Genomic DNA, 144179 nt, shown 5'->3' on the forward strand with positions numbered 1-144179 from the left:
AAAAATATCTCAAGAAAGTGTTGTCTCTCATGTAGATATACAGTGTGGTACTTTTACCTAACGAAAAAATAGGGTAAACTTTTGCAAGAATGAAAAGGAGTACATCATTGAGGCGGCCTTATTAATGTATCTTTCTATTATGAAAATGATTTCATTTGGCTGCTGCTATGGCCTCCAGCCTATGCCTAAGGGCGCCGAAGCTCTTCTTGATACAGGCCTCGGACATGGTTGCACTGAGCTCTCTAAAGCTTAGGGTTTTTCATTTAAATGAAAGGTATTGTGTGTACATTTATAAAATCAAATCCACTGGAAAAAGTAGTTGCTACAACTTTTATTCACTATCTGAGCCCACAGCTCGAAGACTTGCCTCAATAAGTGGCTTAAATCCCTTGCAGACCGTGACTATGTAATCAGACTTGAGTTTCCTCCAATCCTTCTTGATGGACGCATATAGAGACTGGAAATTCCTGTGAGGAGTAGAATACACCATCTCCTCCATACGCGCCTAGATAGAGTAGTCCAAGGGCTTTGTGTCTGGAGAGGAGATCAGCCATATTTTGAGGTCCCAAAAAAAAAAGTGGAAAGTGTTCTGTTAGGAAGGCATGTGTCTTGCCGGTGTAATGACACTGAGCTCTGTCTTGAGTGAAAACAAAGCTGTACCTAAACTTTTTTAGCACTCTCTTATCCAGAAGTTCGATGTAAGTATCTGCATTGAGCCGGTCCTTCCTCTCCGCAAAAATGGGAGGAAGACTCTACAACGCCCATGGTTCCAACTGGATTTTTCTTTTCTGAAGACATGTTCATTTGTGATATAGCGCCATCAATGGTAAAAAAATTTCATCAGACTTTGTCCAAATTTTTGTCGACCTTGAGAAAATTTAAATATTCTTTCCAACCGTCTCAGCTTGTTTTGTTCAGAGATAAGATGTCTTGTCTAAATTATTTATGAAATTACTAATTAGAAAGGGCAATTTATTTAACATTCATGTTAAATTAATACTTCCATTTGTAGTCACAGGTCTGGGACATACAAAAATAAATACATAGAGATGATAGATACCGATTGGACGTTCGAAATAGTAATGTTGTAGTAGATTAAAATCTTCAGCTGACAGCAATGAACATCAGGTATGACAAGGGAACGAAACAAAAATACTTTGAGCTGTGATTGGCAAAAAATATGAAATTTTATTCGATACGATCTGGTCGAGAGTTCGTGGCAGAACGCAAGAGCCACATCAAGCTTATTTTGTTAGTTACTTCATTTGGGATAAACTGTTTCTACTTAAAAGTTTCGTCAAGAACGGATTAAGATCGTATGTCATACTACATAAATGACTTTATCTTTGGATAAAAGGTGTACCATAATTTCAACGCATACTGAAAGAAAGTTGTTGCTGATTCGTTAACTATTATATCATTTAACAGAGTTGAACATCATTTTCCTAGATGGCTTTTCTGATTATTAATGCAAGAAAAACAAACAAAAGTGACGTCATTTTATACCATTTTGTCAGATGATTTTTTTGATCAATCCTTCGTGCATCTTGTTGAATCTATCTATTTATTTCTCCATGGTCTGGGAGCACATTTCAGAATTACCAAATTCTTAAAAACAATCATTTAGGATACGGTCACAATTCTGTAGTTTTAGTAGAAAGCAATTCAAATTACGTTTATATAGATATGCACGGATTTCAGTTGTAGGAGTACAGCTCTGTAATAAACATAATAAATTAGGTATTGAACATGATAGAAAGCAATTTGTATTGTGTCTCTCAAACTCTCCTTCGAAAAGTGAAAAGAAAAAGATTTTTAAATTAACAAGTGGTTTGACAGTTACGTGTCATTCTCCTTCAATATTTAATAGAGGGTTATTTACAGCTTAACAAGAGCTTATTTTAGTTCAGCAAAACAACTTTTATAGCACTACAATATATATATATATGTTGTCACGATACTAATATATAGACTTAGAGGCAGTGATGCTAATCGGTAGTATTTTGGGCGTGTTAAAAAACAAAACTGAGAATCAAAATGGTAATCCTGACAATTTGAAGAATGTTATAGAGGAGATCAAATAAAAGCAGCTGTGACGATAAGGGGGGTAGAAAGAAAATCCACAAGTAAATTGGCAAGAATTACTCTATGTAGATCCACAATTCTACTCTGAGTCCAACAAGGACTAAATTACGAAAGACATGTGATTTTCATGGAATAATCAAAGAACAATTTGTGATTAGTTTAATCCTAAATGTAAGTACTTTTTTTATTCAATATGCCCTCCTTCACAAGCACTAACAGTCTAAACACTCTGGTGAACATATTGTCATCTCTTGACGATGAAGGCCGTGTCACGCTGTGATAATGATGGTAGCTAAAAATGAATACTAAGCTGGATGAGAATTGTGCCATATATTTTTCTCCAAGACGCCCCAAACTGTAAAATTCAGGAGGTTGATATCAGCGCTGGAGGAGGGATATAAGTAAAGCTATATACTTGTTGTGGATCATTTGGCTGTATGAGGCTGTATTGATCTTCTTGGTATTGTAGGCTTTCTGGATGTATACCCAACGGTCTCATCAGCCTTCTCGGCACTAATATCGGGCAGGAGGAGATACCACATGTGATGCCTTTTAGTTGTCTGCTTTTTTAAACTTAGAGAAATGGAATTGAAACAAAGGTTCTGTTCTTTTTCAGGTGTTTTTTGGTTGAATCATGAAAAGTCATAATTAAAAATAAGAGACCAAAATTGTAATTAAATGTTACTGCAGGTTTTGATACCCTACACTGTATACTCTCTCCCTTTTTTTAAAGTTGAGCCAGATTGCATCTGTTGTAGATGAATTGCACTACTCAACAAAGTTTTAAATATTGTTTCCTTTTGATGGAAATGATAATATGTTCTTGATTGCTTTTACATCGAGAAACATGAAACTGACCTTTATAACCTGAAATTTTTGGTTTTGTGGCCTACAGAGGGTTTTCTGAAATAAAATAAAAATTCCAACATCTACTGGGTGATCCATATAAATTTAGGTAATCTTTAAAGGCTTATAACGAACGAACTAGATGGGTTTAACCCATAATTTTTTCATTATTTGAAGGCTACATTTAATCGAATTCAATTATTTATAATAAAATCTGTCTCTCTTTATAACCTCAACCACGCAGGACCAGAAGCTTTGGCAGGCCAGGGAAATATCATGTTGATACAACTTTGCCACTCTACAGGTCATGGACTTCTTCATACCATCCACAGGCGAATTTTACTTGGCCTAGTCATCATGCTCGATCTTCTGCCAGAGATAGAGATTGCATGGGTTCTGTTCCAGGCTTTTGGACATTAAAATGATAATCTGTTAACATTTATTATTTTAATTCTGAGCAGCATTCATGAGTACATTTTTCAAAATCCCAAAAATATTTTAATTACTTCTGTATCTTTTTTTGAATCGTAGAAAATGACTTTTTTGTAAAAAAAAAAAAAAAGAAAGATGTATTCTTTAATTGAAAGTTTAAAAAAATTCCTCATTTTTGATCACAACGACACTAATAATAGTTTTTCGTAGAGTGAAGATTTATAGTAAAAAAATGAGCATCTTAAAAAAAAAGAAATATTTAACAAGTTATTTCTTGCATTAAAGATTTTTTTTTGTATATTTATTAAGCTATCAATACTTATTGATATAATATAAAGAGTTACTCTCTGTAGACCACAAAACATTTTTTGGCTATAAAAGTTATTTTCATGTTTCTTCAGGTAAAATCAATCATAGAATCACCTAATCTCAATACAAGGGAAAAACTTGTTAAGCAGTGTAATCCTCATGCCGAAACATTCGATCCCTGATAATTTTTGTCCCGAGGAAATCAAAAGGCTTCTTACCTGACGAACGTGCTGATTGACAGATGACCTTATAATATAAGTAAGATAAATTGAGTTTAAATTCAGAATATGTGCTTGTAATTATTTCAAAATGGGGAGTATATAAAACGTAGCTCCCTGTAGACCACAAAAACCGACATTTTGGGTCGCAAAGGTTATTTTCATGTATCTTGAGGTAAGAAACAATTATGGGAAGACATCATCTTAATCCGAGGGCTAAACTTTGTTGACAAGTGTTATCCTTGTAACCTCCGCCAACTAAGTTGAACTGAGGCTATGTTTTTACACCTGTTTGTTTGGTAGTTACCATGATTACAACCAACTTGGTACGAGAATTATATATGGTCACAGTAAGAGGTCATTACATTTGGAGAGCTCAAGGACAAAGGTCATGGTTACACAAAACTTAAAAAATGCATAATCGAGCATTATTTCGTAACAAATTAAGATACAATGCTCAATTTTATTTTAGGCGGAGGTTTTGCGGTCTACCGAGTGTACATTCTAGTTAAATATGTTAAGATAATACAATGGTTGGATCACGAATTGAATAAGACTCGTATCTACAGGGGTGTGGAAAAAGTAAGTTTAAATAATAGTAGATTGCATTTTGAGACAAAATTTAAATTGAAGGATTAGTTGATGTACCATTCTGCACCAGCTGTAAACGAGGCATCAATGCAGAGCAGGCCTATACTTCATCTATCTTTTTGAAGCAGGTCATGATCCTCTGCATAGAGAGCTTCAAGGATCTCAAAGATCCCTGGAAATGTTCGTTTTTCTTTCATTCTCACATCTGACCCTAACTAGAAATCACATGGCTTAGGTCAGGCTTTTGGAAGGCCACTCATCAGCTTTGATAACGACGTGGAACTGGCTCGTAATGCATGACAGTTTGAGCAGGGGCTAAGTCCGCTTTTGGCATTGTGGGAACAATATGAGGAATGGGAAAGCCACTTACTTGCCCTCAATAGCTTACAGACTTATTGTCGGTTCTATCGGTATATTTCGAGACTTTTAAGATTGTCTTCGCAGAGGCATATATGTATATATATATATATTTTTTTTTTTTTTTTGGGAGGGGTTTTGCAAAAAAATTGAAAAATTAAATTTCATTAATTAAACTTTTTTGAAAAAATATGTAATATAAAATTATTTGAAAAAAAAAAATTACAGTTAAAATTTTGGAATAAAAAATTTAGATATAAAAAAATTAAAAAAAAAAAAAATTACATATAAACATTTTCGAATAAAAAAAATTAAAAATCCACAGTTTAAGACGTGAAATATTTTTTTCTAAAAAAAAAATTTAAAAATCTACAACTGTTCATATAAAAATAAATTGTTTGGAAAAAATTTCAAAAGATTAAATTTTTTTTCTAAAAAAAAAAATTAGTTTATAATTTTTTGAATAAAAATTAGAAATAAATTTTTTGAATAAAAAAATTATCTGAAAAAAAAAAATTATTATAATTTTTTTTTAAACTTTGAAAAATTTTCAGTTTAAGACATAAAATTCAATTTCTTTTTAAAAAATTTAAAATCTACAGCTGTCATATAAAATTAAATTGTTTGAGAACAATTTCATGAATTTATTTTCAAATATTTAATTTTTCCGTAAAAATGTAAAATACTAAAATTTCTAGTAAAAAGCAAAATATCCTTAATTTGGGGGGGGGGGTAAATACAGATTCTCCAACCTTCCCCCTGAGACACCCCTGCTTAGAATCGTTGCCAGCCTCAAACAATTATGTAATGACTCTACGTTTGTCGTCTTGCTGCTTAATGGAGAAACTGAACAGGTTAAGTATAAAAGCAAAAGTGGTTGTCTATCGACTGTACTTTTATCTGAAGTTAGAGCTTAGCAAGATCAACTGAACACTTCTGCCCACACCTGTATCATTCAAACTATGGCGATCATAAGGAAATCCATATTTTTATTATTAAATAGATTCAATACTTTTGTTTCCTATAATACATAAAAAATATGTACTTCAATTGAAAAACCCTTCAAGGGATATTTTATAGTATATGTATGTATATGTGAGGTAACATATTTATTCATAGATGGATGTAATTTAACGAATTTTATAACGTTTTTAAGTTCTTTTATAATATACGTACATAGTACCCGTGTGTTAGGGTGAGTTTGGTGTCCAACCTTTTTCTTACATTTCGACGAATAACGATTAACTTTTATTGGGTAGAGTGGAATGGACGTAATGAGCACATCTGTTTTGCAGGCATGGTACATTTTGTATGCTCGATTTGTTGATTTTTCTATGTTAGTTCACTCGCCACGAACATATATTTACTGTGTCAGCTATATAATATGTTTAGTTTGTTTGTGAGAGGTAAAAAGTTATAAGTCTTTTGCATTTTAGTGATTGAAAAAACCTGGATCATAAAATTTTGCATGAAATTTCGTGTAAAAATTGAAATTAAGTGCTCCAAAACACTTGAATATTTGATAGTGGCTCACGGTGAAACTGTTCTGAGGGGAAATATCCTTATCAGAGAAGTTACTGAGGATACTGATATATAGGTTGGCTCGTGCAATAAATTTTTTTCGAACGTTGTGGGCATGAGACAAGTATCAGCGAAGTTTTTTTCCGAAACTTCTTAATTTTGACCAAAATAATTGTTACATGAGCATCGCTCATGAGATGTTGACAGACATCAATGATTATCCTAATTCTATCAAAAGGGTCATAAGTGGTGACGAACCCTGGGCTTATGGTTATGATATCGAAACCAAAGTCCAATCGTCTCCACGGAAGAACCTAATTAAGATAGCATAAAATCGCCACATTCACAAAATACTTCTAACTTTGTGCCTCTTCAGGGCCTACACAGACAAATGACACTTGGTTCGTCACAGGCCTCATGCTCGACCCTTCCCCAAAAATAGAAATCGCATGGGCTCAGGTCTGGACTGTTTACGGGACAAAAATCCGGGCAACAAAAGTGAGAAAATTTTGTGGCCAAGACATCCTACACTTTTTTGGCGTTGTGGGCCGATGTAGTGTCTTTTTGGCAGGTGTAATTTCTTTTTTGGGCTACTCCATATATCCAGCGAATATATGTCTAAAGTGCAAAAACAGAACCAGTAAAATAGCAAAGCTGTATCAGCAGAAGGTTGCCTGGACCAGTCAAAACTTACGGTAATGTATCTCCCGGATGGTGTGCCCCTTGATTATAATTTTGTTATATTAAAAAATTGAAATGAACAATATTCAAAATTGTGTTTGTCAAATTGTGTATTTGTAAATAAATAATACCAATATTCTGTCAACATTCTGGAAAAATAATATCCTAATAATAGCCTTGGGATCACCCTAAACTTGGGGCATCCACCTCATCCTAATGTACATTCCTACATAAAAGAAGACCTTCTTATATTTCTATGGATCAGTAGTGAGAAATAGACGTGTTCCATCACTTTGTTGAATTTTTTTTTCTATCTTATCACATCTCCTTTCCTCACACTTTTCTGGCTGTTATCCCATTCCTTAATGATTTGAGTCACACCAAACAATTTCTTCGTAACAGTTTCTTTCATTATATTTTATTTTTTAGGGGGTGTCTTTTTGCAGGGGCTTAATGAACTTTCCAATCTTGTTGTTTTGAGCAAAAATATATATTATTTTTTAGTAGTGGAAGTGTATTTCTACTTGTCTCGTAATGGATGATGATAGAGTTTCTTGTACATATATATATAGAGTGCTTCAAAGTCATTAGTCTTTTCGTTGTTTTATTTTCTGTTTTTAGCTTCCGTTCTTGAATACTTAATTTAATTACTTCTTTTCAGACGATCACTTTTATTCTTCTTTTTTTTTACCACCTGTTTGTTACGATTATTATTACGACTTATTATTTTATGTACTATGTAATAGGGTTGCCCATTTCCCGGGGAAATGCCTTTGTCCGGGATGCCGGGAAATAATTATACAAATTACAGGTGGAATATCCAGGAAATGAATAAATGTATACCGAGTGGCCCCCCTTCAAATCTATTTTAAACTTCAACAAGATATAATTGATTAATTAATAATTGAATTTCAACAAAGTTAATCCTCTAAATAGATGTATGTCTGAGTTCTCTTAATCATTAACTTATCCAGTTTGGCATTTTTGACGAGCCCTTCTTCCTCTCCGAGGTTTCGGACTTGCTGACGGCGTAGACGTTAGTCAATGAAACGCCCAACTGCTTGGAGCGAACGAATGGAAATTTGTAGGTCACGTTCAAGTTCTCGACTTGTATGTAAGCTAAAGAGATCAAGTTTGTTTTGTTTTATAACTAATTGTATTGGCTTTAATATATCGAAATGTGAATTAATTTCAATCAATCTTAAAACCACATTAATTATTGAATTAGTAAGGGATCAGATTTCAAATAAACACCCGGTATAAAGATTGGGCAGAAAAATTCAGCTACTATAAAAAGATAATTAGGTAGAAATGCCCATGGTTGAATAAAGTGTGCACTATTCAACGTTATACCTATTTATTAGTTGAGTTAATTGAACTGATTAAATGTTTGACCAAAAAAATATTTCCATAAGGAAGTCAAAATTTAATTTGTCATTGAGATGATTAACTTGTTAATTCCTTGACTGTCTTCTCTTTTCCAACCTTTCTTTTTCTCCGTATCATCTTTATAAAATCCCTTTTAGTTAACAGCTGAAATTTAGATCAAGCTTTTTCCCAACTTTCTCTATAACTTTATTTTTAAATATTAGGGTTTCTTATTTCCGAGGAAACATATTTTTAAATTGTGTGATCCTGGGGTATAACGGGATCTGATTAGTAATTTTAAATACTGTGAAATTTAAGCATTATTTTAAGACTGTAATAAAAAAGAATATATTTAACGAATACTCGCTTCAATTCTTATTTTATCAATATCAATATTATTGTGCGGATTGGTTTTTAGAGACAATTCAACACGCAAAAAGTGTTGAAGTGACCTAATTTTTTGGTGGACTATTCATAATTCAATTAAACTTATATTATGAAATAATAAAATCGGGGATTTCCCATAGGAGTAACACCCCAAGAAATTTCTGTACATGGAATACTGAAAGGAAATCCCTGGAGTCTAGGATTGTCCTTTTTTTAGAACAATCTATATACCGCATCATTAGTAGAAAATACTTTGTAAATACTAACAACTAAATTATTTTTCATTTAATAATTTTTATTAAGCATTTAATTAAATGAATTATATATAACTGACCGTTGCACCCGGCATTGCTTGGAATTATAAGACGTTGACAAACAGACCAAAACACTTTGTTTCAATAATATAGATATGTACTTATTTCCTTCTTTAATATGCTCCGTGGAGCTTTAATTACATTGATATTTCTTAAGTCAAGTAGTCACGGAGTTCTAAGACATTAAGTGTACATATAAAATTTAGGTATCAACAAACAGGCAAACATACGTATAAATGACGATGGAACGACATAGCTCAACGCAATCGGGATAAATTATTATGTTGAGCCCAATACGCTTAGATTCGATAAATGGGTACTTCTAGAGATAGGATTATTCTTTATGTATATATATGGAATTCAAAGACAATACCCGGGTCAGATGAAGCAATTATAATACTTTGTTATTCTTGAACCACGCAACTCCATCTGACCATCTAAAGAAATAATTGAAAAATAAAGACTGAAAGACTAATAATCTGATATGTTTTTATTTTCTTTTATAAAATGACGCCCAGAGCTTTAATTACATATGTTCGTTGTTCCATAGTTATTTCTTAAGTCAAATAAACATAGGATGGATCCACATTTTCTCGGATCTGGGTGGGTTCAGATCTTTAGATTAAGAACTTTTGGATCCAAAAACAAAATTATAGGGATACTTGTCTCGAATTTTATGAACATTTGACCCGAAGTTCGAAGTTCCTAAATATAGGATCCAAATAAAGATTATATTTATACTGTTTACTGATGCCTAATCAATGAATAACCAAAAGTTATTATAATTAGAGCATAATTATTAGAATTATTTTTATAAAAACATTGATATCCCTCCAAGGACTAATCAAAATAAATAGATATGCTACGTTCAATATATATAAATTATTTTTTATAAATCTAGGATTAAGTTTTAACCAATACTGGGCTTTTTTCTTTACCTACTTTTATAAGCTTTTTAAGATCCAAAGGATGCGTAGGATCTTTTTTAAGAACCGTCAAATTTTGAGTATTCAAAGCCTGTTCGAATCCCGGCTAGTACAAATTTAATTATACCCCACCCGAATACTTCGAATACGGATCCAATAGCCGACCTATCTTTATTTATCAATACTAAAGCTTTTGATGATTTGGAAAATCCTCATATATTTTTTAAGATCCGCAAAATTTCGAGTAACTGAAAACTATTTGGATCTTGGATAATACAATTTTACTTAAAACGCACCCAAGGACCTTGGAATTCGGATCCAAATTCAAGACCCGACCTATCTTTATTATGAAAAACTGTAAGTTTTTGAAGCTTCAGAAAATCCCTCATATCTTTTTAAGGTATGTAAGTTGTGGGTATCTGATGCCGAATTCCGTCTAGGATCTTTTTACATAGTACTAATTTACTTATAACGCACCCGTGTACTTCTGATCCGGATGGTCCAAGAGCTGTCCTATCTCTAAGATCAAGTTGTTACGCAGTTCCAATATGTTATGTACTCCTTCAAATAGGAGGCGTCGACAAACATCAAGACTCACAACTTTGTTTTTTTTAATATATGTAGAATATTAAATTAAGCTTATTTCATGAACTAACGCAGAGATTCTCAAATGGGGGTACGCGTACCATTTGGGTTACTTGGAGGACGTCCAGGGGATACTTGAAATTATGAAAGAATATTTTACATGTATCCATCTGGATGGTGTGAGCTGGAGGGGCTGGAACCCCACAAATTTATGTTTTTTACTAGGTAATATAATATTTGAATTTTATTTTCAAAACATACGATATTTGATATTTAATTTAATTTTCTGTGAATAGCGTTGGATTTATAAAATTTTCTCCAAAAATTTAACATTGGAAATTTTTTTTCAAAAAATTATATAATTGAAAAAATTTAATTTTTTGTGAAAAGCTTTGGATTTGGATTTTTCTTTCTAAAAAAAACTAAATTTTTTGAGAATAGATATCGATTTTTGAATTTTTTTGTAAATAGCTAAGAATTTTTGAAATGTCCTTCCCGAAAATTTAATTTTTTGAGAAGTACTATTGATTTGGATTTTTTTTTTTTCCAAAAAAACTTAATTTTTTTTATAATAGATATAAATTTTTGAAATTTTTTTCAAAAAAATTAATTTTTGGATTTTTTTATTTTTTTTTAATCCAAAAACCAATACCCCTTCAAAATTTATAATCTTTCAGAAGCCCCTGTCACTGAAGTAAAAAAGTATTTTTGCTACTAAGGGTGTACTTGGGTTAAATATATATACATATTACAAGTGGTACATCCCTAAAAAAAAGGTTGAGAATCCCTTAACTAATGTTTTGCAGCATTCCCAGGTACCCATTTCCCGTAGGTGTAAAACCCCTAAAAAATCCCGGGATCCTAGAAGATATCCCCAAACATGTACATTTGAAATGTAGCGGGGGTATTCATATACCTAGAAGCCTTTTTCTTGTTATTCTTCTTCAAGTTAAATAATAATAAAAATTATATGATTATGCTCTTCAAACTGTTTCTTTTTCTTACTTCATTCGTTTGTTTTTTGTGAATATGTTCACTTCTCATTTATAGGAAATTATTTAGAGCAAAGACTCACGCTATATAACGATTAGGAAGTCGGAATGAGAAGAATAAGTTATAAGTATAATAATAAAAATTAGTTAGAATGGAGACCCTTCGTTATTTGTTTGTATATGTTGTTATGTACATAACTTGTACATATACTGTCTATTTGCCAGTGATGAGCAAGTTAAATTATCTTTTTAATTAGTTAAAGTTGATTATTATTTTATTTTTTAATAACTAGTAGAGTTTAAGTCAATTTTGTTTTCTATAAAAATTACCTTGTTAAGTTAAAGTTAATTTTTATATAGTTATGTTTAAGTTAATTAACGTTAGAGTAATTTAAGTTAATTCAACTTACCTAACCTTGATTAAGTTAATATTAATTTTGATATTAAAAAATAACTAATTAAGTAAAAGTCAATTTATCAAAGCTACATAATAAAGATTATTTCATGAGTCGGTCACGTCGGAATTTTCTCCACCTCCAATTGAATAATCACGAAAAAATACAGATTCAAACTCCCAACAACTTCTGTTAAAGGTGGAATTTAACACGTTCAACGACTTCACTGCGGATTTTCACTTAAACTTAAGCTTGATCAACTTAAGATAAAGTTAAAATAATGCAGTTTAAATAATTAACTAATTCGGTTGAAAGTTAATTTTCATCAATAGAAAATTAAATGGTTAATCTATAGTTAAATAACACTGTTTAAAGAATCAACACGTTCAGTTAAAAGTTAATTAACTTAACTATTTAAATTATCTAAGTAAAGTTAAGTTACATTAACTTACCCAAGCCCCCTGTTTACTCTTTATTTAACTATACAATCAGACATATTAATTATTATGAACCTTTAGTGTTGGATCGGTGCATGGACTGAATTCTTATTGATCAGGTTTTTTTCTTTAGACGTTACCACACTAGGACAAAAGTTCACAGTGTACTTTGTTGTCTGCTGTCGATATTTTTGCCTATTTTATACTTATAAGTATTTTAAACGTTGATTGGTAGAATTATAATTCGCTCCTTTTAAATTATTTCCAATAATAATAATTATGACACAAGGTAATTTTGCTTTAACCTAATTTGTCTCAGGATATTTTGCCTTAAAGCCATTTGCCTCCAGGATATTTTGCCTTAATATATATGTAAATAAATGAGATTTATAGGTCGTTTTTGTTATTTTTTGGCAAAATAGTTCGAGGCAAAATTATCAGCAACAATTATGTAATAAATATCGACAGAGTTTCTTACATTTCTTAAAGCATCAACTTAGATCATGACTATGAGAAACTTGCTATTAGTCAATGAGTCCTTTTGAATTAGGCTCATGGATCCGCAATTTGTGACTTCTTACTCTTTCGACCTTATAAACAATATTCCTTGCTGTAAATTCTTCATCTCATTTTTGATTTACAACTTGTACTCGACATATTCATAAATACAGATTGATATACATGTATGAATGCCTCCCTCACGAGAATAATATTTTTTATTTATTGTGGAGGATTAACAATGCATGTACATAAAATCAAGAACCTCGAAACATAACCTAATAGCCAACAACCCTTTCACGTCAATTTGTAATTACTAGTTTTGTGATTTGATATGGAAATTCTGGACCGGTTTAAAAGTATAGCCTATTGTATATTTATTGACTAGATTTGATCTATATTTTTTTTTTAAATCGATCTGAATCGGTGGTTCAGAACAAGGCCGTTACAACAAAGGCTGTCCCAAAACTACTTGGACTGACTAAGTTATTGCAGTAGTTGTTTTAATCAAATCACTCTATTAGAACGTACACAATCTATAGATGTTATGATTTCTTATTTTTCCTGTTTTTGTGGGTTAAGTCAATTTCAATTCGACTTTCGAAATATTTAAAAAACAATGTCATTAATAAACTTATTCTTAAATTTGATTAATGTCAGAATATTTATTTTCTCATTTTTGGAAAACAAATTTTGGTCACTCCATCGTGGATATTCGTGTCTATCACAATACCAATATTTTTTATCAGTTCCGGTACTAACCTAAGTGCTGGTATTTTAGTACTTTTTTTGTTCCATTGATGTTTGTCCATTAATTAATAGTGTAATTTTTAACTCCATTAATTAATAGTAACATTTTTGACAACAATTACTAATTGATAAAACCTATTCTAGGGCACATTATATAGATCAAACGCCCACAGATATGTTCCTCAGTCATAAATACATAATAACCGAGTAATTTTATGTTATAAATCAAAACGAAATCATAAAAACATCAATTAGTAGTGTGTAATTAAAATGACTGATGATGTAATTAAATAAGGCGTTATTGAACCAACAAATTATAACTTGTACAACATCCCAGCTTTTATGGAGGATATAAACAGAGTTGGAACCCACAACTTGCAGAGGCATTTAATTACAAATTTCATGCCTTTTATTTTAATTACAAGGTTTCATTCACCAATCAAAGGAGCGCTGAAACAAAAGTAAACACGTTTTGTTTATTCACACCTCTCAAAGAGTAATAATCTTGAATAAGCGGCCATATTGTTTTTTTTCATTATGCAAATCAAATGTTTATTCATGGCTTAACTATTCTCCTAGTCTCTTGAATGATTCAGGGAATTCAGAATTGAGTATGATTGGCTTTTAATACCCGGCAATTTAGAAAAATTGTATAACATAATTGTGGATTATGAGTTGGTTCGTTCATTAATTATGAAGGATTTGGCAAAAGTATTAATATGTTGGGGTTTTTTTTTACAGAATAAATTTGGGCTAGCTGTATCAATTTAAAATTCTTGTAAGACAGCGGATCTGATGGCAAAACTTTAGCTATCTACTATTATCATTTGTAGAGTTATCTTAGAGTTATCTGTGTCACTCAAATAATTTTTCAAATTCCAAATGATGAAAATGAATAGAAAAAAAGGAATATTATAAATTGAAATAATTTAATAAAAAACGCCATTTAGTTTAATTGTATAAAATACTCTGTCTAACAATTTTTTGTTAATATTTATTTTCGAGAGCACACCCACGTTCCTCATCTCTCCAAGGCATAATAACAACGGACTCAATTTCCAAGGAAACTGTAGAATACCACCTCGATAATGACACCCTTAGCTTACTGATTGATGTTCATTAAAATAGTTCAGGCTTGCTTTTATGTTGATACGTCACATATGTAATATGTTGAATATTTTTTCAACTAATGGAATAAGAAATAAAAAATAACTATTGTTCTTTTCGTATGGATATGCATTATTTTAAGAGTAAGTTTTATACACATATATAACATAAATGAAACAAAATAAAAAGACTAAATAAATTGTTTTTAATTCTGCGGTTCGAATCCATTTCGGGTTCCCCCTCGTTTTATATATATATAGGAAAAGAAATAAAAACAACATATATTTGTACAAAATGAGTTATTTTGACGTAAACTTTTTATTTAATTTATCTTCTCTTCTGTTTCTTTCCATTACAAGATCATAAATACTAATGACATGATAGTATGTAAATTCTATTTGAGGGAAAGGTTATGGAGAAAAGGGTGTTGAAAAGGAAGATGAAAAAAAGGGCTAGATATTTGTAGATAACTACATTTCAAATAATATTATTATCGATCATAAGGATAATCATAGGCAGGGCTCGCAAAATCAGAGCAGGCGTTAAGAGGACTTTTCTAAGGGGTGTTGGACTTACTAACAGAATGTTTTATGACTTTTTTTTTTTTGACATAATGTTACCTTTTTTTAGATAGATTAATTGACATAAGCTAATTTTAAATTTACATTGATTTTTTGGGACAAAAACCCCTTGACAGTATGATTTTAGTCCAAGGACCGTTGAAAAATCAGTAGTTTGAACTCTTAGAACTACGTATATAATTAGTAATACAAATTGTGTGTATAATGGACCTAAATCAACGTGGTAACCCTCACAGTTTGTATAATTTTTTTGGAGGTGATCAGCTACAATCAACTGTCACGAGGGAGGAGGGGGGAGAAGGGAATAAAGAGAGACATTGACAAGAATTACTCCGATATCGATCCCCAATTCTACTCTGAGTCTAACAAGAACTTATAATTATAACTCAACAAAAAATTCCTCAATGTTACTCTGCGTCTTTTTTGAGTACACTTGAACGTTCAATCAGGTTTTGAATATAATTGAATGACGTAGGTAATAAAGTTAACATGGAGCAATGTATCTCCAGACGATTTATTCTCAATGTGCCTAGGTTTGGACCTCCAGTCATTCCTGAAAAAGGAAGTATACTTTATGTATATGGACTTCAAAGACGATTTTTAGGTCAGATGAAGTAAATCTAAGTATAAGTTTATCAGTGCACTTAAAGAAACTTTGAAAAAAAAGTTGAGTACTCCGGAGTTGAATAATAATGACATCAGTTCATGAAAGACAAACTCATTCATCAGATGCCCATTTCCAAAAAAAAAAACAAGCTAAAAACACCGAGGATTTATATCACTATAAACAGGGGCGTTCGCTGGGGGTGGGCTGGAGAAGCTGTAACCCTAAATTAAGGAATTTTTGTTTTTACTAGATTTCTTTTTAGTTAGGAGGAAAAAAAATTGGATACGAAAATAGGAGTAAATTTTTTTTCGAAAAAATTGAATATTTCCAATCTAATTTTTGAATTTTTTATGAAAAAATTATACTTTTTGTGAGCAGCTCTGGATTTTTGAACTTTTTTTCTAATAGCCATTGATCCAAAAAAAAAAAAAATTGCAAATAGCTGTAGTTTTTTTAAACTATTTTTTTTAAAAAACATATTTGAAATTTAACTTTTGAAATTTTTTTTCAAAAAATTAAATTTTTGTAAATGGATTTGTGATTTTTTTATTCACGAAATTTTAATAATATTTGATTTTTTCTGTGAATAGCTATGGATTTCGGATTTTTTTTTTTCAAAAAAAAGTCTAAAAACCAAGCTGCCCTCAAAATATGCGTACGCCCCAGATATATTATTGTATACAAATAAAAGAAAAAAATGACTCATTTGGAGAAGGAAAAATGTTGTCTTTATTCCAGGTATATAGAGTTCCATGGTTAATAAAAGTTCAAAGAAATATACATTTGGTAGAATGTACATAGAATCACTGTCTCTTTAAAATACACAAAAAACAACATAAATAGGGCCAGTATATTTCAATGCAGGCCTACCAAAAGAGTGCTTCCCCTAAGGGGATTACGAAATTTTGCGAGACATGATAGGACATAATATTAAAATTAACATAATAAACGTATTTTGAATGTTAGGGGGGGGAGGGGGCATGAGGGGATTGGGAGAATAACTGACTTCATAAATGAGTTGTTCTAAAGTGTGAGAACTACTTTGTCATTGAAAAAATGGGAGTTAAATGAAAAAAAAAAAAAAAAAAGATATTAATTATAATATGTAATATTATTTGAATATATCGTATGCATATTGTATATATATAAAATCACAGTTAGATTAAGTTTAACTATTTGATTTGAGGGGGTCTAGGGACTACATGAAGAGTACATAGAAAGTCTAATAATCATAATTTTTCCTAAATAGTTGCAGCTAAGTACATCACTGCATTAGCTAATAAAAACAAACACCCTACATTTTACGTTAGATGATAGTCACTCACTCACTCTCTCTTTGGATAATTAATACGTATTAAGTGAGTTTGTAGAACATAGAATGTGTTGAATAAATAAAAGCTCTGAAAGTACATTAAAGTCCTCATCAATTAATGTTTTTCTTCATGACCGTCAACTAATGTATTTTGTGTGAAAGAACAATTAATTTAATGAGGGCAAAATAAAAGCTACCTCCCGGTGCGCGTAAAATAATAATAATAATAATAGAAATATCAGTAGGCAATTTCCATAAAAAAATACAGATGCAGAAAAGGCTCATAATTTGACGATCAAACAGAGACGTCCATGTTGGCAATCTTAATAGAGTACACATATGCTGACAGAGATCACTAATAAGTTTAAATTGTCGAAATAGGGGAAAATAATTAATCAGAGTATAATTTTTTTTTCAGATGGACGACATATACGTTTTTTTTTACAGTTTGCACATCCCTAGTCACCACGATGTAAGAGGGAATTTACGAACGCTTTAGGGGAGGGAGAAATCCGGGCCACAGGCACGTTTATACTCGTTGCAGAGAGCAATTGGAAACTACGTAGACCTGAAAGGTCAATTTGAAATAAGTAAAAAATTATTTTTTAAATAATAATGTTATTTGATAAATATTTCCCAAAAAAAAGAAGTAAACTGGCCGCTTAAAGTTATTTAATTTCTTCAAAAAAGAAAAGAAGTTTATAAGCATTTCTAAGGGGTGTATAAAAGAAAAAGAAACACGTAGTTCTAGGTAAAGAGTGAAAAAAAGAACAAGGTACGTCCACATGGAGCGGAAGGGGGTTTGAAACAGTTATAATTATGCGAAAAAAGAATCAGTTGGCTTATAAATGGCTCTAACATAAAATAATTATTTATGACGTCATTTTTTTGCCTTACATACCGGCAGCACATAGTTTATGACTACTCAAAAACAAAGCAGGGTGTACTTTGGAGCGCTCCCTCCTTTGTTTATAGATATATTTTTGTTTACTAATTGATTGTAAGTTGAGCAATGACATGAGAGTGAACTTATTATTATTATTTTACACACACCGGGAAATAGTTTTTATTTGCGTCTCTACACATAAATAAATACATAGGTATAAAAAAAGAGGGAACATCATTCAAGTATCCATTTGATCATGAAGAATAATAAAATATTCAGGGTTAATAGGGCCTCCAAAAATGTTCGGATCTCTCTCGATATCCTCCCCTCATGGGGCCCGTTTGCCCTACTTCTGATGACTCATTTTCGTCCAAAGAGGAGTAGTTACTCTCTACAACGACTTGATGATCACCTCGTAGATGTCCTTGATGTTGAGCAACTGCCGCCGCTGAGAGGTGGTGGTGATGAATATGAGAGGGATCGTCAAGGATGTATTCGTCTACGAGAGGAACAGAACCGGGATATACATGAGGGAAAAACGGCGTTGGAGACTGAATGGGTGGATTCACATACATTCCACCGCCACTCGGAGGGCCGTAGTAGTTATAATTGTCTGGTGGGGGATAGGTATTAAATGTTGCAGCAGCGGACACAGGAGAGGAGGAATAGTCTAGAGAGGAGGAAGTGGGACTAAGAGAACTCCCGACTTGAAGGTTGCTTTGATTATGAATAACTTGTTGTTGCGAAGGAGCGGCTCCTGAGAGTGAATGCTGAATGACTTGTTGGGATAAGTGTTGCTGTTGCTGCGGGGTTTGCTGTTGCGTATAGCGAACACTGCTTCCCCCTCCATCGTTGAAATGATGGTGCGGATGAATATGGTTATTGGATGAAGTTGGAGGTACATTTGTGTTGTTATTCTCTGAGGATGGAGATCTATCCTGAATATCTGACGTGCTCAGAGGGTCGATTTCTGTCTTGACTAACTCATCCGAAGTCCTGTTGTGTCCGTAGACTCGCTCAGGCTCCCTCCCAGTTCGATCCGTTAGAACTGCAAAGTTAAAATATAAGATATTAATATACGGTGGTTTTATGGTGTTGATTTAAATTGCATTAGGAGGGAAGATGTTTTTGTCTAGGTATATAAATATTGCAAAAGGCATTCTGTAGGCATACATAATTACATATATTATGTATATGGCCAGCATCATAAATTGAAATTTGATTGTTGGAGGAAAAACCTAATTATGAAGAGCTTCTTTTGATTGACACGCAAAGTGGTTTGAACAACCATACATATATAAATATTGGATTTTTATGATGGCATATGAATAATGGTTCTAGGTAATTTTGCCGAGAAGATTTTTACCCCTGATCATATTTATGTATGACATATTTGCCTTCTTTTTAATTTTTTATATAATCGGTTAGAACTTTACTGTTGTATATCGATCAAATTAATTATTTAGCTAGGAGAAGAAGAAAAAAGTAAAATAATTATCCTTTATCAACCATTAGTTAATAAATTATTTCATCATCATTGTCCTTTTTTCGTCTTCTGCTAGCTATATGATCCTTCCAAGTGAAATAAATGAAAAAAGGATATTTTTCAGAGCACCCTCTTCTATTTTTTTTTCAAATATATCATAAAAATATACAAAAAGTTTTGAAAGAGTCATTAGATTCCACTTATTTAGTACATGTATATTGCAAAAAAAAACAAAAACGAGTATAATATTTTGTACATATATTCAGAAATTTCTTCTACCTACGCACACATTTTAATCTGTTGTATTTAAATGGAATTGAATGCATCTCACAAAACTTATTGTACCTATATGCTTATAATATATTACAAATTAACATATACAAATTTGAGTGAAATTGAAATGGACATGTTTAATTTTTTTGAGGTCAAAATATTGACCTCATGAGTAAAAAACTCATTTTGTTGGCTTCTACAATAAAATACAACAAAATAATAAAACAATTATCCATTAAATGGTTTAAAAACTAGAACGATTACTTCAAAAACATTTCAAATAAAGCGATTAAAAAAAAATATAAAATATGTACCAAATTTAAAAAAAAAAATCAAAGATGCTGCTCTTTTTGAGGATTGATTTGGCTTGTAATGACTCCATATAATTAGTTAATCTTAATGAAATACAACGGTAAAGTTTGAACCGATGCTATAAAAACCTAAAAAGACACCAAATACTTCATGAGGCAAAATTATTAGTGGCAAAAATGTTTGGGGCAAAACTACTGGTCAAAATAAATATTTCTGTAATAGATGATGAGATGTTTATTATAGAATGTTTGCTTTGAAGAAATGAAAAGAAAAGGTAGATAGAAAATAGGTAAAGTAAGAAATGAGATTCATTAACTGAAGGAAAATAATAATTGACGTAGGTGAAGGGCGCCAACTAAAATATCAATGAAGATCATTTTTAAACTGTTTATTTTGTATGTGTGTGTGTGTGTGTATACAACTATTGTTTGTGTCCTTGCGCTCATGAATATTATTTATTTACTTATTTGAAAATAAAAGATAAATTATAATGATATTATTATTATGACGATACCTTTCTAAATAGCTAATCATTATGCCAATTATGTTCAAACTATTGTTGTTTGGTATATCGGTACTCAATAGCTGTATCGAGATATTGACGTGTTTAAAAGGGTACCATAGTGCCAATATCTGGCAAAACAATGTATCAGCAAAATTTTACATTTTGCCATACATCATTCTATCATTTAAAAAAAAAATATTTTGCAATCAAAATCATTGTAGATATGATTTTTTGACACATGAAACAATGTGTCTAAACCAGGTATGTCCAACTCGTGACACCTTAATGTTTAAGTGTGGCTCACTGTTCATTCTCACTAAAAGTACTATTTTATAGCAAAATTGTCACAACATCATCAAAACGTGTAGAACGTTCATAATACGTTGTCTAATTTTTTAAAAAGTTATCACTTTGGGACGTCTGGGTGGAAAATTTTTAAGGAGAAAGTTGAGGGAAAATATATTTTTAAGGATTTATTTTCTAAATAAAAAGATCATTGGATCAAATTGTGCAACGTGAAAAAAATGTTAATCTTTTTCAAAAAAATCAAAAAACCAAGCTTCCCCCCCCCAAAAAAAAAAAAAGTCATAATCTTCCGGACACTCTTGAACTGCATTGCCAATTGTGCTTTTTGAAAAATTAGATTTGACATTTGTATATATTTGGCCTAAATTTGTAATAAATATGTATTTTATAAGTTTTTTATTAATCCTTTTTTCATGAAATTTAATTTAACAAGTTCTGCAGCCCATTGTATTATAAGGTTGGGCATTTCTAATCTTAACAGTATTTTCCTAAGACAAAGGACATCTACTTCTGGATAAAAAATTTACACCAGTAGTAGTGACAAAAATGTACAAATAAAACTTTGTTGGAACGTCGCAGAAAAAGTACATTCATAGAGAAAAAGAAAATACTCGAAATATGACTTCCTTCGAATCGGAAATTTCTTTTTATTTTTCCTTGGATGTATGTACGGTTCTAGGCATGATTTTTTTTTTTATGGCTTTCCTTTTTTTTTTTTTTACAGCTTCCAACAATAAACGTTTTTTGTTTTTTTGACTTTATTACTATTGTTATTACAAGGAGATGTCATAAGATGGTGATGATGATGCTACGGGTAGGCTTGTAAATCGTCCACACCTTCTGTATGTAAAAATAAAGAAACTTGAATGAGATGAAGGACATTTCCATATTTGTATGTAAAAATATTTTTAAAAAACCAACAAGTAACCCTGATAATTTAATAATATTTTAGAAGAGAGAGGTTAGCTCCCATGAAGTTGAACTATATTAGCTACAAGGAGCTGTAAGATGAAGAAAAAAATAAACAGGGATCCCACTCCTAATATGGGAAGGATTTTAGGTAGGAATAACTTCTACGTGGATCCTCCAATCTACTCAAAGTCCAACTGGGACTTAGAGCAGCGGTTCTCAAAGGGAGGGTCGCTGAACACAACGGAAGGGTTGTAAAATGATTTCCAAAAAAGAAGTATGTGATTGAAATTGACATTACTTTGAGTGGTATCAATACTCTCTGGATCATTCAAAGACTTTCCCAGAACAATGTGCCTCACAAAAACATAACACCGATGATTATCACCATAGCTAATCATCGGCCGTTGTTCATGGACGTTTATCGAACTTTCATGTGACCAAACTTAAGGTCTGTCAATTTGAAGAATGTTTGGGTAAAGAACAGCTTTGGTGTCATGAATTTTCATTGAATTAGATGTGAGCAGCTGCAATATGACGGAAATAAAACACAAGCCCCACTTTGTACCCTACCCTGATAAAGGCAGGAATTAATCTAATGGCAATTTCACATCCCTTATAACACATTTATACAAATCACTGTTCATATTGCCAACAATAAAAAACACATACACTCACAAATGCTTTGAATTTACAACCCTCTAACTATGGGCCATTCAAGGGCTAACAAGGAGAAGTAGATAATAAAGACTCCACTCCTTTTCAGACCACCCAAGGGATGGTGAATGTCCGCCTCTTTTTCCCACATTCAATAGGATAATAACATTTATTCGTTCGTTATATATTTTTCATTTTTTTTTTTTTTTCAAACTCATTTTCTAGTCCCTATCTCACATGTTTTTTAACGTGTATCTGTTTTCATTATTCCTAAGTTAGTTTTTTGTATCCATCTATCTACATATTTCTCTTCCTCTTTTTGATATTATAAACCACAGAAGAAGATGGAAAGAAAAAAAAAAGAATAATAACATAATGGTTGGAATAAACGACAAAAAAAATGAAGGAGAGAAAACGTTGTGATGTGACACAATGGACAGACAGACATACATCAAGTCTCAATGAGTCATTACATGTTCCAAGTTACAATTGTTTATTGATACATGGTTAGTTAGAATATATAATATATACATAATCGATATTTCATCTGACAAATGGCTGTTGTATTTATGATGTGGTTATATCCATCATTTATTTATTAGAAATGAATGTTACCTACTAGGGTCTCTCACATTCACCGGGAAATTGTCTTGAGGGGGATACCGGGAAATATCGGAAACCCAATAATAATGATTCATTTCAGTATTTCTTTTTATACATTAAGAAGAAAAAAATCCTTTTGATGTTCATACATACAAAAGGGTGTGATTTATGTAAAGACAAATTGAGTATGATGAATAAATTTCCATGTTTTATTATTGACTTAAGACCCTTGTTACTATCCCCTGTTTACTATATGTTTTTGAGGGGAGAAATGCTCTATGCTACATTCAAAACGATAACGAAATGTCATTAATATGACTACATTGCAATTTCTTAGATCAAAAATACGCATAAAATATACATCAGGGAACACTATATACAGATGATCTTGTATACACGCTCTATGCTAGATTCAAAACGCCCTACGAAATGCCATTAATATTACTACACTGCTATTATGTATATACCCAATAACTGCTTTTCATTCCAACATGCATTCTTACAGATAAACTTTGCTTTATTAATATAGAAAACATTAACTTTTACACTATTTATTTAATATTTATGGAGGGGCTTTGCACAAAGACAATTCCCCGAAAAATGAACAAGGCTTGTACCCACAATGTAGATCCCTCAAAGTATATATCACATATTAGTAGTGGGAGGATCTTTTCTCCTCATTCTTAGATATTAGAAAGCCCTTATATAGACAGAATAGAAGAAGGGAGAGTTCAGAAGTAACTGAGTGAGTGGGTGGCTTTTATATGAATCTCATTATGTATACTTTAAGATGAGGGAGAGAGACGAGAAAATAAAAGTATGGAAACAGAAATATGGGATATAAGAGAATAATAAAAGTACTCTACCGGCGGGGATTTGAGATGAAGAAGGTGATTCGTCGGTGTTGTTGTTGTTGTTGCTCCCAGTCTCTTCTGCAGGGGGAGAGAGTGTAGTCCCTCCTGTCGTCGTATTGTTTCCTTCATAGCCAAGGCCGCCGTTAGCCCCATTGGAATGAAAGTAGCTGACATAGGCTGCGGATGAAGAGCCTCCGGTGGAAAGTACTACATTGTTCGAAGGTGGTCCATAGTTACTTCCCCCACTCCAATGCTGATGATGTGGATTATCTGGAGGAACACTGGATCCATTACTCAGAGGATCGTTTGAACCGTTTGGAGAGGGATCTGCTCGTCAAGGGAAAAGAAAGGAAAATAATAAATAAGAGACTCATTAAAAAACCATCAACATGCAAAATAATAACAATATTCATCATTATATATGTACAAACGAACGTCTATTGATTAACTCGTAAAAAAAAAAAACAATAATAAAGAACATTAAAGAAGCAAAATCAATAAACATAAATATACATGCATCGTCATTGTTTATTTTGAAGGTCGGGAAACCCCTTTTTCTGTTGTTATTATTATTATTATTTTTTGCAAGTCCTAGTGGGGAACCACTGAGGGTTCAAGGCATAGTCATAATAATAAAAATAATAATTAATGAGCAAGTCCACACGTGGTACGTGGTTGTTATCTATTTTTTTAATTCGCCACATCAACGCGTGGTTTACCGGAAAAAAAAAATCTTTTTTTTTTTTGGCCTTAAACACACCACTTTGGTTTTTCATTTTTATTGTTATTTTTGTGTGTATATATATATATAAACGTACGCATAATAGACATGATCATCACTTTGTTCAGAGGAGAACGACAAAACCAAGACCTGCTTTCTTTTAAACCCTTTCTATAAAAAGGAAATATATATATATATATACCAGTAACAAAACGAAAAAAAAACCCCAAAACAATAAGGATAACTATTAAATCCTAACTCTCTCAATATATGACTTTATTCTTGATATCGGACACCATTTTGGGGCTTAAACAACCAAGTTGTATACGAAGCAGAAGGTTTTTTATATTCATTTTAAGGGAAATAGTCAACTATTGTCAATACCATATCAATACTATCGTATTTTGTTATAGAGCGTTTTTACTGAGGTCAGTAATTATGTATATCATAATTGAAGGACACGTCATTTTGGGAGCTCATAGAATAAAAAAGGAAATTAGCAAAGCATGGCTGTGTATTTGGATATTAAAATGGGACACACGACTTAACCCTATCTCTATATTAAAGAAAACTATTCTCCTATTGCATGGTGTTATTATATATCCGACCCTAATATGTATTCAAAATAACTTATTACATCGTCATACAATCTGATTTCCATGGTGTAGACAATAACTTAACTATTACAATAGAAATAATTAGATATTTTTCATTAATTATCCCACTTTGCTCCTTACTAATCAATTTACAAAAAAAAAAAAAAGATTAATTATACAAATCCTGCTAATTCATAAGGTCTTTCAACAACTAATATTATTTTGATTTAACTCAAATATTCCCCTGTATACAACACGTAATATTAAATACAAAGCCATTTGATGACGTTTCATCAAGATTGATTGGAAGTGTGTTCATTTTATGTAGTTCAAATATCCGTTATAATCCCTCAATATGGTGTCGTTTTTACTTATGATGAAATTTGTGACGTCAGTGGAAAAAAACACACTAAAAAACCTATATATTAGACGACATAGCCATGAACATATTTTATTCGTTTATTCATAAGAGCAATAAATATGTGGATTTTTTAATTTTTTTAATTTATAAATATTCAAGACACCACAAACGAAGCAGTCATAGTAATAATAATAACTTAATTAGCCGCCAGCTCAGTGCTACTGCTGTGTAGGTAGCTTCATTCTACATACCTTGTCAATAACGTGAGAAAAATGCTTCTATGTTTGCATATAGTCATATATTTAGTATTTATTTTTTCTTATATTTTAAAATACAAAATAATAGTAGGGACCTAGTAGTGTTGGAGTCGATTTATAACCTTTTAGTTCGAGTTTTTGAGTCAAGTCGAGTTCCAGAATAGACATGGTCAGGTAAAGACAAATATATTTGTATCAAATGAATATAACCTAACTTCAATAATTAATTAATCAAGTGTGACTGACTACTTCAATAATGAATTAGTTCAATGGATATAAGGTAATTCTACCTGTAAGGTAGCGCCACTCTACTTAGTAATAGTCAAAGATACAAAAATAAGCTATTAAACAAACTAAAGTCTTCCAATTAAGTGTGTTTGACTACTTTAATAAGGCGGCAAACGATATTTATTAATTAAATAGTTGAGGTAATCTGTAGAAAATAACGTTATTTGCCTAATAGGAAATACAAGTCAAACCTGCATTAAGCAGTCAGGCAAAGGAAACAGAAGAAGCGGCTGCTTAGTGCAGGTGGCTAGTGTTATGTATGTCCTATTTTTTTGGTTCAGTCATGTCTTAGAACTGTCAGTTCTTGAGACCGGCCCTTGGAATTTTCCCTAAAAATGTCCATATGAGGTATATAAGAGGATTGCACAAATCTTGCAAAGATTATTCCTGTTTTCATTATAATTCACAATAATACGAATATATTATATTTGTACTAATGTCGGTTCTTATTTGTTCGTCCTCTAACTGCCAATCCTTAGAATGTATCATGAGAATACAATAAATGGTTTATTATGCCAAACATATTGTACTTTAAGAGTACTTCACATTTGTATTATATTACATATAAATTTTAAAAAAAACGAAAAACATCCTCAATTAACTCCACAAGGGATTGATTTCATTTCCTATAAGGGCCTACAAGTGGGATTGCACCACGGTTCTGGGCCTAAATATGAACCGACACAAAACTACAAGTGACCTCTTAAACCATGCAGTTTCTATAAAAAAAAAGTTGGCTTAGTGCTGCAACACGCTTTAACAGGAGGCGTGATACTAGGTTTGACAGGTTATATAATGACAAATAATCATTACCAAGTATAGTATGTATTTAATATGTCAGCCACATAATCCTCACTGCGTTCCATTATATTCCTTTTTTTCAACATCATTTCCATTTTTTGATGAATTTAATCTATATCTTCATATATATTTCGAGTTTTGATGATTCGAGTAGGATTTTAGGGGAGAAGTAGGTATGTATTTTCGAGTTCAGATAACTCTAAAAATCCAACAGAATATACTATTGAGTTGGGCATCCTAACTTTGACTATAAATTTATGTTAATTTTCTCATTAATATAGGAATGTATTCCTTCTGCATAAACAAACTATAATAAATATATCCTCATCTCGTCATCATGAATGAGCAAAAAGCCATTGCATCTCAGCTTTCCTGAGGTTGAGATGGGAAGGATTATGTACATAGTGACATGCTCCAGGAGCGTGGTTTTCAAGGTGGCCAAGATGAAGAATTATGTCGAAGACAGCTCCAGGAAAGGAGGATGTAGAGGGTACAATTTAAAGAGGGATCCAGAGTTCTTGTCTAGCTTGGACAGTGTATGAGAACAATCCCAAGAAGTCTTGCTTCACATCCCTCATGCTAGTCTTAGTAGCCACAAGAAGCCGTTGGCAATGCGATTCATCCGGGTCCTTCTTGTTAAATCGATGAATCGCATTGCCAACGGCTTCTTGTGGCTGCTAAGACTAGTATGAGGGCTGTGAAGCAAGACTTCCTGGGATTGTTCTCAGACACAAGGTCCCTACGCTACCTTCTGTGAGAAGTCATGAAACCAGGAGGCTCGAGAGTCCACGTTTTGCTGCCCAACTCTGTATATATTTTGAGTTTTGATGATTGGAATAGGAGTTTAGTGGAGCTTTTCAAGTAATATTTAGGAGAGGGTATTCGAGTTATTTTCGAGTACGGATAACTCTGGAATCCAACACTATTAAAGTTCATTTGTCACTTTTTCTTATTATTATTATTCAAAAGAAGAATGAGACAATAAGGAGGAGAGGAGGTTGGCCTGAGGGGAATCATTCAAAAATAATAAGATTTACTCATTTTTATATTTTGTGTTGTTTATTTGGAAATATGTGTACCTACCTACAACATAAAGGAAAGATTTTTAAAGAGTCTGTATGATTTTGTATACTATGTAGATCAAAACTTCTTCATCATTATCATCACCACCACTTGGGGATTCTTCTGAATTATTTATCTATTTTATTTGCCGGAAGTTATTTTCATTTTCCTTCTATTTTCTCCCTGTTTGTTTGTATGTATGTTACATATATTTACAAAATGAAGATAGGATGTAGATACTACAACCATACGTACAAGGGTTTCTCTACCAAAATCCTGGGAACTATCGGAGTGTTATCCCAACAAGTAATGACGCATTGTCTTATTTCATAATACCGGCTCTTCCAAACGTCTTGGATTGCTATTAAAGTGATCATTTTTAGAAACTTCTTCTGGATTTTTTGTTAAACATCCAGATCGAAATTTTAGGCAGGATATTTTTATAAATGAAGTCAGATTAAATACTCTTAAATAGAAAAATGAAAGGCAAAAGAAAGTTTTACTCCCGCGGCAGTTATACCACCCCCAAAAATCAACTTAAGAAAATTTAATATGATCTAAAGAGCTGACCTCACTTCTAAAAATATCCCACCTGCGGGGAGCTAAGAGGACAAATATCCTTGTACATCCAGTCATAGCATTGCTTCTAGAGCCAATCCTGAGTTGTTTAGACCCCTGAACGGTCTCGTGTCATCTTTGTATTACTATTATCCAGTCCGTTGTTCACCAAGTCCATCATAACAGTGTACTTGTCTTTTGTCTTTGAAAATGTAGTAGGTTTAACATCTTCCGTTGCTGACTCTATGGCTGGGTGTGGCTTGTATGTGAAACTTTTATGTATATATTTGACAACAAAAAGCATTGCACAATTTCGTGTATATATATACCGGAAATGTGGAGCACCGGATTTTATTGTCACATACTGTTTAATAGGCTGGTTTGTTTTGCAACTTTTATCGAATTTTGGGTACGTCTAGTCAAAAAAAGTTGTAATCACTTTTTATTGCTCTATAATGTCATATTTACGTGCCACATCTTGTTCATAGTTTGAGAGGAGAAAAATGTTATTTATTTTGTCAATAAAGATTAAAATACTTCATTAATCATTATTTTCCTTTTATTAATTATGATAGACATTATTCTAACCTATATAAAAAAAAAAAACAATTCTCAAGGTAACCTAAAGAGAATAGCATAAGAAAGTGGACTATAGAATTTCCCCTATTTTTTGTTTCTTTTTTCTTATCCATTCGAGAATTTAAAGAAACAAAATTTATAAGCACTTTCTATAGGTTAAAAAAAACATCTATTAAAATTATTTTATGTAAAATAACCCAAAAATGTCTTTGTAGTACCCATATTTACAAAGTAAAGAGTTTTTATCCTTTTTCATAATTTGATCGAGATCTGCAACCTAAAGATGACCTTGTAGTACAACGCAATTTTGCATAGATAATTTTAATACTTATCACAATAACCAAAGTCAAAGATTATTCTAATGTATTGGTAAGTCTTCTCAGAGAAGACGCTCAATAGAAATTGTGATGTAAAATCAATTGGAGTGTCAAAACATTTCATTAGGTTCTGATATTACATAATTATCACTTATTCGAGTCCCTAATATAGAATGAATGGTTTTTTGAAATTTGAAAATCGGCTCAACACCATTTGAGGAGAGTCAATCCTTTTTCGAGTCGACACAACAGCACTATTCAAAAGTTAGTTATTGATTATTATTATTATAGATACATACATAATTATTTCTTCTGTTACTATATTCCTTCGTATTTTTTTTGTTTTCCTTTTTGAAACATTTCTATTTTTAAATAACAATAATATTTACAACTACATAATCAACCTTGAATATTAATTACACTTTTGTTCTTCTTGCCCGTATGTATGTAGAGTTATTCATTCAGCCGAAACCGAAAAGAGTTGGCTATTATTATTATTATTATTATTATCGTTATTATCAGTCCAACTAATAATATTCATCATAATCGTCGTACAACAAGAAAAACGATCGTACAGAGACAAAACCAGTGATCTTCCTCATCCCTTTTAACAATACAAAATGTACACACACTTACGAGTAGAGGTAGAAGATACATGTGAGCACGTTTGAATGACAGATGGACTTGTTCCAAACACGCATGCAATGCCGGACCAGACACACACACAAAAAAAAAGTATATATATACGACTATCAGAAACAAAAGAAGGGATACAAAAGTACTAACAAACTATGCATTGTACATGAAAAAGGTATACATTATTAGAGCTGTAAAAAATATGACTTTAAACAAGTGGGATTCTTTTGACAGTTACAACTAAAGATTTAACTAAGAAGAAGCGAATATCACTTCTTAGATGGAGTAGATAGAGAGTTGTAGATGTATCGTATTTCCTCAAGCAAGATATCGCAGACGAAAAAATATATTAATATCCGCGAGATGAGCCATGTTGCGGATATTTATGTTATTTACCGTACTTCTATGTACAAAGTTGTCCTAATAAACAAATTAATACCTAGCTAATTTTGTCTGACTATTTGTTTGTTTACTTGTCTGAGGAGGACTCATTTTCCAGAACGAGTTTTTTTTTTTTTTTTTTGGAGTAATATTCAATACTCCTCGCAGACTAAAGAAAAGTATGACTACGACCACTATTTTTGTGTCAGTCTTTATTTAGGACGGGAGACGACAGTCAGTTCAGTCCCGCTAATCAGTCTTTATTTGGGACCCCAAGCCTAAACAACCAACTTTTACAACAATAAAAAACCCCTTTTTCATTGATATTAAGGTAAATAATAAATTAGTGGAAGTCAAAAGACGGGTTCAACAAATAGAAGGAATTAAATCCTACTGTCTATCAAAATCTATTCCTCTAAAGCCTAGTTTTATTACATATCGTACCCTAAAATGTCTTTAAAGTATGTTATTACATGGAAATATGTACCTTCATATTTCCATATTAAAAACAATAATTAACTATAACAATGGAAAGACTAAGTTTTTTTAAGTATATATTACTTAGAACTTATTCAAATTGCTTGTGTACATTTTGGGTGTCTTTATCTTTTGTGTACATACCGGCAAGTCATATTTTTTTACAACTCTATAGATAATAATAGGTATAAAAGAAGAAGAATCAAAACATAAGAAATGTAAAGGGGAAAATAATGAATCAAACTAAAAAGATTGAACGCATCAAGGACAATAGGAATCTCAAAAAACACTTGCCTTGAATATGATCAGGGAATTTATTATGAGAATGACTATTACTACTCCAAGAAGAAGAGGAGAAGGTTTTTGAAGAGGAGTTGTGCAAACGTTGGTTGTGCTGATGGTGGCTGTGAAGTGGATTACCGTGTTGAGGAGTGTCAGAGGAGGAGTCAGAGAGATTGCTCCCATAGTCCTCCAGCACTAAAAAAAGATATATTCAATATTGTATGATTGATTGTAGGTTAAATAAAAAATATTAATTAATCAACAGGTAGCTACAATTTTCGGGGATTATTTGTATGGTTATTAGTGTTGGATTGGTTTTAGGTCTTGTTATTGCCTAATCCAAGGATGCCCAACCCGTGGCCCTCAGGTTGCATTATGGTGCCCTACTACCTATTCTCACTTCAAGTAGAATTTTGTAGCAAAATTGTCACAATATCATCAAAAAGTGTTCTCTATAGTAAAAAAAAAAGTAGAGCGGACGCCCCTCAAAAGGGTTAACTAGATTGCCCTTTTTTTAAGAAGTTCCTCCTTGAAAAATAAGATTTGGCCTAAATTGGAAATAATTATGTATTTCAAAATTTTGTTTTATGAAGGCATTTTTCATGAAATTTAATTTAATATATAATTTAATATTCTGTGGCCCATTAAAATATTTCAAGTGATGATGTGGCCCATTATATTAAAAGGTTCGGGATCCATGCCCTTATCAGCCCCCTTCCCCCTTTCTGTCTTATTTTATCGGTTCATTTTTTTAACCATTCACCGGTCTTATGGACCAATAGATCGGTCCTTTAGGACTACGGTTCAAGCCAAGTTATAGATATACTTCACTGATACATAGGATTGAATAACATAAACACGAAGGAAATAATAAATGATAGCTAGAAATTATAATAATAAATTCTAGCGACACACCTCCAACCTTAAACTTCAGTTAGCTTGTCCCTTGAAAGCGGTTATGTTCAACAGTTGAAAGACCATAGTAAGTAACAGTCGTTTTAGAACGATCCAACACTAATGGTTACATGTAAAAATTGATCTGTGCCCAATTTCAAGGCCTTATCCTGTTGCATAAGGATAATCTTTCAACCAATTATAATTGTTTTACAAATCTCATGAGCGTTTAATTTTGGCAAACAATAATTTGCAGTTCTAAGTAATTTCACATTAAAAAAGGAATACCCTTTCGCTTCGATAAAAGGGATGTTTTCATATGATCACACAAGTTGCAGATCTGAATACCTTTTTAAACTTATATTTTCAATTGTCATTAATATCTTAATATAAAACTACATCCAACGGGGGGAAAAATTACATTCTAAAGTACCACAATAGAAATGTATTCCAAATGCATTTAAGTTCATTTGGACAGTATTTGTGAATCTTTGAAGAATATAGAATGTAATAGGCTGTACTTGATAGTATCAAATATATATGATCATATAATCACGATAAGTGTTAATGGGCTAATGAAAGCAGGATGCCTTTTGATAGTCGAGTTTGAGACGTGGGATGATATATCGGGCAAATTATCGCATATCTGCATTGAAAATAAATTGAATAAATTTCAAAATAAATAACAATTTCATAGTCTTGGAGTACTTAAGAGATAATAACAGTTGGTATGATTGACTTTTTGCCTTTTTTCTTTGTTGTTTTTTTGGAGGAAAGATTGCTTGAAACAATAAAAGTAACGACGTAGTCTAAAGAAAATACAATCATCTCTTTTGCATGTTTGGATATTATTTGTTATATATAATGTGTAAGAAGAAGGACCCCCTCCCCCCTTCCCTTTGAATTAAAGGAATAAGGATTTGAAATACTTTGAGAAGGTGAGAAGGGGGTCTCTGATAATTCTTCTTCTCTCTTCATAAATTAAATTTAATTAACAAAAGAAGAAGAAAGTTGACGAAGAAGAGTAAGATGATGATGTGGGGAGAGGGAGGGAGAGAGAGAGTTCAAAGGAGAAGTTCTTCTCCTTTAAATTTAAAAAAAATAAATTTAAAATCAATCTACCTGGTGTATTAAACTGTTCTTTTCGTCGGATTTCCAGCAATTGTGGAGCAAATCGTGTATCGAAAAAAGGTCGGAAATGCTGTTGTTGTCCTGAAACAACAAAAAATAAAAGACAAAATAAGAAACTTATTATTTTTTCTCTGGTTATGTTCTGTATAATAATAATAATAAAAACAACAACAAAACAAAGAACAATAAGCAGCTTATTATAAACAAATAGTTGATACTCAAAGTATTATATTATATAAGTATATATTTTGGTGGTTTTCTATTCGAAGGAAGCAAAAAAAAAAATGGAGGAAAAAATTGATTACTTTTTTTTTTTTTTTTTCATTTTCCGTTTCTTTTTCAGCTCTCTCATGGTTGTATGTACATTGTAGAACCAATGTATTGCTATAAGCATATAAATAGATTTCACACGCTTGTTATTACTACTGTGACTGATTGTATTTCTACTAGTTTTTACAACCCTGTTTCTAGAAACTTATTCAATCAGTCAATTTACATATATGTTTGTATGTAATATCTACATTAGAGTGGGTCGAAAATCCGGATTTGGGACATTTGTAGGGTTTACTAATGGGAAATTTTGTAGCTCAACAGACTACGCGCTTAGGATAAATTATTCTCTTGCACTCAGTTTGCCAAAGTTTGATACTCCGTAGCCCCTAGAGTAGGAAATATGAACAATGTACCCTAAATACTGTACAACAATTAATTCATACTAAACTATTCTTCCTCTAGAGGCTTCCGTCAAGGGGTGGACTAAGCTCGAGTTTGACTACATAGCCACGATCTCCAAGGGATTTAGGCCACGTATTGAGGCAATTATTAGAGCTGATGATTTTGTTAAATACATGCCTCACAAAACCTCTTGTTTAAATTTGACTCTTGAAAAATAAATGTGTACGAGTAGATAGGATCAAATCTGTACACTATATTTCGATGTTACTTTTTCCCTCATCAGTGTGCAATCAACATTGATTGGTTGAATTGGAATGAGTCCCTCTTTAGCTATGAACACTTCTCAATTAACCATTGAATAATAATTTTGTAGATGTGAAAAATTGGGGTTCTACCAATGGATTTTGAGTCTTTTTCCTGATTTCCTTTTGTAAAGGGAACTTCAGAATGAAGAAAGTTCTCTAAGGACCAATAAGAGGGACAGTATATATTTTTTAAGTCCCATTTTAGGGAAGTGATACCCTTCAGACTAAAGTCTTGTCAAGTTTGTTGAAAAAAAAAGTTGTAGCAAAACTTTGCTTTTCATAACTTTTTGCCTTGTCTAAAAAAGGGACTATTTAGACAAATTGAGTATTTTCCATTACACATATTAAATTTAAAATTAATGGTCAAATTTGGCATGTATAAAGAAAAATAAATATCTCAAAATTTGTTATACTATAAAGGACAATTCCATGCCAAACTTTTAACACGATTAATTAATTTTATTTGAGTGGTTCCTCCTCAATTCCGTTGAAATTAAATTTATATTCATTTTGTAAATATTTTTTTAATTATTGTTAGAAATTTGATTCCTGGAGAAGCTTGACTGGTATTTTTAAACTATAATAATACTCAAAGGGTTCAAGTTCTTATGGAAGAAAACAAATTATATCTTTCACAAACCAAACTTTGAATTTTTACTTTTAAATATTATGTTTTTTTTCATTTTTATACATCCAGAGTGAAGCAATCATATTTCCATTATTTCTAAAATAACAATCATTAATCCATCAATACCTAATACAAGTCAATCCTCATAGAAAATAAGTATTAGAAGGATCTTGTCTATACGATAAAGTGAATGGAGTTTGTCATCCTTAAAAAATGAATCAATTACACGTATGAAAAATACACATTTTAAATATGTATAGAGTGGGAGGGCAAAACTTGGAGTAGCATGACTCAAGTAAGAAAAACGTGTCACAGCTCAAAACCAATTTGAAAATTATTTAAATGCATTATTTAACAATCTTTTTTATTCAACATGTCCCCTTTCACAAGCAATGAGAGCGAAGATATTCGTAGCTCTTGACGATGAAGGTCGTGTCCATGGCGTAGCTCACTATCATGATGGCATCTCGGAGCAAATCCAAATTTGGATGAGAGGTGCAACAGATATTCTTCTACAAGAGTCACTTTACTACAAAGTCCAGAGGGTTTAGGTCAGAACTGGAAGAGGGGCCATATGGAGACATTTTGGTTATTCTTGGCTGTATGGAGGGTTAGGCAGTTCAGAAGGAGGTATCAATGCTCTTTGCAGCTTTCTTGGCCCTTACTCCAGGTGAAAAAGGCACCAACATCTTTTATTTTTATGATATTGCTCAGATATTTTTACATTTATAGACATGGGATAAAAGCAAGGTTTGTTTATCGTATTTTCAGCTGTCGTTTGGTTGCGTTATAGAACATTGTAATAAAAAGTAAGGGGATAAAATCGTAATGAAGTACTACACATTTTCTGGAGGTCATGTTAAGCACAAATTATTATTTTTATACCAACTTTTTCAATTACCCCTTTTTCCAAAATATGTACCCCCTCCCACAAAATTCCACCCACCCTAATGTGCATATGTATATAGCTACGTAATTGTTGTTATAATAACTTTAGTAGAAATATATATAAATATATATTTGAGACATGATATTTTTCCAAGAAGACGACGTATTAAATAACAAAAATGAGAAATAGTCAGACTCTAATTTTTATTTTTTTACCATCGTCTTTTTAAATATTACATATATAGGTATATCTATTATATGAAAGGAAGTGTTTCCTCTTTATAACTCTTTCCTTGGACATACCTTCAATTTTTTTTTTTTAAAGTAACACATGACTAATTAATAGTTCAAAAAAATCATCATCCTGATCTAGGTACCAGTGGCACATTCAACTGTATTAATCACACGTTGCCTCTCCATCCCCACTTTTGCATACCTTTCGTATTAGTGTTGAGACTCGCTCTGAGATCGAACTTTTATTTCGGTTGGGTCATAATAATTGGTTTTTTTTTCACGGTTTGAAACCATGGATTGCAATTTAAATCGTATACATTAGCTGAGGCGTCGCTAGCTCCTTATTGGGGGCTTCAGTCCCCTAAAAGTTTCCAAGCCTACCCAAATATTTTTGCATATTTTATTTATTAGTTGTTTTTAATGGCATCACACATGGAATCTAAAATTGTCGAACAGATCACTTTGTAATTTAGCAAATAGACGTATAAAATAACCAAGTATTTAAAAAAAAATTTTTTTTTGCCTTCATGGTCTTTTAAAGGCTGTTTTTGACATAAATAAAACACCTTGCGCTTACCCTCTCTCTTTCTATATTTATCTCCTTCTACCGTTGTATCTTTCCCATCTTTTCTAAAAAAAACAATGTCATACATATAAAAATTATGTCAAAATTAGTAGTAATGAGAGAAATCTTGGATCCGGCCCACTCTTGGACGGGTTTAGTATTTACAGATCCAAACCCAACTCATATGGACGTATGTTGGTACAAAAATGATTACTTATTATGTACCGATATATATGTAGAAGCAACAACAGATAGTCTTTTTTTTATTTTTTTAAATACTCTGAGCAATTAACGACTTTCACGCATGCACCCAGGAAGTTCTAAATTTAATTTATTCATTTTTTTCCCTAACGTATGGATGAATGTACATTCAACATATTTCTTCATCCTGTAATTTTTACTTTTTTTTTTTTGTGAAATATTATCGTTATTGTTATTTTAGTTACATGTAATAAGCACTTTAAAGTAAATAAGACGCATAGCATACATAACTAAGTTATTAGTATGTTAGAGCTACATATAATGAAATTAGTGCCTTTTAATTAAAATATGTTCTTTCTCATTAATTTTTGACAATTTCATTTTTTTTTTTTTTTCGTTACGGAACTTTGACTTTGGTCTAAATGATGATTCTTATTATTTTTTCTTATTTCAACATCACACAAGTGTATAAGCATATACACGCATTAAAAATACAATAAAAATTCCGCAAATATTTTTTTATGACTGACTTTTTTTTTTCAAATGATAAAAGCACAGACCCTTATAATGTAATATTAAATTATTGTTATGATGTATGTTATATAATCATTCCACACTGGTTTTAGATGATTAAAGATATGTTTTCATAATGATTTCATTGCAGCAACCACAGGATGAATGATACTTAATGACTTCTATAAAATATCAAGTTAGGAGTGTTAAACTCTCGTAACTGAAAAATTACACATATTAGAGGTTATCACAAAGAAATTCGCGGACTTTGCATCCATCTACATTATATGTTCATTTTTAAAGCTTTATTCAAAACGAAAAAAGCTGAAAAGCAGCAAACACAACTAATGAACCTGCATTTGTCTCAATAACGCCTTCGATTCGGATCCTGAACTGCAGGTATTCCCTGGAAACTAGAACCCCATCTAAATTCTTGCATTCCGGGACGTTAGAGTCAATCAAGGAGTTTTTGGTAGTGTGAGAACCTGGGCTGAACTTCAACTCAAGGTAGCACTAGATAAAATAATTCTTTATACTCAGGTCGAGGGAGCTAGGAGATCAGATCTCCTTGGACTTCCAATTGTAGTAGTGCTCCTGGAGCTAATCTTAAAATTGTTTTGAAGTTGTGACAGGGGAATACTCTTCCTCTGTCGATCCCTCTCCTTTTTGATACCTCACTATTGCTAATAATCAGATATTTGTTCACCAAAAAAGTGGGACTAGACTGGACTACAGTCCTCTGTCCTAGATATGGACCGACACAACACTACTCTTATCTATAAAATATAAGTTGAAGACTTATTTTTAAGAACGAGGGTGTGTAGGGCAAGGATTAACCATGTAGCATTCTAGAGACTAAAGTACACCCTGGCTCATCAATCATAACGTTTGTTTGTCTTTTTGCAAGCTATTATGATTATACTTTCATTCTTGAGGAGATATTCTTTATGTAGCAGCATGGAGTAACTACATACTTGTGAGTCTGTTCATGCAAAACAGAGAGAAAAACGGAGAAACTATTAGGGAGTTATCTCCTATATAATAAAAGGAAAGTTTGTCTGTTCGTCGACGCCTAATAAATCTCAACAATGGCGGATACTAGTGAAATAAATACTAAAGGCGTCGTCTATGTATGCTTTGATAGACAACAACGACAACAACGACTCTTAACCTTTATGTAATTTGTTTGTTTTGTACATAGTTAGGTAGGCTCTAGATTGGAACTAAACTAAAGAGTTACCATCATAAACACTAGCCTCCATGTTCACCTCTTTATTTCTTTTTCGACAATATATATATATATATGTATACGTAGGGACTTCTTCTTTTCTTGTAATAATAATATGTATATAATGCCAATGACGTTTTAGGGTCTCATAAAACGAAAATAAATAAATAAATCTTAATGGCTATCACAAATATATTATAACAAAAAATTGTCGGAAACATGCATGTTCAAAAAGAGTATCATTAAAACAATAAAAACCACATAAAGTAGTTATTATTACAACTACTGTATACCTACATAGGTATACTACAATACCTACTATTTAAATACATATATATGAATGTATAAAACATAATCATTCTTCCTATATTTTTTTTTCTTACACTTTTTTTTGCATAGAAAAGGCTGTTTTGTTGGTGCGTATATTAATATTATGTTGATTGTTATAAAGAAAATATTATTTGCTATGTATCCGTGTTGCAGTTATTGAAGATTGATGTATAAATTTTGTATGTACATAGGTTTTATAATATCTGTTTTTATAATATATATTTGCTTTATAGGCCGAGTAATTAGGCTTTTAGTCGACTAAAAAAATTGACAAAAATTTTTTACCAAGTTTTGGAAATAACAAATGATGGTTCCTCAACATCCCAAACTAAAGAAATGAATAATGTGTGAAGCCCAGTACTTTCAGCCCATGCGTTATATCATATAAGTTAAATCAATTCATATATGTTCTCTCCTCAAGAATGAAAGAATAATATTAAGAGTTGTAGAAAAAAAAAGTAATATGTTTACAGAAACAAAATTCATTTGTAATGAAGAGCGTTTACCATATATTTAATTCAAATCTTAGCATTTAAGAGACCAGTAACAAAAACAGTCATCTTCTTATACATGCACACGCCTGCAATATTTATGTAATTTACATCAGGGAGGCGAATATAAATCAACACGTAATCTGCTGCAATACATAAGTATTTTATGTCCTGCTCAAACAAGTTTAGAAAGCCCTTTTTTCCTTCTCTGTTTCACAATTTGAATGGATCTTGTGATCGTGCAGGTAGTAAGGTAGTTTTAGAAACAGCTAGTGGAGATTATTCTCAAATAATTTGATTTGACATTATGTAATAATAGTGTGTATCTGAGTGTCGTCGACTTGAGTAAAATCGAGTTTATTAATCGAATTCAAAACTAATTATTATCAAGATCTTTGATATTTTTATATGTAGTGTGTTAATACCTAATTATATTTGGCTAACATAAGAAAATAACAATGATAATAAAAGGCTTTTTTTTTCTTTTCTTTGATCAACAAGGAGGAGGAAGTGAAGAAAAAAAAGAAAAAAAAAAAAAAACAAGGAAGAAAAAACTAAAGAGAGAAACTTTAGGGAGGGGGGAGGGGATGAATAATTGTAATAGCAAGTAATTAGTCACCAAATATTTACTACTATGAACATAGTAGTCAAATTTGTTTAGTCATTTCAAGAGAAGATAATGAGTTGGGAGAAGAAAGTACATATGACGTAATACAGGGTGGCTCATTTATATGGCCCCTCTATTTTTAAGGACACATATCACTACGAACATAAAATAACTCTACATCACAGTCATTTATAATACTTCAGTCTCTTCCAATAAGAAGGTGTGAACCTTATTTGATTTGATTTGGAGGTCAGTAGTCAAGTGCTGGGTTTCGATTTGGTAATTGTGGAACGGTCCGAGACCATTATGAATGTTAATTCGGTCTAGATCGGTCTCCTTTGGTTCTAACTCTTGGAGAACACATTAGTCCACTTAATCCGCTATTAGTTAATTAAGAAGGAGGACATCCCTTAGCAATTGTCAAATTTAAGAGCATATCTAAATATCAATTGTTATATATTTCAGTTATATGGTCATTCCTTCATGTCATATCATATCATATTGTAGTAACTAGAATGGATAGATTCTGAATGTTATGTGTATACAGTATTTGTTCTAGAACATATCGAGTGTTTTGTTAGATTTCTAAGGTTATCCATATATATAAATCTGTTTTATATGTCTGAAATCAGAGTCTTGACCTAAAAGTCAGTCTACAAAAAATCAAAGGATTTTGGATAATTTGAATATCCCAAGTAACATACATGGCCCGTAGAGCTACAATTTGTTTTTCTTCAAAATGAAAAATCAGGAATATATTTATTGATATCACTTGAGGAAAATAACTTTAAGGAAACTCTCGAAATTGAGAATCATAACTTTAAAATTGAAGCCTATAAAACAATTTACAAATAGAGAATTTCGTTTAAAAATGTCATTTTCAAATGACTTTAAATGTCACAAAAACAGTCTTTGAAGAATGAAAACTTTCAAACATAACTGTTTCATGAATACACAATAGAAAATCTAATTAACAGATCACCATAAAAATGGAACGCTTCAGTTGACTAAGATGTGATGCATCAATGCAAAAAAAAAAAAATAGTTTGTTTCATCTTTTCCTCCGTCAAATGAACGAGAAAAGCAAATAGGAAGCTGAAAAATGAAGTCATGATGCTCCACTAAAAAACATTGGATTCCATAAGGTGTGAAAATCAGCAATATATATATTTGGAGTTCTAAAAGGCAAGTGCACTCCCATTGATCCGTTAAACCTAGTCTAACCTAGTCATTTTTGCTCCAATAAGAATATATAGCACCCCTTCATACCCCTAACAAAATATGGTACCTGTCTAAAAATGAGTATAAACACATTTGCAACAAAATCAGTTCGCCACTTACTTCACTGCTCTGACCTCTGCCCTATATTTTTCCAAGTAAGAGATACTTGAGAGAGGAAAACCAATAAAGTATACAGAACTAGCTTGGATATAATTTAAATTCGACAAATAATATTTGATAATAATGACAACAAATATAATTGACCCATATATTATTATTCTTTTTTTTTTAGAAAATGTCTAATTTGATCAAAAAAAAATATAGTTAAATAATTTCTGTGACAATTTGACAAAAATATCCGGAAACTTAATTCCATTTTTCAAAAAGGAATAAAACAATTTTTATTTTTGTTTCATAATAATAGTACACACTTACACTTTCGTTTTACACAGTTTTGAAAAAATCATCTATGTGACGTCTCCTATTGACCATATACCGACTTTTTAGTATTTTAATACCCGGTGATTTTTTTCATTTTTTGTTTCTCTTTAAATATCTGTTCATTGAGAGGTTTGATTGGTCCAAAAGGATACAAATGAACCTGTATTCGAGATGGAACAGGGTCTAAATGTACATAGTATGTATCTTATATGTAGGAAAGCCATATGAGTAACTGAATATTGAGCGCAGGGGGAAAGGAGCACACGTGTGGCATTTCTCAATCATCCTTTTCAATGAGAGAAGAAGCATTAATTAATTTTCAAAAATCCTATTGTTTGTTTCTAATGATATACATAGGGACATACCGATACTTTTTTATTATTTTATTCCCTTGTTATTCCTACTGCTGCTGTTATTATGTAAGCTCATCTCATTAAATATTCAGAATGAGGAGAGAGAGACAGAGATGTCAAAATAATTACTTTCCCAACGTGTGTGTTTTTCTTTCATTTTCCTAAATGGACATAAATCTCATTTTCTTTCATAATCTCCCTTTGGTCATTTTAATAGATTTTATATAGAACGGTAAACACACAACAACAAGTGGTTGAAAGTGTACTTATGTATTCGTGATGTGACTCGGTCCAGGACCGAACATTTCTTTCAGTTTGGGGTTGTAAGTAATTTTTTTGTAGGTGGATTTAGATCGATATTTCATCGTGCAGACTGCCATGAGATCGTAGGTCAAAATTGAATCATTTTCAAATTGTAGGCCCATTAACAATACATCAAGGGGCATCCGCAGAATTATAGATAAATCTTTCTTTCTTTAGAAAAAATAAAAAATTTTTTACTCCGTCCAAGGATTTGATCAAATGACCTTTTTAGTGTAGGGCCATAGTTGAATGATTAAAACACATCACTATAAAGTACTTTTGACTTAAATAAGATAAAAATATGTGCGTAACCCAAAAAAATGAAGATTTATTTTTTGGGTAGCAAATTGTTTTATATACATATACAATGTACATCTGCTTTAATGTAATAGATTCTTTTCTCCTTCCATGTGTTCTGAATGTTGATTGGTTGATTTATGATTAGTTTTTGTTCAGCTGCAAATAGTTCCAAATGATTATTGAATATTATCGTTTCACAGTAGTTGAGAAGAATTGGCTAATTGTATTCAGATGACTTTGGGCCTTTTTTTCTTTTACTTTTTCATGATACAATAAAGGTTTTTGATTGAGACCACTAAAATCACTGCTGTCTCAGACCGGTTTAGGGTTTTCAGACAGAAACCTAACACAAATATTTATGTATGTACAATATTGGTCATAGATTAAATCACGTATGAAAAAACAACTCTTTAACAAAAAAAAAAAAAAAAAAAAAGGAGCACAACAATTCTTACATACATTTTTTTACTTCACACATTGTATGAATGCCTTGTACTTACAAAAGATTGTAGAACACAGTCACCAATAAAGCACCATATCTTACATATGTACTTGTATCTAAATATACGATTATTGTTTTATAACCTCCATCATTGCATGATTGTGTAATTATCTCTACAAATGTAGGTATACATATATGGATTAGCAGGGCCATCTCCACGCAGGGGGGGATGTCAGCGCCCTTATGGTTTTTTTGTTTTTTTGTATGTTTCAAATCCCCCAGGAACGGAACAGAGTAACAAAGCCTATATTATATTGAATATACTCATATATATAGTAATATTTTTAAGATATAACCATCTAACGATAATTAAAAATTGTTTTGGTCTAGTTATGTATTATATAATTAATGACGTCAAGGTTGCATTAAAATAATTAACACAGTATTTAATAGTAAGCTAAAGTAGGCTGAATACGAACATATTGGTAATTATTTTAAATTTTCTGCCAGTCTCTTAGGAGATAAGTTGTAGCAAATTGTAAATAAGGACCGGGCATAGATATAAGATATCTATTAAGATATAAAATATCCATTAAGAGGCACTTGGGAGAACATCGGTCCAAATCTCTCAAGAAAAGATCAGGTAGGACCGAACTGAAAGAATAGTTTGGTTATGAATTGAGTCTCAATGGTAATATTTATAATACATACATGCTCAGAACTTTTTACTTAACCTAATATAAGTTATTCTGTTAAAAATGAAATAATTAAAATAAGGGTGGGAAAAAACCTTTATGACGTCACGAAGGATACATTTTACTTTTTTAAAGGAACGAAAAGGGGGACTGGACTGGATGGGATCGACACACCACTAAACAGAGGGTTTAGTGGAAAAAGAAATCCTATTTTTGAATACATTGAAACATTGTAGCGATATAATAAATTAGAGAATCGAGTTAAGAGAAAAAAAAAAGATTTACAAAACAAATTTATCGATTTTGTTAGAATGGACTTATAGGCCAAATTTGATCGCACTTAAAAAAAAATTACGCTCCGGAACCCGTACATCATTTCTAAGTCGGAATTGCAACACTAATAACCAAAACTTATACTACATAATTTTTTTACTAAAAAGAATTGCAATTGCTACAAGTATTCATTAGAGACTCAACATCCTTCCTCAACCCCTTTATTAACTCCCCCCCACCTCCCTAATACCTACTGCAATTCAATCCCTCTAAAATTAACATCATAAAACTTTTCATCATTATAATTACATAAAAAAATACGATATTTACAACAGAAAAACGCAAAAAAATGAGGGATCATCTTCTTAATAATAAACGCCTTTCTCGTAGTTTTCAGTAAAAAAAAATCTACAAAAAAAAAAAAAACTTAGATAGAAGAAAACTTTGTAGAAAAAAATGAGAGAGAAATAATAAAAAAATTAAATCCAGCAGAAAAAAAAAAAGGTTTAGGATGAAAAAATAAGGAAACTTTGGAATTAATATGTGTGTGTATATATATTTTTTTTCTGTTAAAACATAAAGAAGAAAAAAAAATTAGTAAACAATTCCGGGGAGCTCTATTGTTTTTTATTTGTTGTAGTTCCATACAAAGAAGAAGCAGAAAACAATAAGAGAAGAAGGAGATGACGAAGGGGAGGATCGATAATGGATCAAGATGATGTTGAAGAAATGAAATAGGAGGAACGAAATATGTATAATGGGTTTAATAAAATTAGAAATGTAAATTAAACTGCTCCGTTTTTGAGTAAATATTTTACCCCTGTGCTCAATGACATTTTCTGCTAGGAAATATAAATTACTGACTTTTGGCGACGTTACAGACCTATACGATGATTATTGGCGTGGTGCAGGCCTTTTTCGTTTAGGAAAAAAAGAGAGATATTTGGGTAAACATTGCCCATTTTAAAATTCTTCAACTGTTACCAAAATGATGTTAGAGTCAAAAATTGCACCTTTTCTTTGTTTTGGTTTAATAGTCGAACAAAATAAATGTACATCTTGTTTTTAATCATTGAAGCCAGTGGTCCTCAGTCATTTTCTAACTGCAGACCAGTCAACAATAGAAAATCATACTATAGGCCGGGGTGTGAAATAATGAATGTGAATTATTGTTCTAAGAAATAAACCCATTATAATATCAAAAACTGGTTTTTTTTGGAAAAAAATTTCTAAAATAAAATTTTTTTAGAAAAAAAAATACATATAACGAATTTTTTCGAAAACAATTTCAAAAGTTCATAGGTATTTATAGAAAATTAAACTTGTTCTAATAAAATTTAAAAAATCCATAGCTATTTCTGGAAAATTAAATATTTTGAAAAAAAAAAATTAAATTAAATTTTTCGTATAAAACTTGAAAAATTCATAGCTATTTGCAGAAAATTAAATTATTTGTAAAAAAATTTAAAAAATTCATAGCTATTTATAGAAAATATAATTTTTTCGAAAAAAAATTGAAAAATTTAATTTATTCGGAAAAATTTTAAAATTATACGAAAAAAATTCAAATATTAAATTTAAAAAAAAAAAAATATTTTAAATCTACAACTATTAAAAAAAAATTCAAATATTAAATTTTTTGCTCTGCTAAATTATTTTCTCGAATGACGAAAAAATTTTATTAGTAAAAAGCAAAAATTACTTAATTAGGGGGAGGGAATACAGCCCTCAAGCCCATCCCCTGCATTGATCCTTACTTTTGTAGAATTTTTATAGTTATAATTTTTTAAAAAGTTCCCTCGTATCTAATTTTTTTTAAATGTCATAATTTTATTTTTAGATGAGAGATGTTTTGTTTAAATTTAGCCTTCCTAATGGCCACTCTAAAAAGGGGGGAGTGGGATATTAACCCAAACCCGAGACAGTCTAATATACAAATGATTCATGTATCTTTTTATATATATAAAGAGAGCGAGTCAATGAATCAATTTGCAATTAAATTATTCACTATTCATTTCCCCTTTTAACTCAGGGTTTTGTTTTGTTTTGTTTTCTTGATGAAAGACGATAAGAAACCTCTTAAAAAGAAAGATGGGATTATACATATCCCTTATATATATCATATTAAATCATTCATTTGTACATACGAGTACATTAAAGATGAAGGTACTCATTATTTATTCAGTGTTTTATTTGTTTGTTTGTTTGTTCGTACTGAGTCTTTTTTAAGAGCTATTTTCGTTCGAAGGGGGATTGAAAATCTTAATGTAACTATATCAGGTCGTCGTCACCTTTATTATATCATACAACCTTTCGTTCAAAAAGAAACCAAAAAAGAGGCCATAAATCCAGTTGGTAGTTGATCAATTCTGGTTTAATTCTTCCCAATAAAATGGAGTTATAATTCAATCATTGTTGAGAACTGTCCGGGACGATTCGATGCAAATGTAACATTCATAACCCTGGGTACTTTGTCATTTCTCTCAAAATCCAAAGGCACAAAACATTTCATATTGCAAGCTTATAAGTGTAACTAAAAGATGTATATTTTATTTTTGTAATTCAAATCAATCCCTTGTCAATGGCATGCTTAGTTTGCAAATTTATCTCTGAATGTAAAATCCAATCTTGTTGACAGATGACAACAAAATAAGCAGTATTATTTGTGTTTGTGAGACAATGGTTAAATATACATATAATCTCTTTAGATGATAGAAATGGTGTCACTAGCAGATTTATGACAGCAGGGGTATTTTAGACTCCTCTATACCTCTTAACCCGGGTTCGATCGAACCCTAGGAGTTCGGCGAGTCAGTCTCAGGGGTTCAGCGTAGGTCAAATCACACATGATTTGTGATGACACACTCCACTTGAGTAATTAAGAAGGGTTCGGCGAATATTCATATGAAACTTGTGGGCTCAGTACCCCCAACAAGATTAAGAACCAGTGCTCTAGACTAAAATCTTGTCCAAAAGACAGCGGTTCTTATAAAAAAGGAAGGTATGTTGTCAAAATTTGAAATTAATAATTCGTTGTTGTCTATTTTTTTTAATCCTCAAACGATCACATTAGACTCCCCTGACAAAATGCAAAAAGAGGGTATATTCGTGTTCAAGAGGACAGAAACTTACCTTATATATAAAAGACGCTTAAAAGCCTATTACATTGTGAAAAAACTTATGCTCAAAGTTAAAAGACTTAAAAGATGTTGGCAATTTAAATCATAGATATTTAACAATAACGTCAGACTCGATTCGAAGTTCAAAAATAAAAAATAACTCATAAATCAGCACTGAACCTTGATTATCTTATTGTTGCTTTAAAAAAAAAAGGTGTTTACTGAATTTTGGAAGAGCAACTTGATGAGCACTCGTAGGAAAAGAGGATGAAGGAGTTGGGAGGGATGAATAGAACCTTTCCATGGACGTCTTAAATTGCATCACAATTGAGAGAGTTGCCATTTTGCCATCCAGTAGTTCACTTGTTGTTGACTTACAAACAATGAAAAAAGGGTTTTTACTCTGATATAAAAATTGGTTGTTTAGTCCGCCAAAATGGCAGACGTGATGACTTCACGTGAAAATCATCTTTGGAAGAATTAAAGTAATACATATTAAACAACGATGTCCGACTTGATTCGGACTTCAAAAATGTAAAATAACACAACTCTGACCCTTGAGCAGTTGCTACTCTTAAAAAGCGTTAACTTGCTTATTATAATTATATACTTGATGGAAGACAAATTCGATGAACGCACACACACACACTCACACGGGAGAAAAAAATTCCATTTAAAATACTAAATGAAATGATAATAATGACGGCGACAGGAACAGTAGCAGCAGATGTTTGCCGTACATCTCACAATTCTAATTTTGAATGTACATACAAGCATATATTATTATTATTATTCTATTTAAGACTGAGTCAGACAACTAAGCAGCCTCAACACTTAATAATACCTTTGACTATGTAGGTAAAGTCAATGTTAGGTAAATTCAATTAAATATCGCATAAAAGAAAGATGATGAAAATGGAGATAGAAATAGTGGGGAGGTTAACCAAAAGCTGTTCATCGTTTAATACTACGTACTAATAATGAAAATTATATACCTATTATATTTTTATCATTTTTCATTTGGGCCATGGAATGTAATAATAGACTGGGGAATCACTCATTTTTTATATGTTTCATACATGGGTATACTCAATTGTACATATTAGTAATAGTACATACATAATATAGGATCCCGTTTTCCCGAGTTTTTAACATACGGGAAGCTCCTGGGAATTTAATCATTTAATTATTTTCTAATATAGGCAAATTCAATATATATATAGAAAAACATTTTAAAAATCCATACCTATTCATAAAAAATTAAATTTGTTGCAAAAAAGTTTGAATAATCTAATTTTTTGAAGATAATATCGAAAATGAAATTTTCGATATTTAACTTTTTATTAAATTTTTACGAAAAAATTTAATAAACTCACAGCTATTTACGAAAAATTCATTTTTATGGACAAAACAATTCTTAATTTGGGGGAGGGGGCTACAGTCCCTCCAGCCCACCCCCTGTGGACGCCTCTGAAAATACCAAAATGTTTTGAATCATGGAACTGTATGCATTGTCCATTTAACAGTCTTTCTAAAATCCATCTTTTGTTAGTATATCTCAGACACTTAAAGAATATGTTATAACTTTTAAGATTGTGATTAGTGTTGAGTTGGGTCTTATTTATTCGGTCCAGTAGTCGTAGGACAGATACTATTGGTCCTTAGAACTACCAGTGATTTGAATCGGTGCTGCTTACCCAAAGGTGTCCGCTGGGGGTGGGATGAAGGGTCTTGAATTTTTGACGCTACCCCCCCCCCAAAAAAAAAAATAATTCCCTCCAAAATAAAACCCTCCTCTCTAGGCTCCTACAACCTGTCAGTTCTTGGAGTTTTTCATAAAAATATCGATGATTTATTAGGGGAAATAAGATGTATGAGGTATGTGTTATGAGAATTGCGCAATATACAAAGCGTGACGTTGTAATCCAGTGCTGTAGATTTCCAGATTTTTCCGTCATATACGATGACAAAATTGCGCAAGGTTTTTTAGTAGTCAAATATATATATATATTTGAATGTTTCACATAGTAGCCAAAACACCGCCATGGGTTCAATAACAAAAGATGTTATGCGTATTGCATTTCCAATGGCAGAACGCAGTTGGACTATTGTGATGATTTTGGTAAACAACAATCTGGATATTAGCAATCCAAAGATGACAGGAGGACAATTTTGCCTCCTGTCACCATCTACCTGAATTATTATTTCTGAAACTACCTTGAGTCATATGTCAACAGGGGTTCTCACACCATCAAGAAACCCCTGATCAATTCCACCATCCTGGAATGCAAAAATGTATATCTAGATCTAGTTCAAGGCCCGAAACTAGAACGTTATTGCGTAAGATATATTCTAAATGATTGTACCTGCTGCGAATTTTGTTTTGTGAATAAATCTTTAAAAAATAACCATTTTATGTTAATTGAAAGTAGATAAATCAAAAGAGCAGGACTTCTTTGAATATACCCTGTATCTACGACAGTTTGGTTTGCAAGGAATTGCACATATCTTGCACAAAATATCCCTGTTTTCATTCAAATGCAATATAATACAATGAAATTATATTTAGCTCAACGACACTTTCCCGGAAAATGAGAAACCCTAGTAAATACCTATTTGAAGAAGTATTATGTATATATTTTACATATTATTTAGTGGAAGAAGAAGGGAAAAGGGGGGTGGGGGACGCCATTAATAATAAAAAGTAGAGAAAATTAAACTGTTTTATATACCTATATATATATATATATATATGTACAACAACATATCAATAGCTGAGTAACGATTTGTAATCACGCAAATTGAAAGTTATTGGTAAGTTATTTGAGAGAGAAAGAGAGACATAGAAAGACAAAAAAAAAGAGCATGAACATAAGGGTGACTCCAAAATTAATATTTTTATTTTGGTAAAGTCTACACGGTTGGCCAGCAAAATGTTAATTTTCCTCATTCATAAAATAAGTTTTGGTGATTATTTTTGGATATTCTGGTTTAGTCGTCCTTTGTACATAAACAAACTATATTAAAAATTTCGTTATCTCGTCATGATGAGTGAGCAAAAAGCCAAAAGACAGCACATCTCAGATCTCCTTTATGCTGAAGAGGAATATGGACATTCTGAAGTGATCAAGGTAGCCAACATAAAGAATGATGGAGAAGACCTCTCCATGAAAGCAGGGAGTGGCGAGCACAATTTAAAGAGGTGTCCAGAGTTCTTGTTTAGCTTTTAGAAGAAGGTCAAGGAGAACCCCAACAAATCGATGAATTACCTCGCCAACTACTTCTCCGTGGCTGCTAGGACCATCAGGAGGGGCGTTAAGGGTGACTTGGGATTGTCACCATACACGTTTAGGTACCCAATTTGTGCAAACATGAATTGTCCAATTTCCCATAATTATAGTAGAACTTTTGAGTATAAGAATCCAAAAAATAAATACCGTTAGTGTTAGATTGGTTCTAGGACTGATTCTCTAATCAATCTTTTTCACCACACTTGAGTCTTTTTTTTAGTCCGATCTTTTTGAACATTAATTGGTCTTAGCCACAAACATCCAATTTTAAAATTCAGGTATCTTATCTCTTTGAAAAACGTTCTGTTGAACAGTCTAAAGAACGTCGTTAATAAATACGTTCTTTCAGCTATTGTATTATTTTTAGGCCGATCCAACAGTAACTACCATTGATTTACCAAAACACTAATTGATTTTTGTGAGCAAGCTATAAGTAATACGTATACAATTATAATGGAACTGAAAATAAATCTTTGATACCAATGGAAAAGGCTTTAACTCATTAAAACATGTTTCTTTTATTGAAAAGTATCTACATAAAATAATTAGCTATATCTAATTTGTTAAAAAATATTACTAAAATAATATTAATGAAAATAGCACTTCTAAACATGTCATTCAATTGTGAAACAGTAAAAATTTGTCGGATTGTCATGAAATTTGTTCTCTAGTCATATTTTACCACTTTAAAAGTAGTTTGGTGTAGTAAAAATTCCCGAGCCACTCTAATAAACATTAGGCAGTACTAGTGAACTCACGATAACAATATTTTCGTACTGGTTACAACTCCAAAAAAAAAAAAAACTTTTTCAGACTCTTTTTGAAAAAATATAAATCAAAAATGTCGTTAAGGGCTATTGACATACAGTTATAGGGGTGTCTACAGGACTTTTGTTTGAGATAGAGGTCAGCACAAAAAAAGAATAACTTATTTATTAAAGAAATTAATTTATTATTGTTTTTTTATAAATGAATTTTGTTATCTGGCGAGGGTCAAAAGTTTTAGGTGCGACCGGTTGTAACATCAGTTTAATAATAGTACCATTTTAGATAGGCCAGTACCCCGAACTAAACTAATTTGTACTGATATGACAAAATTCCTAAATTTAGTCTTAAAGGATATTTCATAAATTACGTTCTATTTATATGATACAAATTAAATAAGATAGAAATGTTTGAAAAAGTTCCTTTATGTACACATTTTAATTTGAAAATCCTATTGAAAAGTTTGAAAAAAAAGACTTTTCATATTGTTCCTTTTCACATTTTTTTAATAGCAAGTGTCTAATATATTATGATCAAACATACTTTTAATTGTTCATTTGGACGAAATACAATCGTATATTATACCTATATATTAATCGTTTGGACACTACAAAAACGGTCTATTCAATTCTTAAAAATACAAATCATTTTGTACGTAGTAGACACAATTTGAAGACATTTGTGCATTGTAAAAATATAAAAAATTCAGGACACTGCTGCCTGAGAACAACTATTACATACTCATGAGATAACGTTCCAACTGTTGCTTGAAGAAAAATATGGGATTGTAAAAGTTCATGTTGTTTCTTGTAGTCCTCATAATATTACAACTCTATTTTTCACACAACTCTGCATCCGACCCCCCAAGGGTGGGTGGATAGCAAAAAAAAAAAAAGAATGAAAATAATAAAAAATTCAAACCCCTATTTCCCTTGCGGTTCACGAATTTCCCTTTCAAATATATATATATATACATATTAGACCGGTTCTTTTATTTTTCGAAATGTAACGCGGACATAGTCCAGAATATAAAAATATAAAATAAAAAAATGAAGAAATGTGGCCTTTCAACACAAAATCAAGCTAGAATGATTTTGATCAAAATTGACTGTCGAGTTTATATATATTCTTTAAAGAATTATCGTTAATTTTAAAGAACAATCAGTTCTTATAAACACTTTTGTATGCTTCACAAATTGGATTTAAACTAGTCAAAATTGATTGTCTCAATAAAGGAATGATAAATTGATTTATTTTATTTGAAAAAGGAACCAATCCGAGATAATATGTGTAAGTATATTCAATCCAATAACAGTTTTAAACTATTGGTAAAATTCGTGGGCATCTTAACTCATCCCACAAATTTAAATTGTATAAAGCCTGATATTGAATGAAATATGTGTATTGATATAAGAAGTAAAAAATATATATATTATACTCTTCTTGAGTTTTGTTCAAGATGGTTTTTAAAATAACACATGAGAGGTTGAGCAGGGCCTTTGAAGTTTTAAATTTTGTGAGATGGAAAATAGAATTCTTACATACAAAATTGTCAATACAAGTCAAAATGGACGATTTTATAGTTTAAAAAAAAGACCCCTATTTCATCTTTCTTAGGTTTTTATCAGAAATAACCATTTTAAGAGAAAATTATATAACAACTGTTGAAAGATTGTTTATTTATGTAAAATAGTTATTTGTAATTAATTACTTATATTGCCAATTTTTTTAAGTAAGATTCCTGGGTTTTCCCCCCATAAAATTATGCAATTTACAACTTGAATGGCCCTGCGCAATCTCTAATCATTGATTAATATGGTCCATACTATATATTTGATCCTTTTTTTATTTATCAAAAAGAGTATTTTGAAATAAGTTACCGCAAACATTTACAATAAAAGAAAGAACCAGTTAATATATACAAGTTGTATGATTGACTATCTGACGAATCCCCCCCAACGACTAGCAACACATCAAATCAGTCGGTTGTTTGTATATAATAATTAAGTAGGCTCAATGATCAAACTTACGTGTCTTACTCCTTGGCTCCCTCGGACCATCCACAGTGACTTTCATACATTTGGTATAGACAGCTATTTGAGGAGGTGTGGAACTGATGGTGATCGTCAAATTAAAGCTTTTCCCTGAAAGAAAGAACGAAAAAAAAACATGTAAAATATATTTATTTATAAATAAATCACATTTATTTCTGCTTCTTATATATTAAGTGTTGACTCTGCTGTGTCTGGTCTTGACACATGATGATTACCTATATAGGTTGGTAGAGAGGGAAGAAGGACTCTGTCAAAGAATAATAAATATCCTTTGAGAATTTCCAGTCACATTCTTTTCAGTGTGTGAAATAAAGGTAAGTTGATACGGTGATATTATTAATGATTGTACGATGTACGGGGGGATCAGTTGGTCTGTTTTTATCATATATATATTAGTATTGAAACTCAGTCCGAAACCTTATTTTTAGGTTCGAATGTAAGTGGTGTCGTTATTTTTCACATGGTTATGGACCGATATTTCAGTCCAGACCAACACGCGGTTTAGCACCGCGGAGCGAAATTTAAACCTTTTTTATATCCTAGACAGTTTTTTTTCTGTCTGAATATATAGATCGATTTCGTTGGTCTCAATATATGGTTTAGTTTGTTTCTGCATCCCCGATTTATGAATTGTACAAATATATTTATACAACGCATACAACTTCAAACGACGTTATTGTGGGTCGATGTTCACAATTTGAAAACACATATGACGTTATGAACAATTCATCTATGTATCTGTATTTTAAAGGTATAAGGGATCCGTTGGTCTGTTTTGATAATATCCGTATATTAGTGTTGAGATTCGGTGCATGACAAAAAAAAAAACATTTCGATCATTAGGGCTTTTTATAGACCGATTTGTACCAATATTGTGATTCCGACCGCGCGGTCTAAGACAATTGACTGAAATGTAATCTTTTTTTTTAAATCGCGGACCATTTTTTTCGGTTTCAAACTATAGACTCTTTTTTTTTTTTTGAGGTCAACCTATGAACTGGCTGTTGGCACCTCCAGGATCTATGAATTGTACAAATATCATATACCCAGCACATAACACTTCATATGAGACTATTCAATGTTTACAATTTGACAAAAATACATGACGTCATCAACAATTTATCTATTAATAGGTCTTTTTAAATGTATAGAGAGATCAGTTATTCTGTTTTTTTAATATATGTATATGTATGTTGGATTCGAATTATAACGATCGAGTTGTATTAATTGAATATAAAGTCAAACATGAGGATTGGATCAAATCTAAATTCAACAAATTAAGTAAGTTTGGTCGACTATCTAAATAATTCAAGCACTTAATTAATTATTAATACAATAATGTCGGTAATTTTAGAAGATGACATTATTTTGTATTCTAATAGGAAATGACTTTTAAAACTATATAATCAAAACAAAAAATAGATTAAATAAATTTATTTTTCCATATTGTATAGCTATTAACATCTCAGTTAATGATCACTCCCAATTATATGTAAATATTTATTATTTTCTCAATTAGTGAGTATACTCAATCACCGTTACTCATCAATATACCGTCAACTAAAAATAAAGTGATTGTATAATATTTCTACATTTAGTCTAAACAGATTTATCGCCGTAATAAGAATCTCGAATCAGGGATAAGGACTCGAGTATATTCCACTTCCAAGCAAGTTTCTTTTATCCATCAGTATAAAGTATTTTATTTATAGTTGACGGTATATTGATATTCAGTGATGTAAATCCCGTGAATTTTTTAGCTGCCCTTTTTTTGGAATTTGGTAATCTGAAGAATGCATTTTCTTTTCCTTAGATGTTGTCATTATCATTTAATCCCTAAGTAGGGAACATCCTTTCCTAAATACATTCAAGTATATTCAAAGCCTGATTGAACGGTCCTGTGAGCTCATTAAAGACACTCAGGATTTGCTGCGGAGTTATAATTGTAAGTCATTGGCGGACTCTGATTATAATTGAGGATCAACATTGGAGTAATTATAGCAATAGCAAATGTCCTTGTCTATATCCTTTTCTCTCCTTCCTCCCTTGGCACAGCTGAGCGTAGCTGATCTAATGAAACGTCATGAGCATTATTCATTCAAAACATTTTCAAATTGTTAGGGTTACCTTGTTGATTTTCAGTTTCTTTTTTTTAAAACATCATTTTCAAATTGTTAGGGTTACCTTGTTGATTTTCTGTTTCTTTTTTTTTTTTAACATGCGCAGAGGACTTTCATCACTAATGATAGTTAACGATGAATGAGTATTTACTCTGGTAAATTACAATTAACTAAGATCATGAGATGAATCATTATTCAAATATTTCGAGTGAGTAAATATAATTTTTTCAAAAAATATTTTGGGAGTGAGTTATGGTCATTTTTCAGAGTATTAGCAACTTTGGTAGTGAAGAGTGGATTTTTTTTTTTTTTTCGAGTTTGAGTAATACACGTATCTAACACTAATTTATATATATAAATGTTGTTGTTTTTTTTGATAGACTCTGTCAACGCTCTAATAATGATTGTTTTTTAAACAACCATTTTTTTGTTATTTTTATTATTATTTAGCTGTCGTTGTTGTTATTACTCGGAAAGACACATCCAGCGCCTTTTTATTTTCCTTTTCACTTCTCTCCTTAGAGTGTCGCCGTAAGGCGACAAAAGTCACTTTATATATTATATAAAAGTATATCTATCAAGTATACGAATCTATATACACAGAAACTCTATCTAATAATATAAAAGACTCTCAAAAATAAGAAGAAAAAAAAATCGTCTTGTTCGTGTTTCAAATGGAATAATGAAGCAAGAACTCATTATTACATATCTAATTTATTTTATTTTCTAAACAACCTATAGAAGGAAGGGTCGGGGATGTCAAAAAAAGATCCCTTGTTTCTTTAAAATGCCAAACAAATAAAATAAAAAAACTCTTTCTTCCATGGAGCTCTAATTTTATGTATTTTCTTATTATTATGTCAACAATTAATTTAATTTAAACAAATGTGGGCTCTCAGCACAAAAACAACCTAGAAGTATTTTGCTTAAAATCATCCTCAATTTCTTCTGCAAATTCCACTTCTTAGAGTAGCCCAAATTGATTATCACAATAAAAGAATAAAACATAAAATGATTTTATATGGAAAAGGTTTATTTAAGGTCTCTTAAATCAAATAAAGGCTTTCAACTATAGTTAAAGTTCTATGGTATCTTTACTCATCCCAAATATTTGAATAATAAGCCCATAACTCAATGAAATATTAGGCTGGTTGTGTAGGAGGGTCGTTTGAAAAGTCCATGCTAAGCCCGAGGTATGAGCGTATTGAGGTTATGTTTAAGTTTTTAGGCAAGGAATTGGAGGAATTTTGAAAAAATGGACGAAAAATAATTTCATGTTTTGATTAAACATTACTTTATGAAAGGCAAAACGTGCTATTGGTTTCGAGCAATTGACCGCCCTAAAAATGTTTGTTTTTTTTCAATACACAAAATTATTTTTCCTCCATTTCTTGAAAATTCCTCGATTCAAACGAATACAAAACGGAAATAAATAGACGGGCCTGGCTGAAAGTGTGTGTGTGTTCTTCCAAGAGATACTACTAATTAAACATAACCTCGATACTTCCCAGTTGTTTCATATCTCGGACTTTGTGTGCGATCCTCGTATATATAAGATGCACAATATGATTTCGTCCAAGATTGTTTTTATGTACATTGATTTATATGTTTCGGGATCAGGGATGTCATTTGGACATCACTAATGTTATTGTCAAAATAATTCACTTTACATGGCGTACCGAAATGGTACGCAGCCCCGGGTGACCTAGAATTAAAGGACCTATATATGATATTTATTTGCTCACTTATACTCGTGCCTTATCAAAATGAAACTAAAGGTATTGTTGTATCTATATATATATATAACACGGGCCAAATATTTAGATAAGCAATATCATGTAGATACTCTTGTTTCAAAGTGATTGTTTTACAATTGTTGTGTGGATTTTAATTTGATTCAATTGTCGTTGTTAATCAGATTGATAAGACAAATTCAATTATACTTATAAGTATGTACATGAGTGAATCGTTAAATACACACGTATATACATGAGTAGATAAAGTTTTAGAGTAAAAGAGTTCAAACGCCCACTTTATCGTTAAAGGGATCAATACGCAGTCAAACACGTATGAAGCAGTCAAATTCAAAAAAATGGGGCGCTTAGGTCTTTGATGACTCAAAATGATGTGGATTTACTTTTGGTAATTAAGGAAATAAACTCTTACCTCGTCCAGATCTTCCCACGAATCTGAGATCGTTGAATTTAGCTATTTGATTTTTCATGACTGCTGAGCAGTTCCGTAGCTCCGCACAATAGTTTTCATCGTTTCCAGCTCGGAGTGTCACAATGGTTCCATCAGAGATATCTCCTAAAGCAATTACTTTAAAAGCAACGGGAAGTGTTTTGTTGGACCTCCAATGATTAGGCAGGGCTGAGCATAGAAAAGAAGGGGAGCCTGTTTTGACCAACTCTCCTGGGTTTCGAGATAGGATTTCACTCACTTGTCTCTCTGCCCACCACCAATCTGGAGGATAGAGAGAAGGGGCCCCGCTATTATTGCTCTTGGTGTGTGAAGAGGAGTTGTCACTGCTATCAGAGCCGCTGTTGTTGTTTGCGGATGAACTATTGGTATTAGGGGTTGTGGTATTGACGCCGCTATTAGTTCCATTGTTACTGGAAGCTTGATGATTCCCTCGGGCAGAGTTTGAGTTGTTACTTGAGTTTGTTGTCATGGTATCGTTGCTGTTCATAACACAGTCATGCATCCAGGTTGATTTTGGATCTGGTTGACCCTTTCTTCTGTACTTTTTAATATAGTCTCACTTCCACTTTTATAATTCAAATCTTCTTCTTTTCGTTTAGTTGCTATAACAATAATAAGATATTTCACACAAAAGAATTTTTTTTTAAAAAGGGGGATTTTTGGTTGATTTTTATTGTTGATATTTTCTGCGGATAACCCAAGTTTGGATAAAACTTAAATGACCACTCAACCGCAGCAGGGTATGATTTAAGATCAACTGCCGATTTCTTTAGATGTATATTTTTGTCGAGAGACGGAGGAAATCCCCAAAGCGCGCGAAAATTATTACATGCACGTCACTACGAGTCTAACTTTACATAGGAATAAAAAAAATATATTTCTCTCTCACTCTCTCTTTCTTCGTTTGGTCGGTCGTTCGTTCTTTTCCTTGCCCGTCGTCAATTTATACTTTTTTTTATTATTATCAGCGGCTTTTCATTCAGTTTGCGGAAGGTTTCATTCCTTATTCCTTCCTTCCCTCTCGATTTTTCTTTTTTTAATGATTCTTAGTGACGACTAGTCCTTCAAATGTATTCGCTTCCTCAACATAAAAACAATCTTGAATAACAAAAAAACAGGAAAAAAATCCCAATGTATTTTTTACTTCATATAACCATATGTTGTCCGTATTTATTTGGTCCAGTCCATTCTGGGAACTATATCAGGGGTGTATGTATATATATTTGTGGATGGTTTTTGGAGTATTTTTGAAAAACAACAGTCAAAAATTAAAAAAGAAAAATCAATGATCCATAAATTAAACTTTTAACATTACATTTTTTGGGAAAAAATCCATAAAACCCCAGCTGCTTACAAAATATTAAAATTTTTACAAAAAAAAAAAATTCAAAATCCATAGTTATTCACAAAAAATTGATTTTTTGTGAACAAACTTTCCGAAATAAAATTTCAAATATTAAATTTATGGAAAAAAAATTTACCAGAAATTGAATTTTTTTCCTTCAGAAATTCAAATTTATAAAAGAAATATTTCTTTAAGACTATCGGTCCTTCGGACAGTCAGTATTAGAACTGATTAAAATAGTAAGAAATAGGCTGAGTGACGTCATTAAGGACCAAACTTGATAAGTTTTTAGTACATATATGTAGGACTGAACTGTACTGGACCGAGACTGAACTGGACAGTGTTCAGTCTTAAATAAGGACTGACAAAACACAAAATAGAGGAATACGGTCCAGCCCCACTTGTCGACCCTTAAAGAAGATAAAATTGATCCCTTGTGACTTCATCAAGGGTTTTTTTTTTTTTTATGATTCTATATTTTATGATAATAGATTACATAACCAAATAAAAATATAATTTATTATAATAGGAATATATTTTGCAAGATATGTGCAATACTCTTAATTCATATATCCTATTTGGCTGCTTCATAAATCATGGAGATTTTTAGGAGCAATCCCAAGGAGCGGCGACAGTCTTAAGGACAGGTAAGGCTGAATTGGAATGAGTACATAAAGACCGACACAACACTACATACAGCTCAATATTTAATAGACATATTTGAGTCAATTATAGGCTTAGTGTACAAATGTGATCCCTTCTCAATTTTGTAAAAAAAACATTATAGCTGGCTTTTGTGTTGACGGGCCACTATTATTTATTTTGTGTACGAGTTGTAACTTGTACAACTATAAGAAAACTGTAGAAGTTGCATCAATTTCTCTTTATAGTGAGTTATTTAATGATACCCTCGGTCAATTTAACTATAATCAATTATTAATTAATATCATCATTTCATTTTGGTGTATTTAGAAACAGTATAACTGTGGAAAGAGGGAACTTGTTAATGTCCCACAGAAGACATTATTTTTATCAAAATTACACCATTAATAAATCAACGACCATCCTCACTACGAGTCTATTGTACATTATTTATCTAGATTTTTGGTATGTAGCTTGTATATTTTGTGTGTCAATATAAAAAAAAAATTATTAAACGAAAGTTAGTAAAGTAGAAATTACTAATTTACTACACTTTACTTTATAACTAAGTATTTCATAGATTATTTCGGTCATTTATATGCTTCATATTCTAATTTCTGAGATGAATAACTTGAAATGTTTGCTAGTGGTTGAACCCTTCATTTGATAGGTATAGTGGATTTTTTTTTTTTTTAAATCCAATATAGTCTTTCAAATAGAATCTAAAGTATCTTTTTTCTATAACTAATTGTTTAACTTTGTCCGTCTTTAAATGTCATTTACGACACATCCAAATGTTTTAGAAAAATATAAGATTAATCAAATCAAATAACCAATGTAGTTTTATGTAAAGTTACATTGGTACTGAGGTTGCACAAATCTCCAATATCTAATTATTTTACATTATATATTATCTAATTATACAAACCAATATTGAATAGACAAATTTCATTCAATTGTAGACTCTGCGTTGCGTTCAAATGTCTGTGATAACCACATATAATATGTATATATTATGTTATTACATATCAAGAAGCACATTCTGCATATTATTAGATAAGACGACGGACGGGGTAAGTTAGTAAGACAGTAAGTATTTCAAACAAGGAATTTGTACGCATGTGCTAAGAAAAAGGAAAGCCAAAAAGTAAGGGAAGGGAGATAGAAAGAAAGGAGAAAGACTCCTATTGCTATCCTTAATATTTTCTTCTTCAGCATACTCAAGTTAGAGCAAGAGAGTTTCTTTGAGCCATTTGAAAAGGGAAACCATTCTTATATTACACGTATTACACCTCAACTAGGGATGTATCGCCTCTGAAATGTTGACGTTCGGGCCGGGCTTAAATTTATAATCGGACTCAAAAGCCCCTCCATAGAAAAATCTTTTATATAAATGACACTATCATAAATCGATCTTCTATCATTTTAATAAACCTAAATTAGGAATACATAGTGTTGAATCGGTTCCTAATCAGTCATTTTTCTTTAATCTGACTGATTTTTTTTTAACCATTCAACAGTTCTAATGACCGATTAGTCAGTCTTTTTGTCCTACGGTCCTAGCTAGCATTGAAGAACAAGGTGTAGAAGCAATATGTGTGTAGAAAGGATTGGGACATTAAATACCTAAATACAAATTACAAAAATTGTAATTATCAAAATTGTCATTTAATAAATTAACCTTTTAGTAATTAGATATATAGATTTGTTGAATAAAAGTTTAATTTGTCTAATCCGAAAAATCTCTGGGTAATGAGTTTCAACTGATCATGACTGCCCAACAGCATTACTATAAAGAATTGAGGTTAGTTTTTTTTTAATTATTATTATTCATTGTGATGGTGTTTGAATAAGAATTCAATGTTCAAAACTGTTTTTCATTTTTATTTTTTGATAGCTATGATCTCAAACTATATTTGATATTGATTCATCAAAAGTAGGTCTTGAACATTTTGTGAGCTAATGAGCATTATCATTTTTCAACATATAATAAATGTTTAAACCTTTATAACTTTAATTAGTTTTTGAAGGAAATTGTTTGTCAATTAAATAAATGTTAGACGGTCAGACTCGACGATTTACATTATTTTAACCAATTTTTCTACAATTGGCCTTATAGAGCCAATGTATGTATCTTTTACAACAAAACTACCAAAACAGAATCCCCACAACCAAAATACCGCGTAATTGACTCTTACAATATCAGAACCATAGACACTATTCACATTTTCACCCACTTGGCTTTCGTTTTTCCCTTTATCAAAAAACCAACAACAAGAACTGTAAAATATGTTGTATTGTCTCTGTGCTAGTGTCCATCTTTGATCAAACAATACTAAGACGTTTGTTAGGACAAACTCTTATCTTTCTGACACTTTCCAGCGTAACATAATTGAATTTGTACAACACGTGATACAAATTACTAAAGTCATCCATTGGAAAAATAATGGATTTATTTTTTTATATTGAGACATCTATGTTTAAAAAATTGTTTAGTTCTAATGTATAGTTCAGAAGTAATTCATATTTGAATTCTTTGGGGCATGGATGTCCCTCTGAGTCTGACGGGATTTGTCAATGTATCAGCTGGTACACGGGGCCAACCGTTATTATTTGCCCATTTAAACACAAAGTATTGAAGTCCATGGCAGGATCCTCTGTAAATTAGTAAACAAGTTTATAAACTATTAATTATTTATCGAACCCCGATAAATAAGTTGTAATCAAAGTATCCGCCCTCGAAACTGATGGTGAGCTACAGGCTGTAGCTGCTGCAAATACTCTTTGTATAGTCAGCGCTCATGGAGGACCAAGTCTTGTTGATTGAAGTCTTCAAGGGTCAGTTGCCATGGTGAAGTATCCTGCAGGACTTAGACTACACTAGATAGAATAGTCTAGGGGGGTTGAGCCCTGAAAGAATTTTTTTTTTGTCAATGCATCAACTGGTATATTATAGTTTTCTACTAAAAAATATCCGTCATTGTGCTGATGATTCAGTTCATGATGAAAAACTAAGCCAATTATATATTTTTTTCAAATTAATGGTGGTCTTACAACAACTTTACAATAACCCCGGACAAAATTTGTGAATTGTCCAAGGACAGATAGATAAAATATTTATATTTAGTAAATGATAGAAATTGCTTCAAAGATATCCCCTTTAAAAAATTTCAATCATTTATTAAAGAAAATAGTAAAAATATTTGATTGTTTATGCCACATTAATACTAATTTTATGGAATGATATCATGTTTTGTCAAAACAGAATATGAAATAAAAGTACTCGAATATATAATAAATGAGAAAAAATGAATACTTTAACTTATGTTTGGAAAGGATAAAAAGTTATTTTCACTCATGTAGGGATACTATATTCCAATAGTTTAATAGGCAAATAGGATGTACTAAAACTTTTTTAATCATTTGAAGAATGTTAGTACGATTCTAGATACCTAAGAAAATCAAATCAACATTAAACTAAAAATATATTCAGTTATTTTATGGGCTTGGAAAGATTAAAGACATTTATATTTCATCAATTAATTAATTATTTTATAAACTTTTAAAAGAGAAATCTTTTAAAACTGATTGCTACTTGTTTGATTTTAAATTTGAAAAAAAAACTTTATTGAATTGATTGTATGAACAGATTTTATTTTAGGAAGTACTTACTATAATTAACGAGGACAAACAACAATTTATAACTGTTTTGAGATTGGAAAATTCTACAGCAAAATAACTCAAGCATCTCTTTTCCTTATTCTAAAGGAATTCATATTTGTGAGATCAAATAAATACAAAATAAGGGTCATGCATTTTTTTTTTAAATTACTTATATCTTTTTTGACACAGCGTTACGTACACGGGTAACCATATAAATAGTATTGAATTTTCCGGTACGTTAATATGTAAGGTTTCGTGAGTCACATGATTTGGTACCGACTCCTTGGATGATATATTATCCACAGATGAAAATAATTATGTAAATATATGAAATGTATAAAAAAAGAAACCGATAATTAAGGTGGTCACAATGACACATTGAAAAATATTTTGGAGGAGAACAGCTTAGCTGTTATGACGCTATATTAAATTAGGTATGAGGACCTATTGGATTAAGGAAATATATACAAATACCACTCCATAATATTTAACAAGAATATAGGAAGGAATTACTCCAACGTCGATCCTCAAATCTGCCCCAAGACCAACAAGAACTTCTACTTTTAACTCCTCAGCGTTACTCTTAGGCCTTCATGAGGAGATACATGCGTGGTTACACTTTAAGGTTTATAGGAAGTGATGAAAATCCTGTTTAGAATGGGGATTTTAAAAAAAGAAACCGAAAATCAACTGGTAACCCTGACAATTTGAATAATTTTTTGAAGGAAAAAAAGAATAATTCTCATGAGGTTTTCCTGAGAATCAACCGGAATCAGCTGTGACAAGGGAGAAAGGAAATAATCAGGGGCATTTGCTAGAACTACTCCAATGTCGATTACCAATTCTACTCTGAGTCCAACAACGACTTCCAATTATAACTCTGCGACAAATCCTTAGGCTCAAAAAATTCACTGCATTTACATTACTGTACATAGGTATATATAAGTATTCCAATATCAATTTTCTCACATCAAAAATGAAAGAATAATGTGAACAGCTTTAAAAAACAAACAAACATACATTCAGGTAGCAGTTTCAAAAAGACAGACCCTGTTTGATAATAGTACTTTTTTCATCTATGATAACATCCTATCAATTTTAAGTGCTGGGGAATTATCATATTAATCTAACTCGAAAAACAACAACACTCTATTTCACTACTAAACTCGACAATTTGATAAGAATTACTCTAACTAAAATCCTCAAATTGTTATTTAAAAAATAGACACGAATGATCAAAATTAAAAATATTCGAGTATAGATTCTTCAATATGAAATATCTTAGATAAAGAGATTGCTTGTTAATGATTGGATTAGATGTGGAAAGTTTTATCGAATCGAAATTGTAGAAAAATTCTCTGAAATTTTGATATTTTATATGATATGGATAAATGGATATTATAGCTAAAAAATTGACGTTTAATTTTTGTAAACAGGGAATACTTAAGAAGAATGCAATACAAATTTTCCCTCCAAAGAAGTAAAAAAATCACATCAATGCTTATCAAGTTTGCCTCACATAAAACTCGATTTCTCTTCTTTTTTCGGTCATCTTCCTAATATTATTAAAGGGGAATCAAATTGAGGAATCTGAACTTTATAACTTAAAAATATTTTTGAGTTAGCAAATTAGTGATGGGGAAAGAAAAAATAAGCATAAAAAATGGTGTCTGGTAGTTAATGACAGATCAATTAATTAATATACTACATATATCTTCTCAGTTCGAATTATAGCGTGTCACTCAAAAGCTACTAATAAATATTTGGTTTTGATTTCTTTTAAATATTGTATCGTTAGGATTTAAATCTGTTGATAAACGAAAACAACCAATTTTGATCAAACAAAACAAATGCTTTCAGGGATTTGGGTACATCAATTCCTTTCTAAAGTTTAGGATAGAAAAATATTTTGATATTAGCCCATGTCTAGTTCTGATGTGTATTTCTACGAACAATACAAGTTGGATCTATTTCTATAATTACCTTACAATCACAAAATTCATTGAAGTGTTGGAACAGTGAAGGAAAAAATACCTTTTCACGTTTTGTTTGAGCAAGCCATGAAATTTTATCTATTTTAGCAAAATCAGTGCCGAGTAGGAGGTTATTTTCTACTTCTAGATAAGTTATATCAATAAGAAGAAATATATTTGGAAGGGATCATGGGGCGGAGATGTTAATAACTATACACTACAGCTTAGGTAATTAATTTATTTTATGCTGTGTTGTGATTATATAGCTTATACAATGTTTGTTACTTTTGCAGATCGTTACTTAAATGGGAAACCTAACAATTGAAAGAATTTGGGAGAGAAGAGAGGCTTAGTTGTCATGGCGTGTCATTCAATTAGCTGCAAGCAGTTGTAAGATAATGTAAATAAACTCAAGTCCCACTCTGTATAATGTAAGAAGTCAAGCAGGCACTAACATTTATATCTACAGATGTATAAAATACGTCATGGAAAGCGGGAGTAACTGCAGCTAGTTGGCAATTTAAACAGGTTTTTTTTATTTTCCAAAGCTGTCATCCTTATTCTTTCATCCTTGAGAAACAAATATATGAGTATAAAGAAATATTTAGTGTGTGTGAACATGAAAGACTGACTCTAGTAAGGGTTTGCGTGAGAGTTAAATGTGTAAATCCTTATTGGACTCGCAAAAGAATTGAAGATCAATTTCAGAGTAATTATATACTAAATTCATTTGCTATTAACAGAGTGCAATTTGTGTGTATCACCTTTTACTTTCGGCTGTTTGCAGCTGATTTAATAAAACGTCATGACAGCTAAGCTGTTTTTTTCTCAAACACTTTTCAAATTATCAGTATGACCACGTTCATTTTCGGTTTCTTTTATTTTTACATGGCAACAGAGTATGTCTTATACATCAATGCTTATAACTCCCCAACTAATCATGATCCTTACTCTACGTCATTCATGAGCAGAGATACACACAATTTGTGATTACACTTTATATGTTATACCTTAGATGTTCTCTCCTCAAGACTGAAATAATCATCATAACAGCTTAAGAAATTAAAACTAACTTTTTAGTTACTGAACAATAAAGGAATTGCAACATAAAAAATGTTTAGGATTCACAACTCTAAGTATATGTATTGATATAGTGGACTGATAGGGGGAGGGGAGGGGCACAGAGTTAAAAAAAACTACATGTATACATTTATTATCCAGACTTGAGGCTGCCTTTTATATACTGATAGATTTTGGGTCATAACTTTTGATCCAGATAGTTTTCGTTTTTTTTTTTTTTAAACTATTCCCTTAATTTGCATCATCATTCTACTTTAAGCCTGTTTGATTTGAGTTCGGATCGACGTACGTCAAGTTGGTTTCTTTCTCAAGAATTTGATTCCGCCATGAGTTCGAAAGGAAAATGGTAAATTTTAAAAATTTATTTTAATTAAATATTATGCCAAAGTTGAAAATTCGTTGAAAGTGAATAACTCAACTAATGATGACGCTAGAGAGCTCAAATGGATGTCATCAGATCCAATATCATGCAAAAATTCTAAAACCCTGCAGTTTGTCCAAATTGGGTAATTGGAATCGAATTTAATCTGGGAAAACTAAAAAAATTAGGACCATTGGAGAATCGTCCATAACTAATCATTTAATTAACAAATTATCAACAATGATGGAGAATGATACGTTGTTAATTAAATATTGCACCTTTTTGTAGTCAAGAATTACCCTTCTTAAGCCTCACAATGAAAAGTTACTTAAAGAGAAACAAAACAAAAAAATACCAAGTTCCGTTTGTTGAACGTCACCTATCTAATATGATTTTCAAAACTCTGTAAAAAACAACTATAAAGATGTGCTAGCACTATGAAACAGAAATAAAATCTTATTTTCATTGCCTTTTGGAACAAGGAGGTTATGTTGCAACACACTGTATTTACTCTCTCTCCCCTAAAACTGACCCTGGTTGGGCAACATGTCCTTTTCTGCATAGTCAAAATATGGTAATTATAATTTCTCAAAAAGTGGGGTGGACATGCCCCTCCCTGTAGTTCATACCTTTGTCATTAGTTCATTTTGATTTAAGACTCATGCGGTTTAATATGTTTTCACACGGTACTTGCAGGAATATCTTCTCTCAGAAATGGTCGTTGATGACCTGAGTTCCAGCATGAACTCCACGGTATATATCAGGTATGGAATGTAAAATTTTAGTAGCATGAAGGAATAAGTACATTGTCCATTACGTCAGACTGTGAGAGCCCCACAATGTATACCTTGATATAGATACGCTACATGAGTGTACCCCAGAGCTTTAGAAATGACCCATAATATTGGTTTCATATGATTTATATCCACTTTATATTGACTATGAAATACTTATTTGTCTTGTTTTTGGTTGTGGTCACATAGATACATATTACAATTGTATTTGCTATGCCGTGAGTCTTTTAAACCAAGGTATACTTTAACGTCTTAAAACAATAGTTTTATAACATGTGATAGTTTTCTTATCAATGACCTTGTAACGACTGGCTATGACGTTTAAATGCAACAAACGTGTGTAAATAATATAATAACATACATTATTTACATTAAATAACAAGAATGCTTTCAAAATTTAAGAAAATCAACAGATGTTGGGATAGTAGTCTATTCTTTTTGGATCATGTTAGTACATAACCTATATTATTTACACCGGGTCGTGCAAAAGTTTTGACGCTAAAATGAATGAATGCAGTAAAATTTTGTACTTATACGTCTAATATCCAAAGAAGTTTTTTTTAAATATAATTTATAATAATTATATAAAGGATAATTAACCTTGAATGAGACCACTGTGGGCAGTAATAACCGCTTTCAGGTGGTGCTGAAATTTTCTACAAGTACTTTTGATTTATGCTCACTGCTAATTTACGGATTCCTTTAAGACCTTGAAATTTGAGTGACGGATTCTCCAAGCCTGGGGTTCTACTTTCTACCATAACTATAATCCAGTGGATTCAGATGTGGTTATTGGGGAGGCTACGAGTCATTATCCTAGAATTCACGATTGTATCCCAACAATTCCTAGCTAATCTTGGCCGTGTGGGAGGAGCTCCATACTGTTGAATGACAAATGCAGGCCACCTGGCAATCTACTTGGCCTAGAGGAAGACATTGTCCTGCAAAATCTCTATGTAGATCTCTGCACTGAGCTGGTACCCTGATCCAGAACCAGATAGGGGACATGCACTTTCAAATTATATTAAATGACAACTCCTGGGGGCTTCTCCAAGATCATCGCCCTTATTTAGGCGCTTCTGGATACGGTACAGTTGCCTTTAAGTTATATTTGGGACCAATAAGAACTTTTGGGGGTATTCTGATGGCAATCAAGGTTGGAATATTTCACTTTTGTTGCACTTGTAGCATGATAATAAGCTTTATTGTTTTGAATTTAATTTTAACGAAAAAAAGAAAACACCGGGCTCTCTGTACCGGGTAATCCATTGAAATCTGAACACTTACTAATTCAATAATTAATAACGTTTAAGTAATTGAAATTAATTTATATTTCGATATATTAAAGCATTAACAATTAGTTATAAAAAAATCGAACTTGAGCTCTCTAGCTTACGTACAAGTCGAGAAAAGGACAGTTGAACATGATAGACGAATTTCCATTCACGCACTCCAAGTAGTTAAGCGTCTCTAAGACCACCGTCTATGCCATCAGCAAGTCCTAAATGTTGGAGAAGTAGAAGAGATATATCAATAACGCCAAACTGAACCCGGAGGAGTTAAAGAAAACAGTCCATTCTAATCTACTCAAGTACATACGGGTCTATGCAAGAGATCTTGGGTTTCACACCAGACTGTTCAGAGAGCTATAAAAAAGAAGGTGATAAGAGCCTTGTGAGGATGGAGAGGCCATTTTTAAAACCGCCAATGAAAGAAAAACCTCCCCTGCGTTACAAGCCTCTATTCAAGGAGTGTCTTGACTTTTTTGAACTCTTTTGACACTTTTGACTTATGTACAACCCCCTCAACTTCACCTTATGGGTGCATTCGAGGTTAGGCCTCTAGTGTCCGTCACCCAAACACCTAGGCCCTCAAATCCATTTTCAGCACAACCGGGACGGCGTGATAGAGTAGTACATCGGCACCGAGTGTTATGCCTTCCGTCGCCACCTGGAAGCCATCATTGTCGTTAAGGACGGTTACATTAATGATTAAGAGAGCTCAGACGCACAACTTTTTATAGTTACTAATTTTGTTGAAATTCTATTCTTAATTAATAAATTATATTTTGTTGATCTTTAAAGTTCAAAGTGTTCAGATTTTATGGAACACTGGGAATACTTATGCCATTAATGAGTACAGAAATATTTACTCTCAATTAGGAAGAAGAGAAAAATAATCAAATTTTTGTAGTATGTACTGAGTTATTCATTTTTCAAATATCTCTCAACATTTTTGTACGACTCGGCTATATATTGTACACATAAAACAATTTTTTACACATTGTACAGTCCCTCTATGTAAAACACCAGTATATAATTCTCTGGGACCGTGTACGTAAGATTAAAAATTTTCCCAACGATCGTAAAGTGGTAACGATCATTTTTACAAAATAAATTCAAACATTGACATGTAAGAACTAAATAGGATAAAATGTCGAAAACTCCAACGGTTTCGAATACAGTTTTATTTTTTTTATGAAGAGTATATTCCTTGAAAATGGGAAATGCAGAGAAAAATGGAAAACTAGTCCAGAGAATGCATATCTGTTTTGATTCAAAACTGTGTATATTCAAAAGATCTACTAATGCTGACAACATAACTTGACTGTAAAATCAATATTACCAACTCCGGACCGTTAATGCGAGATGAATATTTTTCTCTTTGAAATAAAATAAGATAATTGAGGCAGTGATTTAGGGCAATGAAGGTCATATTGGAAATTAATATGCTACTAAATAAAACCAAAAAATAGACAAAATATATTTGTACATTGTATATTAATGTATGTATGATCTTCTATATGGCCTCTTAGCCTGTATCAATCTCATATGTATTTTTTCATATTATTATTTACGGTATGGAGCCGAGTACCCATAAGTATTTTCAAGCCATTGCTTAGCTTGAACTGTATTTCATCCCATCAAGAAATTTTGACAGCTGTCCCTTGAAGGTTGGTGCTAACTGAAAACGAAGTACATGTCAAAAAAAAAAAAGTGGAATCTATGTGTTAAGTCCGAGACTTTTCAGTCCATGCGTTTGACTCTTTGAATGATAAAAAAACACCCTGTGCCAACAAGGAGGAGATCAGAAATGATTGGGTGGAGGGAAATGATGCTTCAGTCTCTTTGTCTATGATTTAAAAGCATCAAATGTTTACCTTTCATTTTACTTAAATAAATGTGTCACTCTGTAGTAGGTATAATAAAGTCGATGGACAAAGGAAAGTGGGATGATTTTAATTGAAAAAATGGATATTCATAATATGAAGCTATAAAAATTATTCCTATCAACTGTAAACAGACATTCATCTAGGGTTTTTTTTTTTTTTTTTTTTTTTTTTTATAGACAAACTTATTTAAATCAATAAGTCTTTATTAATCAATGTAAATACTATTTCAGGATTTATCAGGGTTTATTTAACTATATAACATTTAATTGTTTCAATCTCATAGTGTATATATTTACTTATTGTATGCATATAAAACGTTATAAAATAATCATAGGCGTTTTATAATAAACTTCATGATAATAATATCTATGTTTGCATAATCTCTCTTTCATTTTTGGATTCAAATGTGCTACATTCATTTAAATACAAGTATCATTGCAAAAAGGGGCTCTTGAAGAATAGACATCCAAACCTAAAAAATATATAATTTATTTTGAGTGTTACAAGAAAAGTATATAATGCAGTAGGTACTATGGTTTCTCTCTTGGGATCCTATTTTCTCTGGATTTACTGGGTTTTCCGACCTATGGAGAAATTCCTGGGGAATCCCACATTTGATTATGATAACCCACCAAAAAAATTAGCTTTTTATCACTTACTAATTAATGATGTTTTGTTGTGGGTTGGATCAGCTTACATAATTTAAAAAAGCGATACCCGCGAGTTCTAAAAAGCATACCTTCCACCCTTAGTGATAATTCTCTATAAAAATCGGTTGCATTTTGCCCATCTTAAAACAAAAAGATACCGAAAATTAACATGGTAACCCTGACAATTTGAGGAATGTTTTGAATGAGGTCAGTTTAGCTGTCATGGTTTTGCATTCGATCAGCTACAAGCAGGGGATGAAGGAAATAAACAAGAACAAAGGAAAGAATTACTCTGATCTCAATTCCAGGGGCGTCTGTAGAATTTTATATTGGAGTGAGCTTAATTTGCTTTTGAATAGACCAAATACTTTTTATAAAATTCTAAGGAAATGTTACTCCTCATGAATTAAATGATATTTTTTGCAGCTAAGAAAAAAAAAAGTTGCCACTCCCAAAAAACAAGTGAGCTGCTAAAAAATGCAACCAATTAGTATCCCTAGGGATAATAAAAAAATGAAGAACATGGGAATGGAGAATACATTAAGGGTCTAGAGGTGGATCAGGCTCAGAAAGATCAGGCTACAATGTGTCGGGTTTCAAGCCATTCTGCAGGCTTTCGAGCAAAAATATGAGAATCTATACCATAAAAATCATTCAATATATACATTCGTGAGAACTAAATATATATAAACCATCAACATGCAATAGTTAATTCATTGAGTCAAATACCACACAATCAAATTTCATAAAGACATTAATCTTTACATATTAATCAACATATTTATTTGTGTTTATAACTTTTCCATCTTACAATTACGCCTACTTTTTCAATTTCTAATATTGGAGGTTGGTTGATTTGTCGTTTTAGTCTTTTTAACGTACGTTAGTAAGAATTTAATCAGAAAAAGAATATATTGCAAATAAGGCATACTTTAATTTAATGTCACCGATGATATTTTAATTAATTAATCGAGTGTGTAATAAAGCAAAAATTTGAATACACTATTAATCCCTTTAAATATTTTCATTTCTTTTTTTTAGAATACATATATATGTATTGACATATGGAACGGAACAACTATGCATGACGTAATTGATTAGTTGTAAAGGAATGATTTTACATAAGAAACAAATGTGGGGCTACAACGTTTGGGCCACGTGCATTTCGGGCTTATCAAAATGAAGTTTGAACGGCAGGCTTTCGGGTTCGAGCCTAGACAGAATTCACCTCTTTAGGGTAGGACAAGCTTCAAATTTATCTTTTCTCATTGAAATATACAAAAGTAAATACTTCGACTTCATAGTATTTATTATTTACTAACAGGATTTCGATATTTGCGGGGAAATGAGAACCCCTAATATGTAGTAGGGTAGGGTGTAGTCTAATAGGTGTATTTTTTACATTTTGAAGCTCGCCCCAAAAAATTGGGCGAACTTTTCAAATGTTTTATCTAAATCCATGTTAGAATGGCTTAGTTTTTTTTTTTTTAACTAGACAACATTTAAATGTTATTAAAAAATCATCTAGAAAATTGCAATTAAAAAAAAAAGAAAGTCAGATACACTTTTTGAACTCACGGATGTATTCAACTTTTTCCTGCAAAACTCAAAAACTCACACCTTTTGAATTTTTTCATATATTTTCATCTAAAGTCTTTTAACTGTAATTTGATGCTAAAGTTAATTCTGTTTAAGCTCCCCATTTGTATAGAAGTTCAATTTTTTTTTAAATGTTAATTTCCCATGTTTTATTTTATATCGAGGGAAAAGTAAAATCAGAGTTGGAAGAAACAAGTCAATCAAGAATGTGTATATAGAATGGAGAGAAAGGAGATTGGAAACAATTTTTGAGACACCCTAAACATAAAGGTGACATTTACTTACATTATCCCTCTTTGAAAAAGTACTTTTTTTTTGGTAGCCAAATTTAGATAGGGAAATATTATAAAAACTCCGGATATTTTATGAATGAAAGTATTGAATTAGTTTATAAAAAAAAGTTTTATATTAATATAACTTTGGGAATTTGGAATTTATAATGTGCACAGAACACTTTGTATTAATTTGTAATTTGTATTAAAATAGTCAAAATATCAATTATTCACTGAATATTCAATTATTAAATTATCCCGATCCCATGTACTGTAAATTCTTCATCTCATTTTTAGTTTACAACTTGTACAGTTTACTTATAAGAGTTACAACATGTACACTACAAATATACGAGTATATACCGGTAGTTGCATAAATACGGAGACTAATTTTTAAACGCTTATATCTCAAGGTTCTGTGACCTGAAATAAAAAATTATAGTACAAGTAACTCGGTAAATCTTTTGGCTTTGTTTTTGTTTTTCTTACTCACATCAAACAAAGTCGTTTACGATGAATGACGAGCCCAAACGTGATATGGTTGCCACTCTCCTCCGCGCCGATAGGTATATTAAGGAGATAATCAAGGACACTTGACTATCCAGGACTACTTTGTTTAAGGTCCAGAAACTTGTCAAGGAGGGAAATGATCCGAAGGAGGGTGTTCGGACCGTCAGACCACGGAAAATCAATATGGATGAGGTGATGGAGGACTTCACAAAAACATTTGGCCACCTCAATCACCTGATTTGAATCCCCTTGACTACAATGTGTGGTGGCAAATTGAGAAGAAGGCCTGTGCTACACGCCACCCGAATTTGGACTCATTGAAGGCCAGCGTCAATGAGCAATGGGCAGCCATGGAAGACCATTACATCATCAATATATGCAAGGCCTTCTGCGGGAGGGTGTCATAGCAGCTGATGGCAGTTATATTCAGTAATTCTATCAAATTTAATACCAGAATAAATTCTCTATTATATAATTCTCAAAAAATACGTCATACGAATTTTATTACATATTTAATTATTTGCCACAAATAGTCCGCGTATTTATGCAAATACCGGTAATCAAAATTAATTTGATGTGAGTAAATACAATTTTTACTAAAAATATGTATACATCTTTCTCTAACTACGAGGTTGCGAGCCATTAAGTTTCCATGTCGCAAGGATTGTTGTCATTTTCATTTTTTTATTTATCAGTCGAAAGTTTTTCCCTTTTTAATTGTGATTTCTGTTTAGAACAAATTAACAGACTAATGAGTGAAAATTATGGCTCCAGGACTATTGGCCCCAAGCCTTTTTGCCAATGGTAAATTTTCCGAATGTACATTTCGCCGAAGGCCATATGATACAGTTGGCTGAACAAGTATATTAAATTGAATTAAAATATGCGGTTGCATATTTTAATTCAATTTAACTACATATTTTATATAGGTAGATGAATTAGTGTTATTTTGCAGGGAAAATATGGTTTAATATTAAACAAACAAGACAGCAATTTGAGTTGAAGAAGTATGAATCACTTACCCACTATCAATTAATAATCATTCGATATGACGGATTAGTTATTCGTATTAAAAAATATTCAAGGAATGACGAACAAACATTAAAAAGGCAAATGTAGTATTTACAGTTCTTGATGCTCCAGGATATGTCAGAAGAAGAAGGGATTGGCACGGGAAATTAAATGAGGGTGGAATCATATTTTTTTATAAATTACACAAATTATTTTATTGGAAATTATCATTCTAGACATTTCAATCAAAATTTTTATTATATTTATAAACATCTTACTATTATGGATTTTCATTTAAAATAAATCATTTTATAAACAAGAATTATGTATATTATTTACATATAAAAACGGTAATTTTTGTATGCTGGCGTTAGCATTTTAGGGCTTTTCTCGCGGTGTTTGATATGGAAGGAATTTAGGAATAGGGGGATTCCTTATCTAATTTTTTTAATAATTTCATAGAATGTAAAATTTCAAAAAAAAAATATTATTCAGAAAAACTTTGGTGCTACGGCCTGCCTACACCGCACGGTCTCAAAGTTCCTACATTCAAAATAAGAATAAATGATTAAGATAGTGAATACAGGTCTGCAAATATTTTCATTATGAAACCGGCCGTAGCACAAAAAAAGGTTATAAAGTATTAAGATGGCAGAGGTGGGACATAGTCAATATTTACAAGATTAAAGTCTTTGATCCCAAGTTAAGTCTCAAAATATTTGAAGCTCAAGTAAACATAGTAGATATGCAAAATTCGGATCATCTGCAAGGGGAAGGATGAGATTGTACTTTTTTTTTTTTTTTCTTTTAAAAGGGCATATACAATGCATATATACAGAGCTGTTGCCGTTGAAAGATGGGGGGAGGGAGGTAACACCTCCGTGGATATTTCAGCCGGAAAAATTGGATGTCAGTAGAAAAAATGGGTGTATTTAAATTGTAAGTCAAATAAATTTGCAATAATTTATTGAAAAGACAACGGATGTCTAATCCCCCCCTCACTTTTTATAGGTTTCATAATTTGTTCCGTCCTTTTAGCCGTAGACCCCCAGAGAAAGCCCTTTCTCCTATGCATAACAAAGTTAGATCGCTATGACCATACGCTCGCCCCTTATATTCCTTGTTACAGTAAAAAATCGTTTGGGTACTTATTAATAGCTAAACTCAGTAATGTGTCACTAATAGGCCAAGTTTCAAATATCAATATGATATAAACAAACTAGCAATAGTTCTCAGGATTGCCCTGAGTTATCAGGCGTTGTGAAACAGAGCCACTTCCCTTTAAAAAATATGGAAGATAACTCCCCTAAAATCCTCAGTATTAATCACCATTATATATGAGCACCCTCATACGTAGTTACTCAATGCATAGATGTTCTCTCCTCAAGAATGAAAGAAAAATATTAAAAGTTTGACTGAAAAGGGGGGCCTAGAACTATAACTAAATTTAAAAAATTAAAGATATGACGGTAAATTGAGTGACTCCTTCTGAAGAAATGAGTAAAAGTACTGTCAAAAAAAGTAAATTTTTATCATAATAAAATAACATATATATTTAAACAACTAAATATAAGTTTCATCAGCTGTCCATTTATCTCTTATAACACCCATTCTTCGAAAATAACTTAATTTTTCTTCGTAATGTGTTTAAGAATGCATGAAAAATTGAACTAAATTTATTTGTAAATATACTCTTATTTTGTGCTCCATTCTTTAAAATTAAAGTATTTTTGATAAATATGCATATAGGGATGATTTATAAAATTCCCCATATTTTAAAGACATGTATTGCATAAAATAACTGTCTACGAGGTTTTGTTTGTATGATTGTATTTTTCAAAAATACGTGTAAATAAAACATTCAATTTTCATAATTGCCTTGGAACATATAATTTTTCCAAAAAATGGAAAAACCCCAAAGAAAACATTATAACTATTTTAAAAGCTGGACATACTTCCAAATCAATCCAGAAGATTTCCACCGTCAATAGGAAAAAAATTATACGGGTGCAAAAAGCGATTGGAGGATTGAATTGAGTCTAATAGGAGGTCAGGGAGTGGAACAACCAAAACTGTGAGAACGCCAAGGTTGGTCAAGGCTGTCCATGAAAAAATTTGGCAAAATACACGAAGATTCATACAAAAACTGGGCCAGGGTCACAATGTAAGCAGAACCACTATGACCAAGATAGTTAAAGATGACATTGGCGTCAAGCCTTAGTATCGTTTGTCAAAGGTGTCATTACAAAGAGAAAAGATACAAGCAAAACTCAATTGGCATGTAGTACATAAACTTGTCATAATGATTTATTTGACAGAAATTTATTTACTTTAATCCTTTTGGTAATTCTATAAACAAAACGACAGAGTCTTCTTGGCAAATGATAAAGGACAGCCTTTTTACATCAAAAATTTGCTTACAAAGGCAAAACCAGATTCAATCTTTTTAGGCGCTGTGGATAAATTAATCTAAAATTACCTATATTCTGGACAGTTCTGATGGGTTAAAAATTAAAAAAAGTTTATTTCGACTTATAGAAGATAAATGTTTTGAAACTTTTTCCATCTCAAGGTGTGCTTCAGTAAGAAAGGCTAATTATGCCACTTCAGCTCAAAATGAGATAAAATGTAGCATTTTTAACGTTAATTGATCGCATCGCATTCATCTGATTTAAATTTTGGACTTTTCTTTGGGATATAGCGATTTGAAGATCAGGACCGATTGCAATACTGTGATCAGCGATATAATATCGCCATATCGCAATTGATTGCCTATCAGAAAAATTGACAATTGTAACGTAGTTTGAAAGATTGGTTGCTATAAAAATGGCTAAAATTGTATAAATTAATTTTTAATACAAGAAAATGTTTCAAAAGATTTTTATAAAAAATGGACCTTAGTCTATCTATTCTAATAGTTAATTTTTATTTACAATATGGAAATATGATTGTATAACGATATAATAACATATTTTTAATTCATTTGAGGTTTGGTTATATAATAAAACTAAAGGTGGCGAATAAATTAATATTTTAAATATTTGCATATTATTTTAAAGATTTTGATAGACCGTAAAGTTTATGTACTTTTATTTCTTGGTCCACTTTTGACATCCAATAACTCACTATTTTCCTTTAATACTAATGAACAAAGTGTTTTCATTGTTATAAAACTTGGTTGTTTACATAGATCCCCAAAATGGCCGACGTCAACAATGCTGACGTTCGTTAAAACGCTATATACATCATTTTATGTAACGCTGAAATTAATGTTTAGTTAGTCAATCATATCTAACTACCTTAGTCTTCTGACCACTGCGTTCATGTTATTTCATAAGACATAAGAAGACGCATAACTAATTTGTACTAACACATTAAAAGTAACTGCCCATATTATTCAAATTTGCGGTTATAATTCATCAAATATTTATGATAACTAAACTACAATGATATCATAGCAAGGAAAAATAAGATTAAAGGGATTACTAACTATTTGCTATTACTATTTAATGATAACTTCAGTTTTATGATCGTTTTAAGAATTAGATGATTAATAGGATTCAAGCATATATACATACATTTATAAAAACTTACGTATTTTTGAGGCACTCTGTTTGTAACATCCTTCACTAATTTCATGCACAAATAACTATTTGCTACTATAAATAACGATTAACTACCATTTTTTGGAAATTCCAAAATGGAGGTTTTTAATTATATAAAAATAAATTAATATTATTTTACGAAAAATAATTATAATTTAATATTTTTTGATGAAATGAGCCCCTTAAAATGATGGAAGAATTTATAAAAAATAAATCACGCAACCCTTGAAACCCCGTTTTCTTATGAAAGGTTCAATGATTATTAGACTTAATAAGTTCCGTAAACATATTTTGTTTTGAGGACAAATAGAACATATTCTGATAGTTTGAAAATTATTTGTTTAATTATTGTATTAAACGTTATTTCATGATGATGATATAATCCAAGCAGGGTTTTTTTTAATATAAGGATTATTCTATTTGGTCCATTTTTGGTGGAGCACCTGCAAAAGGGCAAAGTGGAACATTAAAATCATAGTTCCACTTTGTGTCATCAAGTATATATATATATTAATATAATATCCAATATCTGATCCTTTGTTCCTTCCTTTCTCTAGATTTTTAATCTTAGCCAAGTAATGGAGTGAAGAATCTTCGTAGTGTTCCGCTTCAGTTCATCATACTGGTCATTCAGGAAATATCAACTGATGTATGTTCATAGACTCGTGGTTTTCAAATGTTTAATCCTCCAATTTTTTTTTAAGAAATACATAGAATGACATATATCAATCCAGTATTACTACGTGACAAAGATAAGACTATTTTTGAACCTAAGATTGCGAGTGACAATGAAAATCTAAATAATAATAAAGCTTTTTTAACTGCTTTTTGTTGAGGATATGGATAAATTATACAAATATATTTCAAAGGATAATGTTAGACAAATTCCAAAACAATTTTTAAAATGTATTTGATACATTTAGAACTTGAGTTATCTTTCTTTAAAGTTGAAAACGTTTTTTTTTTTCTCAGAAGCTCATAGCTCCAAAAAAGATTAATCCAGAAATTGTAAACATATCTCATTTGATAGCCTCCATTCAGAAAACCCTTCATATTATTATAAAATTTCAAAGATATAGCTCATTTATCTTGTAAGATCAATTTATTTGATTATTAAAGGGACATATAGGAAGACAAGAAGTGAAGAAAAGGCTAGGAAAAGAAAGGGCTAGAAAAAGGAGGGGGAGGAAGCGGAACTCAAACATTTTGATGCATAAGTTGAAATGATTAAATAGATGTGGGCCATCGTCACATGGACATTATACGATTTGTCAGATTAAACAATTGTCTTTAATTCAGATGAATTTCCCCAATTTGGCATCGGAATCAGATCAGGAATCTGGACTACTGATCCTCCGAAATCATAATTTCTATCATATTATTGGGGACGCTCAATAAGTAGTAATTTTCTCCCATGAGCCCTAGAACCTCTTTTTACGAGTTCTTGCTTGAGTCCCATTATTGTTCAGCCAGTATAATTTTGATAAATAATATATTAAATTATGGATATCTTCTGTTTTATTTCTAATAGTAATATTTATTTAAGTGATTACTATCTACTTCTCCCATAGGTTGAGTAGAGTTGCCCATTTATGGCGGCGTTTTTCAAAGCGCTTGAAAATGAATATTGGCAAGATAAGAAAACTTGATGTAGTGTTCTTAAAATACTACAGGTTCGGCTGGAGAGCAAGAGTTTTAAACAATGACTGCTTCATTGGGCGTACAAGTATAGACTATCTAAATATATTTATAAGGGACTAAAAGGTAAAATAGTCACGTACTCATAAAATAATAAAAGATCAATACAAGTAAGAATTATTGGTAAAATGTACATTAATGATTCAAAAGATTCCCTACTTCAAATTCATCAAAGTGAATAAAAAAATAGTGATACATAATACTTTATACGTGATTATTGACAAAACTTATAGCAAATTTTAGTTAAATTTAAGTATTAAAAGTTTGAATTATTCTCCAAAAACGATTAATATTTACTTTAAAGGTAATTTGCTTCGAATTAAACAATGATGAATATTAATTATATGTCTACATATTTTACGTATCATAAAATTATTCTCATAGTCTGTCTTAACTAATAATTAATTTTTAGAGGATACACTTTTCGGAACATCTGCTTAATAGACAAGATATTCAAAATCAGTATTTGAATTCTTACACTTAAAAATCATATTATTAAGAAGAATATCAATATGAATGTTCATGCTTCTGGAACTATGCAAGTATTTTTTCTATGGTACTGAAACGTTGCAGAGCATGGTTTTTTTATAGCTAGGAGCAACTTTTAAAAAGTAAGATCTATTAACAAATTAAATTTATAATAAAATTTATTACAATTATACTATATAACCATGATTAATTAAATGGTGTTAACACTTTTTTGATGAATATATTATACTTATGATATATGTATTCAGTATTCAAGACCCTAAAATGACGTCCCACCTCTTGGACTAATTTGAATCACGTTGAATCATGTATATATATATATTCTATTATGATTTAAATATTTAGGAAAATGTAAAAAGTTCAATTTTTGTTCATTATACATGATAAATTAATTATTGTTCTAATCAAGATTCTTTATACATAGATTGTGTAGTTCCAAAATATGTCTATTAATTTCTTTCGATATTGGTGTTTAAAATATATACATGCAAATAACAACCTCTGAAAAATCAGAATGAAATCTTAACTTACTCCAAGGGATCGGATCCTCTTCAACTAAATGAGAAATCAGAAAATTCAAGTTGACATGTTCCGATATCAAGTTTAATTCGCATACAGTTTTACTCATTTTTGAAAGTCTTATGGATTTTTTTTAATGCCTCGATATGCCTTTCATAGGCCCTCATAGATTTAAAAGGATTGGCGTTGAATGTTTTATTTAACTACTCCGGGATCAGTTTGTCTTTTGACAAAGCCCTTCTTCCTCTCCAACGCTTTGGACTTGCTAACAGTCTACACGTTGGTCCTGGAGATGCTAAACTACATGGATTGTTCGGAAGGAAATTCGTCAATCACGTTCAAGTGTCCCTTTCTCGACTTGTAAAAAACATGATAACTCTGGTTTGTTATATTTTGTAACTAATTCATTATTCTTTAATATATAGGAATATGAATTAATTTCAATCCCTCGACCTTCATTAATTATTGAATTAGTAAGTGTTCAGATTTCAATGGATCACCCAGTATAATATAATCAATTATACAAGGAAGTGAAAATATAATATAGCTAATATAGAATTTAGGGTTTCTTTAGCTCAAGAATAAGACGTAAGGATCTATAATGTAATTACTAGTTGAAAAACGAACAAAATTAAGTAGAAAAAAAAGTATTAATACATGAGTGTAAAGATTATGAATAGTATATGGCTTTGACACAAAATTGTTATTATGAAGGGGTGTATTCATAATAGAGACAATTGTGCTATTGCACTAGGTACTTTCGCCTTAAACTATTTTGCCTAAAGGATATTTCGTCGTAATATATAAATATATGAGATTTATACGTCGTTTTTGTTATTTTTGTTTGAAATTGATATTTCCTTTGGCAAATTTAAATCAAAATATCTAATTTGGATTACTATAAAACACATTGAATGGTTTTCCATGAGGAAAGAGCAATGATTTCCACTTTGTTATAATCCAGAATGTATCAGAAGAAGAGGCAGTTGTCTGTATTGTGACAACCCACAGAGAGAATTTGGGGAGGCAAGGTTGGGTGATAAAGGATTAACAGCATGCGTAACTGTGGTTACACGTTTTTACACTACGCATTCGTACGTACACTAGCGTTGTGTCAGTCCTTATTTAAGACTGCAACCCAGACCCATTTTTCGGGCCTTAAAGAAGATAAAATCCATCCCTCATGACGTCAATGAGGGTGTTTTTCCTTCTTTTTTTTTTTAATTATTCCGTTATATATAACTAAGTAACAATATAATAAGTTCATATTATATTGTATTATAATGCTTAAAGATTATTGTGTGCTCATAGAAGACGGAGACAAACCATGAGGATTTTTTACAGAGTTTTAATTGTTCGTCCTTGTTGTACTCTGAGTAGAATTGGGGATTAACATTGGAGTAATTCTTGCCAATGTCCTTTTGTATTGTCTCATTCTCCTCCTTCCTTGTCACAGCTAATTGCTAACAGACAGCTAATGAACCCTCATGACAGCTCAGCTGTTCTCCTCCCATCCATCCTTCAAATTGTCAGGGTTACCATGTTGATTTTCAGTTTGTTTGTTTTTAGCATGCCCAAAATACACGTAATTTACACCACTATAAACAGGATAGGGTTTTTAATTTGTAACAAGTTTAGATTTCAACGTCTTGGCAACACTTAGATCAATAGTTTTGAAAAGGGTGCCCATCAGATTCACTTGATAAAATTGTATAAGAAATCATAGAAAGTCTTTCATATATCCAACAAATACGAATGCCTTGCGTCTATTATTGTGTACATCTGTGCTAAACAACACTCAATGACGCAAATAACTCCATAAATAATAATGATAGGGTGCTTAAATTGATGTTAACAGAATTGTATCACGGATAAAAAAATTAATTGATGAGGTTTGTACAAATTGGGTAACTGGAATCGGATTTAAACCAGAATACTCCACATTTTTAAGACCTTTATGTTTTTTGGCAAAGGAAATGGGCACACCTAAAAAAAAAATTCGTAATTTTTTTTTTTGATTAAAAAATTACAAAAATTAAATTTTTTTTGAAAAAAAAATATGATATTAAATTTTCTAATAAAAAGCAAAAATTCTTAAATTTAGGGAGGGCTAAAGCACCTCCTGCCCATCCCTTAAGGACGCCCTTTTAACCATTTTAACAAAAATTTAGTAAACATGATACAATTTACTAACAATGTTATTTTTATAATGGTATTTGTTGTGATTGAAGTTATAATTATATTTGTTAAAAGCTAATAATATGGATTATACACCACTTCAACTAATAGTAGGGTTTTGCACTAAATAGATTAATAGCACATTGTAGCTTCTGAAATATGGAAAAATATTTACTTTTTATTATTTTTTTTTGGCCTATTAGCAGGTGTCCGTAGGATTATATGCATATAAATATTTGGATTCTTTTAGTAAAAAAAATTGAAAAAATCATTTTTGGGAAATTTTTTCAAAAATACACAGATACTTACAAAAAATTTAATTTCGTGTAAAAAAGTTGCTAAATTAAATTTCAAATATTAAATTTTTTTGAAAAATATTTAAAGATCCACAACTATTAAGAAAAAATTTTGGGAAAAAACTTGAGAAATTAAATTTTTTCAAAAAAAATTTGAGTATTGAAATTTCAAATATTAAATTTTTTTGAAAAATATTTAAAGATCCACAACTATTAAGAAAAAATGTTGGGAAAAAGATTTGAGAAATTAACTTTGTGGTAAAAAATTTGAGAAATTAGACTTTTTGGGAATTTTTTTCAAAAATATACAGATATTCACAAAAAAAAATAACTAAAAGAAAAACTAAAAAATTAAATTTTTTAGAAAAAAAAATTCACATCTCAATTTTTTAATAAAAAGAAGAAAAAACCTTAGTTTGGGGAGGGCTGCACCCCCTGCAGCTCAACCCCATAGACGCTCTTGATTAGTCACAAAAAATTATACGAAAAGTTACAGATTGATTTTTATCAAACTTGGTACGTAGATTATATAAGGTAACAATAAGAGTCATAGGTCATATATTATACAACTCCACAGATTGCCCTTTCCACCTACGACGTCATCATTGGCAAGTTCTTTCCCATCCATATCTTTTTTAAAGAGCCTTGTGGGATAAAGGTTCTGAATAACACTTTAAATAAGCTTTCTAAACGATTAATTTTAAGCAATTAGTTATTAATAAAATATTAAATCACTGGAAATAGTAGTTATATTCAACTGACACTTGGCTTAATAATCCCTTTTCAGAGTATCTGCAATTAAAATTCAATATCTCATTAATTGAGAATCCTGGATGTATATAGCTCTACTTATCTCTTGGATTTGTAGGAAAAAGCTTAAAATTATATTAAGATGATATCTAAATATTGAGTAACTATTGTATGCTCCCAATTAAAGGACTGTAACTCCCTAAGGATTAGTCAAATATTTCATATTACTTTTGCAAAATTTGTAGTTTGTTCGACGCCGAATAATCTATGAAGTGTTGTGGTCATTCAGTAGTAGCTAGTTTTTAATAAACGAGCGTGTGGAACTATAGCTCATATTATTTTAAAAAAAAGTACATTCTATAAAATAAAAAATACTAAAAATGACTGTAAATGAGGCTAAGGAACGGGCATGTGTACGCTCAGCGCCTTATTAGAAAAGAAACAAATATTTGGTTGTAAATCCTAAACATTTTTGAGCCTGCAAGTTTTTTTTTTTTTTTATTGTGGACAACCTTAAAATGTTTTTAAGATAGCCAATAATAGGTACACTTCCATTGTAAAACCTCTTTGTATGCAACATTTTTTGTTGCTTCTGTCCATTTGATGTAAATATAATCAAACCTCCACCCCTTTTGGACACTCTTGAAAATGCAACATTTAATTGACCATGTGAAAATACTGATTTTCGTAAATATAAAGCAACTTTGTCAAATGTTTGACCCTGCGATTTATTTATTGACATTGTGATTTCTAACTTGTAACCATTGCAACCTTCTTCAACCATAATGAAGATTGAAGATATATACTAAGATTAAATCGCACATCCTCTTCCCAATTCCTTTTTTTTTAATATGTATTTAATATACGATCTCCCTTTTTCTGGTAGTCCAATAATTCGGTATTTGGATTTTAAATGATTTTTGCTGTATTTTCGAATCGACACCCAATACCTTAAAAGAAACTATGAGGCACGGGGAATCGATCTTGTTTTATAAAAAAAATTATCAACTTATTAGAGAAAAATAGAACTTGATTAGAATTGAACAGAGTCGTACGTACGTAACTCAAATTTCTGAAGAGTCTGTATCTGTCATGGTTTTTTTTAAATAATTGCGTTTTATCATTGTTTTTCTAAGCTGGGCGTACATAACACATACATTTAAATTATTTTAATACTATCTAGGATCAAGCAAAGTTAGTATGATTGTCGACTCCTTAAAACTCTTGACAAATGTCGAACACTGCTTTTATAATTTTATATTATTCAATTAGTATCGTTGATAAATTTTAACAGTTAATAATAAAATCTTCCAGGGTTGATGTCAATTCCCCTCTAATTAATACTTTTTCTTTTTTTTTCAAAAATGGAGTATGCCTATTTCTAGAATTGAATTAGAAATTCTAGAATCTTGACGGAATAAACATTATACTACTTTAATAAGTCAATATTTTATCCCGATGATTGAAGATTTTATATTGAGAATCAAAGATAGCTAAATTGAAAATTTTCATTCAAGGATCTTAAAAAAATATTATTTCTCTGGATTAATGGTTAAAAAATTCCGACTTATTTTGAAAATAGCAGAAAAATCAGGTTTATTCATTTGACAAAAATAGTATGGTTCTTGTTGTTGATTATCTTTTCAAAAGTTAATTACATAATCATTATATAATTAATTTGATATAAATAATTTTAAAAGCGTCATATGTTTTTCTCTGAACTAAACTGTAAATGTAATTGGGTATATTAGATAATATTTTATATTATAATCCATAATAACTATGGATAGATTGGATTTGTAATTATTTATTTATTATTTTTTGTAATTAGTAGAGAAAGTTAAATAAGGGGTGAACAAGATTTTATTTAATCAAAAACTTATAATCCTTTACACTTTGAGTCTACAGGGTTGATCTTATATCGTGGTACACATTTTATATTTTTTTCAATTTTTCAATTAGTAAAATTGTAATGAAAGGTTCTGTGAGGACATGTATGTCACGAAACTATCTGAAAATAGTGCTTGCAACAATTTCTATTCAATATGTGAGCCCTCAGCTTTACTACTTGCCTCAATACGAGGCCTAAATCTCTTGCTGACCTTGGTTATGTACTCAGACATGACCTTGGGCCACTCCTTCTTGATGGAAGTCTCTAGATACTCCACACTCCCCTAAGGAGTAGCACATAGCCTCTCCTCCAGAAGCGCCGAGATAGTGTAGTCCAAAGGGTTCGTATCTGGAGAGGAGGGCGTCACATGTTGAGGTCCCAAAAGTCAGGAAAGTTGTCTCTCCGGAAGGCCTGGATCTCCTTCCTCTCCACAAAAATGTGAGGGTACACTCCACAAGGCCCAAAACCATGGTCTCGACTGGATTTATAAACCTATTTGCATTTGCAGAACCACCGTCTACGCCATTAGCAAGTCCAAAACGTTGGATAGGAAGGAGGGCTCTGTCAAAAATGCCAAACTGGAGACGGAGGAGTTAAAGAAAATAGCCCAGGTCAATCCTTCAAGTCCATGAGGGGCCATGAAAGAGATCTCGGAGTTTCACACCAGACTGTCTAGAGAGCTATCAAAAAAGTGGCTGGAAAGAGCCTTGTGAGGGTGGAGAGGCCGCTATTTTGAATTTAGTTTTTTAACTATTCCTTGACACATTTCCCCACCCCCCTTTACTGCAACTTTTTGGCGCATGGCCAGGAGAAGACCTGCAGTGCTCATCATCCAAAACACCGAGGTCCTCAAAGCCACAGTCAACCAACACTGGGACGCCATCATTGCCGCTAAGATAGGCTACTTTAATGATTAAAAGAACTCAGACACACATCTATTTAAAGTTTTTAATTTGTTGATATTATATTGTTAATTAATATATTGCATCTTGTTGAAGTTTAAAATTCAAAGTTTTCAGATTTTGATGGATCACTCCGTATTAAAAAGAAAAACAAATGAATGGATTTTATATAAAAGGGTCCATCTTCGGACTAATATGAGTCTTTTAAATCAAATAACAGTTATGAAATATACATCTTAAATTCATGGGTATCTTAATTCATCCAAAAAATATGAGTCATAAGATAATAATTGACTCAAATATGTCTATGAAATATTGGGCAGTGTGTATGTAAGAAATAAAAAATTATAGAAATATAGACGGCTAAGTTTTGCCATGCAATGTCCAGTACTCCCGCTAGTCATTAAAAAAGATCAAACAAAGATTATTTTTAAAACAAACTTGGACTACGTGTACACATTGCAAAAAAGTCACCACATTTCTACTTGTGAAAAAGCATAAATTCTTAATTTTGCAAAGAAGTAAGTCTACACGAAGATTCACATGTTATAATGGCTGGAAAAAAAGAAAAAAGAATCCCCAGTTTTGACAAATTCCGAGTAATACTTTGCTTTTTATGTCCACAAGAGTGTCTTTTTGTATTTACTTCATAAAATTCGATTACCAATTTACGAGTTTTTCTCGTGGAACATCACATGTTTCCATGTTGGTGCATTGCACATGTATATAAGTATTGAAACCATGTATGTCCATATTTTATATTCCTTGTCAGTATTTACTACAAGCCCCAACTTAAAAGTGATTTGCTTATTCCATATTTGCCCCATTAACACACAAATTATTTTACCCCCAAAAAGGAGTGTGGATTACATTTATATTCTTCGACGAATTATAGTCCATTTCTATGACAAAGGATGATTCTTATTCACCTGTAATCTTTCAGTAGTCAAAATTGATTGTTAGAAGAAGAGAATGATAAATTGATAGACTTGATTTGAAAGGTCGTATTGTTGGCAATATAAGACTATTTAATCGAATAAAGTTTCTAAACTATAGCTACAATTTTGATGTATTTCAATTTATCTCGGATATTTGAATAATGAGACTATAATCAGAGCATTAGTCCGCTCCAGAAATCCTGAGCGCACTCCCGCTCAGATACAAATTTTCCACTTCATTTTTGGGCTCTTATAGGTATTTGAATTTGACAACTCTTTATAATTGCAATTAAATTCAATATGTTGCAAGGTAAAATATGCTGTACGATTTGTGACATCCATACATTATTTGCAATAGCTTATAATAATTTAAATGATTAATTTACTTAAAATAAATGTGTCAAAAAAATAATGTTGCTTTTGGTGTGCCTTGGGTGCAAAAATTTTGTTTTCACTATCTTAGGGGACATGTACAGGGTGAGGATTCAAAATTAGAAAATAAATATAAATTGTTATCATTAATAAAGGAAAAATATATGTATATGATTTAAAGGAAAATAAATACTCAGCCCGTGCAGGGGCTCGAACCCTGGACCGTTAGGTTAAAAGCCTAACGCTCTACCGACTGAGCTACACGGGCTTGTTATAATTCAATGAAGCAATAATATAAAAATTCCATTTTCAATAATTTTCTCTTATTTTATTCTTTCTATTGAGAAGAACCTTCATTTTTTCATTAATTATATAAAACAAACAACATAATTACAAATATATTAAAAGAGCAATAATAGATATAAAAAATTGTATTTAGCTTCCTTAAAAACTTTTCTCTTTTTTTATTTTCATTTTAAAACGCTGCAACACCCCAACTGGTTTGATTATACACAAAAATGTAAATTAACTTTTTTTAAAGTGTACGCTTAACCTTTCAACATACATTAAGAATATTATACATACCGATTTGTTGTGTTTATACAATGAATAATATAATTTATAAAAGAATATTATTCTCCAAAAAAAAAACACTAATTAATTTACAAGATATTTACTTGTTTGTCAATCCATGGGTATTAACCAAATGAATAATTCATCATGTCGACTGATAATTAACTGATAGAGAAAAAGTCATCTTCCATTATGTAGAATCTCTGTCATGTTTACTTATTATTTAATTGATTTAAAGACTAGATCATACTATCATTTAAAATTAAATTAAAATATGCGATACAATATATTAAGAAATTAAATATCATTTTATGATCAAATGTCCTACATGGTATTTCGGAGAAATGTCCGTCTGGCAAAAAAAAATCACGGAATAGTCTGTTCACGATATGAATACACAAAATTGTAATTTCACCCTTTCTTTAAATTTTGATCAATATTATTTTATACTGACGGAACACATGTGTCTTTATTCAAAAGAGAAGAACCTCACTTCCGTATAACGCTTAATTGCTCATTCAGCCAGCTTGCCTGACTTTTGTATAGGTACTCAGTTACATATTACATATATTAATGGTATTGAGTTACAGACAAATATATTTACAAAATGGAGTTTGTATCTTTTTGAATAATCTTCAGAAAATTTATTATTATTATTTTACTTTTTCGTACAATTTTTCTATCCACGCTCACATGTAATGATTACATCATCATATTACCAATTTGAAGAGGCAAGAAAAGCAGCTGATGATAATGAAATTAAATTAAAAAAATAACATGTACATTAGGGTGAGACTACAATTACTTAAATTCAACAAGATATAATGTATTAATTAACAATGGAATTTCAACAAAATTAATAGTATAAATAGATGTGTACCTAAGGTCTCTTTATCATTAATGTAGCCTCCCTTAGTTGCAATCATGGCTTCTAGGCGGCGGCAGAAGGCCGGACACCCGGTGCAGATATAGTCCTCTGTCATAGCCTCCAAGTACTGACTGACAGTTGCTTTGAGGGCCTTGCAACGGAGGGGATGGTTTCTTTCATTGCTGGTGTCAAAAGTGGCCTCTTCATCCTCCCAAGGCTCTTTCCACTTACTTTTTTTTAGCTCTCTGGACAGTCTGCTGTGAATTCCCAAGATCTCTTGCATGGGCCCTCATGGACTTGAGGGATTGGCCTGGGCTGCTTTATTTAACTCTTCCTGTTCCAGTTTGGCCTTTTTGACAAAGCCCTTCTTCATTTCCAACGTTTCGGACTTTCGGACGTAGGAGGTGGTCTTGGAAACGCCCAACTACTTGGAGTATCTGAATGGAAATTCGTCGATCACGTTCAACTCTCAAATCTCATTTTCTCGACTTGTATGTAAACTAGACAGCACAGATTTGTTTTGTTTTGTAATTAATTGTTTATGCTTTTATATATATCGAAATATAAATTAATTTCAACCACTCAAACTTAATTTATTAATGAATTAGTAAGTGTTCAGATTTCAATGGAGGATCCGATATAATATGACATAAATATGAGGAAAAAAACCTCGGAACTCGAAAAAACGCTCAGAACATACAATCGTTTGTATAACTAAATCATTTTCAAAAAACAAAGGTAGTGGTTGTTTGAACCAAAAAAGCAGTTGAGACCTTAGACTCACCCTAATATATATTATACATACATAAATACACATTTATAAGAACAAGGGTCGCCCTAGACAACAGGACTCACTGTAATTTGAGCCTTGCTTTCAATGTACACATATATTTTCATAGGGATAAATATTCATTTCGTTTATTTTATCTTCCACGAAGGAATATATTTAGATCTACATAACAAGTAGAAGAGTTGCTTATTTTTTCAGCCGATTTTCCCCATTTCAGATGTTGTGTGTTTTGACAACTTTATAATTGAATTACTAATTGAAAATCTTTGGTCGGTGTGGTTTTTTGATTTAATAAGTTGAGTCTTATTTTCTTTGTTGAAAGTCCTTGGAATATAGTGAATTAGACTATACTATAATGTTTATAACTTATATTTTACGATCTACATAACACACATTTAGAATCAAAAAGAAAGTATCGAGGTCATATGGAAATAAAAAAAATAGCTGTTGTTTTCCTTCTAATCCAACTCTTTCTCTCAACAACATAATAATACGGATTGATATTTCACCAAGAAAAACAATATTATATTATTGTCCCGTCAATGTAAAAGCAAGCTAGAATTATTTCCCTCAAAATAGAGCGAAAATACACCAAAAAAGTAATTTCAGAAGGATTTTGCGGCATTTCTCCCATAAAAAACAAAACACATTGATATCACAGAACCTCTTCTTTTTGAAAAGGAGAATAAATGAGATTTGCTGATTAATATAATATGTAGAGTCCTAAATAGATGTCCCAGTTCCACGTATCCAATATTTGCAAACTACTGGGTGCGGCGAAAAATTCTTTATACTTCATTTTTGCTATATAAATCAAGGTTTTTGTGAATACAGTCAAATTGTTCCGATCAAAAACTAAAAAAGGAAATAAACAAAAAAAAAAAAAAAAAAAAAATAGATATATCTAAGTGTCGTAGAAGCCGAGAAAATGACATCTATTTGTCACCAACGAATTTCTATCTGTGCTCTTTTGGACGCAGGCAACGGAGGAGAAGTTGTTACAATGGATCCAAACCAACTAACCAGATATGAACGTGGTGTTCCATCAGGATGGCGCCCCTGCAAACACGTCCAAAAAGACCCAGAAGTGGTTGGAGGATAAATTACCTTTCTGGCCACAGAAAATGTGGCCTCTCTACTCACCAAATGCCAAGCCATTCGATGTCACTTTTTGGGTTTATTTTGCGTCCAAGGCCTGTACCGTCTTTTACCCAAATATCAACAACCTCAAGACCACTGTCAACCAGTACTGGGATGCCACGTCCGTAATGGATGCAAGGCCTTCTGTGGCTGCCTGGAAGCCATCATTGCTACCAAGGAGGCAAAATTGATGATTAAGGTAGCCAAGACATCATATTAGTTATTTCAGTGTAATTGGTATACCCTATTACAACTGGTTGTAAAATACATCTTGATAAAGTTCTAGATTGAAAGTGTAAATATTTTTTTGCTGCACTCGGTAGCTAAAAGATTTACGCCTAAAAAAACATAAATCATGTCTAGTGTTTGAATAAATGGACATTGATTAATGTGTAGGATCCTTTTCTTTCCAATTTGCGAATTTTTTTTTTTTAAAGAAAATAATTATGATTTTTGTTAAATTGACTTTTTCTTCTTCTTTTTTTTTCCGGTAAAATTACATTTCTAAATATTTTAAAAAATAATTTTTCTATTTATAAACTTCCTTTATTCGGTAGCCAACATTTTTTGTTTTTTTAATTTGACCAAATGTATTATTTGATAAATCTAAAATTACCACTTATTTCGGTACAACTTTAACAAACAAACTAAGTGAAAAAAACACATAAAAACTAAACGCTTAACAATGTTTTACACGGGGACATCTGTGACGTCAAATATTGCTTTAAGTGAATAAAAGTAATATTGTACTTTCATTTTAACAGAATGATGTAGCATCTTTTTTTGAGGATATCAAAGATAAACAATTTCCTTCCAAAAGATGATTTCACCTCCTTTGCAACAACGTGAAAAGCTACCCGGAGAGGTTTGCAGTCATATAAAATGTGGTCTACTCATCCACTTCATAGAAGAAAAACAACGTTCCTCTGGTTAGTCATAATAGAAGACACTTTAAGTAAACCAAGTCAATCAAGTGCGAGGGAAATAGTTATAAATTTTGGTCCTTGATGACGTCCAACAACTTTATTACTTGTTTTTATAATAAGTTTTAGTACTGACAGTCCTATGGATAGAGAGTCCAAGGACTGATAAGCTCTTTCCTAAGACTGGATAAATTATTGTCCACCTCTATCAGCAAGGATTATTCTGACGAACCCTGTGTCAGTGTTGAGTGTGTAGCAAACCACACATAAAGTAGTCAAAATTCATAATAGAACTAGAATGGCAGTCAATGGCGGTCCATGCCATAAATGTCCATAAAATCAAATGGAATTATATATCTCAATTTGTTCCACAGTTAATGCTATTTAAAACAAATTAAAGAACTTGCTCTGGTAAAAATTTGAAGCAAACATTTTGCCAATACAACTATCCCTCTAATGCAGTGATTCACAATCTTTTTATCACTACTCATACCTTAGGTCAGGGATGTTTAACCTTTTTAATATAATCGGCTGCATTGTCACTTTAAATTTTTTAATGAGCCACAGAACCTATTACATTACATTTCATGAAAAGGGATTAATAAAACAAAACTATTCATTACAAATTTTATTTTAACAATAGCCCAAATAAAAAAAAGGCCAGTCTGACAAGCATGTTCAGGGTTTTCGGCAGGATTATATTTTTGGGGGGTTGGTTATTTTGATTTTTGATTTTTAATTATAATATTTGCTCCGTTGCATAATTTGATCGAATGACCTTTGTTAGTAAAGAAATCCTTATAAAAAAATGTATAGGTTTTAATATTATTATTTTTTTCCCCCCAGAATGATAACTTTTCAAAAATTCCTATAGTTGGGAAATATTTTTTAATGTTTGTACGTGTTATGCGCGTTTTGATGATATTGGGACAAGTTGGAAAACTCTACTCAGACAGTTTTCAATTTTGGGAGAATATTTCGGTCTAGGATTTTTTAATGACCATTTTTATAAATAAATAAATTTCTGGACGACCTTGCAAGGATGTATTTCAGAGCTCTTGTTAGGAATCATTGATCCCATGGTTTTTTTTTTTAATCTCACAATATAAGAAAAAGATCATTGAAATAATTTCTTAAAATAAAATAGAAAAAAAAATTGTTATGTCATTACTCTTAAGTATAAAATTACTCATATGTTCCAGGATGAACCATTTTATACTCATACAATTATATGAAAACTTACTTCAAAACAGCCATGAACTATTTACAATATATGATAAAATTTATCGAATTATTTTAGGGCGATACGCGCGGTGAAATCATTGCCCTGCTTTTGATAAATCAAGCGATAAAAATCCCTCTTTTCTCCTGTTGATTAATCTACTCCAACTTACAAACGTGTCTGGTTAATTATTATTTTCAATCCAGAGTGATTGCTACAAAATGATGGTAGAGGACAACCTGACATCTTATCTCTGAACAGAGCAATCTGAAACGGTTGGAAAGAGCAAAGAACATTATAACTTTTCTTAAGGCCAACAAAAATTAAAGGAAAGTTTTGTTCTTTTCAGATGAAAACATTTTCGCCGTGTGTACCACTGTGAATAAGCTGAACAGCCGCTACATCCAACCAAGCATCCAGATAATGTCTCAGCTTCAAATAGGGATCTCTTCAGAACAAAAAATCCAGTCGACACAATGGTTTTGGGACTTGTGGAGTGTGCCCTCCCATTTTTGTGGAGAGGAAGGAGATCTAGGCCTTCCTGAGAGACAACTTTCCTGACTTTTGGGACCTCAACATGTGACGCCCTCCTCTCCAGATACGAACCCTTTGGACTAAACTATCTCGGCGCTTCTGGAGGAGAGGCTATGTGCTACTCCTTAGGGGAGTGTGGAGTCTCTAGAGACTTCCATCAAGAAGGAGTGGCCCAAGGTCATGTCTGAGTACATAACCAAGGTCAGCAAGAGATTTAGGCCTCGTATTGAGCCAAGTAGTATAGCTGAGGGCTCACATATTGAATAGAAATTGTAGTGAGCACTATTTTCAGATGATTTTGTGACATACATGTCCTCACAGAACCTCTCATTTAAATTTTAATTTTTTGAATAATTGAAAAAAATAAAATGTGTACAACGGGATAAGATCAACCCTGTATTTGGGTACTCAATCTCCAAAATTAGATATAAAATAATAGCAGTAAGTAGAGGATCCGTAATTACAAATAAAAGTACATAATTAGAGCCTGAACATCGCATATAATATATAAGTACATAAACGATGCACTTAAAATCATATGTATGTAATCTTAAACACGCTTCCTCAGTTCAAGATTAAACAAATAGTCTGTTACTTTATAGAGATACTCACATTAGGGAGGTTTGCATAGCAAGTTTTTGTTAAATTTCCATTATAGTTACTGGTGAAAAGTTGTTGTGAAGGTGTATGCAAATACCATCGTTGCAAAATGTCATTTTTTTTTTTCATAAACATTTTGAAATGCCGGAAATATGTCCTTTTTCCTGATCGTAGTTGAAATTTGGACAATCATGTAAGAGAGAGATAAGAAAAACACATGAAGGAATTGATTATTACTCCCATCAGCCATGTATTGGTCCATGGTCCCGAATGGTCCATTAAAATCCAAACACCTTCAATTTAAAATTCAACAATATATAATTTATTAATTAATAATGGAATTTCCAAAAATTAATAGAATAAATAGATGGTTGTCTGAGCTGGGGAAAGTGTAAAAAAGAGTTCTAAAGACTCATTCAAGAGAGTCTTGCAACGGAGAAGATGGGTTTCTTTCATTGCTGATGTCAAAAATGGACGCTTCACACTCAAAATGCTCTATACTCCACTTTTTTGATAGCTCATTTGACAGTCTGGTGTGAGACTCAAAATCTCTTGCATGGGGCCTCATGGATTTGAGGGCATTACCCTTCCCTATTTTCTATGAATCATCTTGGCCCGGTTCGGCCTTTTTGACAGATCCCTTCTTCCTCTCAAACGTTTGGGACATGCTGAAAGTGGTCCTTGGGTCGCCCAGGTGCATATGGTGCACGAATGGAAATTTGTCAATCACGTTCAAGTGTCAATTTCTTTCATTATTTTATATTTTGGTTGTATAGGGTGGGTGGGTGACTTTAATGAATAGCATATATAGATTAAAAAAATATCTATTAAAAAGTTTTAGTCCTAAAAAATCATATTACTGTATTTCAAATATATTGACTAAATAAATAATCTGCGGCCTACGGATGGCATTGTAGACTAATAAAATTTGGCAGTGGTTAACAACAACCCACCCTAATGTATATACTTTTGTTGGGATATCAAATATAGACATTCAATTCACAACAATAATAATAATTGTCAACCACAGAGAGATCAAAGGCCCTTGTTTGAATATACTGATCTTTGAAGTCTGTCAATAATTATGTATGTACACAAATATGCGTAATGCAAACTTAGCAACTGATTATTATTTAACTGGCACGTGTGGAGCGTTGTTTTTATTTCTTATTCTTTGACTGCTAAGCAAATAAAACAAAAAAAAAAATTTTATTCGATTGAGGATAAAAACCATGGAGAAAAAGTAATATTTATAATTTTAACAAAAGCATTGTGTAGTAAAAATCACCCATTACGACCTTAACCCTCCGTAATTTTTCTTTAAATCAGAGGTTCACAAACTATTTTAGCCCATACAAGGTGGTCCAGATAAATTGAGGAAATCCTTAAAGGCTTATAAACAACTAACTAAATGTGGATTAACTATATTTTGATATTTGTTTGAAGGCTATATTTAATTATTTATGATGAGATCCACCTCTCTTGATAACCTTTAACACACGGCGCCGAAAGCTTTGCAGGTCCAGGCGCCCTTGTGTAGATCCAGCTTTCCCATTGTACTAGTTTTGGACTTTTAATTTTCATTCCCTGATTCCAAGGAAGGAATTACACCTTCCCACAACAGAGTACACTGTATGTTTTTTTAATAGCCTCTTCCAAATTAAGATATTTTTTTATAATTCAATGAAATTATGCAGCAGAGCAAAAAATTAAATATTTGAAATAAAAAAATTTGAAAAATTTAATATTTTAAATTCCAATTTTGCCATTTTTTTCCTACAAAACTCATTTTGAGTGATTAATTATGGAATTTTCGATATTTTTTGTTAAAAGTGGAGAATTTTTGAAATTTTTTTCCAAAAAAATTAATTTTCTATGATTAATTATGAAATTTTTTTGTCCAAATTTGTGGATTTTTAAAATTTTTTTTCCAAAAAATTTTATATTTTTATTTTCGTAATTGCTTGTAATTAATTATAAAATTTTTAAAACTATTTGAGAAAAGCTGTGGATTTTTGAAATTTTTTCCCAAAAAAATTAATTATCTGTGATTAGTTATGGAATTTTTAAAAATTTTTGTTCAAAGCTAGGAATTTTTAAAAAAAATACATTTTAAATTTCATTTTTGTAATTTTTTCCCAAAAAAGTTAATTTTCTATGATTAATTATGGAACTTTTGAAATTTTTTGTTAAAATTTGTGGATTTTTAAAAAATTTCCCAAAAAATTTGACATTTTAAATTTTATTTTCATAATTTTTATCCAAAAAAATTTTTTCTGTGATTTTCACTTTTTTTTTGTCAACAAATTTTATTTTTGTGAACGATAATGGATATTTTTGAATTCCAAAAACAAAGCCCCCCCCAAAAAAAAAAAAATATATATATATATATAATTCTGCGGATATTTCAAAATGGGATCACTTAAAAAATACAAAATTGACCTAACATAACATTATGTAGAGGTTAGAGAATAGATTATTCTCAATTAATACATTAATATCAAACAAACCATGTTCTATACAGAATATGATATTCCCCACTCTCTTTCACTCTCCCGTATACATATCCATCATTGAGGTAACTAAAGAATAAAAACGCATATAAAACATTCTTTCAAGCCTCCATAATTAATTATACCAATAATTGAATTATATAATTCTTCCCCCCAATGGATACAAGGAGTATATGACAAATGAAGAATTTACAAAAAGGAAGGAACCATAATATGATATATACATAAGATATAGAGCGTTTTCACGGGACGTCTTAAAACCAAGTTTTAAAACCAAAGATTGATGATAATCAAATGGCTCAAGTTTTGTTCTTAATAAATAAAAAAGTATGTAAATAGTGTTGGGTAAGTCCTTATTTAGGACGGAAGACTATATTACCTTCCAGAGCAATCTCAATCCGGCCCAGTTTAGTCCTGTATATACGTCTTCAAACTTATAAAGTTTGGCTCTTATTTACCTCTTTCAAATTTATCTCTTCTTTATTCAAAATCAGTTCCTGTACTAACAGTCGGAAGGACCGACCCCAAGGACTGATATGACCACTCCTAAGACTAGACTAAATTGAGTCGAATAAATAAGGACTTACTGACTGACAGTGTGGGTTCTGACAAGTACTCTGAACTCCTGTCTGACCAAGAAATACCTTGTGTGAAAGCTGAGGCCAAAGGCGTCGAGTTCCCACTTCAACAAGACTCGGCCCCCTCTCTAACGGCCAACAAGGCTCAAAACTTGTTGATGGAAGAGAAGGATTCATTCTTGAGATCCCTCTAACCCCATGGATTACTTCTTTTAGAAGTAGTTGAGTGGAAGGACTCTCCCAATTCACACAAGAGTATCAACTCCTTTGAAGGGCTTGTATCGAGCGAATGATTGGCGAAGATGGGGGAAATATGGAATGAATATTTTCTTTTGTATTTTTAGAAGATGGTCATAAAATTTCAAACCTCCAATTGCTTCCCTTATTGATCAGGATTTGAACGTGACTGTAATATACTTATGGGCTATAGAAAGAAAATCAAAATATAGAGGGTTTTTTTTAGATACTTATGAAGAAAAATGTATCTTTGCCCATTATATATATATTTTTTCCTCCTCATCCATCTTCGTTAGTCATATTCTTGCTACAGAAGTTTTGGTGCTTCTGTCTTTAAAAGGGATGTAATGAACTTCTTGATGGTGTAGGCGGTCCAGAGGGAGATACCAAGGGTCTTAGTCGCATTATTGGACCTACACATAAAAACAATTCATTCTTCCAACAATCAATTAGTCATAAAAAAGACAAAAAGCATTCACACACTAAATAAAATAAAACATGAAATTCAATTCATTGGTCTCTCTCGATGAAAGTGTTCATACCTCTGGTCAATTGTTTTTAAAAGAGTTCTATGTCTACTCGACTCTAACAACTTATATTTGACGATATTAATAGTATGGTCCCAGGAAGCACACCCCTTCCTTGTTATTTTCAACAAAAAAACGCCATATCTGGCTACAAAGGACAAGACTATTGCTCTGAGGTTTTCTCGAAGAAACCAATTTACTGCCAATAAGGACATTGCTGCTCAAAAGAGAGAAATATATTGCCCGATTTTCTACACTTTTTCGTCTTTACCTTGTAGGCAAACCGAACAAAATTGTTGCCTTTGTTCTATGAATCCATTGTATTTTCTGTTAAATAAAGTGAATTTTTATGTTGATACCTCAAGAGCTCAACAATAATCATTTCCAGAGGAAAAAACTAGCATTACAGATCCAATGACAACACTAATTTATTAATTAATTACTAATTTCTTGGTGTGTATTTTTTCGTCTGCAGAACCGTCTAGTTGTGTCTCGATCCAGTCTATTTTTCTTATTATTATTATTCCTGTATATCAGTCCATAGAAGCAGTGTCAAAGACTGTGATGATAGGTTCTAAGACTGGACCAAAACTCTTTGTATAGGTCTCACAAATCCAACATTGTACTTTCTGTTAAATAGTATTTGTTTGTTTTTTAAACTTTTGGAATAAGTGAGAAACAATAATATTTCAATAGGAGCTATTTTTGCTATTGATTCAACCCCTGCGACTCAGAAACGGCTTCATTCATATAATTGAATAGTACATACTCGACAGTTCTCTAACATACTTCAATAAGGAAGGCAGAGGCTTGAAACTTGCATAAACACGACCCTCTATTCTGTTGGGAATTACCTGCTAGAGAGGTTTTTGTTTTAGAATTTTTTTCCCGTTTCGGGCCAGAACTGATCTTGGTCTTTTAATCATTTTTTGGTTCCCTAAATTGGGATCCATTGTGGACCATGTTCCCCATAGTTATTTGCTCTTTGCCTCCCTTTATATATTCTGTTCGAAAAGTTACATTTGAGGACTAGATAGTATGAGGTTTGAAGACGTGAGAAAAACCTGGACTTCAAACGTAAGAGATAAAGAGACTGGTAAATGCCCAGGATATATTACAAAGTTGGAAATTGATGCCGTTGTAAATGCCACCAATTCTGGGCTAAGAGCGGATGGAGGAGTTTGTGGGCCCATTCACAGTTTACTACAGGTTCAGATCTACAAAAAGAATGCAATAGTCTTAATGGATGTCCTCTTGGAGAGTCCAAAATAACCATAGGGAACAAATAAGACACTAAACAGGCTATCCACACCATGGGACATTAAGATCAGGATTCTGATATCCCAAGAAGTGATCATCTTAATTCATTAGCCCCTATGATGTCAAAGGGCTCAAGATCCATTACCTTTCCATGCATTGGGACAGGGATCTATGAATTCCCCCCTGAATCAGCAAGTAAGATCTGTTTTGAAGAGTACAGCTAAAGTTTTGAAGCTGTAATATTCGGCGTTTTCTTGAACAAGGATAAAAACCCAGAGTTTTTATCAAAGAAATCCTGGTAACACATGGGCTGAAAAGTCCTTGGTTTCATACATAGATGACGCTATTTTTTTAATTTTATGTGTCATTTTATGTTAGTACGAGCCTTCAAATCATTGCTGTCAAAATATCATGAATTGTCCAATTTATTAAAATTAAAATTAAGTGTACCACTAGCTAAGATCAAACCTGTACGTTGGGGAAAAGAATTTACAATAGGGGGTCAACTAGGAATACGGACCGAATGACAACAACACCAATTTGTAATGTGCGATCCATTCGTGGTCAATAATAATATACCATACTTGTCAAACTTATTTTGAAGGTAGGTACTAGCATTTTCTTTGTAAGGAAAAATAAACCATAGACGTACACTCCTTCTGCCTAGTCGTTTCTTCTGCCTTTCTGATCCAATGCCATGCAGATGGTTCATCATTACTGCGAGTGTGCGGGGAAAGTCCTTCCCCCCCTAATCATATGCATATTAGATAATAATCCAAATTAATTCAAATACATATATGATTCTTCAAGTATATACATATTTATTTATTTTTTTACGTATCTTGTAGGTACTTGACTTGAAACATCAGTAGACATAATAGAAAATCATACGGAGAGGTGATAGTTCCACTTTCAATGAGTGACCACCTTAGAATATTAATATGTGAAGGACTGATTTAAATGGCAGATGAGAAGAAGAAGAAGAAATGATGTCATTGTAAGCCTCGTGTTCCACTTCCGTCTTTAATTAATTCCCTCTTTCCTAACACACCAAGTGTTGAATTACCAGCAACCATAAGCCTTAGTATATTAACAGGAGTGAGTGTAAAAGAACCATTGCTGACGATCACGGATGTGACAGCCTTCCTCTTTAGCAGAAAATAACAATAATAAAAAGTATTTTTTTTAAACAGACAGCTCTTGTCAGCTGACTGCTTGAATCTACCTTCACCATCAGTACCTTTCAAAATGAAGAACTGTTCATATCCATGCGAAAAAAAAGAGGAGTTAAAGGCTCTTTGTTTATTTTTAAGGTGTTTGAAGAATCATTGCAACAAAAACAATTACTTATACAATTAGAACTACGACAAACGATCAAAATGGCGGTGAGTAGCAAGTTCCAATTACATTAGCTTATATACCTATATATATATATACAGTATGTAAACAACTATTGAGCAGTGGACGATTATGTCTTATTAAAGGATTAGGTATTTTGTTGTGGATTGTTTTTTTAACACGCTATTATTAATAATAGTACTAACTAATAGTCAGTATTGAGTCAATTTTTGAATGTGGAAGGTAAATGAATATTAACTGGGGGAATCTGCGTCATAAAGTGATCATTCATATACAGTTTACGGCATTAATCTAAATGTAAGGTAAGGTAGAAGAAATTAGACAACCTTTTTTTTTAATTGATAGAACATTATTACACTAAAATCATTTGTGACTAATTAGATAGAAAATTGAGTCCTTTGTCAAAAATGTATTAAACAATATTTTATATAGTTAAATACAAATCTACCTCCCCCACGATTTAGTCCAACTCCGTCTATGATATTGAGTACATCTTCAGTGATTATTTTGATTGCCCCTTTGAGAACAACAACGATCTACCATCAGTTATTTTGGCTGAGGGCCACCATAAGAGTTAAATGGTTGTCCATAGAGGACATGACCGTCCTAACTAACTAATAAAGGAAATTTAATTAAATATAATAACATTGTGGGTCGTATCTGATACTTCGAACTAATGAAAGTTTGAAAATTACTTCTTTTTTTTTTCAAAAACAATATTATTTTACATTGTGGGTTCTATTGGAGCCGTAAGCCTTTAGTGTGATCCTTCAAAATATTAAAATTTGAATAAATTCTTCTTTTTTGTAATGTGGGTCGTATTTGAGCCATAGATCTTTAGTGTGACGTCTCAAAATATATAAAATCCCAGCAAAAAACGTATTTTTTTTCATTGGGGGTCGCATTTGAGCCGTAGACCTTCAGTTTGACCCTTGCAAATAATGAAAATAGCCAAATTAAACCTAAGCTCCACAAATTTACCTTGTGGATCACATTTGAGGTAAAGGTGTTGCTTGTGACCTCAGTATACATAGAAAATAAGAACCAAAGTCTTTTTGCTTAATTTTGAGTCGCATTTGAGCCTTAGGCCTTCTGTGACTATTTACGTTGTGGGCAACATTTAAGTTAAGGTTCATTATTTTGACCTCACAATATATAGAAAATTTAATAAAAATGTGTTTTTTTCCATTGTGGGTCGTACTTGACCCATAGGTTCCTATTTTTTAACTCAATCATTTTACGTGGTGGTGGGTATATGAGCCGTAAACTATCTGTGGGACCTCTCAAAATATATAATATTTGAAAATATAATCAAAATTATACTTTTTTTTGTCACATACACCTCAACTATTTTCCGTTTTGTATCCCATTTGAGCCGTAGACCTTCAGTACGACCTCTCCAAATAGTAAACATTTGAAAATTATACATATTTTTTACATTGTGCCGTGCATTAGAGGCGTAGTCCTTTAGTACGATCCCTATAAATATTGAAAATTTGAAGATTTTTTTTTTTTTTTTTTTTTTTTTGTCAAAAAAAAAATACAATTTTCTACATTGTGGGTCGTATCTAACCCGTATTTAAATATTTTGAGTTGAATAAATTTGGTGGGTTTTTTTTTGTGACCAGATTCATCATTCTTGACTTTTAATTAATTATGTATAATAACAATGTAAATCATTATTAAAAACAAAAAGAAAGTTCTTTTGAACTACACACATTCATTGAAAATAATAAAGAAAAAAATAAACACACAAATAGGAGAAAGCTTTTTCTCTCTTTCTCCATTCAATTATTTCTTTCTTAATTTCGTCAAATACTTGCTATGGCTTCTTGACAAACAAATATGTATATACATAAATATAGACGAAAATATATTGATTTAAAAATATGTATATTAGTGATGTGATGAAAGCAACCAAATTGGTATCCATTTTCCCATACTTTTCAAGACTTTAAAGTATAAAATATCCATGCCATTATTGCTAAAATGACGATGGTATCATTTTTGAAACCATTTGATAATATAAAACAGACGCTAGAATACTTTTTGTATTCATCCATTTTTACTTATTCAAACATATATTCAGGCATATCCAATAACTTTTGTTTGATGTTTTGCAGCTAGTTAATATTTGTACGGTGTGGTCTATTCAAATCTGAACACTTTTATTTATCTAAATATGTATTCATTTAATCACTTCATTAATTATTGAATTAGTAAGTGTTTGGATTTCAATGGACCACCCGGTTTTGTAATTAGTTTAATCAGAACAGACTGAAATATTATTCATTTCTTGGCTTGTATAGCTTTGAAGCGTTAGTGAGATCATTTTTGATACCAGTACTCCGCGAAGGAAAAAAGGCCCAACACCCCCTCCTCCTATTTAATGTCCTTGTCAACCCCCCTACCATGGTGTTAGATGAGAAGCATTTGGCTCTGTTGTGGTATATATCTCAAGGTATTGAAGCTAAATGTTTTTTTCTATAAAATAAATACAAAAAGAGTCCTTTTTGATGGTCAAATGATTGAAAAAAAGATATTTACACCCTGGTCGGGTGTTTTTTATAAGTATATATCATGATGAATTACACCTCATAAATAAATAAATATCTCCCAAGGTAGTTCAATAAAGTTGTAGTCCTCAAAAAAGTATTTTTAAAATAATAAGACGGTCCTAAATCAGGGTTGGTGTTGAGCCTAATTTATCAACTAATGTCATAGCCTATCAGTAAATAAATGACAATAATAACGTCCCTAATCAGTAAAATTCCATTTTTTTAACTCAAAACTAGCATGTGGCCTGTGGGCCACTTACTGAATAGGTTTGAATAAATATATTCATAAATAAAATGGCTAGAAGGGCTATTCAATCACATTTGACTCTGTTTTCTATGACTTTAAATATCAAGAAGAGGATACTTCAAAATTATACATGACCTTTGAAGTAGTTTGATAGAGAAAGTTATCACTTGCGGAGGGGGGATAAAAAGGCCCTATACTACTAATTAGTAGGTACAAATTGGGTGTTGTCACGATACATATATTTTTGTAGTGGTTCCGGTTCGAAAATGTGTATTTCGTTATTTTTCGACGAAAAACATAAAAAAAAATTGTTAAAGGTGATTGACAATCACTGTTAGAGGCTTCACCAGGAATTTATGTCTGGGACTAAATTAGAAATGTGCTGACTTTTTTACGCTAAAAGATCATTTTTACTTATTTTATAGAGGACAATTTGATTTATGTAGGCTCAATAAAATTTCAAGGGCTTTATCATAGCTCGGACATTTATTTTATGACGTAGAGCAGCTGAAAGTACGGTTCTCAATATCTGTTGAGTGGAGTATCATTTTTAGAGCGTTTGTTCGAACGACACTATGCAGGGACGTACCCAGCCGTGGATTGGAGGGGCTACAGCCCCCCTCAAATAAAGTTTTTGCTTTCAGAAAAAGTTTTAAGTACACAAACCCTTGGGAGCAAAATTTTGCTAAAAAAAATTTTCCACAAAGTTTTTTTGTCTGTTCTAAAAAAAAGCCCACTCCGAAATAAGATCCTGCGAACGCCTTTGCTGCGTCGTACAACCATTTTTGATACTTTTTTATACTAAAAGTATATTTAAAACAATGATAAGTATCATAAACTAGTTCAGAAAATCCCGTAAACATAACTAAATTTTTATCTGTATAATATCATTCATTCAAACCCTTTTTAGAAAACATTTTTAAAGCTTATAATACCATCAAATCTAGCTCATATTCCATTTGTAAGCAATACTACATACAAAAAGATTATTATTCAATGAATACAATAATTTAAAAAAATGAATTAGAAATCCGGGGAAGGAAATAAAGATGAATTCCACAGAATAATAGTAATATAGCATAGTGTATCAATAGGATTAAATAAGTAGGAAATGAGTGCCCTCGCAGAAGGCAGTAGAAAGAAAAAGAAAGGCCAGCCGTAGAGAGGAGAGAGTGAGAGAGAGTCATTTGACGGAGCTGTAGTAGAGATTCATACCAACCAATGGTATAGAGAATTCAAATGAAAGAAGAAGAAGAAAAAATAAACTCCTCCTCTCTTTCCTTCCTCCTTTACATCTCCTCCCCATAATGAAAAAAAAACAAAAACTAATTATCATTCTCACTCCCCCCCATTATACAAAATGAATAACAATTTTTGAGCAGTTAGATTTGAGAAGCATAAGAATTGTATTTGAATATCTTATTTTTTTCACACAAGTTTTGATTGTATTGATAATATTAAAAGGTAATTTTTTAATGCGGAAAATATTATTATTAGTCAATATATAATTGGAGTAATTTGATACAAAATAAAGTAATTTTCTTTTTGACATGTTTTGAAGAGAACTTTGCAACTATGTCATTAGCAAATTCCTTTTGATGAGTTTTAATTCATTTTACTGATTTTTATTTTAATTTATATTTATTTCTTTTCTAACGAATTTTAATTCATTTTAAACTATTTTATTTTGACAGTTTATCTATTGAGGAATAAATTTCTTTTCTAACGAATTTTAATTCATTTTGCTGGGTTTAATGTATAATTCGTATGTTTGTTTGTTTTTAACAAGTTTCAATTCGTTTTACTGATTTTATTCCACAAATTTATCTATAGAGTTAGTTTCTTTTTAACGAGTTTTAATACATTCTACTACAGATTTGGTTTTACAATTTATCCACTTATTTCCATTCTAACAAGTTTTAATTCATTTTAAACGATTTTATTTTACAATTTATCTTTTTAGATAGTTTCTTTCTAACGAATTTTAATTCGTTTTACTGGCTTAAATATATAATCCATCTATTTTCATTTTAGATATTTCATTCGGGTACATTGAATAAAATTGCCCGCACGTCATTGGAATCCCGAAATTGGAGACAACGACAACGGAAAAGTTGATAATACAATTGTTGCAGCCTTTAAATAATTGAAAATACATTTGCAGGCCAAGAATATATTATTGGATGAGAGTGATCTCAACTTTTTCGAGATATTCAGACCATTAGCACTTTGGTGGATCATAAAAGTAGGTTAGAGGTCTGATTATGTGGAAGAGGTTGTATTTTTGTCATTTTTGGAGTATTCCTTAGAGGCAGAGAATGAATTGAAAGAGATCAGCTCTTATTAAGTAAAGCAATACGAATTTTTGCTTGTCTCTATCAAGAATGATTACACTCCAGCCCTGAACAAACTCACAACCTCCTCAACATAATGCAAAAGCATCCACAGAGTGATTGCTAGAGGGACTATAGTGTACCACAAATCAAGCAATTTTCGTATTCATCACTTTAAAATTATCTGTAAAAAGAGAAAAATAAATATTTGAAAGGATTTCTTTTCTAAAAAAAAGGCCATATGGTCAAATTCATGTCCGGTCCATCAAATGTTAACTTTTCTTATAATAAAAACCTGCAGATCCCCTATTAATATGACCTTCCATTTACTTTCACGACCCACCTAAGTGTAAATTATCCGAATACCTCCAAAAATTCGAGATGTATCTCCTCCTAATCCGGCTATAATATATGTATATTCTCCGCTTCGCTTAGAGATATTATTTCCTTATTATTGAAAGGTTGCGGTAATTGAACTTCAACTCTCCCCGCGTTTGCTGTCTACAATTTGGAGATATGACGTCCGAGCAAAATTATACAATGTACATAGTCCTTTAAGCTAAATTTTGCTGCTGTTCTATTTTCGAGTTTTTATAAAAGAACACTCGATGAATTATGAGCCGTACTCGCTACTCGCCTGAATACTCAATACTCGCCCTATCACTTTTTACTCTCTACCAAAACAGTCAGTCAAAAAAATTAAATTTCCTCAGAGTTATTCAAAACTTGTCATATTTTTAGTTACTCTTCTGATGATAAACTTAATTCAACACTTTATATAATTCACACGTCACTATATATGGTAGCTAGTCTTCTGTATTTCTCTTGTTGCCAACTTTTAATTTTAATTTAGAGAATATTTATTAATTATCATATAAATTGAATGGATACTCTTATCAATAAAAGTATGAAATGACGGGAATTTCATATCTTTCAACATGCCTCTTTCTGTCTCTTTTTTTCTACCTTCATTCTTTGTTTCTATTCCGCTCTTCAAGGTGGGCGCCCTCTGGTAGTATATATATAATAAATAACCTAATTTTATTTAAGTTTCATTTAAAAAAAATTGTATATGTACTAATTACAAAGATATCCACGTTCAGCATTTCAAAACATTGATTAACAAATAAATATGATCCTCTATTATCGCCTTCATTAACTTTTTCGAATGGTTGACAACGGATTCGAAGCATACTCTGGTTGATTTTTGACGGCTTCGAAGACACTAGCATTTTTAATCAATTCAATTTGAGTCTTTTTCAGCTTCAAGGTACCTTTTTTACCTTTGAGTTTCTTTTTTTCTCGATTTCGTTGGGAGTCATCCTTCTCCAACAATACTTTGTTTATAGCTTCCAAGGGGGCTTTCATTGTCTCCAAATCATCTATAGCAGCTTTTTTTCCTCCTAAAGGAAGTTGCCTTCATTTTTTTTTTTTTTTTGCACCTTCTGATAGCTTCATTAGTAAGAATTCTTTTCGAACTTTCATCTTATCAGACTTTTTCATCTTCTGGGATAAGGAGACACAATGAGTATCTTTTCTGGCAATTTCCTAGTACTAGGCATTAAAATGTCTGTACTCTCTTGAGGAATTTTAGGAGACTTTTTCAAGGATACCACATCTAAAGATGTCATGTTCTTGATTCAAGACATACTAAACATGGTGTCTTTAGTCGCTTGATTCTTAGTCGGAGAAACCGACTAACCGAAACCTTGGTTAGTATTTAACATTAGGGAATACCAGTTCGGACGAGTAACGAGTAAGTACTCGCCTTTTAGGTTAATGAGCCGAATTTTCCTCTCTTTTCTTGTGTACGTCAAATAACTCGAGTATCAATTCACGAGCTTTGCTCGTGGTACATCCCTAATTTACTGATTTTCTCACTTCAAAATTAATATTCTTCTTTTTTTTTTAGTCTGTCCTTGATATTTATTTGTTTATTTTTGTTGACGGAAAATTAAAGGAGTTTTGTTTATCCATTTATTTCCCCATTCAATAATTACTTTTATAAATAAGTATATAATGAATATTTTCCTATTTGTACAAGTGATTGATTTAACCAACTGTTGTGAATTGTAATTTGAGTAGTGGATATTATTTATTGTTTAAATAAGAACTTTCTTAAGTTATATTAAACTCTCTCCCTCTCCCCTTCAAAGTAAGTGATTAGAAAGATCATATCCCCCCTCATAATTTGGACCCTTTTGAAGATGTCTTCATTCACTTTGTTACTTACTTCTAGATTTGAATGACTTTGAGACTTCAAAGCCTGTTGGGAAGACGGGAGAGAAAGTTGCAACACGGACGTCGGAGTCCATAGATAAAATACCCGACTCTGCAGGGGCGTTCGTAATTGGGGGAGGGGGGTGAAATATGAAAATTTTTTGGGAAAAAAATTTAAAAGTTAAATTTGTTTGAATTTTTTTTACAAATTTATTGTTCTTCTCAAAAAATTTCAAAACTCCATAATCATTCACAAAAAATCTGAGGGACGATTTTTTCGCTCTGACGTCCCAAAAACAGATCATGCATCATAACAAAGGCACAATATTACCTTTATTCACTTAAAGCAATTAATGACACCACAAATGTCCCAGTGGAAAACATTGTTAAAGACTATATTAGTCTGTTACAAGGAGTTTAAAAAAAAAAAATTATTCAGCTTTTATTTTTTTATTTGGTTGTTTTTATAGGATTTTTTTTATCACCACGCATTTATTAAGATGATCAACTGTTCTTTAAGATATTAATGTTTTTTATTTTGTTAAAGATGTACCGAAATAAAATGTAATTTAAAACAAAAACTATTCAATAAATATTCAATTTTTTGGAAAAAAATTTCAAAAAGCTACAGTTGTTCAGAAAACATTGGAAAAAATTTATTTATTTTGAATATTTTATTTCGGTACTTTTACATTTAACTATTTTACTTCCAGATATTTGGCCTTAAAACAATTTTTTTCCCCAAGTTTATTTCACCTATATATATAAACAAATGAGATTTATACGTTGTTACGGTTTATTCTTGGTAAAAAGTGATGTTCCCTTTGAATTGTTTAATTAAATTTGTCATAGATGTTACTATAAAATCCATTAAATGATTGTTTTCTGTTGAAGAAACTATGTAATAACACAAAAACGCAAAACGTAGACTGGAGATGGTGCTCTATATATATATATATATTAATGAGAAAATAAGCATTAATTAACAGTCCACGTTTTTCTGCTCAAACCTATAGTTTGAGTCTCAAAAAATCTCCCAAAGTATTGAGTTCGAACCAGACACAAAATAGGTTATAATTAGTAGTATAATAAGAAATAAAAACCACGACGATACCAAAGGAAGAAGTGTTAATCACTTCTCTATTAACAATTATCATTATACATGATGGATTATTTATATTGGAAAAGACTCATGGATTGAGATACAAGCTTACTATGAGGTAAACGCATAATTCCATCATTTTTTAGTCAGAAAATGACCATTTAAGTGCTTTTTATAGTAACAAACATTACATATTTTGATTCAAAACTAAAAATAAGTATTCATTTTAGTCAAAAAATGAACAATGACTACGTACAAAACTTATTGTATTCATATATTAAGGCGAAATATCCTTGAAACTAAATGGAGGTAAGGCCAAATGTCCAATAGGCTTAAGACAAAAGTACAGAGCCCTGTTTATTCCTTCATTTTCAAGATCAATTGATTAATTTTCCATTTATTTTCCTCCTTCAGGAACTAATTTCCTCGACCACCAGCGATCCCACATACGAAGAACTTGAGTCATCCTTGAGTAAGGACAGTAATACCGTCATTGTCAATGAACAAAGGGATAGCGTCTCCCCCAGTGTTCTTGATAAAGTAGTGGTAGAGGATATTTTTGAAAACAAGGGTTCGAGCCTCCTTTTGGACACATCTCTCTGGAAGCAAAGCTTTGAAGAGGGAGAAGAGGATGAATCCAAAAATTTTGTTAATTTAGACTATAGTACACTTAATCATCATCACCAGCAGTTTACATCTTCTGCGTCCTCATCTTCAGAGTACAACCAACCCTCTTCCATTCATCACCACATCATAGGTCCTCCCAATAATCAGAATCATTCACATCCCAAGGGGGATCATCAACTTTCAACGAGTTTCAACTCCATTTTCGGAACATCTCAATTGGACGATTCCAGTAAGTACTCAGATTCAGCCTTGTCTAGTGCTTTTAAGCAAACAACAAACGCCTAGAAAATCGGGTAAATTTATTATATGGCTTGTAGTTTAAGGGGTTCAATTTTTGAAGGGCTCCTAAGTATATCATATTTCAAAGTTTCAGCGTAAAAAATGTATTGTTGCTTAACAATATTAGAAAATCCGTAAGGCTGTCTAGGAAAGAAAAAATTATTCGTAAACCTTGTCCTTGAAAGTGCAGTGGTGTCCATGGGATTTGGGGGGGAGGGGGGGGGTATTTGATCATAGAAGGGTGAATAAATTAAAATCCAGGATTAATTTTATTAATATTAAAACAACCAAAAATATAAATCATCTCAAGATTATTTTAATTCAATTCCCTCTTTCATTTCAAAACTATTCTACTCTAAAGATAGCCTTTAATTGGTCAAAAAAATAAGGGGGGATAAGTTATTCTTGTTCTAGCATGCAGGACAGATTAGCCTACCATTAGGTTGAATCGACCCTGCTGTGGTATGAGCTTGTACAATGAAACTTTTCATTTGAATCTAATCAATTTAAACACCCAGAATCAAATTTTGTTTTATTTATTTCTATTTCTGACATTACTAAAAGTCACATAAACTCATGCAACGATCAGCAAAGTTCTTCGACTAACAGCTAAATTATATTCATTTTCTGGCTATATAAATAAAACAATCAGATAGCCGAAAATTAGCTTGGAACGTAGCTCAATGGATAACGCTCTCAGAGAAATTATTCTCTTGAACCCAATATGCGTAGGTTTGCGCCCCAGTTGTTTCTAGAGAAGGATATGTATATGGGCTTTAATGAGGACCCCTAGGTCAAATGGAGTAATTGTAATACTATAATTTTAACTGTTACTTAATCAGTGGTACTCCATATGACCAATTAAAAGAACAATAAAAAAAGGCGGCAACACATCTAAGATTACTTACATTGATAAAAATGGACTAATATTTATATTCTATTTTTATTTTTTTATTTTTACGAATCCATTAGGTTACAACAACTGCTTAGACGTCCTTTTCTACCCAGAGGAGCTCTTCACTTCGGACACAACTACTCCAGTACCAACAATTACAACAGTGTCTCATTCAGTGGAAGATCCTTCGACGACTCCGGATTTCCTTTCCTCATCTGAGATTGCACCGGCTTCCAATATCATTGAAGACATGGGGGATCTTCCCTTTGCCTCATTGGAGGCCGTTGATGCCGTGAATAGGTATGCATGTTACACCTAGTTGCAAATTGGGGGGAGGGGTAAAAAGTATTCCAAATTGAAAAACAAGAACCACGTCTCTGCAAGAGATAAAATAACCAATGAGTCAAACATTTATTTGAGCCGTGAAACTCTAGATATCTCGAATGCAGACAATATCTTTCATTTTCCCAGATGAGTCATTTTTTTAAAATAATATATCAGAGTAAAATAGGTCACGAATATATTATGTTTAACATATTTAAATACATAACTACAAATTTCAGCCGAGATCACACTTTTTTAATTACAAAATTTTAATCTCAACAATTATTTTTGACAAAATTTTTATATAACAAAGTAATTCCTTAAAATGTTTCTAAATAACGTTAAGTAACGTCATCAAGGGCCGAATTATATAAGTTTTAGTACTGAACGGAACTACAGTCTTTATTTCCTCATAAGGAATGAGACAATACTACTTAGAACTGTAAACCTCAAGTGTATGTATATGAAAAATGATCTATGACTCAAGTGGGGAAAAAAACAAGGAAAATGTTGTCATTACTATTTTATTCTTGAAGAGACAACATTCAAGTTTAAAGAAGTCACTGGTGTGTGATAAATTTATTCGGGAAATGCTTCAAAAATCCAAAGCTGTACACAAAAAATAAATTTAAAATTAAATTTTTTTGTAAAAAAGGTTTAAAAATACACATCTTTTTTCCAAACAATATTTTTTTGGAAAAATATTTCAAAAAATTCACAGCTATTCACAAAAAATTTAATTTGTTGTAAAAAAAAATTAATTTCAAATATTCTATTTTCTAGTAAAAAAAAAAATTCCTTTATTATTATTTTTTTTTTCCTTTTGGAGGGGCTATAGCCCCTTCAACCCACCTTGCGGACGCCCCTGCACTTAAACATTCTTTCTTCCAGATTTAAATAAAAATTATAACTGCTTTGGTTTGCTAAGAGAAACAAAGACTTGCACTCTAAAAATGCTTAAGATTAGCATTCCTTCCAATTAAACCATCTACTAACTTTTGACTATTTCAGTATGTCAAGAGAGAAAGCACCGACAAGTCACATGGCCGACGTTCTCCTATCCCTAAAAAACCCTGTAGTTCATCCAGAATCACCTCCTCCAGACTCCCATTGGAGTCCTCCTTTTGAGACAGATGCCCAACTCCCCGTCACCACTTCTTTGCAAGAGTCCAACTCACTCTACACAACCTCAACCTATGGAGAAACTCCTTGGGCTTCTCCACATCATGGCCACATGTCCCATCAACAACAGCATGACTTTTTTCCTGGGACCATGAACGTCAATGTTTCCATGAATATGAATTCGCCTACACACTTCTCACCCTATGGATTCCAGGAACCGAGTCTTGAGGTATAGTTATTCATTAAAGTAGTCAACTGATTTTTTCCCTTGGATTGAGATAGTTGGCTTTTGTACACCTAAGAGAGCCACGTGGTAACTTGAAAATTATATAAAAATATCTTAAAAGTTGCAAATAGTAAATGGAAATCTTTGCATTAAAATGAATTGGCCCGGCCTATCCGAACACCCTTTTAGTCTGGAAATGTTTATGTATGAAGTAAAAAAAAACACTTGTGATGAAAACTTCTTTTTTTGTAACAAATAAAAAGGCTTTCCTTATGAAAAAAAGGACTCTGTTTCTTGAAATACAGGGCTGATCTTTTCTAGTGTTACCACATTTTGTTTTTTTAAATTTTTCAAGTGTAAAATTTAAACAAAGGGTTTTGTGAAGATATTTTTTAACAAAATCATTTGAAAATAGTGTTTGAAACAAGTTTTATTAATGATATGAGCCCTCAGCTCTCATACTTGCCTCAATACGAGGTCCCCTTGCAGACCAGGAATGTAGTCAGACACGAGTTTGGTTCACTCCTTTTTGATGAAGCCCTCCAGAGACTGGACACTTCTGTGCTGATTAGCATACACCTTCTACTCCAGACGCGTCTAGGTAGGGTAGTCAAAGGGTTCGCGTCTGGAGAGGAGGGCAGTCACATTTTGAGGTCCCAAACGTCTCGAAAGTTTTCTCTCAGAAAGGTATGTGTCTTGCCGGTGCAATGCCACTGAGCTCTGTCTTGAGTGAAAACAAAGCTGTCCCAAAACTTTTTTAGCACTTTCTTATCCAGAAGTTCGATGTAAGCATCTGCATTGAGCCACTCTTTCCCCAAAAATAGGAGGGTAGACGGCACCTGTACCGTCCACAATGCCTAAGACTTTTGATTTTTTGTTCTGAACAAATGTCTCCATAAAACTGACTCGAGCTCCTTGGATATGGCCATGGAAATCTGCCAAGTGAGGCCAAAAAGGCCGAAGGTCAAACAGTAACACAGCATCATCACAATTAAAAGGCAAATCCCTACGCGAGGTGCAAAGCATGCAGAGAAAATATTTTATTTTGAGCCCTTCCCTAACTTAATGACTAATTTGAAACACTATAAGTGCGTAATTTAGCCTTAAATACGACAATCCATCATTTTTTTAATTCCTATTTTCTGTTTTTTTATAATTAAAAATATTAGTGTTGGATACGAGTAAAAAATTTCGAGTTTCTTAGTTTTCCTTCCAGCAAGCCTTTTTTGCCTCAAGTCGAATCAAGTTCATGTTCGGAGAATATATCAATATTTGAGTTCAGTGTGTAGTTAAAGTTTTTAAGAATTTCCATATAATACGGTGTGTTTGAAAACTCTTACAGGTTGTCTCCTTCGATAATCAGATGGTCTAGATGTTCAAGAAACAGGTTTCTCTCTCTGAATCTCATTTTCCAGGATTTATTCTCTATTATATATAGAGAAAGGTTTTTAATCTATCATTTTGACTGTTAATAACTGGATCAACTGTGAAAGTTTTGTCATCACAGAAGAAAATGACACTGTATCTATGATGATTAAGATCATCCAGGATACATTTATAGTTCTAAAGACGATAATTTTTTTGGACTTGACTAAGTAAAGGTCGTTTTTGAAGCCTTAGGTAGGTACTTTCCACCAGCAATTTCTACGGCTTTTGACACTCTGGACTGTTTAATAACTTTTTTCACAGTCAATTTCATTCTTACATTTGTTTTAAAGGCCTCTCTGGTAGCTTCTGTAGTTAGCTTGGTTGGTTGAACCCTTCCAGGTTTGTCTTCTATGTTATCTGTTATCTTCAAATAATTTTCTGACCCTCTAGACCGTCTGGTTGCTGACTAAGAGTAGGTTCATTACGTAGGTGTGACCCGCGTGGACAATAACGGTTACTTCCTTTCTTTTGGCTTCCAATTTCCACTTAAAAGTATTTAATCTCATCTAAACGGCTGACCACACATCTAAAATCACTGCACTAAAAAGTTCGAACTGAAGGTTTATAAAAAATGCCTACGAAACCTCTTTCATTTTTATTTTTATTACATTGTAAGACTTTTTGAGCACCTATTATGCTTTATTTTTAAAATAGGGAGAAATAATATTATTGGTATGAGAAAAAATACAACTTATTTTATGTTTGTTCCAAATAACATGTAAATTCATGCCAAATTGACCAACTGATGTATTTTCTTTTTTATAGCCAAATAATAATTGGAACTCACAGTACCCAACGTCGGGTAATCACTGTGGCTACTCTTCATCCTCCTCGACATCCTCCACTTCTTCGGCTATTCACGTGAATAACAACACACATTCCGGATACTACAACGGATCCCTCCTCTACGGAGAGAGTACCATGAGTTCCAAGGAAGAGGAATATCCCGAAAAGAGAAGAAGCTTAGGAGGAGGACAACCTCATCAATTTCCCTATATCAATTCCCGCGGAGGAAATCGTTGTTATGTATCCAGTTTCGAAGATCGGAAAATTCTGAAAAACCCCTCTAGTCCAGACTCGTCGACTGACAACACAAAAAACGTTTGTGGGATTTGCGGCAAGACATACGCTCGACCCTCTACGCTCAAAACTCACATGAGGACACACTCTGGAGAACGACCCTACCGATGTTATGATTGCGACAAATCCTTTTCGCAAGCCGCAAACCTCACAGCGCATTGTCGAACCCATTCCGGAGAGAAACCCTTTCATTGCTCCATCTGTAATCGGAAATTCTCACAGAGTAGTAGTGTTACTACCCATATGAGAACGCACTCCGGAGAGCGACCCTATAGGTAAGATCCCCTCCTTCAAACCCCCCACATCCCTTTTCTTCAACACTTTCTTATTTTGTATTTATTTCTCTCTCCAGATGTCGGATGTGTAAAAAAGCATTTTCCGACTCGAGTACCCTTACGAAGCATTTACGAATTCATTCCGGAGAAAAGCCCTACCAATGCAAGCTCTGTCACTTGAAATTCTCACAATCTGGTAATCTGAACCGGCATATGCGAATCCATGCACAGAACGGACGATAAACGAAATAGCAATCTCACTTATGACGCTTCATTGATCCCCCCTATTTCTTTCTCTCTTATTGTCATTTTCATGTCTCCAACGCTAGAGGGCGCATCATGGTCAAAGCGAATGGAAAGACAACATTATTCCCTTTGCCATAGTATGATCCAAAATCAGAACCCGTTATAGTATAATTTTATTTTATTGATTTTTAATTTATATTCAACCTCCCAGGCCATATGTCGATATTTTGACTACCCCTAATACCTATAGCTACAAAACAAAATAATAAAAAAGGAACCTTTCTAGTCAACAAATGAAAAAAATAATATATAAACATTATTGATTCTCCTATTTCGAATAAAGTAATCTTATGAACAAAAACATCTCTGCATTTCATTTCCTCTGCATTTATACAAATGGGTTTATTTAGAGCCTAAATGAGAGTCAATTGAAGACTGATAATGCTGTGTTGTTTCAGTTTTGGGATTGGTCCAAAGGACTGTCTGTTAGGATGGGCCTTTTTAGGTAACAAAGAAGCGACATATGCACCTCCTGGAGTAGAAATTCATTGATTGAAATGGGTTTATTTGTACAAAAAATTGAGTCAAATGATGACTGCAGGGTGTCCACGATAAATTGGAAATGTGTTATTTGGCCATTCGGTATGACCTGTACCCGAGGTCCTCATTCACAGCCTTGGAGACCAGTTGCTTGCTGACTTCACGGTTCTTGGCCAACCTGGACAAGGAAGTCCCTGGCAAAGCCTTGATGGACTTCCAGAGGCCTTCAAGGAAGTGGAGAGTGCGGATTTGGTCACTTCTCATGTTGTGGGCCTTGCAGCAGACCTTCCCCTCAACCTCCTATACTATACTTTTGTTGTCAAAACAATTGTGGTGGAAGTTATAGTGTATTGTTCACGCAACCTTTTATACTAGTATGATTTAATCCCTAATATCTACATTATGGATCTGGATGAAGTTTAAAGTAGTTCCAATTTATCGTGGACACCCTGTAGTAGTTTTTCTATCACTCACAATATAATCAGACTTGAACTTGAAACTTAAAACTTGAAAAACTTGTTGGATGCCAGAGATAGAATATACTTGATCCCTTCTGATGCTGTTGACAATGTATCCGTTCATATGTTTGGAATTTTCAGAGATAAGGCCACAAATTATACTTCTTCCACAACAATAGGCTCATATGACGTCAGCTCGCTCGCAATAAGAGCTTTTGAGATTAACAGAGTCTATTGCATTGGTTTTGGATGTAGCCCCTTTTTTCATTCGCAAAAGTTCAAAAAGCACAATTGCTTTATAAAAAGTTTCAAAGTTTATTTTGCTGGGACTAACTTAAAATGTATTCTTTCTTCGTAAAATATAAAAAGAAATACTTAAATTTCCTTGATGAGTTATTGAAAAACATATTATATCAAATGAAGGCTACAAGCTATACTTCATATTCTTAGTTATCCCACCTTAGGACCAGTCCTAATATCAACATATCCCCCATGTAAATTTTAAAAATAATACGGATTTTAAACATTTTCTCGGATCCGGATCGATTTAGATCTTTAGACATAAATACTCGAGTAAATTTCTTGTATCCAAAGCCAAAATTAAACGTACACAGAGTCCTTCAGGTAAATCCTGATAATGTTTACCTACATCCTGAACAATAAGGATAGCATTTAACCCGTTTATTTTAATTTTAATTAGGATAATAATATTAGAACTACAGAGTTGGGCTGAAGTATTTATAATTTATTGCTTTCTTTTTTTTTATATGATGTTTGTTGTTTCTAAGTCGGCAACCACAAACATAAATAAAATTTACTTCAACTTTTGGTTCTCTGTCTTCAAAATGAAGGTCCAAGGGCAGCGACAGAAAGTGACCACATATTTGTATTTTGCCGGCAACGCTCCAAAAGATATCATCTGCATTACAAAGTACAACAAGAAGATGGTATACAATGTTGTGAAACGGCTAAAAGATGGCAGGGGCATCCATGCGGTCCTCACACAGCCAAAAAACGAACTTGAACGTTTGCTGCCGGGATGAAGAGGTCCATCATAGCTAACCCAGTCGTCTCTATTTCAGTGCAAGCAAACAAGAGGGATATGAGCAGGAGGACCTTGGGTCAAGCTGTCCAAGAGGGCATACATCTTTCCTTCTGCGTCAGAAGACGCCGATATCTCCGTATAGAAAAGATGAAGCAAGTCAGGGTGAAGAGAAGGATCAAATTGCGTCGTATCTGCAAGAAAATTCCAGCCATTATCAAATTAATATCTGGCTAGTCCAACTTCTCTATTGATGGTGCCTACAACCCACAAAACATTCGGTGGCTGTCAAGTTCGAGGTCCTCCGTCCCTCTGGTAATGAAAACCGAGAATCCAGCCAAGGCCATGTTTTTTGGACTACTCACCCTCGACGGAAAGATGATGCTACCATACATCACCCGGCTTTTTGTAGCTACTACCTGAATGTGTGTGTTTTTTTAGTTCCTAATGTTGTTATGATTATTCTTTTATTCTTGAGGAGAGAACAAGTTATATGTATAAACTATAAAGTGTAACTACAAATGTGTTTTTTCATGAATGACAGAGAATAACGTTGAGGGATCGACATCAGAGATCGGAGTAATTCCTGTCTTATCATGGATACGGAGAGGGGAATGTACTTATTGCCTTCATTGAATAGCTGTTCAGAAGTAATTTAATAAAACGGTGAGCAGCTAAGCTGCTCTCCTAAAACAGCATTTTTCAAATTACCATATTCATTTTCCTTTTTTGTTTTTTAACATGCCTCAAATGCTATTCATTTGCCCCTCCTTTAAGGCTATATTACAAGAGATAAGACGGTTCTTGGATTTTTCAGATCTTAAAAAATTATAGTATTGCCTAATACTTGACAAGTGATTGGAGTCACATTATTCCATTGAGCGTTACCTAGTTCACAAACACACATATATACCCTGCATTTGGTTTTCCACTGTGGATCTTTACTCAGTGTTCTTAACATTGATTGTTAGACACGGGTTAGTTCTTATTAAGCTGCCAACAATTATCAATTTGTAATGAATAATAATTCCATAGTTGAAAGAATGGGGAAATTATCAATGGTTTTTGGCCTTTTTCTGTATAGAGTACAGTATAAGTAACGATATGTCCAATGTTATTATAACAAAAATTATGTTCCTATATTAATAATATTAGATTATTCACTGTTTCGAGATCTATGCTCAGTAAACATGTAATCTTAATCTTTCATTAGGCCCAAAGCTTCGAGTAAAATACATATAAAATTTGAGACAAGTATCCGTCTAATTTTGGTTTTGGATCTGGATTCGAAAGATCAGGGATCCCAAAAATTACTTGAATATTAACGTCTAAAGATCTTAATCAAACCGAGAAAATATGGATTTGTCTGATCTTTATACAGGGTGACCCATAAGTCTTAGGACAACTTCAATTGCCAAGAAAGTCCACAAATGTATATTTCTCGAAACATCTTTTGATACCATTGTAATCAGCGGGAAATGTCTTTAAAAATGACCACCATTGGCGGCAACTACGGCTCTCAGGTGCTTTGGAACTGCTTAACTCCATGTACGGATGGTCTCATCTAGCAAGTTGTCCCATACAGACACTATGGTGGTCTTCAAGTCATCGACACTGCGGTAGGAAGTCACATTAAACTTCCTCTCCAGAATGGATTATATGGGGCCGTCCATTACGTTGAGATCTGGGGAAGAAGGGAATCATATGTACGTACTCTAAAGTGCTCGAATGTAGTTTGGTACCACTCTTCCACAGACGTTGCAGTATGTGAAGGAGCCCCGTCTTGCTGGAAGAAGTAAGCCCCTTCCCAGTGCAGTTCCTGGATCCAGAAGAAAGTACTAGGGACTGTAACATGTCTTGATAGAGCCCATTGACTTTCACCTCCTTGGAAAAGAAGTTCAAAGGCTCCTTCATCACGGGGAAGCTCACCCAGACCATCACCGTATATGACAAGGTTTTTCAAACTACGTAGAGGATGTGTCACTCTACCTTAGCTTAGTGATTATGTCATGGTATATATTTATAATAGAAAATGAAAGTTCATTGACATAATGTAATTATGATTTTTCATTTCTAATGATGAAAATTGAGCTGTTAATATTTACATGCGTATGAGTTTTGCACGTTGAAATTAATCTATACTTACACATCCATAAGTGTATATGTAATACCCAAGAATTAAGTAAAAGGATCTTCTTGTAAAGCAATAATAATTCATAAATAAGAACTTGGGAAGAAGCCATGAAACATTCAAACACGTAGATAAGAGATGAATCTATATGTAATTAATATTCATTACACTAATTTGTTTTTTTTTTCTTCAATAATTACTTGTACAATACCTCTAGTATCTCCTAGTAATGGGGTTTGCCTTGAAAATCCTAAACCGGTATCCGAACGCTATGATTTTTAGTAGAGTGAACTAATTTGGTCCATTAAAGAAGATCAATCTGGGCTGGTCTCGAAGAAAAATTCTGTAAAGATCACGTCATTATCTTTATTGCATCATGCAATAATTAAGAGGGAAAATGCCCAAAATCAGTTAGTAATTAGCCAATTCTTTGAGTGACCGGAAGTTACGCCCTGTGCTGTTTTGCCTTGGGAAGTTTTTCCCTGGAAATAATCGCCTTCATACATACCGGTAGTTGCATAAATACTTTTAAACGCGTATATTTCTAGGTTCCGTAACCGGAAATAAAAAATTCCAGAACAAGTAACTCGGTAAATCTTTTGGCTTTGTTTTTGTTTTTCTTACTCGTATCAAACAAAGTAGTTTAAGATGAATGACGAAGCCAAACTTCATATGGTTGCCACTCTCCTCCGCGCCGGTAGGTCTGTCAAGGAGATAATCAAGGCCACTGGACTATCCAAGAATACTGTGTTCAAGGTTCAAAAGCTTGTCAAGGAGGGAAAAGATCTGAAGGAGGGTATTCGGACCGGCAGACCCTTGACTACAGTATGTGGTGACAAATTGAGAAGAAGGCCTGTGCTACCCGCCACCCGAATTTGGACTCATTGAAGGCCAGCGTCAATGAGCAATGGGCAGCCATGGAAGATCATTACATCATCAATGTGTGCAAGGCCTTCTGCGGGCGCTTGGAGGGTGTCATAGCAGCTGATGGCGGTTATATTCAGTAATTATATTAAATTTTATACCAGAATAAATTATCTATTATATAATTCTCAAAAATACGTCATACGAATTTTATTACACATATAATTATTTGCCACAAATACTCTGCGTATTTATGTAACTACCGGTATATTATAGCCTAAATGTATTCTCCATATATAATTTAAGGTATTTCTTTATTTGAATCCTTTGTAAGTAATTATGAAATTATGGTATTTTGTAGTAGTTTAGATGAAATGAATGTTGTTTGTAGTTATAATGAATTCGAACCGGGTTTTTTCCATCGGTATACTTTACCCATAGATTACTTAACAAACCACGCAACCTCGTTATTAGAACTTTTAAAATGAATAATTCTTCTTTTTAATAACAAATGTTAAAGAGAAGAATTAATTATTTTAAAAAGTGATGAATCATGAACACAGAGATGGAGACTTATGTGATCGTCCATAGAAAACCCTCATTTGTCATATAAGTAATCAATCATGGAATTTTACTGAAAATTCTTTGGAAAATTTCATTTTTTTGGAGGTGAAACTTGAAAGAGTTCAACTAAAGCAATTAATTATCAAGACTATGATTTAATTATGTCGAAAGATGAGCTCATTTTTATAATAGGTTTCCTTTTATTCCTTTCAGATCTAACTTGTAATTGCAGCTCGCCTCTATTAGTGACCAGGGAGGAAGGATTTCTTATTAAATCACATCGAAGGAAGGCATCTTTTGAGGGAATATCCATAACATAGTTATGAGATTATGAATCCTTTGTAGTTCGTCATATTTCTCTTGTATTGGAGAAGAGCGTCTCTTAATGAACCTATTTTCATCTACAGATGACTTCACATTATGTAAATTAATGTCTCACCTCTTGTATCTGGATTTGATTTCCCTTTTCTAATTAATTAAAAGTGTTGAAAATAATGTTGCGAATTTGATTTCCAAGAAGAGTATATGTTTGGGGTTCATTTTTGAATCTTTTATTATCAAAGATGCTTCATCTTCCCATTTACATTTATATAGAGAGAGACATAAAGGATATCTACTTGAATATGTACATTTAACATCATGAATTTTAAACTCATTTTATGGATTAAGAACCTCGGTGTGGTTTATTCAACATGTTGAGCATGAATTAGCCAATATTTTCCCTATTTTAATGCAACAAATCGTTAATATCGTCACTACTTAAACTGAAAACACGGCACATAATGAAGTTGGGTTGATATTTCTTTCATTTTAAAGGGATTTTGATAATTTATTATGTCGGCAAGTTCAGTTTTTACTTCCTGATATTTATTTTTACATTGTATCTATATATATATGGATCTTTAATTTGAATAACTCATAATTACTTGATATGGTGTAATGCACACCTATAAAGTAACATATTAAAATAAACTTATAATTTTTTATACAGTTCTATTATTTTTATTTGAAAATCCTATCATGTATTACTACGACATATTAATAATTTCAAGCGATTGAATTGAGCATGAAGCATAAGATACTCTTTGTTGGTTCATTGTCGTTTTAACCATAAATTTTGTCATTCATATATGTACTGTATTCTTGGAGAAGAGTAGACTTCACCCAATGTCATTGGAACTACATACTTTATCCTTCTCACTTAATTTTGCATATCTTGCATTAAAATTATTCAATGTTCCTTTCGATATCCCATTTGACTCCTATGTACCGGAGGACGGTTGTTTTTGTTTGTTTTTTAAACATAGTTGGCAGACATAACATTTTTAAAAGTTATTTATAAAGTGGAGATGAAATTTTGTACCAGATAAAAGCTTTTGGCAAATTTTATGGTTAATATCTTTTCTAGATAAAGGGTTGCATTGCCAACCCTTTAACTGCTCAGAAAAAAAATGATACTTTTTCATTTGAAATTAATTGATTTAGATCAGAATTGGTTTGACTGAAACTGTTGATTCTAAAATTGCATCTCTTTCGGTAACGTCCTCATTCTTAAGTCTTCAAAAAAGCAAGTAAATTTAATACTTTGCTGTATGTATTTATTTGCTCTGCAACCACCAAATAAATTATTTCATTGATTCAAACCTTGTTGGTAGTATTTCAAATTTGAAATTTCACGTCTCTTAGAATTATTACACTAAATCCAATGGCTGCACAACCTAAAATGAAGTAACACTCCCTATCTATCATTAATTAAATAAAAATATAGTTATTAAAATCAAAATAATAATTAATTATCTTCTCAAAAAGTGAGTTATCATTTCAATAATTTATTGTGTTTTGTAAAATACATTACTCTGATTTTGTTATGTACAGAAATTGAAATCTTCCACCCAATCTACTCTTATTATTCTTTATTTTTTTTTTGTACAAAATTGATATCAAATTTTTGTTAAGCTCCGACAAATTTGAAATATAATTTCTTCTCAAAAATGTTGCCCCCCTTAATTCTATTTCATCGCTTTTCCGTTTACACCTCACCTCAACAATTGACAATATACAGTCCTTTGTTTAATTGACATTTCTGCTTTTAATCCTAAATATGGTCTAACACTTTTTCTTAAGATACGTCATTTATTTATCCATTTAGTTTCTGTTTCAAAATCTTCATGTTTAAAATGAATTTATAGAAAGAAGTTCTTATTTTATTATCATTGAGCTGTCGACCAGACAAGGCAACAAGGAACCACACAATTTGAAAGCATAGACTAGGTCATATAGCATTTTTGACTATTTCTTTTTAATCATAACGAGAGTTCTATTTAAACCATTTTATAACTGGATTGTACAAACAATCATTTAAAAATAAATTATTTTATTAATAAATAAAAATTGCATTCAAATAGAAAAGTAAATAAAAATCCATAACATACCACACAAAAAATGTAAAAATCAGTACATTTACCTAATAGGAGTCCAATGTAAACGATACAATTACATTTCAAGACCCAACGATTGAATGAAAAGATGTGTTTGGATTTAAATCCTACATGACACATTTTATGAAAATGAATTAGTTCTGAACCAATTTTAAAACTGTTTGTCCGAAAAAGGTAAAGAAAATATTCAATTTTTTGAAAAAAAATTCTAAAATTAAATTTCAAATATTAAATTTTTTGAAAAAAAAATTTCAACATTAAATTTTCTTGTAAAAAGCTACAGGTACGAGGACATTGACATCGTGAACTATGTTACTCCTTATCAATATGAATGATGAATAAGTTATAATCGTCTGAAGAAGAGTGTCTTTTTTCATCATTTTTCAGCCTAAAAGTGGAAATATGTCGAGTTCAGAAGAGGATACAGAATCAATAAAAACACTTTATCCTCATAAAAGTCCTTTTTACATCAGTTTTATTCCATGTACTTCATTTTCGTGATTTTCTTAATGGTTAAAAATGTATCTGAACGATAATAGTCCCGAATTACTATAATCTCAAATATTTCTGAAACTTGACGACGCAGAGAGAAACTGAGATCCGTTTTGGATTTTGTACTCAGAGATTAATCATATTATTGCCTTAATTTCATTGGTGGTAATTTTGACCCTCTAATTGTTCCCCTGTGTAATTAATAAATGAATGATTTCACGATGAATTAGAAGGGGCCGCTATTAAACATATATTTGAAGGGTCAAATTTGATTTTCATTCTGCTAGCTACAAATTCATTTGGCAACTCCTTCGACATAATCCCTATTCTTCGAATTTTCTAGTTAAAATTTTAATTTGTATTCGATATTTTTTTTTTTTTTTTTAAATGAATTTTCCCTCTTTAAGGATGAAAATGACTAAAATAAATATTAGCCATATTAAAACTTTTATTTTTCTACATATTATCATATGTAAAGGTATTAATCCGTTGATGAATGGGCATGTAAAAAAAAAGAAACAGAAAATGTAATATGGTAACCCTGACAATTTGAAGAACGTTATGGAGAAGATCAGCTACAATCAGCTGTGACAAGGGAGGAGAAGGACAAGGAAATAAAAAAAGACATTGGCAAGAATAACTTCAATGTTGATCCTCAATTCTAATCTGAGTCCAAAAAGGACTTACAATTTTAACTCTGCAACAAATCCTCCAGGTGACTCTCCGTCTTTTATGAGGACAAGTGAACGTTCCATCAGGTTTGGAATATAATTGAATATATTTAGAAAAGGATGTTCCACAGTTTTTGAGGTATAAAAAACTCGGATACCCAAAATGAGATTGCTAAATTCAATGGAATGTAGAAAAACGAGAACGCTTTCATGTATTTCTGGGGCGCCAAAGCTTTTTTTCTCTAAAATGTCTATGGGAATCATACAAAAATCAAATCAAACTCAAGATCAAAACACAAATAGCCGACTCAAAATGAAAATATTTTATTTTCTCAGAAGTAGAATAGCTATATCCGTTGTCATTCAATCATATCGATCTTCTCTTAATCCCATTTGTAAATATAGATGAATTAAGTCATAATTAATCATTCAAATCTATTATATATAACTTATGACCAACTCTTAATAGTCCTGAGTCATGTTAATAAAATTGCATATTTGTAGCACGTCAACCCAAAATAAAGCTAGAATAATTTTCTCATAATTGTTCATAGAATATATTTTCCAATAAATTATAGTTCATATCAATGAACAAATGATTCTGATTAATCCTTTGGAGGCACTGCTAATTGTACTTAAAGTAGCCAAAATTCACCGCCATATTTATAGAATTAGGAAATACATAAATTATATTTCGAGGACCATATCGGGCCAAATTAAGTCGGACGGATAAAACGGAGTTTTTAAGCTAAAGTTAACAATCTTGGGTATTTCAATCCATCCCAGAAATTTGAATTCAATGCCTTTAATTGACCGTAATATATCTTTAAAGTATTGCCTGTCATTTAATAAATATAAATGAATGAACCTTTGTATATATAATGATTCGTGTATTTTTCATAAAAATAAATTGATTTTTTAAAACTAAACCCTGAATTATAGGCGACATTGAAAAAATAAATTGCAGTCAAGATTAATAGAAGTACTATTAACCTTGATTGCAACCAGTAGCGTTAAACATACACATTATCCAACTCAAATATCCACTCAATGTGAAGTACTTTATATCCATCCGAAAAATGAAAGACAAAAGAGCGTGAGAATGTGTTTCATTGAGTACAAGATATGTAAATTAAATTATTACTGCGTTAAAGGGACATAAATAATAGTTATGTAATTTTGAGAGTGGTTATTTCACATTTAAATTAATATTAATATCAGGGGCGTCTGCATGGGTGGAGGCTTTAGGTCCCTCCTCAATTTCAAAAATTGCCCCTCAATTTGCATCGTCGTGTTTCTAGGAGAATTATCCAGTGGACAACTAGACCCCTTCGGAAATTAATATCACCTAATGGAACGGACAGGTAAAATTTCACTTTTAGCGTTTAAAAAAATTCCGTTCCGTTCATGGAACACCGTTCAATTTTGTGGTCCGTTCATAAGCCTGCAAATAAGTTGAATTAATTTTAAAGTTTATCTGAGCAAGTAAATTACGAAAACAATTTTTCAATTAAAAGTTTCAACAATTTTTTAAAAAATATGATTTTTTTGTCTAACGAGTTTTTGAGGGAACAAACATGTGAAGGTGAGTAACGAGTAAAGATCGTATTTCCTCGAGTGCTTTTTTTAGAAACTCAAAAATACTCATGCAACTAAAATTCAAGTTTTTCACTTATATTTTCTTTGTCTTTTCTAAATAGGAAGAGAACCACAAGAATCGAGACCGAAAAACAATATATTGCGGTTCCGGTCTGGGTTCGACTTTGTTGGTTCCGGTTCCAGTGTTTCAAGAACCGGAACTCCTAGACCGATAAAGGCACATCCTTCATGAAAAACAATATATTGCGGTTCCAGTCTGGGTTCGACTTTGTTGGTTCCGGTTCCAGTGTTTCAAGAACCGGAACTCCTAGACCGATAAAGGCACATCCTTCATGAAAAACAATATATTGCGGTTCCGGTCTGGGTTCGACTTTGTTGGTTCCGGTTCCAGTGTTTCAAGAACTGGAACTCCTAGACCGATAAAGGCACATCCTTCATGGATCATTATTCATAACTAGTAGTGTGTCAGTCCTTATTTAGGACTAAAGGCTGCACTTCAATCTTGGTCCAGTCTAGTTCAGTCCTTCATATTAGTCGTAAACTAAAAAATTGGATCCTTGAAGACTTTATTTCTTTTCTTTTTTTAATCTGTTCTTGTAAAAGTCGTTAGTTTTAATGCATTAGTTTAAGTAAAAAGTTGGGAGCGTTCGTATCTCTCACGATTAATACATTGTATCAAAAAAAAGCTTAAAGTATTTGTTTATAGGTTAAGCGTACACTTTAATAAAAGTTTATTTACAATTTTGTGTTTGGTGAAGCCATTTATGTGATAGTGTGTTTCAAAATTGAAGTAAAAAAAGATTAAAGTTTTTAAGGAAGCTATCTAGAATTTTTTATATCTATTATTACTCTTTTCATATATATTTGTAATTTTGTTGTTTCTTTTATATAATTAATAAAAAATGAAGTTTCTTGTCAAAAGAAAGAAAAAAATATAAGAGAAAATTATCGACAGTAGCTATTTTGAAGTTATTGGCTTAAAGTTTATTAGTTCTACACCCTGAATAACTAAGCCCGTGTAGCTCAGTTGGTAGAGCGTTAGGCTTTTAACCTAACGGTCCAGGGTTCGAGCCCCTGCACGGGCTAATTGTTTTTGCTTTCCATTATTAATGTTGTTTTTTTGCTACATAAATGATTACTTAATTAACTGATATATATCCATTTCATAAGAAAAGCACAAAAATAATAACATAAAAATACCATAAGTATCAGTGAACAGGCTGGAAATACTTTTTTATCATTATATTTTGTACAAGTGAATTCACAATATAAAATTGTTCTTGGAAAAAATAATACTATTTAGTAAATTTTGTTAGATAATTATTACAATATAAAAAAAAAGTAAAAAAAAGAGACCATTCGATGCATTCTTGAGTATCACAACGTCAGAACGCGGTAAGAGCACAGTGAAGCGGCTCAAACGATCGCATATCCCGGATTAACGGCTAAGAAGTTATAGTTTGTGTTCAGTAGGATTGGGAAGGAATGAGCTATGAGCTACTCCCAACGGAAAAGAAACACTCAATTCGGACTTGTATCCTCAACAACTGACCAGATTGAAGCAGGTCATCGATCAAAATCCAATAGAGAGGTGTTGACTCCATTAATATAACGCCAGTCCACACACATCTTTAACGACGCGCCAGAAGTTCCAAGAGTTCTATCGCCCCAACGTATAGTCCAGACCAGGGACCTTTACAAGCATTTGCAAAATATTCTTCGGGATACAAAATTGAGCTAAAGAAAATGGGCTGCTCAAGGTTTACAGCAATAGGCATTTCTTCCAAATGGAGAAAAGTTATCCAACTAAACTGCGCATATTTGATCTAAATCGGATAATCCACAGTTAATTGTACTGTCAAAATAAAGCGACAAAACGCTCAGAACTTTTTCTTGATCAGAAACAAAGAATGAGTCCCGAATTCCTCTGGTATTGAGCCAAATAAGTCAATCAAATATACTTTTCTTGCGACTTTTATTATCATTTCATAACCCAGGTACAAAATATAAATAATGGATGTAATAATAATAAATTAGAAACAATTGGCAAAAAAATAATTGACAACGTTCAAAAGTAATTAGAGCGTAATAATAATTAAATCACACGAGTTTAGTGTATGTTTGTTTTTATCAATATCAATATACAAAATGGATTACTCTATGTATAAGCAATAATATATTCTTGTAGTAGTAAGTACTAACAATTTATAAAAGAACGTCTTTTCCAATGTCATCATCATGAATCATCAGCTTCTTATAAAAAATGAGTGAGGAGAGAGAAGAAAAAAATTATGTTGAGACACCACAGCTAATAAAAGATTGAAATAAAAAATTCCTATGATAAAAAATTGAGGCTAAATAAAATTCAAAGCATCATTATCAAGAGGGGCGCACACAGGATATACATATATAATATATCCATATTATTTTTTTTTTAGGAGGGTTGGAGGGGGTCTCTGTTTTTGGATTGTTTTTCAAAAACAATCCAAAAAATTTGAAATTTTTTTGAAAAAATTTACAAAAATAAATTTTTTAATATTTAGGAAATAATATTTACAAAAATTTATTTATAAATATTGCATTTTTAGGAAATAAATTTCGAAAATCCATAGGTGTTAACAAAAAATATAATTTTTTGTGAAAAATTTGAAAAATTCAATTTTAAAACTTTCAACTTATAAACTATGAGGAAAAAAATTTGAGAAACTCCTCAACTATTCACAAAATTCAATTTTTTTTTTTGAGAAAGTAATAAAATTGTTCATTTTTTGAGAAAAAAAAATATATATCTAAAGCTGCTCATAAAAACTATAGCTATTCACAGAGAATAAATTTTTTGGAAAAAAATTTGAAAAATTAAATTTGACTCTTCAATTTTGTTAAAAAAAAAAATTTAATATTAATTTTTTTGGAAAAAAATTTCAAAAAACCCCAACAATTCACAAAAGATTAAATTATTCGGAACAAAAAAAATAAATTATTTTTTGAAAAAGAAATTCAAAAATCCACGACTGTTAACAAAATTTTTCTAATATTAAATTTTTTGGGAAAGAAATGTCAAGATTATTCACGGAGAATAAAATTTTTTGAACAAAAATTTAATAATTTGGATTTTTTATTTTGGGGGAGGGGGGGGGGATACAGCCTCTCCAACCACACCCTACGGATGCCCCTGATCAATAATAATTAGTCAAAAGGAAATAATATACTCTTTTTTTTACTTTTTGTGGGGTATTTACTAGAAAATTCTTCCGGGATATCCCGCATTTAATTATAATGGATATAATCCACCAAAAAATAACTTGTTCATCGCTTAATATTTTATTATTTCAAATATTAAATTTTTTGGAAAAAAAAATAATTCAAAAATCCATTGCTATTCAGAGGAAATTAAATTTCTTAGAAACAAATTTCAAAAATCCATAACTATTTAGAGATTTTTTTTTAAGAAAAAAAAAAAATATATTAGTCGATTTGCCTGTCATCAAAGACGTATAATATTTAAAATGAATATTTATATAAAGAGAAATTAAGACTGACTCTTTTCAAATCCATTTTACTGTACAAATTGGAAAACATCATCATTTTTTCAAAAATATATTAATCTTTTGTGAATTGCCTTGGATTTTTGATATTTAAAAATAAATTATATATATATATATAATCCTGCATACGCCCCTGGTTATATTACTGATAGATATTATCATAGCAATGTAATTTTAAATGGTCAAATTGACTTGATAGTATCAATTAACCTAATTGTTAATTAGACCGCCACTCGGTGTTAGTTTAATCATGAATTTTAAGACAAACAAATTGCAACTTCTACACAATACATATAGAAATGAGTAGAACAGGCTTAAAATTAATTACACTTTCATTTCGGACAGATTCTCCCGAACTCCCCGGAAAAGAGACGCACCATTATATCTACTCCTTTAATTAATTAATGTATTTTATTTATATATATATATTTATTTTTTTTGTTTGCCTGACATCTATAAGAAAATATAATATAGTAACAAGCTCTTCGTAAAAATTACATTAACCAAATAGCTGCTTTATATATATATATACAGTCAAACCTGCATTAAGCGGTCGGCCGGCAAGAAAAACTGAAAAAGCGAGCGTCTCTTACACCAATTAGTAGTGTAGTCTTTTGTAACAACTTTATATTAGAAAAATGGCCGCTTAGGGGCATGACAGATTTACAACAAGTGGCCATAGGTTTGACTGTATATAATAACATATAATAATTTAAGAAAACAAGCAGAAAACAAAACATTATCATTATAATATGTAATTTTATGTCTACCCTCATTTATACAACAGAGAGAGAGAGTTTGAGAGTAAAAACAGTACTAAAAAATTAAATTTGTAATATATATATTTAATTTGTAGACATCGTATAATATATATATATATATATATATATAGTAAAAAAATTAATATTTTTTCCAGTCATTTTTCAACAAGGGGGTGGGGGGATTTGTGTAGAAGGAGGATCAGTTGATCCATCCCATTGTTATCGCTGTTTAATATACAGCTCTCTTTATTAAAAAAAAATCACTTTTATTTCACTGTGTGGTGTAATAACTAGGGATGGGAAAATGGTGGATATCCTGGGTGAGTATACAGTTGAATATTTGCAATATATTAGGATTGGATCTGTCTAAAAATACAGTTGTCCCATCAATCCGAGTCCAATAAAATTTGCTATTCCTAGGAGCGGTACTTATCGGTCTTTTGTGTTAAAAAAAAAGAGCTGAAATGAAGTTGTTTATTAAGCAAAGGTGTGAAAAAAAGACCATAGAGCCGACTAATCTGCCTTTAGGATCGTTCAAGGGCTTAAAAAAGATTAGGAAATCCGTCTTAGAACCCCTCCAATACTAGTTTTTATAAATTATTCCTCTCTAATCTGAAATGTCAAACGTATTAGCGAGCAACGATTACTATAATAATTTTTAGATTGCTCTTTATCAGCAGAAATGTCGTCTATCAAACATGCCAACATATCTTTACTTTTACACTCCTCCCCTCCTGACTAAAAGTTTTGCTGACAAATTTGTCGAAAATTATAACTAATTTGTATGGTTGTCACAATTTTGAAAATGCTGCCTTTAATTTACAGAAAAATTTACGGTCAAATTTCTTAAATTAAGTTGTAACAATCTGTGGAAATTGTGACAGATTTGTCAAAAAGACCTTCAAAAAAAAAAAAAAAAAAAACCTAGTCACGGCCATGTTTAAACTCACGAAGATTTACACATTTTCACATCCCTAGTGATACTTTGATAGATAGTAAACAAAACAGCTCTCTTAGAGTAGCAAGACATATATATGGGTGTCTGTGACCTAGGGTCACTCATTATTCTCAATCTAAGAAATTCAATAATATCATAATTAATTAGTTATATTATATGGTATAACAGCAAATACGTGGGAAGGCGTCCCGAATGATCCTTCTCTATTGTTTTATATGAATAAAAGAAGAAATGATCATTTGTATATATGTAAAATGGAGTATGTGTGTGTCTTTTATGGGTGCCCACACTGTTGGACCTAGGAGGGTTAAACTTTGCATGGGTTTGCATTCAAACTTAAAAAAGTTATTGGCAGAAAAAAAAAATCGGTGAAAATTGCACTTTAGTTTTTATTTTAAGGTACAAAAAAATGAATTTCCAATTGACGATTGGATTTGATAATAAAATAAAATTTGTAGAAATTTGTCTGGAAATTCTTTTGCATATAAATTTGACATATAAAAATTGATTTTTAACAGAAATATTTGTTATTTTCAGAATAATTTTTCATTTTTTTTTCCTTCTACTTTTTCATCAAACATCAATTTTAAAAAGAAATGGCAGAAAACGATGCATTTTGGACATAAAATTATAAACCCTAACAACAATTCAACACTGTTATCTTCAATTTCCAGAACATTTTATTACATAATTTTTGTAAAATTTGCAAAAATGAACCAGTAATCAAGGGTTATTTCTTGGACATTATTCTCCATAACTTTTTTGGTTTTGCAAGTAAGAAAAAAAATCTTTGTAGTTTACCTCTTTTTGTTTTATAAAATTAGTGCAAAACATGTTTTTTTTGCAATTTTTACAAGAATTTTGACTTGGCAATTTTTTGACAAGAATAAAAGATGGACTTCTCATCTAGACAAATTTAGATTGGTATGTTACTTGAAGTTTATAACATTTAAAAAAAATTCATTTAATATAAAATAAGAAGAAACAACATTGACCATTATTAATGCAATTTTCCGCTCCCTCCTTGGCCCGAGCAACGCCGGGTAATCCTTTGCTAGTATAATACATAATTAAAAAATAAGGCACAAAGTCGTCACCAACATTTTCCTCTTGATAATATAATTGTAACGATTTAAAAAAAGTAAAAATGAACATGTGTGATAGTCTTATTTTAATAGTTCAATAAAGTTACGTTGTCATTTATTGGGGGAAGGGGGGTTGAGGGTGGAAATGGGCTCTTGCTGCAGCTGGTGATTCTGTTCTACGAACTGTCTCCTTCTTCAAATAATTATCATTTTTTTAAAGCACACAGAAAAAGGATTATATATGTAGTAGTAATTATAAGCTGTCATCCTATCAAAAAAGAGAAAAAAAAAATGTAGTACATAGTATCTGAGATGAAAAAATAATTGTCTTGTGTAGTTTGAAGTATGGTGTACATGATTATTTGTATAAAAAATATGGAAAGAGGGCTCTGCTGATCATGGTGGACCTACTATGATTCAAATTATAATAATAATACCGATAAATACTTTTGCTCTACTGTTTAATAGACAGTATTATTTGTAGTTATTTCTTTTCAAATTTCAAAATGGAGGATCATAGTACTTTGCTGTCAAAGGAATATCAATAATATCAGATTGCTTTTACTCCCAGTAACGGGGAAATGACACTTATAACCCGAAATATCTACTTTTGTAACCAGGGTATTATTTTGGTTTAAAAAATATTTTTGTAGTTCACAAGTTTTTTTTACGTCTTGAAGAATCTAAATAAAAGAAAAAAAAATTAAATATAGATATTTGTTTCCAGATTCAAAAAATATTTGAACTATTTCTGAATCTTTTTGTAACTACGAGAAAAAATCTTCCATGTACAATTTTTTTATTTTATTACAAATTTAGTAATTTTGAATCACTAAATTGTAGTAAAGTACAACTTTGTTTTTGGAGATTAGTTGCTCGAAAAAATGTTTCAGTACATAAAATGTTGCTCTCGGTAAGGCTACAAAAACAGACATGATGTGTTCGAAGTAAAAACAATCAGGAACATCAACATCTCAGGACAAAAATGTGTCAGCTAGTACAAATTAATTGAATGTTCCTTGAAAAAAAAAAAAAAAAAAGTTTGAAATCTTATATATATGGCCCGTCAACATAAAAGTAAGGTATAATAATTTTTTTCTAAATTGAGTTTTAATTGTATTTGAATGTGAGTCAATTTTAAATCATTTAGAGATTCTAAACAACTTTAACTAAAATTCTTAGGAATTTAATTATTCAACCCAGATATTTGAATACAAAGCCTATAATTGACTGGGATAATATGTCTATGAAATATTGAACTGTTGATATATAATAACAAGTTGGGATTTTCTTCATGATTTTTGTCTAATATTTCTGTTACGTTGGCAGGGCCACATATGTACTATCAATAATTATTATTAGAATCATCATCATGATATAAAAATTGAGAGGAGTTTGTGTGAGATATACATCACATCCCTACAACACAACATTTATAACAATCATCATCGTACATAGTAAGTCTATGTACATTAACAATATTGTATTCTTGTGTGTTTAAAAAATCCTAGCCAATGTTTGTGTATGTTGAGAAACAAATTTTGGAGGAGTAGTCGTCATAATTAATTATAATTAACATAATTGGTACTAATAGTAAGTAATATATAAAAAGTCTTTTTACTATATATATATATATATATAATAATTAATTAATAAGGAAAGAGAGAGAAGTTGGGTGGGATGGGGTTTTGGGGCTGTTTTTTTTTTTTTAAATAATAAGTTTATGCCAACATATATTAATGAATATGTTTATATGTGATCACTGATCAAGCATCATCTTTTTCTCCTTCACTTTGAGTACGATGTCTCTTTCTTTCGAAAAAAGGGGGTCTTGACGGAACAGAGCCAGTTCGTTGTCGTATCCAAGACATAATAGAAGAAGGTGAGTTGCCTGTGGAGCTCCCAGGAGATTGTTTCAACCAATGGTGTGTCACTGGGGTATTATTAGGGTTATTCAATGAGGAGGAACTTTTATTGGCTATAGGAATGTCGATAAATCTGCTACTGTTGTTACAACTGTTGCTACCATTTCTCGAAGAGGATGATTTAACAGGTAAGGGTGGTAGGCTGGGATGTTGTGCCACCTGCTTCTCAGGGCGTGACCCCATAGAGTAAGTCCTGCTTGAATTACGAATGTTATTGTTGTTGCTTCGAGGAAGAAGAAGGTCCTCAAGTTCTTCATCACGAATAATTTGGGAGACAACCTTATCGGGTTGATGCATTTCCGCACTACTGGAAGGAGTCCCAACGGAAATAATAGAACAGGATGAAGCAGGTGAAATCCTTCTTCTAGAGTCGTGATGATGATGGCTACTAGAGTTTCTATCTATCATTCTAAAGTCCAAGGGAACATAGTTCGACTCGGGATCCATTGGAAAGTCTGGATCGATGGGTAGATGAGGGCTAGAATGATAAGGGTCAGAGAGATGAGGCGGTCCTGGAGACCAGCGAGGGGTCTCCTCTGTTGAACTACAGTATGAATTTCGATGATGGTGATTTCCTAGAATTTTGAGTCTAGAAGTCGGAGGAACAATCGTTTCTTCTTCTTCGATGGCCTTCAATTTATCTATATCCAAGCTCACAGGGCTCATAGTCACATAGCTGCTCGAAAAATCTTCCGATAAGGGAATGTTCATATCTTCACTTGCCCGAGGCTGAGAAGGAGGACTCCTCATGAGGTAGTCTCCATCATTGTTGTTATTATTCTGGTTGTTGTCGTCATTGTTGGGATGATAGGAACTCGAAGTTGATGTGGGACTAGTTAGATCAAGAGAGGGTGTAAGTGTCAATCGATTAAATGAAGAAGACATTGTTGAATTTTCATGGGGAACTGAGGACATGTCCATGTAATCGTCAGAGGATTTTATGGGTCCCATCAAAGCATAAGAAGAGTCGTACCCATCATTTTCGCTAACTAACTTCGATATGTATGACCCTGTAGTAGTAAGCTTTTTGATGTCATTACTCAAGAAAGAAGAAGTAACATTTGACCGATCCACATCTTGAGCCGACTCACCAGAGCTTTCTTCATAAATAGTAGAATCTGCTATATGATTAGCATCTGGAGTGATTGAGGAAAACACTGGAAAAAAAAAGAAAAAGACTTGCAGTTAATATGTTTATTAGGAAGTATAATTAATTAATTATTAGGGATGTCTGTCATATTCTTAATAATATTAAGCATTTGCTGAGTCAACACAAAAACAATTTTGAAAAAATATTAAGAAAAAGAGAAATTCCAAATTTAATCCTTTAGTCATCATAAATATATACGCCCAACTCTTTCGGTCATTTACGGGCTTCATATCCTAATTTGTGCAAAAAATTGAGATACCTGGGAATATTGGCTATGACATGAGGCCTTCATTTGATATTTGTGACTTTTTTTAGTTCCCATAAGTATCTATTTTATCTTTTTTCCATAAAGGATCGATAATTTTGTTTGTTTTTAAGTGGCATTTGCGGGCCCTCCGAATGATTGATGCACAATTTTGTTAATAGAAATGTAAAATAATAAGATTCATATTCCAAATGTAGTTCAGACTTATCCCAGCTTGCTTTTTGGTTGAGGGGCAAATATGTAGGGTTGTGTCGGTCCTTATTTAAGACTGAAGACTAAGTGCCTGTCCAGTTCAGTCCTGCATATTGATGACGTCACTCCACTTTATTTCTTTTTTTTAGAAGTCAGTTCTAGCACTGTCCGAGGAATGATAGGACGGGTCCCAAGACTGGACTGGACCAAATAAACAAGGACTGACACAACATTTAACACATATGTATAATTATTATAATTCTTACAATGTTTTCCATCATTATAAGCGTCTTCAATTGAGTTGGAACTTCCCGCGGATTCTGAGCTACACAAAAAAAGAGCCTGGCCCAGGACTATTAGGGCTACTAGATATGAGAGGACGTCTATTTTTGTGAATTTCAAAGTGTCCACCCTCGCTTGTAGTTCTATGTCGCATATTAGAGGACAATGACGACTTGGATGAACCCATGGAATCCTTGACGAAACTTCCTGAGATAGGAAATTTAATAGAAGAATTTGGAGCTGACGAGGGTAAGGCGGCAGTTGTCTTCTCATGATTAGACCAAGATTCTGCCCTGGGTCGACTACTATTAGAACAGCCATGTCTCTGAGAGTTGTAGTGAGGGGCAGATCTAGGATTCGTTCCATGTTGGACAGTTTCTGACTCTCTCATTGAGGATAAAACCTACATGTGTAGAAGGTGGGAAGGAACGTGAGAGCAACCATTAGAGATTATAATTAATTAATCAAAATACTTACTCTGACGTTGATATTGTTGGCGATTTCTCTATCTTCACATTCTATGATAAGTAAGCCTGGTCCTGAAACGGAGCTTCTACCCGTCTCTAATCGAAAATGCCTATTAACAGTACCACAGTTTCTAATACAGTCTACAGGGAAAACAATGGGTTCGCCCGTTCCGTAAGGAAAAAATTTAACATCATCAGATGTAACACAAAGTCTATGTATTCCCGTCATAGTAAATTGACTATTTTTAGATTCAGGCTGGAAATTTCTCACTTTGACCTGCCACATATATTCATAATTAGGTTTAGGAATTTTCCCATTAGAATTTCTTCCTTGTTGGTGACTAAGAAGAAGATCTAACCAAATTCGCAACTCTTCTTCTTGCTCGAAGAGTAAACTGACACAGTCCTCTGAAGTATATAGAGCAATGACTTTTTTGTTTTTGGAATCTCGAGAGTCCTGTTTCCGACAAATGTTTAAGCATTTATTTAACACAATAACCCTTTTCGGAGGAAATCCCGCCTTCCACTTTTTATCATCATCGTGATACTCTAAATAGGCAGTATTATTTGGATCTCCAGGCTCATCTTGATAGAGAACAAACCATTTGAGTTTGTTCTTCTTTAATTTTCGAAGACTTGCTGTGAGAACTAGATTTTTTTTAATGTTTCGAACAGATTCTCCCGTGTTATTATTGGATCGAGATGATGATGTGGCAGTCGTCATATTGTTGGAGGAGGAATCCCTGCCGGCATTTATTATATCAGACTCACTATTCTGATAAACATGATGTCCCGAGTTATGGCCATTGCCTCCATAAAGAAAAGAAGGCAAACTTATTCGTTTCTCCGCCCAAGACATCCTATGAGAAATAAATTTTTACAAATGTATATTTTTGATTTAATGAACAAAAAATAATAATAATATTTGATACACACTATTGATAATATTAGTATATTCAGGCCAGGACTACTACTTTAGATGGTTCTTTGTAAAATAGAATCGATAATTATTAGATGTGGTAATATGAGACTTCCTAATCTTCAAAAAAAAAAAAAAAAAAAATCAGCAATACAACATTCAAGATAAACAAGGAGCGAACTTGCATTTAACATGAAGCACCTTCAAATCAAATACATAGGTACTACGCAGTAGTGTTGAGACTCAGTCCAAAATCGATTTGTTTCCGCAGTTCGGTATTAAGGTGGGTGCCCACACATCTATTGTGAGAGTACACGTCCAAGTGTAAATATTCGTCATGGGACGATTAATCGGAATCGGGTGCTTTTCCTGGAATCGGCACCCCGGAAAATAATATTTAATTTACGAGGCCGATTCCACTACTGATTACTTTTTCCAAGTTATGGAAAACACAATTGCTAAATAAATCCGTCAAGATGTAAAACACGAATTTGTAAATTCGTTACTTTCATTCTTTTAACTTTATAAATATTATATTCAAATAATTTACGATAAAAAACGCTCGAAAACTGAGAAGAAACAAATTGAAAAAAAACAACTAAACGTGAAATAATGTGTTTTAAACACATGCGGTTGGTGCAAATATGGTTATTTTAGGGGAATACGTTTTTTGAAGGGATCTAGGGAAGCTCACCATTGAAACAATTGCATTTGAAAAGTTTGCAGTAGTATTACTCGCCTTGGAAAAAGCTCGCTGAGCGGAGGAATCGCCTATTTAATGTAAATAATATTTACATTAAATAAAGGAAGGTGATTTATTTTATCAATTGTAATTCTTAGAAGTTTATAGTGATTTTTTTTTTTTTTTGGAATCGTTCCATCACTAATAAATATACATATATACACGTACTCACAGTATAGATGTGCTAACTCGCCTTTTAGGTATTTTTTCGACCGATTTGGACCAATGTTTCGGTCTAGAACGTCCGATCTTAGACCGTAGATGAAAATTTAATCGTTTTAAAATCGTGGACTGATTTTTTTGGGTCAAAATCTATGGACCGATTTTTTTCGACGGATATTTAGTGTTAGTATATTCTCTCCACTCCTAATTTATGAGCTACACAAATATGATTTACACAACACATTCAGCTGCATACGGTGTTATTGTAGGTTCACAACTTTATAACACAACAGATGTCATCTACAATTCATCTATAGCAGGGATCTCCAACCTTTTAATATAATGTGCCACAGAACTTATTAAATTTCATTTGAGGAAAAATGGCTTCATAAAAAATAAATATTACAATACATATTTACTTCAAATTTAGGGCAAATCTGATTAAAAAAGACTAATCTGGTAGTCCTGTTCAGGGGCGTCCATAGTTTGTTCTTTAATTATTTGAAAAAACTAAAAATTTTACACCACTGCATAATTTGATCGATTTTTGACTCTGTTTTCTCATTAAATTAATTTTTCTCCAGAAAGTTCCCTTATGGGAAATATTTTTCAAATGTTTCTACGTATTAAGCGCGCTCTACATATTTTGACGAATTACTAAAAAATAACACATGGAAGTGAGAATGAGTGGTGGGCAGCACTTCAATATTAAGAGCCACAGGTTGGACATCCCTGATATAGAGAATTGGTTTAAACCAAATTTAAAATGAGGCGGATTAATACCAGTGAAGAAAGAAGAAAACCCACTCGGGAGACAGAAAGTACAGTCACATACACATGTGTGACGAAACGGCCGTTTTACTATCTTTCAGACAAATAATATACGGACTGAGTGACAAAATTCTCTTCATCAAGGCTTGTCTAATTTAATTGTTTTTTCTAGACCGGATTTTTCTTTGATATCGGTCCAGACTTTACTTCTTTCAATGACCGAGTAAGTTTGCTCCACTAAAAATCATACCAGTCTCACACCGGTCAAGTATATTCCACCCGAAACTCATGACAGGTTAATATCAGTGTCGTTTTTCGGTCTGGAAATTATAGGACGGTCTAAGACAGCTATAGTTTTAATTAATTCGGATTAACTATGGTTTGGTTTCTCTAAGTAAAGTTAGGTCTACAATAAAAAAAGTCAATCTTGATCCCCGATTCCGAGTCATTAAGAGAACAAAAAATGAAATTTTTTAATGCAACCTATTTTAAAATAGGAAATTTATGTCTGCAAAAACTTGGGTCCAGATCAGTTGGGAAAAAATCATTTAAAATGGAACAGGGGGAGAGCACGGAGTCTCAACGCAACTTATATATATATCTATTGTTACTAATTCGGTTCAACTTAGGAACTTGATCGGGGTCTCGTAGTAATGGGTTGCCAAAATGAGACAGAAAATAATGTTTGTCTATTATTTCAATTTCTGTCTACGGGTTCAAACTCGTTCCAGATAACTATTATAAAATCCCTTAAAACCGAACATGTAAATTCTATCTTGGACCGAGTCTCACCCCTAATACGTACAAATCCTACGTATGATTTTAATTCCTTCAACATATTATAACTTTTTTAAATAAATATACAAAAATATCTTCAAACTATATTTATGTATTATAAATATCATTATTTCACAATTTCATAGTGATTTAAACTTTCCATTTATTTGTATAAGTATATAAACTTTCAAATATGCCTTTAAAACATACCAAAAATCCTCTCTGACAAAAAATACACATCTAAATTCTCTCGGTATACATGGCAAATGTACTTAATTTATCAATATATGCAATTATTAATTAATTAGTATTAGACTCCCTCTCAACACTTTACCCCTTTGATTCTTTCAAAAAAGATATAAATATAAAAAAAACTGCCACGTAATCATTCAGACATTGATTTTCATATTATGTGTATACGATATCTATATATTCTTGTGTGGAGTAAAAAAAATAATCCAGTATGACATTTACAAATATCTTCATAAGGTATAATTATATAAAATCATGAATTTTAACAATTGTATTTGAGGAATTAATGTATAATTTAGTCAATAACAAGCTCTTTTACAGAGTAGCACTTTTTAGTGTTTAAATTAAACGCGTATTTATGGAAATGTATCATAGCTGTTCATGGCATTGAATTGTTTCAGCTTTCAAATGTTGTATCCCATGTTCCGATTGAAGGAAAGATGTCGGTCGATGCAAACACCACGTATAATTGATTTCATCACAGCTCAATGGTCAAATAGGAAGATTGACGACATTGTTTTAGGATGTAGGTTGGACAGTAGGTCTTTAAAGGAGGAAAAATCGATCGCTCGTGACGTCATAATATATGTTTTTGGAATTATTTGAAAAAATAAATCCAAGCTTACACATTCGTCATGGGATCAAATACTTGATATATATGTAACACCCAGTATATTATAAATAGAACAATCCTTTTAGTAATAACAAGAACACAGCTAATATAATTACAATTATAGAGTAGAAACACAAGGCATGCTCTTCCTATTCATTAATTACCGAATTTGACGTCAGAAGGTGACAAATTGAGTATTATTATTATTAGTTTATAACGATTAAGAAACGTAATAATATTCCTTTACGCCTCAAGCGTGTGTAAAAAGAGTACACACATAGAATAACATCACATGATAAAAATTATGTAGGAAGTCCATCAACATACAGGAACAGTCATAGTACTAGCTGGGATAATATTAGAGATGTGAAAATACTCGCACTTTAAGCCTGCATTGGCTACAATAGCAACTTGTAACAAGTTGTTATTAATAATATTATATCTCAGTTGTAACCTATAAATTTTTGTCAGCATCAAAACAATCATGTACAAAAATCCAGGAGAAAATCTTAAATTATTATTTAATTTCGTATTATAATGGTGCTGGAGTAATTTCATTACCCAGTACTCTATTCCCTGTGGAATTTAGACCCGGTCATTTCATTTCCATTTTGAAGAGGGATATTTAGTGATATCATACGCTTTAAAGTCAAAACTGAACTTGGAATTGCTTATTATTTCGATCTGAACTGTGAGAAGAGGAAAGAGGAATGATGAAATTGATAAGAAGGTGTGTACCGAGGGGTCCATATAAATCTGAACACTTTGAATTTTAAACTTCTACAAGATTGAATTTATTAAGTAACAATAGAATTTCAACAAAATCAATACTATAAATGGATATGTGACACAACTCTCTTAATCATTAATGTAGCCCCCCTAAGCTCAGGCGAAGCACGGAAGGTCTGAACCCCGCTTCAGATGTAGTCCTTTGTCATGGCGTCCCAGTGCTGACTGACAGGGGCTTTGGTGTTTGGAGGATGGACACTACAAGCCTTCCTCTCCGTCCTCAAAAGGGTATTTTCACCCACTCTTTTGATAGCTCTTAGACAGCCTGGTGTGAAACCTCGAGATCTCTTGCATAGGCCTTCATGAGGGGATTGGTCTGGCACGTTTTCTTTTACCTCTCCGGGTCCAGTTTGGACCTATTGATAGATACCTTCGTTCTTTTCAACGTTTCGTACTTGCTGACGGTGTAGAAAGTGGTCCTGGAGTCCCCCAACTGCTTGGAGTGCCGAATGGAAATTCGTCGATCACGTTCTAGTGTATTTTTCTCGACTTGTACGTACGTTAGAGAACTCAGGATTGTTTTGTTTTGTGACTAATAGCTAATGCTTTAATATATCGAAATATGAATTAATTTCAATCACTCCACCTTCATTAATTATTGAATTAGTAAGTTTTCAGATTTCAATGGACCACCCAATAGTGGTGAAGTTGTAACCAAAAAATGAAATTGAACATTTTAAATGATTAAAGGATTCACAATACTTGTTGGGACGAGGAGCATACAATGATTGAGTATTCTATTGACGATCCATATATTAATGGTACAATTTGTGCCTATTTTAATTCAAATGATTAAAATATATGTATGATGAGGCAAATTATAAAGTTCAAAAGCTCTGAGTTAAATTACTCAAATACATAATAACCATGTAATGGTAAATAGGTCAAAATGAAATGCGAGTATCAATTAACCTAGTTGGTAATTAGAATGAGCAATGCTGTACCGGGCGGTCCATTGAAATCTGAACACTTATGAATTCAATAATTAATAAGGGTGAGTGATTGAAATTACGGGGGCCAATATACGTCTTTTAAATCAAATAAAGATGTTAAACTATAGATACAATTCTTGTGCATCTTAACTCATCCCACTAATTTGAATACAGAGTCTATTATTGACTCAAATATGTCTATAAAATAATGGGGTGTGAGTATATGAGAAGTAAAACAATAAATTTGTTCAAGACTATTTTTATGTTGAGGCATATTTTTTTAGATAAAAGTATAATATACTACTAATAGAGAATATTGG

At 31.9% G+C, this 144179-nt stretch overlaps 3 protein-coding genes across 7 annotated transcripts in view; 1 reads left to right on the top strand and 2 right to left on the bottom strand.

Annotated features, from left to right (window-relative positions):
- Positions 1 to 16692: 16692 nt before the first annotated feature.
- On the bottom strand, positions 16693 to 78478 carry LOC121129662 (uncharacterized). Of its 4 annotated transcripts, none has more exons than XM_071893414.1 (6): positions 78344 to 78478; positions 57639 to 58873; positions 53329 to 53442; positions 33423 to 33512; positions 24103 to 24417; positions 16693 to 19233 (listed from the first exon to the last, which is right to left on the bottom strand). In XM_071893414.1, exons 2-6 carry the CDS (start codon positions 58177 to 58179, stop codon positions 18467 to 18469), a joined length of 1827 nt encoding a protein of 608 aa, XP_071749515.1. In that variant the 5' UTR covers positions 58180 to 58873; positions 78344 to 78478; the 3' UTR covers positions 16693 to 18466. The 4 variants fall into 4 exon arrangements, with proteins under 4 accessions (XP_071749515.1, XP_071749516.1, XP_071749517.1 ...); XM_071893415.1 differs by having other exon boundaries at positions 78328 to 78456; XM_071893416.1 differs by lacking the exon at positions 33423 to 33512.
- Positions 78479 to 100996: 22518 nt separating this feature from the next.
- On the top strand, positions 100997 to 116834 carry LOC121129520 (uncharacterized). Of its 2 annotated transcripts, none has more exons than XM_071893517.1 (7): positions 100997 to 101256; positions 101330 to 101537; positions 110386 to 110827; positions 111850 to 112072; positions 113108 to 113447; positions 115638 to 116227; positions 116305 to 116834. In XM_071893517.1, the coding sequence occupies exons 2-7, from the start codon at positions 101421 to 101423 to the stop codon at positions 116468 to 116470; spliced, it is 1878 nt and encodes a 625-aa protein (XP_071749618.1). In that variant the 5' UTR covers positions 100997 to 101256; positions 101330 to 101420; the 3' UTR covers positions 116471 to 116834. The 2 variants fall into 2 exon arrangements, with proteins under 2 accessions (XP_071749618.1, XP_071749619.1); XM_071893518.1 differs by having other exon boundaries at positions 100997 to 101250; positions 101346 to 101537.
- A 14996-nt stretch (positions 116835 to 131830) lies between these two features.
- Positions 131831 to 144179, bottom strand: part of chico (insulin receptor substrate 1 chico) — a 20013-nt gene continuing 7664 nt past the window's right edge. The window contains 4 exon segments of the mRNA XM_040725243.2: positions 131831 to 136703; positions 137420 to 137483; positions 137485 to 137838; positions 137913 to 138762. Of these exon segments, the coding sequence (XP_040581177.1) occupies positions 135388 to 136703; positions 137420 to 137483; positions 137485 to 137838; positions 137913 to 138762 (2584 nt within the window). The 3' untranslated portion in view covers positions 131831 to 135387.

This window comes from Lepeophtheirus salmonis, chromosome 14 (genome assembly GCF_016086655.4).
Source record: "Lepeophtheirus salmonis chromosome 14, UVic_Lsal_1.4, whole genome shotgun sequence".
NCBI lineage: Eukaryota > Metazoa > Arthropoda > Copepoda > Siphonostomatoida > Caligidae > Lepeophtheirus > Lepeophtheirus salmonis.

What these genes read in the sequence shown, in the direction of transcription:
- LOC121129662 (XM_071893414.1), bottom strand. Translation starts at nt 58,179, where the DNA reads ATGCATGACTGTGTTATGAACAGCAACGATACCATGACAACAAACTCA. An exon ending in CGTGGGAAGATCTGGACGAG is followed by an intron (nt 53,443 to 57,638) that starts GTAAGAGTTTAT and finishes TCTTTCTTTCAG; the next exon opens with GGAAAAGCTTTAATTTGACG. An exon ending in GGAGCCAAGGAGTAAGACAC is followed by an intron (nt 33,513 to 53,328) that starts GTAAGTTTGATC and finishes TTGTTGTTTCAG; the next exon opens with GACAACAACAGCATTTCCGA.
- LOC121129520 (XM_071893517.1), top strand. Translation starts at nt 101,421, where the DNA reads ATGCGAAAAAAAAGAGGAGTTAAAGGCTCTTTGTTTATTTTTAAGGTG. An exon ending in GACAAACGATCAAAATGGCG is followed by an intron (nt 101,538 to 110,385) that starts GTGAGTAGCAAG and finishes TTCCTCCTTCAG; the next exon opens with GAACTAATTTCCTCGACCAC. An exon ending in TCCGGAGAGCGACCCTATAG is followed by an intron (nt 116,228 to 116,304) that starts GTAAGATCCCCT and finishes TTCTCTCTCCAG; the next exon opens with ATGTCGGATGTGTAAAAAAG.